Below are 125247 nucleotides of genomic sequence, written 5' to 3'. Positions count from 1 at the left end.
AATTGCTCTCACTCTGAAATAAAGTTTGTTGTGCAAACAAAACCGATTGTTAGAGACTCGATGGCAAGGCCATGATAGCTCAGTGGATAATACCTCCGTTGAGGTGAAGGAATCAGGAGTCCAGAAGTGGGTTCGAATCCTTCCGTGGGCTGATGTTTTTGCACCCATAAAGAAAAATTATCTAGGCGAAAGTTTGTGCACACATTCGGTAATGAAACAAAAATTGGCCATGGCTCAAAGTTTTGAGTTTTACCCCTTTAGTCCGAGTGAGGAAAAATAAATTAATAACTAAGGGTACGTAGGTTTAGTGCTCGATTTCATGACGCTCCGATTAACAGTGGCGGAAGGATATGCTCAAAAGGAGTGACCGCCATATTGGCCGACAGGGCGTTTAGATGAAAACCAAAAAATGAGAAATTTAGCCGACATTTAGCGTAACTTTCCGAGCAGTCCCCACAGTTTTCATCAACTAGCGTAACAGAAGTCTATCCGTGGTTGCACTCCTACGTGGTTGCTAGGGGGTGTGGCCACGGAGAGGCCGAGTGGATTGCCAGCCGACCGCGCACCAAAGAAAAGATAGTGGTCAGCAGAACTACTGATTTATAGACCAACAATGAGTTTTTTTTTACTAATGATTAAAATGTTGGCTAAATTTTTCATCTTTTCCTTGTCGGCTGAACGCCCTGTCGACTAGTTTTCCTAGTATCCTCAAAAGGTTCTTTTTTGTCTCTATTTTATGCATAGAAAGATATAATTAATTTTCCTCAAACGAAGTTAGTACCAATTTTATTACTCCTGTGGTCTTTTAATAGGATTTTTGGCTGGACCAATTTTTGTCTGACCCTCTTAACTTCTCATCCTCAAAAATAGGAAATGGGATAAATAGGTAGTGTTCGGAGAGTATTAACAGGCTAAGCAGCTCTCTTATAGCTTTTCTAGTCTCTAAGTATGCGATTCACCGAAACTGTTTTGAGTAGAGAACTTCATGTTGTGAAGGGTGGTTCTTAATCTTATTTGGGTTTTGTCCTTCTAGTTCAGTCCTCTGGGATCTACATCCCCCATCGTTTGAGCCCCCTACCTCAATCTTAATATTTCTAAGCCCCTGCTGGCTACTCAACTGCTCGCCGGTTGTTGGAGAGAACTTCACCCAAACTTAGTTGGTTACGTACATTTTTTTATTAGCCGCACAGCGATAACTTAGGCTATTATTGGCCTTCTCTTGGTTTTTTTCGTCGTCGGGATTTTTGTTACGACCTTGTGACGTCACAACCACTTCAAATCTGCTTTTTGTTCATTCGTTCATGCAATGTCATTTGAAGTGCGTCCGTGACGTCATTTTTCGCTCTTAGTGGAGCAATTTTTTTGTTCATTCGCGTGATTAAATTTTTGGTCACACTTGACTTACCTCAGTCTCAAAAATGACTTCCCCACTTTGAAATTGACTTTTTAATTGCTCTCAAACGAAGTTTGTAGCAATTATATTAGTCCTGTCGGTCTTTTTTTTATGCGATTTTTCGCTTGACCAATTTTTCGTCTGACGCTTTTGACTTTTCGTCCTCAAAAAAAGGGATAAACAGGTAGCGCCCAGCGGGCATTAAGTGCTCTTAGAGCCTTTTAGCTCTGTTTCAGCTCAAACAGTTTTCGAGTCTTATACTTATGGTGTGAACAGCGGTTCTTAGAGGTTGAAGACCCCCCCCCCACCCCCCCACTGCTGACCCCCCACTATTGCCCCCCCACCGCCCTGTTGCCCCCCCCACCCGACTGTCGCCACCCCCATCGGCACCGCCGTGCACCCTCCCCCCACCCGTGGCTAGCTACTGACGAACAACCGCTAGCTAAAAACGCTAATTTATACAAATTTTCACAATTTTTTTCAAGATTTTTGAAAATTTTTGTCAGTTTTTTAAGTTTTTCAGCCCTAGCAGCCCTAGGTGTCAAGGAATCCACTCTAGGTTTTGATAATAGGTCATTGAATAGTTTTTAGTGGTAATAGAATGGTTTCAACATTTCAACACTGCAAATTTTTTTGCATTTTTTTGATAAATTTTGCAAATTTTTTCAATGTTTTTGAAAGTTTTTGTCGTTTTTTAGGTTTATCCAGCCTCAAGAGTCAAGGAACTTCCTCGAGGGTTTAATAATAGGTTACTATGTAGTTTCTAGAAGTAATGGAATCATTTTCAAGATTTAAACATCACATTTGACAAAAATTGCTATATTTTTAAAATTTTGACATATATTTTCATTATTAATAGCCGCCCTCATCTTCTCAGCCGGCTAATATTGCGCTCGTTTTTTTTACTTCGTCAAACTTTTTTTCGCTTTACCATTTTGCCGCTTTTTCGACATTTTGCGTGAAATCTTTTTGACTTCTCTAGGCTAGTTTCTCTCTTCTCTCATTCTGCTAAAAGTGAATTTGAACATTAGTTGCTCAGCAAAGCAATTCAAAATGAACAGAGTCAGAATGAAAAATTGAAGTCAGAAATAGAAACGGGATAAACCCATAAAGCCCAATTTTAGATGCCCGCTATTTGAACGTCGTTCCTATAAGTCTTAGTTACCACCTCTACTGCTTATTGGTGCTGATAGTAGCCCCTGTAGCCTCTCTCTAAGAAACAGAAGTATGTTCAACTACGAAATGCCATCAAAATTTTTGTACAAAAATCTTTTTTTTTAAATTATTCTATTCGTTCAATCCCAATCATGCTTATTGGAATCAACGGCGGCTATTTTCCGGCAATCTGCCGGGTATGTTTCAAGATTTTTCAGCCTCAGGGTTCAGACAACCTCCTGAAGGGTTTGATAATACGTTGCTGCATAGTTTCTAGCGGTAATAGAATGTTTTTCAACATTTGAACATCACGATTTTTAGCAATTGTTGGATAAAACTTGATTTTTTTTCAAATTTTTCAAAATTTGTCTAAGTTCTTCCAGCCCCAAGAAACCTCGTATAGGCTTTGATAACAGGTTACTGAACAATTTTTATGGCGATAGAATAGTTTTGAACTTTTTAATATCACAAATTTTATCGCTTTTTTAATTAAACTTATGATTTTTTCAATTTTTTTTTTAAAATTTTGTCATTTTATTTGCAGTTTTGAGTCCTTTTTGAGTTTAACGATTAATACTGGCCAACGAAGCTTTTTAAGTCTTGCAGATGGGTTACTGGACAAAAATCCAGAGGCAAAAAATGTTCTTTGAACATTTTCGTCACTGCGAAATGTGGAAAGTTTTCTTCAGTTTTTCACTTTCAGTTTTTTATATGATTTAGTTACTAACAAGGCTAGAATCTCATGGAAAAAATTTCTAGCTCTCTAACTCTTTCTCTCTGTGTGTGTGTGTGTGTGTGTTGGTTGGTGTTTCTTTCCTTCTTTTTCTCGCTCACGTTTTACCTCGCACTCTCTCTCTCTCTCCTTAACTCTTTTGTTGACTTCAGCGGCTGTTATGTGGCGTGATAATATCGTATATTATCCTAGCCTCACGCCTCTTCAATCAAGCGAAAGCTAACCTTACTAAACAGTGGCCAGGTGCTGACAACCGCCCGCCGGTCGTTTGAGAGCAATTCGCCCGACGTTAGTCGGTTATGTTATTTACTTTAATTCAAAGAGATAAGGTCAAATAGGTGTGTGTCACTCTAAATGAAAGTTATTTGAGAGCAGCTAATAGAGGCAGCAAAAACTTATAAAGATTTTGAATCAAAATATAACGTATAAGCCTTCAATGAAAAGACGATTTTTTTGGTCTGTCTTTACTGTTTTGACTGCAGATCTACGAAGCTATTGCGGCTATTTTCTGGCAATCTGCCAGCTACGTTTTTTTTGTTCCTTATTATATGATATACACCTATCATTTATGGCCATCTTAGATGCCGCGGTATATTGTGTACCATTGTGAGATAGTAACACCTGACGTTCTTGACTTCAGTATCTACTGTTTAAAAATAAGAAATTTTTTAGCATTTACTTTTTGTGTGATATTTGTTGCTCAGTGCAATTAATAGCAGTTCTTATTGCGCTTCTAGTGCGGCCTAGTTTTTTATTTTATCGGTTTTGGTGGTTAACTTATATTAGTGACTTATTGAGTTAGATAATTGTTTTTGAAAGGCTCTGTTGAATTTTTGATTTTCGTTTTTTATGGTGTTTTTCGTCTTTTTTTAACCTTACGGGATTACAATAGATATTTGGTGATCCTTATTTGTATGCCATGCTGTTGGCAATGAGTTTGTTATGTAGTTTGGGTTTTTTCTTTCAGGCCACCAAATTTCAAAAAAGTTCTGATTTTCGCCAAATTAGTTTTTCACGTACACCATAAAGCAACCTTCCTGAAATAAAGCAACCTTCCACCATAAAGCAACCTTCCTCATTCTCAAAAATGACTTCCTCACTTTTAATTTGACTTTTATTTTTATTCAAAGAGATAAGGTCAAGTGATTGTGCGTCACTCTAAATGAGTTATTTGACGACAGCTAATAGAGGCAGAAATAACTTATACATATTTTTAATCAAATTATAACATCCCATCTTTTATTGAAAAGAGTAATTTTGGTCTGAAGTTTACTGTTTTTTTAGACTGCAGATCTACGAAGCTATTGCGGCTATTTTCTGGCAATCTGCCAGCTATGTTGTTATAATTTTTTGTTACCATCTCTAATGCTTATTGATATGAATAGTAGCTCTGTATCTTCTCTTAGGAAACAGGAGATTACACAATGAAATCAAAATAGTTTGCACTTTAATGTTTTTGTACAATTCTTTTTTTTCTGTTGCTTCAATCGCAATCGGTGTTATGAAAATCAATGTCGACTGTTTTCCTGCAGTATGTTTTCGACTTTGCTTCAGAACAAAGGCTTGGTTTTTGAAGCATTAAGTTGTTACCTACATCTGACAGTTAATTATTAAGTGACTGTTTCCTGCAAAGTTTTTTTTCATGATTAAGTTTAGTGCAGAGGCATTTTCTCATGAGCAACGCACTCGACTACTAAGAATTTTATTGAGCATGCTTGCTCAATCAGTACTATGATGGAAAAATGGTTAGCGCAGTACTGTGTTTTGAGGCCTTTATCGTTCAGAATATTTTGTGGTTTTTTGCTAACCAAGATTCGAAGACAAGGATTTAAATAGATAAGTGCCGCCATTACAGCCTTGTTCTTCTGCAGGTCTGATTTATCAAACTATTATTAAAATGTGAATATCAGTTGATGAATGCAGTTTCTTAACAAAGCTTCTTCCTTGTTCTGAATTTAGTTTGTTGTTTTTTTTGCTAACGCTTTCTATCAGAAAAAATGTATGCAATATCAAGATTTTGTCAAGAGCTGTCAAGAATTTTTTTGGTCTATCTTGATAAGATCTTATCAAGATTAACCATGAAATGTATTTCAAGATCTTGGCAAGATGTTTCAAGTTTCGCAAGAAGTGTCAAGATCATGCATGTCTTATCAGGGTGTATCAAGTTTCAGTTCACTGGGTACTCAGTCGGTCTTATTGCGTAAATTTCTTGAAATCTTAAAATGTATTTGCATTAAATAAATGCCTTTTAAGACGCTTCCGATACGTCTTGTGGCAGCAGCAATTATTTTAACTCATATACAGATCGGTGAAAGCTGAAACCGTTGTTCACATTATCTGTCAGAAGTGTCAATATTTCGCCTTAGCCCTGGGAGTCGGTTGTGCATTCGTCCCTGCATTTCAGTTGAGTAATGTTTGCAACCAAAGTAGCTCGCGGTATCTTTTCAACTGTTGCAAGATGTTCTGGATCTCAAATCACTTCTGCACCATTAGTTGTTTGTTCTACTCAATCTAGAACTAAATGTACACTCCCCGACCTGCCATACGATTACAATGCCTTGGAACCCTACATTAGTGCTGACATCATGCAATTGCATCATAGCAAGCATCATCAGACATACGTGAACAACTACAATCTTGCAGAAGAACAGTTGGCTGAAGCAGTGGAAAAGGGAGAAACGAGTAAAATTATTAGGTAGTTTTAAGATTAGAAATAAATTAATTAATAATTAAATCGTTTCGCTTTAAATTAAACATTGTTTTATATATACCAAATTTTAACAAAATTACAAGAAACTAAAAGCACAGAACACTGTTGAATACACATGCGATCCATTTTCAAGTGTCTTAGTAATTGTTGTAAGAATTGAGAAAGGTAAGTTTAAAGAAAGGTTGATACCAGGCATTAGCTTTGAATATGACGCGCATTAATTTTAGTTTGTGCACACATTCGGTAATGAAACAAAAATTGGCCATGGCTCAAAGTTTTGAGTTTTACCCCTTTAGTCCGAGTGAGGAAAAATAAATTAATAACTAAGGGTACGTAGGTTTAGTGCTCGATTTCATGACGCTCCGATTAACAGTGGCGGAAGGATATGCTCAAAAGGAGTGACCGCCATATTGGCCGACAGGGCGTTTAGATGAAAACCAAAAAATGAGAAATTTAGCCGACATTTAGCGTAACTTTCCGAGCAGTCCCCACAGTTTTCATCAACTAGCGTAACAGAAGTCTATCCGTGGTTGCACTCCTACGTGGTTGCTAGGGGGTGTGGCCACGGAGAGGCCGAGTGGATTGCCAGCCGACCGCGCACCAAAGAAAAGATAGTGGTCAGCAGAACTACTGATTTATAGACCAATGAGTTTTTTTTACTAATGATTAAAATGTTGGCTAAATTTTTCATCTTTTCCTTGTCGGCTGAACGCCCTGTCGACTAGTTTTCCTAGTATCCTCAAAAAGGTTCTTTTTTGTTTCTATTTTATGCATAGAAAGATATAATTAATTTTCCTCAAACGAAGTTAGTACCAATTTTATTACTCCTGTGGTCTTTTAATAGGATTTTTGGCTGGACCAATTTTTGTCTGACCCTTTTAAGTTCTCATCCTCAAAAATAGGAAATGGGATAAATAGGTAGTGTTCGGAGAGTGTTAACAGGCGAAGCAGCTCTCTTATAGCTTTTCTAGTCTCTAAGTATGCGATTCACCGAAACTGTTTTGAGTAGAGAACTTCATGTTGTGAAGGGTGGTTCTTAATCTTATTTGGGTTTTGTCCTTCTAGTTCAGTCCTCTGGGATCTACATCCCCCATCGTTTGAGCCCCCTACCTCAATCTTAATATTTCTAAGCCCCTGCTGGCTACTCAACTGCTCGCCGGTTGTTGGAGAGAACTTCACCCAAACTTAGTTGGTTACGTACATTTTTTTATTAGCCGCACAGCGATAACTTAGGCTATTATTGGCCTTCTCTTGGTTTTTTTCGTCGTTGCGATTTTTGTTACGACCATGTGGCATCACAACCACTTCAAATCTGCTTGTTGTTCATTGGTTCATGCAATTTCAACTGAAGTGCGTGCGTGACGTCATTTTTCGCTCTTAGTGGAGCGAGTTTTTTGTTCATTCGAGTGATTAAGTTTTTGGTCACACTTGACTTACCTCACTCTCAAAAATGACTTCTTCACTCTAAAATTGACTTTTTTGAATTGAATTCAAAGAGATAAGGTCAAGTGAGTGTATGTCACTCTAAGTGAAGGTTATTTAAGAGCAGCTATAAATTATACAGATTCGTTATCAAAATATAATTTTTCACCATTTAATGAAAAATTTATTTTTGTCTCTTACTATCTTTTTGAGATTGAAGATCTACGAAGCTATTGCGGCTATTTTCTGGCAATCTGCCAGCTATGTTATTGTCTTTGTCTTTTTGGAGTTTTTGAGGTTTTTGTTTGAAATTTTTGAGAGTACACCGTGTCTTAACTTCCCAATCCCACTACCGTGTCTCACCTTTTTAATTCTATGCACACATGTCTTTCTTGGCATCTATTTTGGCAGTGTGTTCCTTCACTGCTGGCTTTGTTTCTGTTTTTTTTTAAATATTTTTTTCGTGTTTTAACGCTCAATTGTTACCCTTATTATATTACCGTCAACAATTAGACGTTTTTTTTCAAAATATGGAGGATATTATTTCCAAAAAGCCCTTTGAGGAATTTTATCATTTTTTAAAATTTTGTCAAAGTTTTTTAATGTTTTAATTTGAATGATTCTGTGAAAAAAAACCTTATCAAATGATGTGATAAATAATTTTACACGTTATTGCTCCAACAAGGTGAAAAATTGGGCATTGAATTGTCGCCTTTTTTGTATGTAAACCTTGTTCAGGCTACTTGTTGATTACTTCAATTTCCAATTAATAAAAAGTCTGCTAATTTATTTTTCTCCCATCACCGTTAAAATAGAATACAAAAACATCCAAATGATTTGAATCAACAACACTTCATTTTCTATTGCTCTGTGAGCTCACTGTACGTCAGTGCGTTCAATTTAGTTTGTTTATTTTTTCTTACTGAGATCGGCTTAAAGAGAAAACAATGACTATTATGCCTATACTTACAACTGATGACATCCGAAGCTCCTTAAGTTTGTTGTTCCTTATTTGTTCAAGTTCTTGAGCATTGACTGTTATAGATGAACTAAAACACATTATTTTGAACAGGTTTTTAGCCAGATGCTCCCTTAAACAAAAGTAAGAGTTAGTTGGAGGGAGGAAATTATCCAATGTGTCAGAAAATATGAAATTCTTTTAATTTTTCGTGAGCATTTTATCTTCTGTTCCACAAGAAATTAGTTGTTACATTTTAGCTTGTTTCATTACTAATCTACTTTAAAATAATTTTTAGTGATTAATCGTGACTTTTGTCTGACCTAAATTGCACTTATTACGTAATTAAGTATGTGGCTAAAACAAAAAAAATCTTAAACAATCAATTACAGGGGCTTGATAGCCGAGTGCTGTTAATGCTTTTGTCTAGAGTACTACGGAGGTCGATGGTTCGAACCCCTCATTAGGCGGAATTTTTTACCCATGAAAATTATCTAGTCAGCAGCTTCTTCTGAATTAGATTGCGCCGCCTGTCGTCCGAGAGGAATTCGTCCGCTGTTAGTCGGTTGATGTTTATCTTCGAATTTTTCCGGAGCCGAGTTTTTTTTTCTGCAAAACAATATGAGCTTTTTTTGCATGGTTATTGAATGCAAACCGAAGTATTTAGGATAGATTTGGGGAGGTAGGGCTAATTTTCCGTGTTTTTTCTGATTTTTCTCTTCATCATAGCCTTCTTATAATGAAGCTCATAACAGCCGATATAATCAAATTGATCCTAATCCTCAAAGTTATTGAGTCCTCAATTTTTCTTTACCGTATTCTTTTTTTAATTATATCAATTCGAGTCTATAGTTCCGATATGATGTTTTTACTCATTTTATGCTTTCCGAACGCATCGTATATTATATTAGAGTGTTGAAAAACCCCAGTATACTGAAAGAGCCATGAGGGCTGAACTTATTATTTCTAAAACTTCGCCTGCATATTATCTTTTTAGAATTTTTTTCTCGAATGAATTGTTGTTTCGATATCAACCATATGGAGAAGAAGTGGCTTAAATTCATTCGTGGATTGATTGAATTTTGCTCTATTGATCCGACAGATCTTTATAGGAATAGTGAGAAGTTTCTTCTGGAAACTTCAAAGGTTTGTGGCGCGGAGACATCTTGTGAACAAACGTTACCGAGGCTCCTTGTTGCAAATATATTATTGGATAATTTTATGCATTGTTTTCTCGTACTCTATTGGATACAAAAATCACGTACCTGTGTGCATTAAATGATTTAATCACATCTATCCCAATTTGAAGCTAAGCACAATGTTTCAGTTTGCAAGGCAGTTTGAAGTTTAATGGAGGAGGCCATTTGAACCATTCCATCTTCTGGCAGAATTTATCTCCAAATGGGGGAGGTGAACCATCTGGAACCCTAGCTGACATGATCAAATCTCAGTTTGGATCTTTCGACGTCTTTACTAAAGAATTCGCAACGAAAACTGTTGCCATTCAGGTATCGTCAGTATAACGTAATTCTTCATTTTTCCCAGTTGCAAGCAACCTGAATTTGATTTAAAGATAGGGAGCTAACACTTAAATTGTTTCATAACATCTCAAATTTATTTTAAATTATGCGGGCCTTTCCTAGAAGTTCCCTTTGGACCGTTATCTACGGCATATATCAAATTATTGGGGCGATATTTGTAAGTCAAATCAGTTTTTCCTCAAAAAAGTCATCAAGAATAATGAGGTAAGGTGAAGTGCTTTTGATAGGGTTCTGGCTGGGGTTGGCTCGGATTCAACAAAGATAAGAATCGACTGGAAATTGCTACCTGTGCTAATCAAGACCCCCTTTTGGCTACCACTGGACTTCACCCACTGCTTGGAATTGATGTTTGGGAACATGCTTATTATTTGCAGTACAAGAATGTGAGACCTGACTATGTGAATGCTCTTTTTAATATTGTCAATTGGAAGGACGCTGAAGGCCGATTAGCTGAAGCGATGAAGTAATTGATTTACTTTCTTAGAATGTTGTATGATTGATTGATAGATTATTAAAAACAAACTTTGATCATAAGTTTTTGTGAAAATAATGTTTGTAGGCCGGACTAGTTCTATGATAGGCTTATATTGGAAGCTGGTGATAAGTTACGTAAAATCGTATTTTGTTTTCCTACGATGATGTTTGTCAATAGCCGCCATCAGCCTCTCAGCGGCTATTTTTTATGCGCTCTCTTTTTTAACAATTCAAAGAATTTGAATTGTATTGGGGGCTGTCTATTTTTAAAGATCTGTTCCCACATTTTCATGATTTTTGAACTCAAATTGGAGTAGTCAATTTGGTGTCGCCGAAACAGGAAATGGAGCAAAAAAGCGAGTGATTTCGCGGCGTAAAACTGTTTCTCTTTAATTTTAAAGTAGAGTGACAAATGGTGTTTGAACAAAAATTCGCTTTTTCGCTAGTGGGTTTTTTCGTTCACATGAGGCATTTTCACTTTGATTTTTACTGTGTTTTCAATTTTTTGGATCATATTTTTTCTTAATGGTTTTCCCAATGCGTTCACAGTTCATTCTAGGCCTAGTTTTTTTATTTGAACCAAATTACCCTTTCTCGATAGTGGTTTTTTTCACATGCGGCATTTATGACATTGATTTTCAGTTTTTTTTTAATTTTTTGATGTTTTTTTGGAAATGGTTTTGCCAATCCACTCATAGTCCGTTCTTGGTCTAGTTTTTGTTTAGTCAATCAAAATTCTTTGAATTGTACGTCAGGACTTGTCATGTTGACATTTTTCGTTTTTACAATAGTCGCGATTTTCCCGTTTGACTCAATGTATTTACTCAATGTTTCAACTGAATGGATTTTAAGTACTTTCACGCATTCAATTAGGAAATGTGGTAAATACTGTCAAACTCAAAAGATCACAATCAAACGAGACGGGATAAACCGATAAAGCCCGGTCATAAGTCACTGAGAATTAGATTACCAAAGTTCATTAGAGTGTTTGCTAGCTGACATTGGGGATAAGCTTATTAGTTTTCAGTTCAAAGCTCAATTAAGTTTAGTTTCAAAATCCAACAAACTGCGCGCCAAATTAGAACAGTTTTTGACACTGAAAAAAAAACACAAAATTCGGTCAATTTATCTCTTCTTTTTTTTTCTGTTTCAATTCCGATTTGCAGCAAGCGCGTCAACGGCGGCTATTTTCTGGAAATCTTTCGGATATGTTTTAACTCCTATAATGGCCGTCACATCCAAAAACTTACAAAAGTTAGAACTAACTCCGGCAGTACTCGATTTGGATCTATTGTGCCCTCTCCCCTTGGCTTAGTGCACATAAAACTTTTGCTAATCAACAATAGTCGCTGAAAGTTTTGTTAGACTTTTGGTTTGACGCGTTTAAATTTAATGTTTTGGCCATTACAGAGCGCGATGTTATGAAAGAGGTTTAGAAAGTTTTAGAAGCATAATATGGCTGAAAAAGATGTCTTAGTTAGATTTTAACTGATAATCTGCCTAAACCAAGAATGGATGAGATCCGATGAGAAAAATCGATGAGAGATAACCACCCGCCAAGCCTACCCTCATCCCCATAGCTTGATCTCGGCCCCTTCAACACTTGACCCCACCCGGCTATACTCGCCGCACTCTTCCCCTTATGTTAGCATCCTTATGCCCCACCTAGCTACTACCGAAGCCAACCGCTTGTTGGTTGTCTGAGAGCTCGATGTTAATCACTCGTTCTGGTTTTTGGTTTTCTCCTTAGCCGCGCGCGAAGACAACAATCAGGCAAAAGTAGTCGTACTGCCCCCCCCCCCCCCCCCGTAACACAGACTGGAACGTACAGCTTTTTGTACCCACAGGACTCCTGAACTGACAAAAAAAACCATTTAATCTATATTTCTAGCCTTACCTAAAACAAAACGTTGCTTCTGGAAAAGAAGATTGTAATCAAACGAAAATGAAGTTTTGTCGAAAAAATGAGTAAATGGAAAAGACAACTCTGTTGTGATTTCCGTGTCACCAAGGCATTTTCGAGAGACTAATCAATCAAAAATTTTTCCCCAGAAAATAACAGCTCAGAAAGTTCACAAAAAAGTTACGATTGCAGTTTTTTAACCGTTAAGGAAAAATGGTTGGTTTCTTTATTTTTCCTCTTCCGTTGTTTTGTACGAAAACGAAAACCTTTGTATTTTTATGACCCCGATGATAATTCGATTCCCTCAAAAGTTAGCGTTAATCTGCTTTTTATTATTAAAGTTATGACATCAGTTTTGCTGGATCATTAAAAGAGTTGTAATGCTCGAATATGTGCCACAATTCATTAAGATTACATTTTGTTCCTGTAATTGATGATCTAGTAAGCGACTTCTGCAGTTTTTTACTTTTTTGTCTTAGCAGTGATCTTTTGGGGTTATAATAGTCATCCAGTTTGACAACAGTATTAGCTATCAAATATTAATTTTGTCAAATCAGCGAAAATTTTTATTACTCCGAAAGAAGAGATAATTTTGAACAAAAAACCACTTTATCCTTATCTTTTATAGTACAGACATCTTGAAAAAAACTGTACAAATTGGTGGGCACGTGGTTGTTACATTTTAGGAACTGAAAACACGTAAAGCCTTGATTTATTTATTTTTGAAATTGTGTTTCAGTTCATCTTACTTTTTTGAGTCTGAGGTCAGTGTGGTTCACAGTTTTTTAATAGCATTTCACGGCAAGAGAGTAATGTCATACCTAAATACCCAAAATATTAGTTTATTGAAGCAGAGATATGCTGCCTTCAAAGAATTAATCCATATTGTATTATTTAAAATTTGGTATTTTGTTAAAAGAGGACACACGTCTACACACAAAACAGGGTTCATAATTGTGAGATCAAATTTTTTTTTTCAATTTTACCCTGCAAAGCGAACACTGAAACCACAAACATGAAATGAACTCTTATGACATTTATCAGGTAGAAAAACAATTTATCAAGTAAAAACGTATGTTTAGCGAAAAATTGAGATCCAAAAATCAACATCTATCCCGCTTTTGATGCATCTCAAACTGTAATGCGAGGAGTAAGTATCTGTACCATAAACCTTAAAAAAGAGACATTCTCAAGGTTTGTCATACCTCGTTCTCGTTTGAATTTCAACGAGACCTCTCAGTATTGATTTTTAGAGGCAATATAATGTACAAAAATGGGCAGAACACTGTGTCCAGCTAAGAGAAGCCACTAGCTGTAAACTGAAGTGTTTGATATTTTCCACTACTGAAGTTAATGAGATCTTTCGGAAATTTTTTTACGAAATTAAAGATTTTCAAAGTAATCAGTGCCATAATATTTAAGCCGAAAACAATAATTAGGTTTTTTTAAAGCTCGTTGAAACTTCAATGAAACCTTTCACTGTTTGGAGGAAAAAACAGAACAACATAAAAACAAAAATGGACACTTTTCACAAAATTTTGATGAAAACGTTTAGTTTCAAACTCAACAAGGCCATGAGTCGCCTGATGACCAGTTCACGAAACCTCGCCATCAAATCAATTGCGTGGAAATGAGTATATTTTACCAGAATGTCACTAGAAGAGAAGCCAAACAGAAATCAAAAAATAAAAACAAAAAAGATGGAAATCTACATCTGGAAAATCTAGATGTAAATCTACTTCTGTTTTTCTAAAAGGAACACGATGAGATAAAAAAGTATAGCCTAATTACAGCTTAAGGGTTACTAAAACGCAAAAATGTTGGAAATGGGGACTTAGTGGTGCAAAAATTCACAAACGATTTTTTGAAAAATTGCCCAAAAATGTGAACAAAATTAGTGTGAAAAGTGGTTGTTTACAAAATTTTTAAACCTCGATAAGTCCTCGAAAAAATTTTTAGAAAAAGTCGTTTAAGTTCACACTCTACGCTTGACGGGTTTTTAGTGGTACTCCTCACAACTCTCTACAATAAATATATCGATCGGTCAAAATTGACTGAACAAAAAACCCAGTTAAGCATATAGTTTCTCCCCCACAAGTGGGTTTGGAGCAAAAACGATTAACAATAACTATTGAACTATAAAAAATACAGGAAGGCAAAAGTAGGTTTAATTTTGGTGCATGCTCAATAATTAATATGGCTTTTAAAGGCTTAATTGTAAGGATTCAGATTTTATTTGAGTAGCAGTTCATTTACGGTGAGCTTTCTGAAATAAAAGTTGTTTGCTGAGTACCGAACAAATGAATGATAGTATCTCAAGCACGTCTGGTGTTTAGTTTTTCAGGGGGGAAACATAATATATTTTCAGAGTTGTTTTGTGTGACAATGATGGGCCTATTCAACATGGCCACTAAGGCTATGGCTGTGACTCTCTGTACCTTTGACAGAATTGCGCGCGCTGTCTTATTCAATTGTTCGTTTTTCTTTCAGATAGCTGTCCTTGAAGTGGCTAATTTCACTCAGCCACGCCAAAAGAAATTGACTCTAAGTGAGATTACGGATCCTAAGAACAGCTCTTAGTAAAACTGTTTACTCGAGACTTATTTATGCTATAATTAACAGTCAAAGATTGAAAGTGGTTCATACTAATCACTAGCATCTAATGCAACAATAGAGACTCGTTTCCGCCAAAAAGTTTTTGCAGAAGTTGTCAAATACAATAATGAAGCTACGCGACTGCGTTGCTGGATTTTGATTGGTTCATCTAGTGTCACCAATCATGGATGGGGATCACAACAACAGTGAGAAGATAGTGACTGATTTTGTGCTGAAGGAGGGCGAGTATTCGCTCACAGGTGGCAGATTAGATCTAAGGGTCAGTTGCATTCTTCGAAGTCATTTCAAATTTAAAGTATTAAACTGCAGTTGAATTCCGCAATTTTTAGTTCATTTAATGTATAGCTGAGTTATTAAATTAGAAATTACAGTACAGAACTACTCTCAACTTATAAATCGTTAAACGCACCCCTTGTTAGCTGTGATGTTCTAATACTGATAATTTAAAGCTGATAATTGCTTAAAACGATGTATAATAGGCAGGTTTTGTTTAGGTCAGATCGCCTTCGGGCCAATACGGTCAGGGCCATGCAATCAACGCACCTCACCAGGTAAGAAGCTAGCTTACTTCCGCATCTATGGCCAGGGTGACCTCTCGCTTCCCACAATTGTTCTATTAAAAGAATATTTTTAAACTTGCTTTTACTCTATGGATGATGAAACTTCTGATCAGTGTAGAAAAAAAATTATCTCTGCAGTAAAGTTTGTTATTCACACGACAATGATTGATGGTCGATCCTCTGCCTCTGTGAAGATGTGTGAGGATGAGCTCTTACTTAAACATAGCTTCAGGTTGACTGTAGCCTGACCAATCTTGGCCGCAATGATGGTACCATGTGAAAGTTTCAGACGCAAAAAAAGTGGTCCTAGTAACCAAACAATTTGCGAACATGAATGAGAACTGTCTGAAATATGGGGAATAAAAAGAAAAGGAACAGCTGAGAACAAGCCGCTATGGGCTAATGCTGTTCCGCTGCGATTACGCAGAAACTACAAGTATAAGAATTATATTTTGGTAGTTTTTCTTAATATTACAGTTATTTAGACTCATGCAGGCGGAGGATACGGGGCAGGAGGTCCCAACATGTCAATGCCAGTGAATAGTGCAAATGCAAATGGTGCTTTGGAGTCACTCAAATTCTGCTCCCAGAGTTACTACCTCGATGGAGAATTATGTGAGATGCTGGGAATAAATTATGGTAATTTAAATCGAATTTTCATGGTCAGAGTTTTTTAGGCGCAGCATTGTCTTTAAAGCTTCTAATCTTGTTTCAGACTGCATGTTCTCTCGGTCTTTGAATTTGAATCAATTTTAAGCCAAAAATTTTTTAATGATTATCAGGAGAACTTCATTAACAGATCAACAAAAACAGCAACGACTTAAATGAGCAGGTGTATAGATCGGGCAATTATCCGAGTGACATAAAGAGAAGACTGTATTTTGGAGAGCCTTTAAGCGAGTTGTTTCGGAAGAGAGGACATGTCCGAGAGAGATAAATAAATCGATGAAGTTCATAAATTTTGGACTTGCGTTAAAGTACTTTTCTGAATTTTAGAACAACAGATTTTTTTAATGTCCAATGTTGATCCAATGTCAGCGATTCACCAGTCGTTCTATTGCGGTTCTTTGGTTTGCTATTTTTTAATTATTGGTAATTAATAGCCGCCGTCAGCATCTCTACGGCTATTATTTAGACCTACAATGCAAAAGATTTTAAAAAAATTACGCTCTCCTTTTTTACAATGAAAAAAATTTGAATTTTATTGGGGTGCTGTCTTTTTTACGACTCGAAGAGGAGTATTGGAGAAGTCCTTTTTAAATAAATTTTATTGGATTGAATTTTGAAGTAGGAAATGAAACGCGTGAGAAAGTTTGTTGTAATTTGGTCGCTGAACAAAACTGAAGAGTCGATCGAAAGGCGTGGTTTTTATTCATGCCACAGAGGGAGAGAACAATTGAGGCGTGGAAAAAATTTCTCTATGCGGTCTAAATTTTTTCACGAGACTTTGTATAAAAGCAGTTTTCTTTTCAATTTTTGATCATGATTTGATTGATATCCTATTAATTTTAGGCGTGTTTTAATAGTGTTTTGATGGTTGAGGGGAAATGATAGTGTTATTGAGGTTCTTTAATCTGTTTTGCTGATTTTTGAATTTTATCGATTTTTCGCTTTGTTTTTAATGCGCTAAGTGGGATTTGAATAGACGCGTATTACCTCAGGCGTTTTTGGGAACTGAGTAATTACAGGTTTGTTGATTTTAAATGTTTCTTTGAGAAAAATGGCAATTAATCTAGAAATTTTAAGTTTTTTCTAATCCTAAACAATTTTATTAGCATGATATGAGTTGCCTATTGTTTTGCGGGCATTTCAATACTCTATTTGCTCCAATGCACTTTTTTGCCTCTGATTTTGTGCTTTTCGCTATTGTTTCCCGTTGAATCTTTTATTCAGAATTATCCTAGAGGTGTTTTTGGTAAGCACTGAAGGTAGATGATAGGATACTCTTCAATGAAATAACTTTTACAAATTCCTAATTTTTAATTTTTCGTTCTTCGCTTTTTTTTGTATTAATCTGCAAGGTGTTGGGTGGTTGATTGGTTGACCAGACGCTGTAATATATTTTTTTAAATAATGATTGCGAAGTAGCGTATTTGCATTTTCCGCAAAATTTGGCTGAAATTATGGAATTTTGCTGCGGAGAATCTTTTTTTATTTTTTCTTTTCCCGGTCTTACTATTTCTCCATATAAAATAATTTTGTTGATTTTTCTGTCCATTTTTAGTCGTCTAATGAATGAAAACGAAACGTGCCGCGTGGTATTTTTGCCAATAATTGTTTGGGAGTCTCAACTTTTTGTATCAGATGCTTTATCAGCTTTTCTGTTCAGATACTTTTTCACTGTTCATTTTCATGTTTTTGTTTCAGAGTTATTAGTGTTATTAAGTAGGATGTTCATTATGTCAGTTGGGGGTGCCCCATTGTCTCCTTCGAGTCGTTTGAGGAATTCTTGCGGCGGTTGCTGAAAAATCTGTCCATTTTTATGATTTTTGAAGTCGAACTGAATTGATGATTTTGGTCCAGCCGAAACAGGAAGTGGAGCGAAAAATTGAGTAATTTTAGAGTAGAGAGAAAACGGTGTTTGAAAAAAATTTAATATTTTGCTTGTGATTTTTAGTTCTCTTGTGGCAATTTGACTTTGATTTGTGTTGTTTTCTCTATTTTTTCACCGGATATGTTCTAATTGGTTTTCCGAATCCATTTGTAGTCCATTTTGAATCAAGCGATTTTGTTTGGCCAATGAGAATTAAGTGAAGAGTAACATTGAGCGGTGGTTTTTTCAAACTACATTTAAAATGGAGTGAGTCAGAAATTTGTGTTTGAACAAATTTTTGGTTTTCGAGAGGGTCCTTTTTTAACATGCGTGAATTTGACTTGTTTTCAGTGTTTCTTTTTTTAGTGCTTTCAGCATGATACATATGTGTTCTAATTTGCAATTTTCTTAAATACATCAAGGGGCAGCTCTTTGACACTTTTTTTATGACTTTGACACTTTTTGTCATAAAATATTATTGAATGTTTGATTTTGCCCACTTTTTAAAATTATTTCTTTTGTCTTATCACTTAGTATCTTCAATGACAGTTCTGATTGGTTAATAATGAAGCGCCGACGATCCTAATTAAATGTTCGAGTTGATAGATTAATAGTTTTCATGAATTTGACGCTATTTTTTCTCAAAAAATTATTGGAGTTATTGTTGTTCTTGTAGTTTTTGTTATCTTATGGTTTTTTCCTTACGTACAGGCCTCATTGGTTGCTAATCGGGGCTAGTTTAGTCGTTTTAATTGTTTCTCTTCAAATCTGATGCTTTCTGTGACCTTGACACTAATGATTTTTAAGAAATATAGATTTTTTTGAGTGTTTTTGTTCTCAACTTTGTTATCTTTTATCTTAGTCCTATTTTTGACATGTTTAATCGGTTTCTAGGAATCTTTATTTATGCAAATAATCATTTCAGTTCGTAGGTTTTGCTTTCTTTGACTTATACGCTGTCCATTTTAATCACTATAGTGATTTTTTTCAGTTTTGCAATTATTTATTGTACTTACTGATTTTTTATCACTCAAACTCTTTAATGACAGGTTTCATTGATTGCTTTTGTGCAGTAAAGGAAGATAATTAGTGGCATTTAGTTGATAGAAGTCGTTTTCGGACTTTGACCTTGTTTTTTTTTTGAAAAAAAAATTTTTAGTCGTGCTTGTTTCTGTTGTTCTTGTGATCTAATTGCTTAATCTCAATGTAGTCAAAACTAATTGTTCTCGCTCACATATTTTCATGAATTTTGAAGGCAATTTTCAGGGGAAATTGGATTGGTCACGCCGAATCAGGTAGTGGCGCAAAAAAGCGAGTGGTTTTGCGACGTGATTTTTTATTCAAATTTTAAGTAGATTGAGAAAACGGAGTAGAACAAAAACTCGCTTTTGTTTAGGCACTGAAAATATTTTTTACATCAGTCACGATTTTCTCGTTTGACTTACCTCACTTGCTGTTTCATCTAAATGGATTTTAAATTCTTTCACTCATTGAATTACCTAATGCAGTGAATACTGTCGAAAGAGCAAAATCAAAAGAAACGGGATAAACATGCAAAGCCCGGTCATTAAATCATAGTGCATTAGGTTATCAAATTTCATTAGAGCCATTGCTAGCTGGAATTACCATCATCTTTAATAGCGTTCGGTAATTATTAGTTTCAGTATTTATAAGATTCCATTCTTCGGACAAATGGTGTTCTTTTGTTTGCATAAATGGCGGTATCAACCTTGTCTGAATATTTCATCGACTTCGGTCTCTTGATCCACTCTTCAATATTGGCAACTTTTAGCCTCTTTAAGTCGTTTTTGAGTGTTCTTAGCCAGTCTTTGGTGTATGTCTTTCGGCTCTTACAAGTCGAAAGTAGCTCAGGGACTTTTAGATTATTGAGGCTCACCCAAAGATTGGCTCTTCTGACCGCCAACTCGGTCTCTATGTCCTTCAGAGGGACAGCTTCGCTCAACTCCTTTACTGGCATCACACGTTTGTCATTTATCTTCATGACCGTTCTTCGTGCTTTATTTAGCACGGCACTCATTTTCTCTATCAGTTTTTCTCGTGATGCTGGTTTCAAGGCCGTATAACAGAATTGGCTTTACAAAGATTTTTATTAGTCGACACTTTTTCAATCTGAGTGAAAGACCACAGATAGTAGAGTGTTCTATGAAAAATTGTAGTCGCATGTTTGCAACTACAAAGGAAATGAACTGGCATGTGAGAACCGATCATGATGTAACAACAATGGAGTCGGAATTAGACCCAGAAATGATCGTAATACCAACAACAACACTGCTTTGCTGCCCCTTGAGTGGCTGTAATAAGTCATACAAGACAGTAGGCTGGTGGAAAGCTCACATGAGAAATGCACACCCGCAATGCGTGGTAGTGGAAAGTGATATGAAAGTAGCAAGTACTCAAGAATCAGCCGCACAAGCAAGCTCAGATATAACTGTGGACAATAGCAGTCAAGTGTTTCAATGCCCGAAATGTGCTCAACAGTATAATGTCAAGAAGAGCCTGGTGAATCATTGTTACGAGAAACATGGCTGGTCCTACAGTAAAGGCAGAGAGGTCGGAAGGAGAGGGACTAGAGGCTCTCAACACGAAGACTCTCCTCTACCTAGAGATCCGGATAATCCGGGGGCCCCGTCTCACGGGAGTCAAAGGATCTGATCTGATCAGTCTCCTGTTGCAAACCCTCAAAGGTCTGATGACTACACACCGTCGGTCGGGTAGCCTTTCGCTGCCTACCAATGGGAGGGGCCACCACATAAATGGCAAGCAAGGTTTCTGTTAACCTCCAGGCTAGTTGTTTTTCTCAGGAAGAGCTAGTTTTTTAAAAACTAAATTCAATATGTTCTTTGTGACTTTTGCAGTTGAAGTTTTATCTATTTGTTAGTTTGGTCCTTGAGGTCCAAATTTTTTCAGAGACCATCTTCTTGATTTGTCAGCTTTCTAGGTAGAATGTATTTATTTTAGTACCTTGCGGCCACGATAATCTACAACTGAAATGTTTGTAATTTTGAATTCGTCTGTTTTCTGTGTTTGACGTCTAATGATCAACAAGTTTGCTTTAGCAGCAGTTTTGTCAAGTTTCTGCTTTCATTGAAAAAAAGTTGGAGTTGACGATTTGGAGTCAAACCATGTTCTTTTGACCCTTTTTTGATTTTGTCCTTGCAATCATTTTGCTTTGAGTAAACCAAGGAAGTTTTGTTTATTCTTGAAGTTGGTGTCTTTTTGCTACATTTTCAAATGAGTGGTTGATCGAAAGCTGAATTGAATGAATTATTATAACAGTTAAACATTATTCGATAAGTAGTTAAAGGTTAATAGCATAAGATGCGACTAATAAATTTTTGCCCATGAAGCTGTATTTTTCGCCTTCAGGTATGGCGACCTATTGGTATGCGTATCGGGGCGCAAATAGATGTGTGGAGTTGGATCTGCACAAGATGGACAGACGATTCTACAGAGGAGCTCCCCCTACTTCTCACGATCTGTGTGACGTATACCAGGTGGACAGTCACTCTACTGGATCCGAAGTTTATCACCTCAATTTAGTGAGTGCTTGCCACATTTGTTTGTATTATGAAACGGAGTACTGGGTTCAGGGAAGCTTTTCACATAAGTTGATATTAGACTACTGGAATTAGACTACTAGACTACGAGGCCGAAGACTGATGAAACCAGTGATAACTAGTGCTAAAATTGTAGTCGCATAAACTTAAATTACAGATGTACGTGACAAAAAAGCCCAAATACTTGACTCTCCAATGAGTCAACTGTGAATAACTCATTCAATAAAGGCGCGAACAGGTAATTTAACAAACATATAAGTCATTGGCATCTGTAAATTAAGTAACGCTAAAAGAAAAAACGAATAAACAAAAATGGGTTTTCGGATGTTCTATCCTTATAATAGCATTTGATAAGCGTTGGTTTCATGCCACAAATTTTTTATATTCTAAACTTGAGCATTTATTTGTATACAGTTTTTCTGCGTACTCTCCTTTCATGTCAAATTGAGTAATGCAGTTGAGTCTACATATACGTATATAATATACGATGTACTTCAATGCAAATAGTGTGTTCAATCGTATACAAGGAGGAGGATTGCGCATTTGAGCTTTCGCTCAGCTAGCTCCGACCTTCCTCCACATAAGAGAAAGGGTAACTAGAGGTTTGACATCACTTTCCGCTACATTCGATCAATCAAAAACGAAAAAATCTTTGTTTTTCCAAAACCTACCAAGTTTTGATTAAAAAGAAAAAGATGAGGGCAAAACTAAGGTTTTTTTTTGAAAATCAGTGTTCTCAAAACCATTATACTCATTAACGCTTTGGAATTGTTAAGCAATTAAGACTGCCTATATCGGTATAGAAATTATATCACGTTTTAAATGATAGCACGAATTGACAAAATTAACTAACAGCAGAAACTACGGCAAAACAATCAATATTTAATCAAATCAGTACAAGGAAAGCATCATGCTATTATTAAAATGCATAATAATACCCTGAAATGGAGTAATAGTAAGGATGGTATGAAATCCAGGGAAAGTTTAAAAATTGACTTCAGATTATGAGAGATCATTGAATTCAGTATTCGTTCGGAACCCTTAAAATTCAAAACGAACATTTGTAAGCGCATTCTGTCATATGGTTAGATCGATAATGACTCGTATAAAAACAGCAAATTTGGGCGAATTTCTGAAAGTCCAAAAAAGTTTTATGTGCTCTCGAACTCAAGCAGTGGTTGCTCAGTCGTAGTTTCAAGCAATTGTTTAGGATTGTTTTATTAGAAAACACCTCATTGTTTCTGAGCAGCATCATTTGAAAAATTAACATAAGAGCAATAGGTGCGGCGAAAATAAACAATTAGGTCATTTTATCAAAAAAGTATTATAGTTATCAAATCTCTTACGTGTCTACCTGCTCACTCCAAACTGAGAGAAATTAAATTTTTGTATGGTTAAATGATGTAACGTCCTAAAGTACGTTTTATATAGTAATCGATATATCTTTTCCCCAATTTTACTGTTCGCCTTATTTAGTGCTATACTTGCTATAATCTCAAGGCCATATTAAGACTTCATTTTTGCCTTATTAAGATGAGAAAATTTATATTTATTTTATTAACATCCTGTAAACTTTCTCAAGTATATTTGTCTTAAAAACCATTTAACTATCTTTTGTTATTTGATTTACCCATAATAGAGGAATTTGTGACAATGCTAGCCTGTATTTATATTTACAATGTAAACTTTACTATGTTCATCTTATTTGCCCGGCACGTGACAGCACGCGCCAGAAGTTCTATTTATCTTGATTTAATCTTGATGTATTTGTGTAAGTGATTACTCAAATGTAAATACGGCCCTCAGGTCTTAAAAAGTAATAATCTAAGCAACACAACCAAGATTGTCAAGTTCAAAATCAGTAGACAAGTAATTCAGTCTTAGATTGGAATCTCTTTCTCTAGTGACAAAACTTATAGCTGTCGGCCCTGCTCCGAAGCAATATTGAAACTGCTCAGGCCCTGAACAATTAATCATGCGAAAAGAATAATTTAAGTAATAAAAGCCATGCTACTAAGTAGTTAATTAAATTAGCGGGAAACATTACTTCAACAAATTTAACACAATAATATAGCCGGACTAAGGTATATTACATGGTGACAGGAGTGTAGACAGCTTTTCCAATTAGTTCCTTCAAAAAACAAAAATCGTTTACCTTTTAAATGTTTCTTTTTTCTAAATGTCATTGCTCTTCAAAACATTATTAACTTATTTGCACGATTCAGATGAAGTTAGACAACTGCACAAATTTGATTTAACACTCTTTTCCCACGGAAGCCCCAACATCGAAAATACCTCCGCAGAAACGTACTCTATCTTTCTTGAAGATAAATTATTCATTATTTTTATTGTTGGATTTACAGAAGACTATACAGACAGGCTCATTGCAATAGTATCATTTGACAATCAGTATGAATTCAAAGCAGTAATTAGGCACATAAAAAGGGATATGTATCTCGACTTAGAAAGCTTGAAATTCCAACTAATATTCGAAAGCGGAGATTCTAATTGAAATTAGCACTTTATAATTGTCCCATTATCGATGTCTTTCGACAAATTTTGTTTATATTTTACTGTAGCATTCTTTATCTTTTTCATCATTGCTTATTATCTGATCACAGCACTCTTCATTTACCTCTTCATGACAGACAGCGCTATTAGCTTTTTCCAATTATCAATTGTCAATGCAACAGAGATTGGAGTCTAAAAGAAGTTGACGCCCAAAGACGGTGACATCACACTGAGATACATACACACAGAATGAGAGAGTGAAACCCCCTATTGGTAACAAAACCGAGTCAATTTGGAAACTGTGAGTTAGAACATATAAATTTTGGAGCTAAATTAAAATGCCCTCCCACGATTTATACATTACCCAAATACTCCCTGTTGTTAATAACTGCCGCTATTCAAATCATTTTTGGAATATGTAGACTGTAACTACATACAATTCATTAGCCCCCAAACTAACAACCTTATTATCTCAACAGTTATTAGTGCCTTTGTATCTGACAAAACAAAACAAATTGTGCTTTTAACTCAAAATCCTATTGACAAACGCGCCCTATTAATATTTATCCCCAAGACTTTGCGACGAAAAGCACGTGAATTCTTTAAAGTTAGACATCTCATGACCCATGGCTATGACATCGATTTAGATGATTTTGAATCTCCCCTCATCATAATTTCTGAATAATCACATTCCCAGCTCATCCAGATCATCACCTTTTCATTCAGTGCAGTTTTAAAATTATAAGAAACTGAGATGGCCGCAAATGCCCAAATAACAGTGGAGCCCTATAGCGGAGCCGAAAACTAAAGTTTCCGCCAATTTGAGCACCTTTCCGAGGTTTTATTGGTGTCGCAGCAATTCCTGCTAACCAACAATCAAATTTTCTGCAACTCCACCTCCGATATTTTCAAGCGTTACGATATTTTCAAACGTTGCCCGAAGCAACCAGAAATGATCTTGAATTAAGCCTCACAGCACTCAGGGACAACTTCGCGCATCAAGATCTTCAAGAAGTACTTAAAGTTCTTAAATTAGAACAGCTGCGATTTGACCCAAAAACAGACGGCTCCGAAAATTTTCTAGTGAACTTAAACAAAGGCTCAGCGTGCCTACCCAACGCCAAATCTACCAGCAGTGGCAGCGTTAGCGCTTCCAGGAGATGGAGGAGCAGGGGATAGAGCAGAGCACGCACGCTTTGATGGAGAAACAGCCGCACGAGATGCTAGATTGCAAGCAGCGGAGGACAACAAGAACGAACAAGTTAAGCGAATCTTCATTAAAGCTATGCCGGGATGGCTGCGATCAAAATTGATGGAACAACCACCAGCCACGCTTGTTACCGATCTCTGCACCACTGCTCGACAACAGATGACAATTAGAGACATGTGCAGAAAAGATGACTATCCTGAAGATGGGTTTAATGAAATCAATAATGCCGTGTCCGAAAACTTGATAAATGCGCTCTCTAAACTGAACCAGACGCAAGATTCACTAGACAAAAGGCTTCAAACGATTGACGACCGCATCACGGCGGCACAGATAGAATCAACAACACAAAGAGATGTAACCCACTCTCCCCAGCAACCATTTAATAGGCAGGGGCAATTCTCCGCGGCGCCCTACACGACCAGAAATAACTATGCAAGTCAAAATAACTGTACAAGTCCAATGTATCAAAACTCTTACAGAGGAAATAATTTTAGAGGTCGAAATTTCTTTAATAGAAATCCTAGATCCCGATACCCAAACACTAACGCTCAAGTGTTTTAACCTCGAAATTTCACAGCCCAGTCACAATTCCGCATGCCCACCAGCCCATATATGCCTGTGACTAGATCCAGTGGTACCTTCTGTTATACATGTGGTTATCCAAATCACCGATCAAGTCAGTGTTCTCAGAGAGATAGAACTAATAATAGAGGGACCTCATTCCCATTTAATTGCCAATCAAAAAACTAATAAAGCCACCCTTAACGCACAAAAGTCGCAAACAGTTCACGAAATCTATAGAGCAGTCTAGCAAACTATTTAATCTTTACAATAGAAATTCAAATATGAGATCATCCCTTCTCCCCTATGTCAAAATTAAATTTAATAACGGAATAAGCCGTCGAGCACTAATTGACACCGGCGCTTGTGCAAACGTCATAAGCAACAGTTTACTTCAAGAAATAACTGACACTGACAAGAACGCAGTCAAATTGAAGCAACCCGATTGTACTTTATTCAAAATGGCTGGAGGACAACTAGTCAGAATTGAGAAACAGGCCGAAAGAGAGAGTTTGTTGAAGACTCGCTCACAGAGAGTTTGTTGAAGACTTCCTCGTCCTTTCCTCAACAAACTCGGTCATCCTTGGTAACCCCTTCTTTGTCAAGCATGATATTTCAATTAGTCCAAAACAAGCCCTTATACAATTCCCCGATCTGACCGTTCAAATTAATGAAATCAAGCCTGTAAACGAAAAACGACGAGCAGTAAGACATAAGAAGATTCCCATTTACACAAACAAGAAGCACACAATACAGCCCAACGAGCAAATCTTCCTAGAATGCTATCTATCAGACAAAACCGATCAGTTTGAGAACAAAAGTGGAGTAATCACTCCTAATGAAATTCTTGAAAAGAAACAGAGATTGCTCTAACTTCTTCGCTAAGTACTGTAGGAAAGAATAATACATTGTACGTCTCTGCCATAAACATAACTGAGCACCCTATCACAATCAATAGCCGAACCGAGGTAGGCAGATTCTCAATTCTTTCAACCGAGCAAGCCGACCAATTGATACAAATTGACCCACAACTGATAACGTTAGCAAAATCAAGAAACAAAGATTATTTTGCGGAATTGAACCAGCTCATTCAAGATTTTACCCAACACAAACCAGGCCAAACTAGGAGACCTCAACCGGAATATAGTAAACTATGGTTTCCGACACCAGAAACTTGCGAGGACCCAAGTAATTTGCCGTTGTTACAACAAGAAATTTACGACCAAATATTAAATTTCCAAAAATTGGAGCAGTTTGATCCACGAAGTAATGAAGAAGACCGTAAATTCCTTATCAGCAAATTCAACTGGGAAAATTCGCCACTAAACGAAAAGCAAATAGAAGAATGCGAGCATTTATTAATTGAATATTGTGACATTTTCGCCAAACACCGATTTGACGTTGGATACAATACGGAACTGAAAATAAAGCTAACTCCAGAGCATGACTTACCCGTATATGTACAAGGACCTCCAACTCCAATACATCTACGAGACGAACTGCACATTGAATTAGCATTAATGCACTACTATGGACTTATAACAGCTTTGTCACAGTCTAAATACAGTAGTCCTTTATTTGCTCATAGAAAAGAGTCAGGCAAACTGCGAATTTTAATTGATCTGAGAAGAGTCAACCACCTACTTAAAAATAACTACCACAGCACAAACTTCCCAATCTCAAACATGGCCGATGCAACCAGTCATTTCGCAGGAAAAACATTGTTCACAAAACTTGACTGCTCGCAAGCTTACCATTGCGTACAGATGGCGGACGATACCTCAGTACAACTCTTAGCTTTCAATTTCTCATCAAGAACTTACGCGTACAAATGTCTAGCTCAAGGACTTAGCAAATCAGTCACTGGTTTTAGCTCATTCATTCGCCATTATCTAGACCCTTGTTTAGCAGCCGGTATATGCACACAATTCATGGACGATATTGGGAGTGCAGTAACAGAATTTAGTCAGCTACTTCCTAGTCTAAGGAAAATTTTCGAATGCATCCGAAGATCTGGACTGAAATTGTCACCAGAAAAATGCGAAATAGCCTCACAGTCAATCAAATTTCTGGGCAGTACAATTACAAATGAGGGAATATCCCCACAAGCAGAGAAAATCAAAAAGTTTTAAATGAAGATTACGATGCCAAGAACAACTAAACAGGTCAAAAGACTAATTGGCTTCGCCCAGTTCTTCAGAAATTTCATCCCAAATTTAGGCGAGAAGCTTATACCGTTTTATCAGTTGTTACGTAAAGGAACCAATTTTGAAGCGAAAGAAACACATTACAATGCATTAGAAACTGTGAAAAAGGATTTACTTGAAGCAACAGAGATGACGCTCAGATTGCCTAAACCTGGCCTACAATATGTCCTCCTCTGTGACGCAAGCTACTACGGAGCCGGATCTGTGCTTATGGTTGAAGACTACGTGACAGGAAAACAGTCAAAGGAAAAAAAGTCTATGCTCCCGTATCTTTTGGATCACAACTCTTCACAACAGCACAGCTGAAGTTCTCGACTTATTACAAAGAAATCTTAGCACTTTACTTTGCATTAGACCAGTTTTCCCACTATATCTGGGCATCCAGCCATCCAGTACTTGTACTCACGGATAATCGAAGTTTAACGCATTTCTTTCAGTCAAAAACCATTCCTCCATCACTATGGAACTTTCTGGACCGAGTTCTTTCGTTTAATATAGTTATTGCCCATATTCCTGGCAAAGCTAACTATGCAGCAGATTTTCTCTCACGCGTACAGACGGATAAAGGAGCCAGCTTGTCCCTTAAACTAACAGACAAAGTACCAGTCCGTGAAATATATGTTGAATCTGAAGCGAAATCACCTGATGTTTCCATTTCGAATATCGACCAACTGAACACTGTCCCTGAATCAGAGATAGAAGAAGTTACCATCGTCTCACAACTACAGGAACTCGGACTTTACGACGCGTATATTGAACGAAAACGAGAGAATGGAGATGAAAATCTAAATAGTCTCTTTAAGTTGAAGCGTGCGGAAGTTAATGCAATACAATATGCGAACCAAGCTGATCTTTTGAACGATTTGTCGGATAGAGAAGAAATATTAGATTTGGCAAGTGAGCAGACAAAAGACGAGGAGATCATGCAGGCAATTGAGTGGAAACGCAACGACTTAAGCAGCAACTTGAAAAATGCATCCCGACGATTGAAGAAATATGTGAAACAGTTGGACCGTTTGGAAATTGAAAACAATACATTATACAGACAATTCTTTGATGACACAGGCAAAATAATTTTTAAGCAGTACTGCCTACCAAAGCATCTCTGGAAAGAAGTAATCTATAGACTACACAACTCACCAACAGGAGGACATTTGGGAATACTTCGCACAATTCAAGAATTCCGAAAACGATTTTACTATCCTGGTTTTACAGAACATTTCATCGATTTCATTAAAAACTGCATAACATGCCTACAGCTCAAGCAAACAACGAACAAGCAACTGCAACCACCATTACAGCCTGTATCTTCACTACAGTCATTTCCCGGAGAAATGATGCAAATCGACTTAGTTGAACAAAAAGGCCCAATTTACAAATTTGTTCTTAGTGGAATTGACGTGTTTACAAAGTACTTGTTTGCAGTACCACTGACAAATGGTAGTGCCGACACAGTTGCCAGAGAGCTTGTGAAGATTTTCTTCCAGCATAGCTACTTACCTAGTACTTTACTGAGTGATTTAGGAACAAATTTCACCTCAAAGCTAATGGCTGAATTAACGAAGTTACTCGAAGTTAAACTCAAACATGCTACGATGAAACACCCACAGACAATTGGAGTAGTGGAACGCTCACACGCAGCACTTAAACGGATCCTAAAACTCAACTCCAATGAACAGTGGAATGATTGGCACAGTACCGCTTGCAACCTTTATACACAATACATCGTATCATTCTTCAATTAATTGTTGTCCGACAACTCTATTTCATGGACGTGAACCTGTTAAACCCCTTGATCTCCGTTTTTCCACACAAGCAATGCAAGCAGTTGAAGTCAATTCAGATTACGTTTCGCAGCTACAAGACGCAATGCTTAAAAATTTGGCGAAAATAAACAAAGACTTTTAGATTCTTACCAGCGATACAGAAGTTATTACGATCAAAAAGCTGAAGCACAGCCACTCAAATTGCACTCACATGTTTTACACTCATGTTTACTACTAAACCCTCGTTTAACAAGGCAAAACGATTTTACCCAGAAAGCAGTACAAACATGGCTACCACTCTATAGAGTCGAAAAATTCTTAACAAATTCAAATTATATTATTAGAAAAACAGGAACAAATTACACTCAATGTGTTCATCGGATCAGACTAAGACCTATCAAACTGACAGAGCCACCAGAAGACATACAGGAAATTGATCCTGCAAAGTTTGAAGCGGATCCTTCCAGAAGAACAACTCGAAATGAGCCAGAATTATTTGACGAGTATATCCCAAATTTATTAGAAGAGGAGCAAAGTACCGCAATTTCAAAGACTGCAACAGTTCAACCTTCACAAATACGCCTTGGCGTAACTGTTCCTCCAAATGGAGCCCCTGCAACGCCATTGGCAGCACCAGTACCTCCGATAGTGCCGGTAATACCGCCAATACCCGTAATACCACCAGCGGAAATTAGAACACCTTCACCAATGAATTCGCCAAGAAATTCGCAAGAAAATTCACCCCGAGCCAGCCTTTCAGATAGCCCCGAGATTATTGCAACTCCGGAAGAATTTCAGTACCCTGAAAGACTCCCTGCAGCCGCTGAGAGCGAAATAATTAGAGAAAACGACGAAGAAGATACAGAACAACAACCGGGACCAAGCACTCGAAGCAATCAAAACAGAGTCAACTTTGCAAAAATGAGAGGAGTCAGAAAATTTGAATCTTGGGAACCAGTAGCACGCTACGGTTCACGTTCACAAACGCCACAACTGCCCGAATCTCCCACACAGCCACCTATCTTAACAAAAGAACAAAAACACCAACTAATTGCAGAATCATCGCGCAGATCAAGAAGGGACCAAATTCCAACTAGAGAAACGAAACTAGACCAAGTCCGATCTAGCATTGAGAGATATCAAAGAGGTTCAACAGCCGATAACATAAGGGTAACCCGAAGCCAGTCAAAGAGCAAACAAACTACTTCAAACATAAATGTAATTGAAATCGGAAAAACAAGAGCCAATTTTTTCTATCATAGAGGTGATATTCTCAACTCCAGACGCTCTTTTGCACGTTGCATATCAAGCAATATGAAGATGAGTAAAGGCCTCGCCTGGCAAATTGTCAATTACTACACCGAAATGCTGCAAAGTCAAGAATTTGCGCAAAGACCACCAGGTTCCGTTATCTCATTTTATGACACAAATTTAAATTGATATATCTTCAACCTGGTCACGAAAGAGAACTACTATGATAAACCTACTTATTACAACCTCTCAGTTGCTCTTCACACACTACGATTTGTTATATTAAAGCACAACATACGTTCAATAAATTTACCAAAATTCGGATGTGGTCTCGATCAACTTTCAGAAAGTGTTTTACGACAGATTATTGAAGTATTTTCGGATGTCCCAGTAAAAATTCACCTATACAACTATAACACGGCCACTAACTGATAATGTGCAGTTGCCAGTTAACCATTTGACGCGCATTATCATGCCTTAAAGCGCCTAAAAACAGCGCCAAAAGTTCGAAAATAACAGAAAAATGTGGAACGTGCAACTGGTTTATCTGCAATGTCCCTAGCAAAAATCAACTTTAGATGACACAAAGTACATCCATCGCCTCTACATATGTTGCCAATGACGCTGAAGAACCGAAAATGAGGCTAGTTTATGTAATATTGGAGAAAAATGAACTTCTTTCAAGAAAATGACCCAAAATTGATACCACACAGGTTACCCTCCAAAAATGACTAAGTTAGAGCACCAAAAAAGGCCTTCAGACGCCCGGAAACATTTTTCTGGACCCCCAGGGATACAAACCAGGGTCCAGGTGCCCCAGGAACGAGTCTGAGGCCATTTGGCTAAGAGTACTGGAGACCTGAATTCGAGGAAATCCGACCCCTGAAAAACGGCTCAAAAATCAACAAAAACACTCATAGTTCAACGAAAAAAGTATTTTGACAGAAACTAACTATACCACCATTGTGATTGGCTTCCGTACTAATGAATCAGACCAAAAAACGACGTGATTGAAGAGTTTTTCATAATTTTATACCGTCTGAATAGCCAAAAATTCAATCCGTCAAAAGTTCGCCAAAACTTTAAAACCGCCCCCCAACAGAATGAGACTGAAATGGAACGAACAGATAGTACCAATCGAGAGTACTTGAACCTAGAAAACGATTGGCTGGAGTAGAAATTGAAATTTTGTCTTTTATTCGAAGTTCTGACCATTAAATTGCAGGTGTCCGAAAAACAGTGTAAAATATAGCCAATTTTTATTTAGTTCTTTCTGAGTGAAAGAGAGTAAATACAGCCTATAATTATTACACAACAACAAGCGTGCATATAATTGGAACAGATTCATGCAAACAAAGCAACGTCTATTAGCTTGCGGGTTATCTAAATGCTCACTTTACATGACGCAAAAAAAGAATGACTTATAGCAATTTCGAAAAGAAAAGACATTCACTCACTTAATAAGTACTGTAACTGTCAATGCAGCAGCTTCTCATCTAACTGCTCCAAAACATCAGCAGGCCATTCTCGTTTCTCAGCAGCCGTCAGATCTGTGTATCGCAAAACTATCTTCTTTTCTTGGGAACTCTTTGGCGCGAAATTGTACGCCTTTGCCTTCTTCTGCTTAATATCAGCCAAACTCGATTTTAAATCATACCCACTTCGAATTAAGATCTTTACATGGGTCGTCACATTGCTCTCTACAATGGCACTTGGGGGGTTCTCACCATCTTTCACACTTTTAGCGACACTTCTTCGATAATCGGCGATCTTTAATAAACGTAATAACTCAAGTTGAGAACGAATACTCATTTCCTGCGCTATGAGTCCCTTACGAACATTCAAACAAAAATCGTTAATAACTCGCCTGCCTCTTATTGACGATGGGTCTTTCTTTGCAATGGCCTCATAACCAGTAACTAAGGCCCATACACGTTTCCCCCGGCTAAAAGTTGGCTCAGTTATGACCGCATGTACAGCAAAGCTCGGCTGAATTATAAGATCTAAGGGCTCGGCAACGTGATAAAACAGATGATTTTCAAGTGATGCCTTGCTTGCAACTCTTCGATCGGCATCCTTCGTTAAAAAATCAAATAATAGATCAAATGTGGATAAATCAAATAGGGCTTCTCCGGAATCAGAATTTGATGCTATCAACCACAATTTTGATCGGGATATCACTTTTGCAACAGACTCTCCACCCCCCATTCGATATGTCCAACAGTGCATCACGCCCCCACGGCAGCGATACTGGCAGCACTCATAATGTTCAACGCTGGGTGATCCACAAAATTAACTTTTTCTCGAGGTAATTCAAAGGAAATTGTATTTGAGTCACCGTATCCATGGTCCTGTCCATTATTTTCAGCACCAATAACTCCTCCTTCATTTCTAACAAAATCCTTGACGTCAACCAGACCGCCGTTCCATTTGTCCATTAAATCTTGATTCCATGAATATATGTGTTCAGCAGCCGGCCCTCTCAAATAAAACGGTTCAGTTGGAAAACTATCACCCTCATTAATTTCCCACTTCTCTTGATGCTGTAACTTTCGGAAACCAAATCTCTCAAATTTCGCTTCTCTGGCCAATTTCAATAACCAGGAGCATTTGTCATTAAAGTTAGTCATTTTCAACTGGAATGAAACAACTCTTGTTAATTCATGCAAATGTTAATAGCAAAACAAAGCGGTTAAAATATTAACAAGCCGTTCAACTGCACAAGCGATTGAAATGAACAAGTCGCGTAACATGTTTATACCGCACAGCTCTGAGACAACACATGCAATTAACGTTTAATTGCAGCACTTACTATAACACATGCTTAAATGACCAAAATGCACAACAACAACACCAACATGCACAAAACTACATTTATGACAAAAGGTAAAGCCGCACTAGTTCATAATATCATTTCCAGTCTAATGAGACATCTACGCTGAATCTGTTTTCTTGATCGTGTGTAACTTTGTAAACTCACGGCTGACCTTGACTCTAACAAATTGTCTCAACTGGTACACTCTAAACTGTTATGCACAATAATAAAAATTGCGAAAAGGATTTCTCCAATTCAATGCAATACCTTCAACAACTTGAAAAAACTAAGCTTGCAAGCCACAACTGCAATAATGCTGAGGTAAATTGACAGGACAGTCAGAATCATATAAAACAGCCTGATATCACTATCAGATTGTCCTCCGCCACTCCCCCCCTCAACTTGCTGCTGACATTGTGGAATCACTGTCTTCACCCACACTCCAAACTTCGGGAAAAATTTGCCATTTGGGCAGCAAGACAGAATGGAATTTAACACAGTAATGTTAAAACACATGGTCAAAATCTAGAAAACTTGAAAACACTTAGCCCTACTTGCTTCGCATTATTAGCCGCAAGTGGCGCAACCTCGACCCGTGTTGCTGGGAAATGGTGCCGTAAGAACCTAATTATTTGCCCCCCTGGCTCAGGTTGAGCGCTGCTTCGACCCGTGCAGCTGGGAGAAACTATGTTTATTTACAAATCAAACATCAGCATCACCATAATTGGAAATCTGTATATAAAATGCTAGAACAATTATTTACCATAAAATGAACATCAACCCAGTATGGTAATGTTAACAATTGAGACAAATATTAGTAGAACAACACAGCGGGTCTCTATTGAACATCACTTGGTTCGAATTTCGACTTACAGTACACTTTATTTTTCTCACGATGAAAACACTAAATTGTTCATTTCTTTCTCTTTTCTTCTTAGTTTCTGAAATTATTAATACAGAGACCCCAACTAAATATGAAGCGCTAACTAAAGGAATTCTTTTTCACAAAGAATCAAAGATTCTACTCGCAGAGAAGTTCGTTAACGTTGAATTCCTAGTTCCTTTCCCGCAATACGATTTTGTTATGAAACAACAAATCGAAGATATGCTCGAAAAACTAGCAACTATGTGGACACAACCGTCGATTGTGTATCCAGTTAACTTTTCAGAACCATTTAACTCATCTAATAAACCTTTCAACTTTGATTGGATGCTCTCAAAAATCACAAATGAGACAAAATCAGCAGAAAACGAAGTGAAACATATGCGCAACGTTACCGCGGAATTTTTAAGCCCTGAAGAAAACGGTCAAAGAAGCAGACAAAAACGTGCAGCACCAGTAGCAGCAGCCGCCGCAGTTGCTGAAATAGCACTCTTTGGATCCCTCGGAGTCTCAATGGCAAGTTCAGAAGGATGCGGAATAACCAGATTGTTCGGAAAATGCCAAAATTACGGACGCAAAAATGCAGAAAACATTGCACGACTTAACGATTACGCATCAGTTCTTACTGATTATGTACTCGAAGTTGAGTCAGCGAGCAACGAAAAATTCTTTCTTATCTCTAATGAAATTGCTAAAGTTTCGAAAATCCACCAGGAAATGCAAGATAATCAAAATAAAAATTGGAAAGTAGTACAAGATCAATTCAACATCTTCGAGAAAAATTTCCATTTATTACGAGATTGTACACAAATGCTCTTCTCAAATCAGCAATTAAATTTCAACTTCGATGCTGTAGCTTCACTGTTATCAATCTTATACGCCGACATCAAAAGCTATCGTTCAGCTTTATATGCCTATAGTATAAACTTGCTAAACTCCATACCCATTCTGTTAGATAAACGTTTACCAATGTCTTTAGTTCCCCGCGAATCATTATTAGCTGTCTTAGATTCAGTTCATGATAGCCAGAAACATTCAACAGATCGTTTGTCACTGGCAATACCCATGAAGGATCTCATGTCATATTATGATGCCAAACTTGTTTACGAAATTGCCACCGTTGAACAAGGATTACTTTTGACTCTAGCAATTCCTCCAGCATCCCGTCAAACTTCATTTCACGTCTACAGTGCACACGTCATCCCAATGCCCCAACAGGATCCTAAAGAAGCCCTTCAATGGATCATCGAAGGTCCACACTTGGCGATTTCGCAGGATTCCATGGAGACGACTACATTAACCCAACAACAGCTCGATAACTGTCTAGGATCCTCAACTTATCGTATATGCCACGAAACTATGGAGACCCATCTAGCACAATCGTCTTGCTTAGCAACACTCTATTTTCACGCGACAGTTGTTGCACTTTCTGTATGCCAAACAGAAAAAGTAATGCTCCCAACGCCTGAAACCGCCAGAAGTCTCGGTTACGGGATTTGGCTAATCATGAGCGCAAAACCATTTACGTGGAGAGAATACAATTTGAACGATGCCTCATTGCCAACTAGTGAAGAGAAGGAGGGATGTCAACTCTGCATAATAACTCTCCAATGCGGAATCCAATTGATCAGCAAACACATCAAAATCCGACCGGACCTCTCGAGTTGCCAAACAATTCCAGCAACTCGAATCGATGTTAAACTTGCTGACTCTCTTCAACACCTCATTTCATCGTTACCGGAAATTGAGAAACTCCCTTACTTTACGTCGAAAACAGATGCTAACATTGAATTGTTTCAACAATTGAGAGTAGAAATGATCAGCACAACTGACTCTCTTAAACAAGCCGATTTAGACAAAATAGCAGCCCCTTTGGTCCACAAAATGCAACTCCTGAAGCCGTCCCTGGTCGAAAAGTTAGAATCTTATAATCCAATAAAGCTTTCCCTTACTCTGACTATTACAGTCTTCATTGGAAATCTTCTCCTTCACATTCTAGTAATGTATCTGTATCATAAGATCAAATTTTTCCAACGAATAACCCCCAATTTTATGAAATTCTCCGATGGAAAAATCCCTCTTAAACCAGTAGTTTCGGTTGCAAACAGTGAGTTGACAAAGATACAGTCCCTTGACCATAAAATGAAAAATTTGATGACTATTGTTGGAGAAACAAACATAGATAACAATATAGATGCACGTCTACTGAAAATCGAGGAAGAAATTCAATACCTTGACAATGAAATATGCGTTCTTAAAACAATGACCGATCACAAAGTTGATATCTCTGCAACTACACAAAAGCCCAATTTGCCGATTAGACGATCAAAATCGACAATTTCTATGCGCTCTAATCGACTGAATCCCGAATTTCTTCAACAACTTAATAACGACTGTATGGAAACTGACGAAAACGCGACAGAAACTTAAGGGTGGCTCCTTATTAACATTTTATCTGTGTATTCTATCAAAAAAAATTATATCTAAATTTTTCATTAAACGTGGGTAGTGTAACGTCCTAAAGTACGTTTTATATAGTAATCGATATATCTTTTCCCCAATTTTACTGATCGCCTTATTTAGTGCTATACTTGCTATAATCTCAAGGCCATATATAGACTTCATTTTTCTGCCTTATTAAGATGAGAAAATGTATATTTATTTCATTAACATCCTGTAAACTTTCTCAAGTATATTTGTCTTAAAAACCATTTAACTATCTTTTGTTATTTGATTTACCCATAATAGAGGAATGTGTGACAATGCTAGCCTGTATTTATATTTACAATGTAAACTTTACTATGTTCATCTTATTTGCCCGGCACGTGCCAGCACGCGCCAGAAGTTCTATTTATCTTGATTTAATCTTGATGTATTTGTGTAAGTGATTACTCAAATGTAAATACGGCCCTCAGGTCTTAAAAAGTAATAATCTAAGCAACACAACCAAGATTGTCAAGTTGAAAATCAGTAGACAAGTAATTCAGTCTTAGATTGGAAGCTCTTTCTCTAGTGACAAAACTTATAGCTGTCGGCCCTGCTCCGAAGCAAGATTGAAACTGCTCAGGCCCTGAACAATTAATCATGCGAAAAGAATAATTTAAGTAATAAAAGCCATGCTACTGAGTAGTTAATTAAATTAGCGGGAAACATTACTTCAACAAATTTAACACAATAATATAGCCGGACTAAGGTATATTACAAATGACCTTTTCTGCCTTTTATTTAAACTTATCGATTAAAAAGCAGGAAGGATTCAGGGCAAATTCAAATTGCAGAGAAAGTTTTTCTCTTGAAATACTATTGAGATTTCTGCTTTTTCAGAAGTGTTTTTTGTTTTTAAGTATTTTGACAATTTACAGGTAATTGATTGTTATAGGTTGGGTTCACACAGGGTCAAGCGCAGCTGACAGACTACAGAGGAGGGCAGAATAATGGCAAGTTGTTCAATGAGGAGAAAGCATATGAACAGTCCAAAGTTACCTGTATCAAGTGGCTCCCCAATTCGGGTAAATACTCCCTTCAGTTTGTGACGTTTGTGACGTAAAATATGAACGCTCTGTTAAATGGAGGATTGAACATGTATGAATCAAGGTTTTCCCGTGAAGAATAAAATGTCAAAGAGCAGCATCACCTGCAAAAGTACCATTATGTGATTTATTGGTGCGCTCGCTATTGCCTTCTTGTGAGAATCATTTTAAAAATATGTGTCGTTTGGTTGGCTTGCATCAGGGAAGAATTAGTTGATTTTTTTTGTTCTTTTGATGATGATGTACGTTTTTGACCATTTTTATGCACTAGTGAAATTCTAAATGGTAAAATTATAAAGCATGTCTAGATCGCATTGGTATTAATTCTTCTTTCACTGTGAATTGTCGGTAACCAGACAATATTTCAATATTTTAGTTTTCCTTCTTGTTGAAAGGGAAAATTTGTTTCAGAGTCGGAGTTTGTAGTGGGACATTTAAGTGGTGCCATCTACCATTATTCTGCGACGGAGCCCAACCACCAAGGCGTGCCTGTGTTTGTACCCATTGCACAGAAAGATACGTACGTCGTCTATCAATCTAGAGCAGCTCAGAGCACAAAAGCCAGTTCTAACAGGTAAGGAAGTGCACAGTATATTATTCTTATTTTGTCAAATGTGAAGATTAGGTTGTTAGATCTGAAAAATTGCTCTCAAACGATGTTTCTAGCACTTTAAGAGGTGCTGGTCTTTTTAATGTATTTTTTGTACTATCGGTTTTTCGTCTGATCATCAAATTCTGTGGTGGTTAAGCCCGATTGTAGTAGTTGACGTGTAATTCCTCTAAGATTCTAGAGCTAATTTTCTATTAGTATCTAAGTAACTGATTCGCCAAAACATAAAAATTCATTTGGCAGTATTTGTTAGTTACAATGTAACATGTTACAATACTAGTTAAAATAAATCCAATTTCAATGGCGTCTTTTTTGTTCCGAAAGGGAAGAACTTTTGCATTGTCCAAAAGCAATTTGAAGGATCAACTTTAATCTTCTTTAGCAAAATTTGTATGTAAGCGAACACTGAATTTGATTTATTATTTACTAGATGTGAGCCATATGCATTGGCATTTAGATCGGGATAAATTGATGTTCAACGAGAATTACCGAACTCAAAAACGCTAAAGTGCTGAAACAAAGACTAGACAGGAAAAAAAATTACTCGAAACAATTATTTCTCTATTGAATTTAAGTAAGAGTTCCTTTCATATGAAAATCTTTCCTGAAACTTCCCCAGGCGTGAATTCGATATAATTTTGCTAAGTGTTTGTGCCTTTTTGTTTTATTTCTCAAAAAGAAACCGCTTTTTGGGTTAAATTGATTTTGTAAATTGGGAATGTAGAACATGAATCAGTTTATGCTCTTAAGCGAAGTCTACCTTAGCAAAACATTGGAAGAATTTCAATAAAAGAATTTCAGTTAAAGAAGCCAACGATTTGCAAAATCAATCTTCATGTGAAAAAATTCCCAATGAAACATGCAAACAAGTAACAGGCTTAGAAGGGTTTTGATAGCTTGCTGCGGATACACAGGACAAAAACACTTTCCAATTCTTTTCCAACCGCTTATTAGTTAACGCCGCCAGCCTCTCAGCGACTATTATTTAGGCGCTCTTCTTTTTTTAATTCGCTTTACCTATTGATCACGTTTTTCATTTTACATAAGTCAAGGTTTTCACGTGTTTCAAGGTTGTCAGTGTTTCAACTGAATGGATTTTAATTTTTTTCACGCATTGAATTACGCAATGTAGTGAATTCGGTGAAAGTCATAAGAGCAAAATCAAAAGATCGAAAGAAACAAGATAAACATATGAAACCCGCTCATTAAGGCATAGTGCATTAGGTTATCAAAGATCATTAAAGCGATTGCTAGCTGGCTTCACTATCATGCTTAATAGCGTTTATTTTAAAAGCTGAATTAAGAGTAATTTTAGAATCTAACCAAATTTGCAGAATTTGCACAACAAGTAAAAATTAATTTGATGCTTAAAAAATCCTGTCATTTTCTATCTCTTGTTTTTTATTTTTCTGTTGCAATCTCAATGTGCGTCAAGCGGGTCAACGGCGGTTGTTTTCCGGCAAATACAAATATCACAATTATGCTTTACTCAAATCTTTTTTCTATTGTTAAAACTCTAAGTTGATATCTCTGCAACTACACAAAAGCCCAATTTGCCGATTAGACGATCAAAATCGACAATTTCTATGCGCTCTAATCGACTGAATCCCGAATTTCTTCAACAACTTAATAACGACTGTATGGAAACTGACGAAAACGCAACAGAAACTTAAGGGTGGCTCTTTATTAACATTTTATCTGTGTATTCTATCAAAAAAAAATTTATTTCTAAATTTTTCATTAAACGTGGGTAGTGTAACGTCCTAAAGTACGTTTTATATAGTAATCGATATATCTTTTCCCCAATTTTACTGATCGCCTTATTTAGTGCTATACTTGCTATAATCTCAAGGCCATATATAGACTTCTTTTTTCTGCCTTATTAAGATGAGAAAATGTATATTTATTTTATTAACATCCTGTAAACTTTCTCAAGTATATTTGTCTTAAAAACCATTTAACTATCTTTTGTTATTTGATTTACCCATAATAGAGGAATTTGTGACAATGCTAGCCTGTATTTATATTTACAATGTAAACTTTACTATGTTCATCTTATTTGCCCGGCACGTGCCAGCACGCGCCAGAAGTTCTATTTATCTTGATTTAATCTTGATGTATTTGTGTAAGTGATTACTCAAATGTAAATACGGCCCTCAGGTCTTAAAAAGTAATAATCTAAGCAACACAACCAAGATTGTCAAGTTGAAAATCAGTAGACAAGTAATTCAGTCTTAGATTGGAATCTCTTTCTCTAGTGACAAAACTTATAGCTGTCGTCCCTGCTCCGAAGCAATATTGAAACTGCTCAGGCCCTGAACAATTAATCATGCGAAAAGAATAATTTAAGTAATAAAAGCCATGCTACTAAGTAGTTAATTAAATTAGCGGGAAACATTACTTCAACAAATTTAACACAATAATATAGCCGGACTAAGGTATATTACAAATGACATTTTCTGCCTTTTATTTAAACTTATCGATTAAAAAGCAGGAAGGATTCAGGGCAAATTCAAATTGCAGAGAAAGTTTTTCTCTTGAAATACTATTGAGATTTCTGCTTTTTCAGAAGTGTTTTTTGTTTTTAAGTATTTTGACAATTTACAGGTAATTGATTGTTATAGGTTGGGTTCACACAGGGTCAAGCGCAGCTGACAGACTACAGAGGAGGGCAGAATAATGGCAAGTTGTTCAATGAGGAGAAAGCATATGAACAGTCCAAAGTTACCTGTATCAAGTGGCTCCCCAATTCGGGTAAATACTCCCTTCAGTTTGTGACGTTTGTGACGTAAAATATGAACGCTCTGTTAAATGGAGGATTGAACATGTATGAATCAAGGTTTTCCCGTGAAGAATAAAATGTCAAAGAGCAGCATCACCTGCAAAAGTACCATTATGTGATTTATTGGTGCGCTCGCTATTGCCTTCTTGTGAGAATCATTTTAAAAATATGTGTCGTTTGGTTGGCTTGCATCAGGGAAGAATTAGTTGATTTTTTTTTGTTCTTTTGATGATGATGTACGTTTTTGACCATTTTTATGCACTAGTGAAATTCTAAATGGTAAAATTATAAAGCATGTCTAGATCGCATTGGTATTAATTCTTCTTTCACTGTGAATTGTCGGTAACCAGACAATATTTCAATATTTTAGTTTTCCTACTTGTTGAAAGGGAAAATTTGTTTCAGAGTCGGCGTTTTAAGTGGGACATTTAAGTGGTGCCGTCTACCATTATTCTGCGACGGAGCCCAACCACCAAGGCGTGCCTGTGTTTGCACCCATTGCACAGAAAGATACGTACGTCGTCTATCAATCTAGAGCAGCTCAGAGCACAAAAGCCAGTTCTAACAGGTAAGGAAGTGCACAGTATATTATTCTTATTTTGTCAAATGTGAAGATTAGGTTGTTAGATCTGAAAAATTGCTCTCAAACGATGTTTCTAGCACTTTAAGAGGTGCTGGTCTTTTTAATGTATTTTTTGTACTATCGGTTTTTCGTCTGATCATCAAATTCTGTGGTGGTTAAGCCCGATTGTGGTAGTTGACGTGTAATTCCTCTAAGATTCTAGAGCTAATTTTCTATTAGTATCTAAGTAACTGATTCGCCAAAACATAAAAATTCATTTGGCAGTATTTGTTAGTTACAATGTAACATGTTACAATACTAGTTAAAATAAATCCAATTTCAATGGCGTCTTTTTTGTTCCGAAAGGGAAGAACTTTTGCATTGTCCAAAAGCAATTCGAAGGATCAACTTTAATCTTCTTTAGCAAAATTTGTATGTAAGCGAACACTGAATTTGATTTATTATTTACTAGATGTGAGCCATATGCATTGGCATTTAGATCGGGATAAATTGATGTTCAACGAGAATTACCGAACTCAAAAACGCTAAAGTGCTGAAACAAAGACTAGACAGGAAAAAAAATTACTCGAAACAATTATTTCTCTATTGAATTTAAGTAAGAGTTCCTTTCATATGAAAATCTTTCCTGAAACTTCCCCAGGCGTGAATTCGATATAATTTTGCTAAGTGTTTGTGCCTTTTTGTTTTATTTCTCAAAAAGAAACCGCTTTTTGGGTTAAATTGATTTTCTAAATTGGGAATGTAGAACATGAATCAGTTTATGCTCTTAAGCGAAGTCTACCTTAGCAAAACATTGGAAGAATTTCAATAAAAGAATTTCAGTTAAAGAAGCCAACGATTTGCAAAATCAATCTTCATGTGAAAAAATTCCCAATGAAACATGCAAACAAGTAACAGGCTTAGAAGGGTTTTGATAGCTTGCTGCGGATACACAGGACAAAAACACTTTCCAATTCTTTTCCAACCGCTTATTAGTTACCGCCGCCAGCCTCTCAGCGACTATTATTTAGGCGCTCTTCTTTTTTTAATTCGCTTTATCTATTGATCACGTTTTTCATTTTACATAAGTCAAGGTTTTCACGTGTTTCAAGGTTGTCAGTGTTTCCACTGAATGGATTTTAATTTTTTTCACGCATTGAATTACGCAATGTAGTGAATTCGGTGAAAGTCATAAGAGCAAAATCAAAAGATCGAAAGAAACAAGATAAACATATAAAACCCGCTCATTAAGGCATAGTGCATTAGGTTATCAAAGATCATTAAAGCGATTGCTAGCTGGCTTCACTATCATGCTTAATAGCGTTTATTTTAAAAGTTGAATTAAGAGTAATTTTAGAATCTAACCAAATTTGCAGAATTTGCACAACAAGTAAAAATTAATTTGATGCTTAAAAAAATCCTGTCATTTTCTCTCTCTTATTTTTTATTTTTCTGTTGCAATCTCAATGTGCGTCAAGCGGGTCAACGGCGGTTGTTTTCCGGCAAATACAAATATCACAATTATGTTTTACTCAAATCTTTTTTCTAATGTTAAAACTCTAATCAACTGAATATTTGAGGTTTTAGTTTCGTTGTTTGTTTTAAGTTCGTCCAAAAACTGACAGAATTTTTTCAGAGCAATAATTTTGAGCTGCCTTTTTGTTAAATCTTAAACTATTCACTTTCGTATAAAATGTCCACTATATCAAGTTGCTCTTCAATTGATGCCACTTTAAGAGCAATTTAAAAATACTGAAAATCGTTTTAAGGTGAAGTTCATAAAGAAGGTTTGGTCTCTCTCTCCTATTTCATTGATTTCACTGTCCCAAAAAGGTTTGCGTAGATTTTTTTCTTAGTTAAATAGAAGCCATGTCCAACTAGTGGACTTGAACTTGAGGTCTGATGTAAACTCATGTAGAAAGTGGTCAAAAACAAGTTTCTATATAAAACCAAAAGTTTCTGCTCTTATATAAGAAAACAGTTGTTTTCTATAATGTGAAAACATGCTGATGAGTCTCGTGCTGTTTCCATTGACTGACTCTAGATCCTAACTTGAGAGCTTAATTGTAACTCAATTTATCAGCACAAACTGAAGTTGAATAAAAAAGGAATACTATTTTTTAATTGCCTTTTTCTCAATAAACTGATGTTGTCTTAAGTATGCGATATTGCCCCAGATCTATAGAATTTGTTCGAACTTCATATCTAAATGAAATTTTCCCATCAGACTTTCTCAGCTTTTCATTCTGGAAAAGTTAGATCTGTTTGACTGATTCCAATTGATATGTACGAATGTTCGTGTGCAATTCATGTCAATTAGCGGCTTAATATTTGGGAGTCAAAAACTTTTGATTTCTTCAGTTATTTCGAAACTGAGAAAATCCAAAAGATTTTGAAACCTCCGATATTTTTCTTCTTTTTCTCGTTCTGAATGATTAGCCTCTATTGTTTAGTATATCACGAGTTTTTGGTTTACATTTTTCTGTCCTTTTGAGGTCTTCTCTATACAACATTTTGTTAAGTTTTCGGTTCATTAATTACCCAGCTTGTATGCTCCAAAAGAATAACTAAATTTTCCAGTTTTCCACTAGATTTTCCAGTTTGCCTTCAAATTTTCAAACTGTGCTCCTTTGTCAGCTTGGAATAGAAATCGTAGTTTCAAAATAAAATTCAAAAATAGCTCTACGTTGCATAAACAAGTAGTGAAAACTTGACAGAAAAAAAGCTGATTAATATTGATCTATATTTAGCCAGAACCAGGCTGCAACTGCTACCCAAAATACAACATCGACTCCTAAAAACCCTCTTCACAAGTGGCTGGTCGGTCACGGATCTGTGAATGAGCTGCAATTTGCTCCACACTCTGTTAACAGACTCAACAACAGTGCCGCGACTTTGTGTAAGATAAGATTGTTCAGAGTGGGTTGCATAGACATGTGCTAAATTGTAATATTTAAGAAATCTGGAGGTAGATTTCGAAGACCTTAGAAACAAGATACTAAACCCTCGTAATTTTCGAGTAACAAAATATTTTACGATATGTATTACGAGTTTCATTGTGACTTTTTTTCTGTCAAGATTTTGACCTCATCTGTTTCTTGGATGCAAGTGGTATCATATTTATTACGTGTGTACAGAAAGTTTGTGTTCATCATCATATCGGAAGCATTCTTTCACGTTCTTTGTTTTAGTATTGGCAATTGCGACTGGTGATGGTTTCGTGCGCATCTTCGACTTCCACCAGCGGGAGTTAATGGGAAAAGTGAAGTCGTACTTTGGGGCTATTCTATGTCTGGCCTGGAGTGGAGACGGAATGCTCCTTGCTGCAGGAGGGGAGGATGATCTGATCCACATCTACTCTATGCCTGAAAACAGGGTCATACTCAGATGTCAGGGGCATAGGTGAGTATTTCATCTGGCTTCATCGCATCTCTTCAAAAATTTAACTTTTTTAATCTTTATGATGTCTTCATACATCTTATTCACAATTTCTTCCTCTTGAGAAAATTTGATAAACATCTAGAAACTAATATTGATGCAAAATTACTAGGTGCTTTACTGTTAAATGTACCATTTGCATCAATCGCTTCTAATTGATTAAAAAGACAAGTGAATAAAAGAAACTCCAATTGAGTGAGTTCATTAGTTAGTCACACTTTGTTTTTAAGTATGACCGAATGATCATCGTTAGAATGTGTCATTTAGATCATGGATATCAGGTTTGGCTTTCGATAACCATTTTGTCCAATCACGAGCACACGAGTCGATGCTACTGTCAAGGACTCTTTCACAGTCTCACCCTAGTAGAAACAGCCGACTGAGGTTTGTACTTTTAAAAGTCGTTCAGTTCACTACTTGACTATTAATAGATGCCGATTTATTTCTGTAAAAGAAATTTTGTAGCATTATTTGTATTATTTGTCCTGTCGGTCTTTTTTACGCAATTTTTACCGATATTTTTTTCTGACCGAAGAATTTTTGTTGCTTGCTGTGTTCTTTTTTTTTGAAACATGTAAATTACTCACACTATAACCCTAAGGTTAGATATCTACATGCTCTAAAATGTTAATCAGCATTGTTATTAATATAATAATCTTCAAATTGTGGCTGTTCGTTTTCATAGGTAAAAATAGGATTTGAAGGCTCCTATTTGTCTATTAACGGGTACTTTCTTGTGTTGATCGAGCAAAAACTCGGTTAAAACATTAGACTTACTTCTTTGTGCAGAGACTTACTAGTTTCTATGAGCCCGATCATCGAAACTGCTGAGGAGCCATAATTTCTTGGCGTGAAGGTCAATTGGTAAAATTGTGGACACCCGCCCTACTCCACCCCATTCCCGATTTTTTCATTAAAGTTGCTGATCTGGTGTGAGTTTATGTTATGAAGGGTAATATGGAGCCCCACTCGCCACCTCAGCTAAGCTACCAACTACGCAAGCCAAACCTCGGTACTCGTTTGAGATCAGTTCGTCCGACGTTTGCCACCTATGTTTTTATTGCGCTGGGAGATTATATACAGTTAGCAGTCTGCAAACCAAAGTTTTGATTAAAAACGAGTTTTGTTGAACCCGGGACATGTACCAGTAGTAACAGTTATTTGCAAATTGCCAGATTATTGAAAATTTACATCTACGAAGTTAAATATGATAGCAATGAATTTTGCTCATGATTTAATATTGGGTATTTTTAATAGTTGAAATCTCTTCACCATCTGACATCTCATTGTTCAGGAATTTTGTACATATTCAACGGAGTTGTATAATTGGCCTAATCGTTGACCTGTTTCAGGAGCTACAGATTGGGATCAGTGTCCCACGATACGCACTTTTGTCTATGGGATATTGACGAGAGTGTTCTAGTAGCCACTCGAAAATCCAGGAACCGATCTACTGGGACATCTGGTATGTTGGTACACTAATCATGCATTTTTTTCCTTTATCGGGAGATTTCTCACTGTTTTATCCGGCGTTTCGATTTTTGCTGTTGTTTCGCACGATTTATTTGAGTAACGTGTGTTGTATGCTTAGCAACGATATGGATACCTTAATAAAAAATGCTAGACTAATTTTAGGTAGAACATCTCTACTTTTTCGAAAAATAAAAATTGAACTGCCGTTATAAAATTGCCGTTTAAAAATATGAATGAAAGAATGATTATTGCTCTGTTCTTGAAATTGAATTGCCAATAGTTCTTTTTTGATACTTTAGTGTCGAGATACAGCGAGAATGTTTCTCCGAGAACGAGTGAGTCACAGCACAGTAAAGGATCGGCAGTATCATCTCTATCATCGGGTACTCACTCGCAGCACTCGGACGCAACTCTCTCTTCAGCTACCGGTTAATTTTAATTTTACCGAAATGGTTTACCCACCCCCATTTCACTTGACCCCCCCCCCCACTTCACTCCTACCTCACACGCCTCACCCCCCTCATTGCACCCGTTACAGCGAACGCTCGACCCCCACCCCGCCGCTCTTTAACCCCCATGCTCGCACCATAAGCTAGCCTCCCTGAACAGCAGTTGCTACTGACGAACCCAACTTATCACCAGTCGTCTGAGAGTAATTCGCCCAACATTAGTCGCTTATCTCATGATTTTTTCATAGCTGTCATCATCTAGCCAAACCGCTATAATCGAGGCGTTCTCTTGGATTTTTTAATTCGTCTTACTTTTCCTCAATATTCGAAGAGTTTTAGTAATCTTCTGTTATTGTAATCGGTAAAAAGTAATTGAAACAGATTGATAGTTTTGCCCGACGGTAGCGTATGTGACAAATATTGTGTGATCAATGATCGACGAGAAGTTTCAAAGGTTCTTCTCTGAAGAACTTTTCTGAAAAAAGAACATTTTATTGGTATTTTGATTAATTTTTCAGGTTTCCTCGGTGCACTGTGTATGTACCATTTGTGTGCGCTTGAACTAAATTCGAAACAATTATTGTGAACGCATGTGTCTAAGCCAAGTTTCCGCTTTACCGTTATGTTCTGTAACATTCCGTCAATTTCACTTCTCGAATGACTTTCCAGCTACAGCCCACTGTAAATTAATTTACCCCGACTGTCGTTCGGGGGTATGTTGTCCGACGTTGGTGGGCTTATGTTTTTCATCGGTTGATCGTCGTTTTTTTTAGCAAAATCCATTTGTCCTGTAATTGGAAATTTGCCAATAATAATTTTGGAGTCAAAGCTTTCGAAAAATTATCCAATTTTTGGTCGGAAATGTTATCAAATTTGGCTTCTCATGTTGTTTTTCCTCTGTTGTTTAAAAATAATTAGTATTATCAATTTCATTTTGAGTTTTGTTTTTTTTAAAATGAGTTGTAAGTTTTCTCTTGCCTAAGTGTTTATGTACTCAGAGTTGGTTCCGGAGACTTCTGGCTATGTTTTTTTATACAATTACTCGTACTGCCGACTGTTCGTCCGACTGTTTTTGGTTCCGAGCATTTGAATTTTCGTTCGAACTTCAGCTCACTCACGCCCTCAATCCCCGGCGCCGCCCATCTCAATGAAGAGCTGGACTCCTTTAGCTGGAGCTAGCTTCTGAAAAAGCCAACCGCACGTCAGTCATTCGAATGAAGTTCACCCGACAAGTAGTATGTTTCTCGTTTGACGCAAATCAGTTTTTACGGTTGATTCACTGGTTCACAATTGTGAATTCAGTCAACAATTTTATGCCATCTATTGAATTATGCCATTGTCAAAATTTCAAATTCTAAGAAACGGCACTGTGTATAATTATTGAGCCTCTTAACCTCAATTTTCGCAGCTGAGTTCTGTGTAATCTCAATACAAATACAACAAATTCACTCTTTTTGACACTTTGAAAAGAGTTGTCAATTTGTTTTTGTATTCCGAATGGATTTCAAGGACGTCAACTGCAGCTCTTTTCCTGTAATTTATCGCTTTTGTCTAATTTTCAAAACTATCTTTGGGCTTGTTTTGTTTGTATAAGGGAGTATTTGGAGTTTGCAAGTTTTTAAAGGCTCAGATAATAAAATAGGTCCCAGGATTCCACGGTGTCCCTGACGCATGTCACCGATCATTTAAGCTCTTGACATCCTTTTGAGCAGTTTTTAGAGGGTTTTCTTTGAAGAACTTTTCAATAAACCAACACTTGAAAGGATTTTTCTTTTGAAAGGATTCTATTTTTTTTCATTTCTTCCTCATTAATTGGTTCTCGTGATATGTACCATGAGGCGCTCCGTTTTTGTTTGCGCTCGAGCTCAGTTTGACGCAATTATGAACACGTGTGTCTTTCTTAAGCAAAGTTTCCATTGACGGTTTTGTTCTGGAACTTTTTGTTGTTTGCATTTTTCAAATGACTTTTTCAAGCCTGACTCTTTCTTGACTTGTCGAGCAACCCAATTTGCTCTCCTCTAGAGTTTAAGTCTCTTGCTAAACTGAAGTGATTGTAAGACTCACAAGGCTTTGATAACTGTGGTTAATGCTGCAGTCTATTACGCCTGAGGTTTGTGGTTCGAACCTCCAAATTGGTTGCATTTTTTGCGACTTTAAAAGATTATGTTGGCTTAACCTTAATTTTAGACGCTGAATTCTGTGTAATCTAAATAAAAGTACACAAATTCAAATCGGAACTATTTTTGACACTTTGAAAAGAATTGCCATTTTGTAGCTTTTATTTTTCTCCCCTTCCGATAATTTTCAAGGGAGTCAACTGTGGCTCTTTTCCAGCAGTTTGCTGCTTTTGTCTAGTTTTCGAATCTATCTTCGACGTTTTAATGTTTACATAAGGGAGTCTTTGAAAAATTATAAGGCTTAGAGATAATAAAATAGATCCAATGATTCCAGGGTATCTCGGACGCATTTCAACAATCAGTTCAAATCTTGGAATCTTTTTGAGCAATATTTTTTGTTTTCAGTCTCACATTTGATTTTTGGTGTACTGGCAGAGGGCCAGTATTGATGTACTGAGTTTTCTTTACAGACGTAATTTTTTAGGAGCTAATGGTTTTTATACGTAATAAATGAAAATATAAGTAACAGAATCAAAGTTCGCTACTCAATACAATATTTTTAATAACCGCGCAGCGATATCGGCTATTATTGGGTACATCGTGGTTTTTTTAGATTAGTCGTCTCCATCTATGATTCTTACGACCTGACTTCTTGGAATTGACTTTTTCAATGACTTCAGTGACTTCTACCGCTTTGCAGTTAAAATTTGTGTGCGTGACGTCATTTCTGCTTTTATGTCAACTGCGTGACTTACCTCACTCAAAAAATGACTTCTGAACTCACTTATGGCACTTCAAGTTGATGAGCATTTACTAGTTAAAGATCAATAGTGTGCATCAAAGTAGTGCCAAACTTATATGCCCTAATTCTTGAGTATCAGAGTCTTGAGTTTTTGATTTTGATTATTATTTTTGAAAAAGCTTCATTAGGGTTTTTTTCCTTTTAGACCGTATATGTCATAATTGTCAGTCCGAATCTAACCCAAAAAGTCTAGTGGTCTATTAAAGGACTGGGGGTCTATCTATTTATCTTATTTCTTTGGTGGTTTCAATTCATGGAAGGCCATAAGCGTCTATCGCGGCAATTTTCCGGCAATCTGCCGGCTATGTTTACAATTTGGGAGAAAAGAGAAATATCGGTGGACGCAGTTGACTCAAATTTTGTGTTGATTTGCTGCTTTTGCTTGATAAAAGTGTAAATTGTTCAAAAAAGTGGCAGAAGAGATTTCATAACTTAGATGTGTTTTGTATTAACGTAAGGCCGGAAGATGTAGATCATACATACATGAACCCGCCTGATCGTTTGGCTGTCTGAAGTGTTTGATTTTTCGTTCCATGAACTCACGGTAAAGTGCGATTGCATTCAGTCATGTTGCAGTTTTCTAGAGATTTCTCAATCTCTATACGGCTACTGGAACTGCTGTCAGTGGGTCTAGGCAGGCGCAACTACATTAAAGTGTCATCACTCCACAAAATGGATTTGAGCCATCAGCTATTCTTGCAAGCGTAGTGTGCGAGCATTGACACCACCTACTCTTAGGCTCTCGAACTTGGGAATCTCTAACTTATTTTTGTCAAACAATGGAAAGCTTATCTTAGAAAAATTACTTAAGATTGTTCTCTTTCAACCTTCTAAGAAATGCTAAGGGCGTAAAATCCTGATGGAAAGAGCAAATTTGGTAGTTTTGATTCTATCGCCGCTTGTTTATTTCCTGTCCCGCCTTCATGTGCCCGAACCCTCTTACTTATCCATTGCGTCTAGCTTCCTAAGATGAAGTTAGCTACCAGGAAAGCCAGCCCAATGCCAGTCGCTTGAGAGCAATTTGTCCGATGTTAGTGGTTTGTGCGTCTGCATGTGTGTGTGAGTGAGAATCAACAAAATTCTAAAAGTAACCCTTTAACCAAACTAAAGCAACAACTAAATTTCAAGCAGGGCATCGAATTCCAGAAAAAGCCTTTTATTTTGATACATGACGTCAGTGGCTTGGCAGTCATCTGTATAATCTAGAAATTCATCAATGTATATATAAAACCTAATATTAATCATCACTGATGAATATCAATTTTATAGGGACTGGCTCCAATGCGACATCAGTTCCAGGACCCCCTAACTTGTCTAGATCTAACAGTTTGCCTGGATCTAAAGTGAACACCGTTCAGATTGACACTACTAACTCTAACAACAAAACATCGCCCTCCAAAACCGTGAAAACTGCGAATAATGCAGGTACCCTTTTGAATGTATTTGAGTGCTTTCCTTTTATTATATATATTATTTAACTGTTTTAGCATATATTATTTAACTGGTTTAACCGCTAACTTTAACCCAATGATTTCTTTTTAATAGCCGCCCTCATCTTCTCAGCCGGCTATTATAGCTCTCCTATTTTTTTTTACAATTCAAAGAATTTGAATTGTATTGGGGCGCTGTCTTTTTTTTTTTTTTTTTTTAAGATCTGTTCACACATTTTCTTGATTTTTGAAGTCAAATTGGAGTGGTGATTTTGGTCACGCCGAAACAGGAAATGGAGCGAAAAAGCGAGTGGTTTTGCGGCGTGAATTTTTTTCGCTCTAATTTTAAAGTAGAGTGAGAAAACGGTGTTTGAACAAAAATTTGGTTTATCGGTAGTGGTTTTTTGTTCACATGCGGCAATTTCACTCTGATTTTTACAGTTTTTTCGATTTTTTGGATCGGATTTTTTTCTAAATAGTTTTCCCAATCCATTCATAGTCCGTTCTAGGTCTATTTTTCTGTTTAGTCAATGAAAATTCTTTGAATTGTACGTCAGGACTTGTCCTGCTATGTTTTTTTACTTCGTCGAATAAAAAAATGTTTCGCTTTACCTCATTTTGCCGCCTTTTCAACATTTTGCGTGATATCTTTTTGACTTCTCTAGGCTAGTTTCTCTCTTCTCTCATTCTGCTAAAAGTGATTTTGAACATCAGTTGCTCAGCAAAGCAATTCAAAATGAACAGAGTCAGTATAAAAAATTGAAGTCAGAAGTAGAAACGGGATAAACCCATAAAGCCCAATTTTAGATGCCCGCTATTTGATCGTCGTTCCTATAAGTATTAGTTACCTCTCTCTAATGCTTATTGGTATTGATAGTAGCCCCTGTAGCTTCTCTCTAAGAAACAGAAGTATGTTCAACTACAAAATGACATCAAAATAAATCGGACTTAAAAAATGTTTTTGTACAAAAATCTTTTTTTTCAATATCTTCTATTTTTTCAATCCAAATCATGCTTATTGGAATCAACGGCGGCTATTTTCCGGCAATCTGCCGGGTATGTTTGATTATTTTTCATTGTTTGAGAACTCTGCACTAAAAATGATCGGCTCTTCGAAACAGAGCCAACATACCTCATTAACGCACTTAAACGTAAAAGTAGTTCTACAGTGTTTTTTTGCTATCTAAGGGTTGGGGGCAGGGAAATGTCCCCCCCCCCTGGAGTACAAGAAAAATTGAAATGAGATCCCAACGGATCATGTTATCAAGTGACCAACAATTGCATAGATGCAATTAGATAACTATCAATCTGGGTTTCAGATAATACTTCTTTGCAAACGCAGACATCGCAGCAATCAAGTCTTTCTACAGTGTCCTCTAACTCCTCATCTGGTCACAAAAAGGAGAAGACAGGACTGTCCATGTTCAAATCGCACTCCTCAAGTTCAAACACAACCAGCAATGGTGGAGGAGGATCTACGTTAGAGTTTTACCTACTTTAAGCTAAAATTCAACTTTGTGTTCAACTAGAACTTAACAATGAGGAAATTTGTATTGAAGAAAATTATGACCATTTAGATCGTAGGCTGAAGAATTTTGCTATTTCTTCAAAAACACTATGTAGGATTGCTTATCTTTCGGATGCTCCTTGGTGGTGAACTACTGCTCAACTATCAAAGCTTTGCTACATGTTCTAGAGTTCAGTTTTGTGACATTATGAAGAAATGTATGTATCTGTGCTCTATGACGTATAAGCAACCCTTATTGACAGAAGCAACCCTTACTTTTACTCTTTTATCGCAAAGATGAGGTGTTAAAGAAGTGAACTCGAAGGCAAGTGGAACAAGACGTAATGTTCTGAATTTGGACTTGAATCTCAAAATTCATTGCACCGTCCTACAATCAAAATAAAACGGCGAAAAAGTCAAAAGAAAAACACTCAAGAAGACAGCGAAATCGTTGTTCATAACATTCAAGATTCAAAAATCCAGAAAACTTATGAATAAAACTGTATTGAGCTCTCGAGACCAAAATGCGCCTTAAGGTTAACTTAGAAATCAAACCCATTTCAACTCACGAAAGGGCTAATTCCAGTAAACCAATCCAAAATCCAAAAAGACAAATTGGAAAACATACCAAAATTGGATTAGTGAACATCTACACTGATTACAGGAAAGTCCGCTAAAATATCCAAAACAACATAACTTAACTGGAAAAATAAGGCGATTTTGCTAATGAAAAGTATTATTGTACCCGAACAAGAAACTGCAATATCAACTGCTGATAGGTTTAAATATCACTGCAGCTCTGATGGAAAATTACCTGAGGGATTATATAGCTCTGTTTCAGCTCTGAAGTGGATTTTACTATATATAAGGGCCGGACTTGATTAGTTAGCCCTACTTACCGGTGATTTCCGTAGGAAAATATCTTTCAAACAAATGCGAGTAACAGGATCGATACAAAAAAATTATGGATTTTCCACAAATAAAAAAATTTACGTGCTTCCTCTTTCTTGCTCCTTTGGTAGCAGTGCTGCAATTTTTTTCTGGTATTTTTTTACTGCGGAAGCTTTGTTCTTATCCTCAATCAAATTGGGTCATCGTACACGGAATGGCACAATTTCTACCAGCAGTAAAGTTATTGAGTTTTTAATAGCCGCCCTCATCTTCTCAGCCGGCTATTATAGCGCTCATATTTTTTTTTACAATTCAAAGAATTTGAATTGTATTGGGGCGCTGTCTTTTTTTAAGATCTGTTCACACATTTTCTTGATTTTTGAAGTCAAATTGGAGTAATGATTTTGGTCACACCGAAACAGGAAATGGAGTGACCAAGGGTGTGGTTTTGTGGCGTGAAATTTTTTCGTTCTTATTTTAAAGTAGTGAGAATTCGGTGTTTGAACAAAAGTCGCTTTCTCGCTAGTGGATTTTTTTTGTTCACATGCGGCATTTTCACTTTGATGTTTACTGTTTTTTTCAATTTCTTGGATCATATTTTTTTCTTAATGGTTTTTCGCAATGCGTTCACAGTTCATTCTAGGCCTAGTTTTTTTTGTTTGAACCAAATTACCCTTTCTCGATAGTGGTTTTTTGTTCTTATCCAGCATTTTGACATTGATTTTCAGTTTTTTTTGTTTTTTTTTTTGGAAATGGTTTTTGCCAATCCACTCATAGTCCGTTCTGGGTCTATTTTTTGTTTAGTCAATGAAAATTCTTTGAATTGTACGTCAGGACTTGTCCTGCTATGTTTTCACTTCGTCGAACAAAAAAAATGTTTTGCTTTACCTCATTTTGCCGCTTTTTCAACATTTTGCGTGAAATCTTTTTGACTTCTCTCATTCTGCTAAAATTGATTTCGAACATCAGTTGCTCCGCAAAGCAATTCAAAATGAACAGAGTCAGTATAAAATATTGAAGTCAGAAATAGAAACGGGATAAACCCTTAAAGCCTATTTTTAGATGCCCGCTATTTGAACGTCGTTCCTATAAGTCTTAGTTACGATCTCTAATGCTTTTTGTTATTGATAGTAGGTAGCCCCTTTAGCCTCTATCTAAGAATCAAAAGTATGTTCAACTCTGAAATGCCATCTAAATATCGGACTGAAAAAATGTTTTTGTACAAAATTTTTTTTCAATCTCTTCTATTCGTTCAATCCCAATCATGCTTGTTGCAGTCATCGGTTTTTTTTCCGGCAATCTGCCGGGTATGTTTTGTATCGTGTTTTTCTGAGAAAAACACAATCGTTTTATATCGTGGTTTTTTTGTTTTTCTGGTACCGGCTGGTTTTGATGCAACTCAAGAGTTTTACCTGTGGTTTCTGCGAGGCCACAAGTTTTCAAGGAGCAGCCAAAATCCTACGCGTCTGCAGTTGAACATACATTAAAAGACAACTTCAGCTGCGCTGTTTTCAGAAATTGCCCAAGAACTGACAGCAACAGAATCGAAAAAGTATGGGGTTACTATAAATGGAACAAAGCCTTCTGAGGTGAGTACCAATGCGGCTCAGCTATCGGCCAGAGCATTGAACGTTCCTGTGAATCCGAATAAGGTTCTTACCAAACAAATTGATTCTGGGAAAACTGGGATATCAGTTCCTTCTGTCTAAATTCAATGAAGTAATTAAGAAAAAAGAATTTCGAAAATCTGGAAAATTCTGCAATGCTCTAAAATTTGAAAACGTTTACATCGTTTCAGTTTAACTTCTTCTGACGAAGGCAACAAAATTAATTACGTGCCCAAATACGCGAACCGGGGCCTGTTTTCATGGTTAAACGCGGAGAAGAGATTACCCGACTATCGATACCAACCTTGGGTTTTGTTAATGTTCTAATTATGCTGTCTTTTGAAAAACGTTTATCGTTTTCTAACTATCTTCTGCCCAGCAAATGTCCTTTTTGCTTCTCTCAAGGAAACAAGGCTCAACGAATCAATTCTATGTACCTCATTTTTTATGGAGCGTCGTATATTGTTATTGCTCGACCAGATCAAATTGCTGGGCAGCATGGCAGGCTACTAATTGCCTTAGAAGACGAATTTGTTCGCTTCCGTTAGTGTACTATATCAGTCAAAATCATCTTACTGCTGCGTTCTTTTTTAAAACAGGATAGAAAAATAAGACAATCTGAGAATGCTCTCACACAAATATTTTTCATAAAAGTTGGCATATATTGAATCAAATTTACGAAAACAGACCTTTCTGTATTTCATGGCTCCCCGCTTTGCTTTGTGATTTCGAAGTATTCAAGCCAACTTTTCCTTTTTCTGTTTTCCTTTTTCTCGTCCGAACAATCAACGCCCTGACTTCAAATATCTTTTTGGCCCAGATTACAGAACTCCTCTTTCCCTTCCTCTGTTCGTCTGTCCATTCGATCAGTAGAGTTCTCATTAGGTTCTACCTCATCTGTTTCACTTTCTTGTACAGAAGTGTTAATAATATGCAACGGTTGTGACGTAATTTCCTTGTAGGTGACACCATATCGTTTCATTAAGGCAACGGCCTCGGAGTATTTTTTTTGAAGAAAGTTTCGGATTTTGTGCTTCAATAATTAATAAACTGAGCATTTTTTTGGAGCTCGCGTACTGATACCCAATTCCACATTTAAACTTTGAACGATCTATTAGTACAACTGCGAGGCACTGCCAACATTGAATGTGATCACAAGTCCCGTTAAAGAAACTCTCCCCACTCCAGACTCCGCATTTCATACCAGCAATTAAATCATGTAAATGTCGGAATTTTCAATTTTTGTCTTCCGGTCTCAATTGTTGTTGCTCGTTTTTCATAATATTCTAAAAGTATAAGTTGGATACAAACAAAAGTTGGCATAATGCCACCAAATCAGGTTCCAAGCCGAAAAAAAATTAACAGAAATTTAATCCCCCAGCTCACTGCTGATATAACGTGTAGCGCCTGGAAGCCAAGGTTGAGCATCGAGTGCTCTAATAATTGTATTGTTGGACTTAAATTCAATGCGCAACGGCAGAAAACAGTTCTTCTCTGTTTCTGCCCCCGCCTTTATAGTCAGTCTATTTGAATACCCCAGAAATTGAATTTGGCTACTTATTAATAGCCGCACAGCGATAACTGGGGCTATTATTGGCCTTCTCTTGGTTTTTTACAATTCAAAGAATTTGTTACAATTCAAAGAATTTGAATTGTATTGGGGCGCTGTCTTTTTTTTAAGATCTGTTCACACATTTTCATGATTTTTGAAGTCAAATTGGAGTAGTGATTTTGGTCACGCCGAAACAGGAAATGGAGCGAAAAAGCGAGTGCTTTTGCGGCGTGAATTTTTTTCGCTCTAATTCTAAAGTAGAGTGAGAAAACGGTGTTTGAACAAAAATTCGGTTTCTCGGTAGTGATTTTTTTGTTCACATGTGGCAATTTCACTCTGATTTTTACTGGTTTTTTTTTCGATATTTTGGATCGGCTTTTTTCTAAATGGTTTTCCCCATCCATTCACAGCTCATTCTAGGCCTAATTTTTTTGTTTGAATTAAATTTTAATTTCTCGCTGGTGGTTTTTTGTTCACATGCGGCATTTTGACATTGATTTTCTGTTTTTTAATTGGTTTTTTTATCTGATTTTTTTTGAATGGTTTTCTCAGTTCACTCATAGTCCATTCTAAGTCTAGTGTTTCTGTTTAGTCAACGAAAATTCTTTGAATTGTACGTCAGGACTTGTCCTGCTATGTTTTTTTATTTCGTCGTCATGATTTTTGTTGCGACCATATGACGTCACAGCCGCTTTTTGTTCATTCGTTCATGTAATTTCAACTGAATTGCATGTGTGACGTCATTTTTCGCTCTTAGTGGAGCGATTTTTTTGTTCATGCGCGTGATTAAATTTTTGGTCACACTTGACTTACCTCACTCTCAAAAATGACTTCCTCACTTTGAAATTGACTTTTATTTACTTTAATAGATAAAGAGATAAGGTCAAATGGGTGCGTGCCACTCTAAATGAAGGTTATTTGAGATCAGCTAATAGAGGCAGCAATATTTTATACAGATTTTTAATCAAAATATAACTATCAGCCTTCAATGAAAATACGAATTTGGTCTGTCTTTTTTTACTGTCTTTTTAGACTGCCGATCTACGAATCTATTGCGGCTATTTTCTGGCAATCTACCAGCTATGTTCGATACTTTTCTTGATAACAGTGATATGTCGGCATCAGATGTAAATTAAAGAGGTTTTGCAACTTGAAAAAGTTTACGGTGAAATTGAAAGTTTGATGAAACTATTCTTGGACAAGATAAATATCGAATTGATAAATAACAGCATTTTTCTTAAATTTTCGTAATTTCGAAACTTCGCTGTATACTATTTTGTAAAAGCAGTTTGTGTTTAATTGTATATGTGAGTTATGAGATGCAAACAACATGCAATAAGAAAAAAATCTCAATTAAAAGAAAGCCCCTCCATTATAAGGGTAGTCGGTCAGCGCGGGGGCGGCAAGTCAGCTTCCATTTTTAGATTTATAAATTCTGACAGTAGTCAAAACAAGGAGGCTCGTTAATGTGCGTCCGCACATGATGTTCCGACCCGCGCTCACTACATTTTTGACTTAACTGTCTTTTACATTTTTGCAAAGAGATAATCAAAAATAGATATTTGAGTTTAAAAAAATCGTTACACAACCAAATTAATAGTTGCATTAAATAATATCGTGCCTCATTACTACGATATCTGCCATTAAAGAGACTACGAAAACAAACAACAACAAAAACTAGCAAAAACAAAATTTTCATGGTAAAAACTCAATATCTTAAGTTAAAAGCGCCTAGTGACAACGTCAAATTACAATCGGATAAAACTTTAACTTACACAATTTTACTTTTTTCTGACTATACAGCAGATGGAAATTTTCATTAATGAGACTTGGTAACAAGTAGACAAAAAGAAAAATAGAGAGGCGAAAATTAAAAATCAGTCATTATTTTTGAAACTAAATATTTTCTAAAGTCTTAATAAATCATTGGCTTTTAACAAAATAATTCTTGATAATTTCACTAAAAATTCATCATGAAAACAATATGACTTGTCTTTGGTTAGACTGATTCATAGGTACAGACTAAAGATGCAGAAATTCTCAAAAAAAATACAAACAGTTTGCGAAAACACAAATTAAGGAAGCCATTAAAATCATTGGCTATTATCTGAATATTGTATTTTTTTCAATTTCTATATATACTAATTCAGCTAAAATCTTACTGAATTAACAAATAAGTTCAATTGGGCAACATTTGAAAATCAATGGAATCTGTTATTACGCGTTTGTGCTAAAGAAGAGAGAGAAAAAAAACAAAAACACATCACTCACATAACTTTGTATGAAAACGCAAATTGTCCAACAAACACAACATCAGTTACGTCGTAGTATCAAAAAACATTTTATTTTTTAAAACACATGGAATTGTATGGGACATCTCAGTGACGAGAATAAGTTACAAATTGACGAAAAGAACGACCAAAAAATTGAAAAATTTGAAATATCCTTAATATTAAATGTATAATATCATAAAATTTCACTATAATATTCAGAGTATTCACAATAATATGACTGCTTCGCGTAAAATCATTCATTCAATCTTCAATTACAAGCTTAGGGGAGTGATCACCATTTTACGGCTACCTAATGATTGAAAATACAATCAAAAACATCAATATCAAAAAAAAATTAAGTTAGAAAAGTATTCAAAGCCATTGAAAACTGAACCTTTCTATAAAAACTTTTGTGCTTTCAAATGTTTTTCAACAGAAATGGGATTCTTTTTTTCATAATTTGACTCCAATAAATCCACTAACATGAACAATTACATTGAAACCACAAAACTTTGAGAAAACCCGTAGTATCAACACCATTAATTTCAATAGCTTTCAACGGAAGCTAATAGATACGCTAAGTTACGCCCTGATAAGACAACAAGGATGTTTGTCATACGTAGAGTATCAATAAAACATTACATTAAGTCATTTACTATAAAAATAACAACAAATACAGCCAAAATCCAAAATTAGGTAGAAAAGTGCGAGAAATTGCCGGAGCTATTTAAACCAAAAGTTTTTCTCTGAAAGCTTTATGTAGGATCCATTGAACGTCATCTATTAACCTACGCAACTATCAATATTTGGGTAATGCGATAAGATTCCAAAAGGAACCAGAATTACGGGAAAAAATCCAAAAAATTTCCAAAAAATTATGAAAATTCATGCATCGAAGTCATAACACCAATAGTTAAAGATTAAACCGCTCACTAGATTAATTTTGGTTGACGTAGACAGGGTCCGGTCAGTTCTTAGAGGTCCGGTCATTGAAGGGATCCGGTCATTACTTAGACTGACTTAGAGTTCACGAAAATAAGTTCAAGATTGGTCAATTTTCAAAAAAAAATTTCGAAAAAACTATATTTTTACCAATATAGTCTTAACATCCATTAAATTCAATAGTTTTCAACGGAAATCGATATACATGCTCGATTGCAGCATATGCTTTGATTGGAGGACAAGGATGTTTGTCATATAGGTAATCAATGAGACATCACAGCAAGCCCCATGACTATGGAAACAACAAGTTCAGGCAAAAACCAAAATTTCAGTAAAGTGCAAGATAGTGTTGTAGCCATTTAAACCTTTGTCTTTCCTCTGAAGTTTTTATCCATGGTTCACTGCAAGCCTTCTTAAAGCCAATAGGTAATGTGAACAGATTTCAAGAGTAACCAATGATAAGAAAATATCCATTTTTTTTTTAATTTTTGAAATCTTGTGGCATTGAAATCGTAACAGATAGATAGATAAAACCGCTAACGAGATTAGTTTTGATTGCCGTAGAATGGAAGATTTTCATGTCATTGCCGAGGCTGATGTGCAATTCACGAAAATAAATTTTTGACCGTTTAATGATAAATTTTTTTTTTGAAAAATCTTTTTTAAAGTCTTAACAACCATTAGCTCTCCACTGAACGCTCTAGATAGGTTCACCTAATGCTCAACACAAAACCTATTGCACTTTTAGTCAACGAGACCATGCCAAAGAACTCCAAAAATTCAGTCAAACGTCAAAAAGAAAATCAAAATTACATTTTAAATTACGAAAACTCAAGAGTCGAAGCCAAAAAAAAAACACGAGCGATTCCTTTAAAACGATTTTTTTGTTCATTGGCCTTCATTTTACTGTGAATCAGGTTTCTCATTAGCGGAACCTAGATATGAAAAGTGACTAGTCTCTAGGTGACCCTAGAAAAATATGAAAAGTTTTCTGAAAAAGCTCTCAAATAGAATCGCAATTTTTTTTTGATAGTCAACTTCCCTATGACACCAGAAATAGTCTTTTTATCACCTTTTGACTATTAGGAACTCAAAATTGTATCATTTTGTGGCGTGAAGTGTAATTTTGAATTAGTATTTTATTAAAAAAGACCTTAATTTGAAGAAAAATTACACTAAAAGTGAACAAAATCATACCAAATATCCAGTTTTCAAACAAAATATCAATCCTCGATAACTCCTCGAAAAAGACGAAATTAAAAAATATGTTTTTTAGTTTAGAATTCCACCAAGGACAAGATTTTTAATGAAACCACTCACATTTCTCTACGATGAATATATCGATCGGCCAAAATTGTCTGAACAAAAAAACTCCCTTTGAGTATATAGTTCCTCCCCCACAAGTGGGGTCGGAACAAAAAAAAATGAAGATTCAAAAGGGAGAAGGAAAGCATTAAACTAACTTCTAGAGCCTTTCGGTTTGCTGAACTCTTAAGATGCGACAAAACTGTTTTAGAGATAAGTTCATGGTGTGACGAGCAGTTCTTTAAGTTTGACCCCCACCGAGCCCCCTTACTCTCCCCAATCTTCACCTCCTGCACTTCGTTCCACCCGTAACCCAGAGTGCGCGATACCATCGTGTAATTCTTTCAACTGCAGCTGCTGACATAGTCTAACGCAAGTTTGAGGGCAATTTGCTCGATCTTAGTGGGTTTTTTCCTGCTTGTTTTTAACAGAGCCGGACAAGATCTTGTCATTGCTTTGAACTATCGTCCAGTTTCTTTAACACCGGAACTTCTCACCTGTTTTGAATCTCTTATGAAAAAACAAAGTGAATAAAATGTAACCAAAAAATCAGACACCGCACGAATATCAAAAAATTACAGAAAATTTATACAAACTGTATCAGTCATGATATTTTGATTCCAAACTCCTCTCTCCTTTGATTTTCTGATTCAGCACAGAATTTAGTTAAAAAAAATTGATCAGAAAACAGTAACTGGTTGACGAAGTCAACCACTTGCTGTTATTTTTTTTGCGGCGAAATATCAATAGATGGATCCAAGTATATAATGTCAATTATAGCTGGTCTTACATTTTTAAGGAATTGCTTCCATTATATCATTCATTTCCCAATTAGCCCTAGTTGGTGTCTCTTTTTGCTGTGCTGTATGTGTTCTGTATATGTTCAAATTAGTTGCTTGGTTGGTCTTCGACCCTGTAAATGGCTATCCCATGTAATCCTTAGTTGTTTGCAGGAAATCAAACAGCAAGATGTTGCACCATATCAATAGGCAGAAGGTGAAAGTAGAAGAGGAGGCTATCAATGTGTTTGGCACTCCCGTATGTCCTCGCAATGGAACCATAGTCACCATTGAACCAACTGTCTACGCTAAGGCATCCTACGAGAGACTGACAGCTATTGCTTTTATGTGAGTTACCATCATTGAGTTCTGATAACAAAAATATTGCTATTGGGGTTGATTGAGCGTTTGCATAGAGAATGTTTTAACCATTCTTGTGGCAAGAAAATTAGAGTTAATTTTTTTCAAGGTATCAAATTTTAGTGCATACGTTTGAAAAATCTTCAACAAAACGAGCAACGAGATAGTGTGGCCCTGTTTTATGTAAGGATTGAGAATTTTACTTATTCTAGGGCAAACTGCTTTGTCGTGGGAGGCAAGGAGGGTTTCGTGTTGGTATACTCTAGGCCCAATACCATTCACAGTCCTCTCGGATCCCCAAGACATTCAGAATCAGGTAAAAAAAAATAAAGAATCCCTATACCTATTATGCGCTGAAAATTGAATTTGAAGCCTTGGTCTGAAGTAAAAAGATTGAAAGAATCCAATTGAAGAATGGAAGAATTTTAAACTAGGTTTCTATTTATGAATCGCGAAATTATTCACGGCAGTGATTATCATTGCCTCGAATTAACATTGGCTGCATCACCGTTCAAGAAATTAGCATTTTAAACCGAGGTCTGCGAGGTGGCACTTGAAAATGTTAGAGATGCTCTGCAAAGAACTTTATTTGAAATATTACTTAGTTATTTATTAAACTCATGGTTATTGCTGATAGCTAAATCAGTTTATGGAATCGCTCACTCGAGAAACGATTCAGATCATTGAGACTTCATCATAGCAGCATGATTTGAGTGCTTGTGATAGGTGGTCATTCTTCCACATATGCTAATGCTCAGTACTCAAGTTCTTGCACTTCGTTGAGACAATAATTTTTTATTAAATTTTATTACATTTTATTACATTTCGGTTATTACCCGATTTTTATTACCCAGTATATACAAGTTTCTTCAATTCGGTTTTATTAAGACATGAATTGACGACGCATTGAAGAGACAGGTTCGTTAATGAGTGCCTCTACTTTCCAGGTGACTATCTCTCTTCTGTACCTGAATCTTCATCCCACTACCAGCTATCCCTCCCACCCACGCAACACCAGTCCACTAAACATCACAGCACCCGGACATACCAACAACACCACCACCAACAGACACACCATCAGAGTCATCACCACTATCAGTCTCAGCATCACCAATCGCAGTCTTCTGCTCACCATTATACCAGTGGGGGTGGCGGCAGTGCTAAGTACCAGCAACAAATGAGTTGTCCCACACCCAGAGGCCACTTGGGGTCGTCTGGTGATGTACACCCCACGGGTTAGTTTGACTCCTGTCTTCAGTGGCAACATTGAAGTTGAAGTTATTGTGCATGTACTTTTAGCTGGTTATGATAACTGATCCCCGTGCGACACATGAACCGTTTTTTTATAGCTGCAAAGCTGTAAGCTGAGCGGAGCTATATTGCGGTGCTCCTGGTTTTTTTTACGACTCGAAGAGATGAGTATTGGTTTTCTTAAGCTTTTTTTTTTACCGGAAGTACTATTCGTTCAGACGCGGTTTTGACCTAAAAGCGAAAGTGAGTAAAATTTCCGTGTGAACTAAATTTTTCTGAGCGAGAGAAGTTTTTTATCATGCGCTGCGTTTAGTGAATGACTTTTTGACTTTCAGAAGTAGTTTTTTACTAAATGGCAAATTTAGATAACCGTTTTTAGCCGTTTTTTCGTCTAAGTGGCTAATTGTTTTGCTTGTAATTTGCTTTTTTGTAGAGATAATTTTTTTCGATGCTATATTGAAATGTCAACCTCGGAAATTGATACCCAAGTGTTTCGCAGAGCCTGAACCCTTGCGTTTCAAATTCAAAATTGGCACATTTTTTATTTTTGTAAGTTAATTTTTGGCTTTTTTCTATTAATTTCTTCATTTTTTGGATCTTTTAATCGTCTTTTTGTCAAAACTCAGTTATTATGGCAACTTACTTTTGATAATTCATATGCTCAACGCCTCTTTCTACCTCGTTGTAATTTTGTTTTATAAAATGGTACATATGCTAATCCGATTTTGGTAGTTTTTTTTAACGATTTGTCAGTTTTTTGTCTGTATTTTGGTTTTAATTACTAGAAGTAGTCTTTTTGTGCAACATGAGGGACTTTAATTTCGTTTCAATAAAGATTCAATCAGTTTTTGGCGTTAAGTTTCTGAAAAACCGTTAAAATTTTTTCATAAATGCCGTCTTAGAAGTTTTTCTTGATTTTTTTTTAATTTGATTTTTAACTTTCAAAAATCAAGAATGTCTTTCTTTGTTACGGTGTTCCTTACATCGTGCCCATATTCTTCACATTCTAGTTAGGATCATTCTAGCTTTTTCCTGGTACCTACATTTATTTTCGTTATATTGATTTTTTTCAGTTGTTATAATTGAATGATTTCAATTTTTTGTCATTTCTTTGGTTTGCAATTGATTTCATTCAAAATAAGGCAGTACTGAGAGTTTGCTAGCCTGCTTTTTTCCAATTTTTCCACTTATTACTTTTAACTGCAAATTTCTTCCGGCCTGGGTATCAATTTAATCAATTTTTTGCCTTTGAATATTCTTCTGCTGCGTATGTCTTTTCTATGGTCAATTTATATTATGAATTAGTGTGAAATCATGATGTCTAGTATATGTACAAAAAGGAAGAAGTATGTGTTGTTTTTGTCTTAATTGCAGTGATTAGAAGTGTAATTATAGTGGTTTTCTGATTCTTAAATTTGAGCATTCTTTCTGAAAAGATTATTATCTGCCGTTTGCTTTCGAGATTAGAATCATGAATTATTTGAGGGCAATTGATGGCCCTGTCAGTTTTTTCAGCCTATCAGTATTTTGACAATCTTAATTTTTTCAGATTTTTAACGTTAGCAAACCTTTTCAATAATATAAAATTTTGCTGCATTTTGTTTCTCTTGGTGACAGTGGTTTAAGTTTCACCAATTGTTAGATCAGACCTGGGGAGATAATGAGTTAATGGTTTAATACAACAGGAAATGACTTCCGCTGAAATTACGGCTTTGTAAGAAGTTTTGACGCTTCGAGTCGCTTACGGAATTCGTTCTATGTTTTTTGGTTCGTCGTCTGACGCTCTTTTTTCGTTTTACATTTGTTCACACAGCAAAGCTGAAAAAGTCTGCTGAAAATTTTCTGAATGACTTCTTCCTCTCACTAACGGCATTTACGCGCGTGACGTCTTTTCTCACTCGCTTTAGCGAAAGTTGTTAGGTTATTTGCGTGATTAGATTTTGATCATACATGACTTACCTCACTCAATGAAATGACTTTTGCACTTTAAAACTTAAGTTTTATTTGAATTTGTTTAAGGTCAAAGGAACTTATATGTGCAGTAAAGTTCCCTAATGAGAGGCTTCTGTGGAATGAATTTTAACAAGCTTTCTTAATTTATCGCTGAATGTTTTTTAGCCTAGTTTTTTGAGCGGCGTCGATTTTTTTTTCAATTTGGATCTGTATCTGTTTCTATCTCTTTTATATGGCACGCAGGTCTATTCTTTCGCAGCTATTCCGGCATTCTGCCGGCTATGTTTAATTTATCGCTGAATGTTTTTACCTAGTTTTTCGAGCGGCTTCAATTTTTTTTTCAATTTAGATCTGTATTTGTTTCTATCTCTTATATGGCACGCAGGTCATTTCTTTCGCCGCTATTCCGGCAATCTGCCGGCTATGTTTAATTTATCGCTGAATGTTTTTACCTAGTTTTTCGAGCGGCTTCAATTTTTTTTTCAATTTAGATCTGTATCTGTTTCTATCTCTTATATGGCACGCAGGTCATTTCTTTCGCCGCTATTCCGGCAATCTGCCGGCTATGTTTTCAAGTTTCATTGATAATGGACTCTGTAGCCTTCTAAGAGGTGAAACTAGTAAGTACAATTCATTATACTACACTAAGTGTAATTACAACGGTGAGATAATTACTGTTCTAGATAAAGTCGTTTATAGTTAGGTGGAGTTTATCTGACTCATTTTGCAATTTTTCCATCACTTGGCGTCAAAACAGTATCTCTGCAACGCATGTCTTATTATCATTGGTATACACTCATAGGTCACATCTCTAAGCTGCAAATTGTTTATATAGCGGTCGTATCGATTAAAGTCAACAGATGTTTGTAAGACTTCAATAGTTGATAGGACAATAGTGGAATATGCGTTTCCGAGAATCGAAAAATGCGATGTTACCTTTTGAGGTAGTTTTTTTCCTCCGCAAAAGAGATATAAAAATGTCATGTCAAAGCGATAATTGTTAATAAACATGCTCCGGCTTATAAACTACTTGATTTAATGTGTATTTACATCTACCTTCAGTAATTAATTTTTGTATTCTGTTTAGAATCCGTATTGAATGTTCCCAGAAACTTTTCATGTTCTCTCTCCTTTAGTTCAATGCCTTTAATTATATTCAATATTTTTTATAGCTGCGAAGCTGTAAGCTGAGCGGAGCTATATTGCTGTGCTCTTGGTTTATTTACAATTCAAAGAATTTGAATTTTATTGGGGCGCTGTCTTTTTTTTTAAGATCTGTTCGCACATTTTCATGATTTTTGAAGTCAAATTGGAGTAGTGATTTTGGTCACGCCGAAACAGGAAGTGGAGCGAAAAGCGAGTGGTTTTGCGGCGTGAAATTTTTTCGCTCTAAATTTAAAGTAGAATGAGAAAACGGTGTTTGAACAAAAATGCGCTTTCTCGCTAGTGAGGTTTTGTTCACATGCGGCAAATTCACTTTGGTTTTTATTGTTTTTATAGCTGCGAAGCTGTAAGCTGAGCGGAGCTATATTGCTGTGCTCTTGGTTTTTTTTTACAATTCAAAGAATTTGAATTGTATTGGGGCGCTGTCTTTTTTTTAAGATCTGTTCGCACATTTTCATGATTTTTGAAGTCAAATTGGAGTAGTGATTTTGGTCACGCCGAAACAGGAACTGAAGCGAAAAAGCGAGTGGTTTTGCTGCGTGAATTTTTTTCGCTCTGAATTTAAAGTAGAGTGAGAAAACGGTGTTTGAACAAAAATTCGCTTTCTCGCTAGTGGCTTTTTGTTCACATGCGGCAATTTCGCTTTGATTTTTTCTCTTTTTTCGATTTTCTGGATCGGATTTTTTTCTAAATGGTTTTCGCAACCCATTCATAGTCCTTTCTAGGTCTATTTTTCTGTTTAGTCAATGAAAATTCTTTGAATTGTACGTCAGGACTCGTCCTGCTATGTTTTTTTGTTCGTCGTCTGACGCTCTTTTTTCGTTTTACATTTGTTCACACAGCAGAGCTGAAAAAGTCAAATTTTCTGAATTACTTCTTCCTCTCACTAATTGCACTTGCGCGCGTGACGTCATTTCTCAGTCGATTTAGCGAAAGTTTTTAGGTTATTTGCGTGATTAGATTTTGATCATACGTGACTTACCTCACTCAATAAAATGACTTTTGCACTTTAAAACTTAGGTTTAATTTGAATTTGTTTAAGGTCAAAGGAACTCATATGTGCAATAAAGGTCCCTAATAAGAGGCCTCTGTGGAATGAATTTTAACACGCTTTATTGATAACTGCAAATTTCTTCCGGCCTGGGTATCAATTTAATCAATTTTTTGCGTTTGAATATTCTTCTGCTGCGTATGTCTTTTCTATGGTCAATTTATATTATGAATTAGTGTGAAATCATGATGTCTAGTATATGTACAAAAAGGAAAAAGTATGTGTTGTTTTTGTCTTAATTGTAGTGATTAGAATTGTAATTATAGTGGTTTTCTGATTCTTAAATTTGAGCATTCTTTCTGAAAAGATTATTATCTGCCGTTTGCTTTCGAGATTAGAATCATGAATTATTTGAGGGCAATTGATGGGCCTGTCAGTTTTTTCAGCCTATCAGTATTTTGACAATTTTAATTTTTTCAGATTTTTAACGTTAGCAAACCTTTTCAATAATATAAAATTTTGCTGCATTTTGTTTCTCTTGGTGACAGTGGTTCAAGTTTCACCAATTGTTAGATCAGACCTGGGGAGATAATGAGTTAATGGTTTAATACAACAGGAAATGACTTCTGCTGAAATTACGGCTTTGTTTGAAGTTTTGACGCTTCGAGTCGCTTACGGAATTCTTTCTATGTTTTTTGTTTCGTCGTCTGACGATCTTTTTTCGTTTTACATTTGTTCACACAGCAAAGCTGAAAAAGTCTGCTGAAAATTTTCTGAATGACTTCTTCCTGTCACTAACGGCATTTGCGCGCGTGACGTCATTTCTCACTCGCTTTAGCGAAAGTTATTAGGTTATTTGCGTGATTAGATTTTGATCATACATGACTTACCTCACTCAATGAAATGACTTTGCACTTTGAAACTTAAGTTTTATTTGAATTTGTTTAAGGTCAAAGGAACTTATATGTGCAGTAAAGGTCCCTAATGAGAGGCTTCTGTGGAATGAATTTTAACAAGCTTTTTTAATTTATCGCTGAATGTTTTTTAGCCTAGTTTTTTGAGCGGCGTCGATTTTTTTTTCAATTTGGATCTGTATCTGTTTATCTCTATTATATGGCACGCAGGTCTATTCTTTCGCAGCTATTCCGGCATTCTGCCGGCTATGTTTAATTTATCGCTGAATGTTTTTACCTAGTTTTTTGAGCGGCTTCAATTTTTTCAATTTAGATCGGTTTCTGTTTCTATCTCTATTATATGGCACGCAGGTCATTTATTTCGCCGCTATTCCGGCAATCTGCCGGCTATGTTTTCAAGTTTCATTGATTATGGACTCTGTAGCCTTCTAAGAGGTGAAACTAGTAAGTACAATTCATTATACTGCACTTAGTGTAATTACGGCGATGAGATAATTACTGTTCTAGATAAAGTCGTTTATAGTCTGGTGGAGTTTATCTGACTCATTTTGCAATTTTTCCGTCACTTGGCGTCAAAACAGTATCTCTGCAACGCATGTCTTATTATCATTGGTATACACTCATAGGTGACATCTCTAAGCTACAAATTGTTTATATAGCGGTCGTATCGATTAAAGTCAACAGATGTTTGTAAGACTTCAATAGTTGATAGGACAATAGTGGAATATGCGTTTCCGAGAATCGAAAAATGCGATGTTACCTTTTGAGGTAGTTTTTTTCCTCCTAGGATGATAATGCAAAATGCTCTGTTTTAGGAGCTCCTATTGGAAATGTGAGAATTCCATCCAGTTCCAGTGGCCACCAACTATCAGCCATTGGAGCCCAAACTGCCAAACTCCAAGGAAGAGGCGAATAAGGACGGGATTGAGGAATTAAGAATAAAGGAGATGTAATGAATCGATTGGTTTTCAGCTGTTTGTAATGATATCATGGTGCTGATTGTCAAAAGAGATATAAAAATGACATGTCAAAGCGATAATTGTTAATAAACATGCTCCGGCTTATAAACTACTTGATTTAATGTGTATTTATATCTACCTTCAGTAATTAATTTGTGTATTCTGTTTAGAATCCGTAGTGAATGTTCCCAGAAACTTTTTTTCTTGTTCTCTCTCCTTTAGTTCAATGCCTTTAATTATATTCAATATTTTTTATATCTGCAAAGCTGTAAGCTGAGCGGAGCTATATTGCTGTGCTCTTGGTTTTTTTACAATTCAAATTTGAATTGTATTGGGGCGCTGTCTTTTTTTTAAGATCTGTTCGCACATTTTCATGATTTTTGAAGTCAAATTGGAGTAGTGATTTTGGTCACGCCGAAACAGGAAGTGGAGCGAAAAGCGAGTGGTTTTGTGGCGTGAATTTTTTTCGCTCTAAATTTAAAGTAGAATGAGAAAACGGGTGTTTGAACAAAAATGCGCTTTCTCGCTAGTGAGGTTTTGTTCACATGCGGCAATTTCACTTTGGTTTTTATTGTTTTTATGGCTGCAAATCTGTAAGCTGAGCGGAGCTATATTGCTGTGCTCTTGGTTTTTTTTACAATTCAAAGAATTTAATTGTATTGGGGCGCTGTTTTTTTTTCAAGATCTGTTCGCACATTTTCATGATTTTGAAGTCAAATTTGAGTAGTGATTTTGGTCACGCCGAAACAGGAACTGGAGCAAAAAAGCGAGTGGTTTTGCGGCGTGAAATTTTTTCGCTCTGAATTTAAAGTAGAGTGAGAAAATGGCGTTTGAACAAAAATTCGCTTTCTCGCTAGTGGCTTTTTGTTCACATGCGGCATTTTCGCTTAGATTTTTTCTGTTTTTTCGATTTTTGGATAGGAGTTTTTTTAAATGGTTTTTGCAAGCCATTCATAGTCCTTTCTAGGTCTAGTTTTCTGTTTAGTCAATGAAAATTCTTTGAACTGTACGTCAGGACTTGTCCTGCTATGTTTTTTTTCGTCGTCTGACGCTTTTTTCGTTTTACATTTGTTCACACAGCAGAGCTGAAAAAGTCAAATTTTCTGAATGACTTCTTCCTCTCACTAACGGCACTTGCGCGCGTGTCGTCATTTCTCGCTCGCTTTAGAGAAAGTTTTTAGGTTATTTGCGTGATTAGATTTTGATCATACGTGACTTACCTCACTCAATAAAATGACTTTTGCACTTAGGTTTAATTTGAATTTGTTTAAGGTCAAAGGAACTCATATGTGCAATAAAGGTCCCTAATAAGAGGCCTCTGTGGATTGAATTTTAACACGCTTTATTGATTTATCGCTGAATGTTTTTAAGCCTAGTTTTTTGAGCGGCGTCGATTTTTTTTCAATTTAGATCTTTATCTGTTTCTATCTCTATTATATGGCATGCAGGTCTATTCTTTCGCAGCTATTCCGGCAATCTGCCGGCTATGTTTTGCAGTTTTTTGGATCGGATTTTTTTCTATGTGGTTTTCCCAATCAATTCATAGTTCATTCTAAGCCTAGTTTTTTGTTAGAATTAAATTTACATTTCTCGCTAGTGGTTTATTGTTCTCGCTAGCGGCATTTTGACATTGATTTTCTGTTTTTTTTGGTTTTTTAGAAATGGTTTTCCCAATTCAATCATAGTCCGCTCTTGGTCTAGTTATTTGTTTAGTCAATGAAAATTCTTTGAATTGTACTTCAGGACTTGTCCTGTTATTTTTTTTGGTTTCGTCGTCTGACGTTCTTTTTCGTTTTACGTTTGTTCACACTGCTAAGCTGAAAAAGTCTAATTTTCTGAATGATTTCTTCCTCTCACTAACGGCATTTGCGCGCTTGACGTCACTTCTCTCTCTCTCTCTCTCTCTAGCAAAGTTTTTAAGATCATTTGCGTGATTAGATTTTGATCATACGTGACTTACCTCACTCAATAAAATGACTTCTGCACTTTAAAACTCAAGTTTAATTGGAATTTGTTAAAGGAATTCATATGTGCAGTAAAGGTCCCTAATAAGGGGCTTCTGTGGAATGAATTTTAACAAGCTTACGTAATTTATCGCTGAATGTTTTTTACCTAGCTTTTTGAGCGGTGTCGATTTTTTAAAAAACTTTGATCTGTATCTGTTTCTATCTCTATTATACGGCACGCAGGTCTATTCTTTCGCAGCTACTCCGGCAATCTGCCGGCTATGTTTTACTTATGGACTGTATGTGTCAGAAAATTGACAGTCCGAAGCTAACCAAAAAAAAATCTAGTGGTCTAATAAAGGACTGGTGGTCGATCTGTCTATTTTGTTTCTTAAGTTGTTTCAATTCATGTGACGCCACAAGCGTCTATCGCGACTTTTTTCCGGCAATCTTCAGGCTATTTTAACAAATACTTCTTTCACATTTTCCTCAATTTGTCAAATGTTGTAATTAGTAGCCGCGAAGCGATAGTGAAGCTATTTTTGATAACTCTGTTGTTTGCGACCAGAAGATGATTTTGGTTGAGCTTCTGTTTTTGTGTGTCACCGAAAATAGATATATAAGCAAATGTTGCACGTGAAAAAATTGTTTTTCGGGTCAATCTACTGAACAAAAATTGAAAGAAGAAAGAGAATTAGCGTGGTTTTTGTTCCTGCATTAAGAGCATATGGGAGACAGATCGTTAAAAAATAGCGTCGGTATTTTCGATGCAGTTTTAATTGCTCTCGAAGTTTGTTTTTATGCAAATTTTTTGCTTTACCGATTTTTGACTTTTCGAGTGACTTTTACGCCCTTGACTTTCTGCATTTTGCGTGATCTAAACTCATCTCTCATTCGAAATTTCAAGCAGCTGAATTCGATTGGCGCCAATTTAATACTAAACGTCGAATGATAAGTGCTCCGAAACTGGTGCCAGTTCTTCACTTTAAATCAATAGTGGTATATTTTAACATCTAATGAGGTTATTTGAAGCCCCCTAGTGAATTGCTTTGTGGCAGTCGGTTTACACCCCCTCCCGCACTGACGCTCGCTGCAATTGATTAGAGCTCCCATTAGAGCAATTTTTCTGACGTTAGTGGGTTATGTTTTAGTTTTTAGCTTGACTTTTAACGGACTATACGGATCTGAGCAATTATGTTAACAATAAATGTTTGGGGTGTTTTCGACCATATCTGTTTTGATAAGCTATTTTTGTCTTTTCGCTTTTAGACACATTTTATTTTATCTGTCTACCGTTCCAGTTTCACTAGGGGACGGGATTGAGAAATTAAGAATAAAGGAGATGTAATGAATCGATTGGTTTTCCGCTGTTTGTAATGATATCATGGTGCTGATTGTCGAAAGAGATATAAAAATGACATGTCAAAGCGATAATTGTTAATAAACATGCTCCGGCTTATAAACTACTTGATTTAATGTGTATTTATATCTACCTTCAGTAATTGATTTGTGTATTCTGTTTAGAATCCGTATTGAATGTTTCGAGAAACTTTTTTTCTTGTTCTCTCTCCTTTAGTTCAATGCCTTTAATTATATTCAATATTTTTTACAGCTGCGAAGCTGTAAGCTGAGCGGAGCTATATTGCTGTGCTCTTGGTTTTGTTTTACAATTCAAAGAATTTGAATTGTATTGGGGCGCTGTCTTTTTTTTACGATCTGTTCACACATTTTCATGATTTTTGAAGTCAAATTGGAGTAGTGATTTTGGTCACGCCAAAAGAGGAACTGGAGCGAAAAAGCGAGTGGTTTTGCGGCGTGAAATTTTATCGTTCTAAATTTAAAGTAGAGTGAGAAAACGGTGTTTGAACAAAAATTCGCTTTCTCGCTAGTGGCTTTTTGTTCACATGCGGTAATTTCGCTTTGATTTTTTCTGTTTTTTCAATTTTTTGGATTGAATTTTTTTCTAAACGGTTTTCGCAACCCATTCATAGTCCTTTCTAGGTCTAGTTTTCTGTTTAGTCAATGAAAATTCTTCAATTGTACTTCAGGATTTGTCCTGCTATGTTTTTTTGTTTCGTCTTCTGACGTTCTTTTTCGTTTTACATTTGTTCACACTGCTAATCTGAAAATGTCAAATTTTCTGATTGACTTCTTCCTCTCACTAACGGCATTTGCGCGCTTGACGTCATTTCTCTCTCTCTCTCTCTCTAGCAAAGATTTTAAGAACATTTGCGTGATTAGATTTTGATCATACGTGACTTACATCACTCAATAAAATGACTTTTGCACTTTAAAACTCAAGTTTAGAGCGGTGTCGATTTTTTAAAAAAAATTGATCTGTATCTGTTTCTATTCCTATTATACGGCACGCAGGTCTATTCTTTCGCAGCTACTCCGGCAATCTGCCGGCTATGTTTTACTTATGGACTGTATGTGTCATAAAATTGACAGTCCGAATTAACCCAAAAAATCTATTGGTCTAATAAAGGACTGGTGGTCGATCTGTCTATTTTGTTTAAGTTGTTTCAATTCATGTGACGCAACAAGCGTCTATCGCGACTTTTTTCCGGCAATCTGCAGGCTATTTTTACAAATACTACTTTCACATTTTCCTCAATTTGTCGAATGTTGTAATTAGTAGCCGCGAAGCGATAGTGAAGCTATTTTTAATACCTATGTTGTTTGCGACCAGAAGATTATTTTGGTTAAGCTTCTGTTTTTGTGTGTCACCGAAAATAGATATATAAGCAAATGTTGCACGTGAAAAAATTGTTTTTCGGGTCAATCTACTGAACAAAAATTGAAAGAAGAATTAGCGTGGTTTTTTTTCTGTTTTTTCAATTTTTTGGATTGGATTTTTTTCTAAACGGTTTTCGCAACCCATTCATAGTCCTTTCTAGGTCTAGTTTTCTGTTTAGTCAATGAAAATTCTTCAATTGTACTTCAGGACTTGTCCTGCTATGTTTTTTTGTTTCGTCTTCTGACGTTCTTTTTCGTTTTACATTTGTTCACACTGCTAATCTGAAAATGTCAAATTTTCTGAATGACTTCTTCCTCTCAATTATTGTAAACGTGTTTTTTTTGTTTTCATGCAAATTTTTTGCTTTACCGATTTTTGACTTTTCGAGTGACTTTTACGCCCTTGACTTTCTGCATTTTGCGTGATCTAAACTCATCTCTCATTCGAAATTTCAAGCAGCTGAATTCGATTGGCGCCAATTTAATAATAAAGGTCGAATGATAAATGCTCCGAAACTGGTGCCAGTTCTTCACTTTAAATCAATAGTGGTATATTTTAACATCTAATGAGGTTATTTGAAGCCCCCTAGTGAATTGCTTAGTGGCAGTCGGTTTACACCCCCTCCCGCACTGACGCTCGCTGTAATTGATTAGAGCTCCCATTATAGCAATTTTTCCGACGTTAGTGGGTTATGTTTTAGTTTTTAGCTCGACTTTTAACGGACTATACGGATCTGAGCAATTATGTTAACAATAAATGTTTGGGGTGTTTTCGACCATATCTGTTTTGATAAGCTATTTTTGTCTTTTCGCCTTTAGACACATTTTATTTTATCTGTCAACCGTTCAAGTTTCACTAGGGGATGGGATTGAGAAATTAAGAATAAAGGAGATGTAATGAATCGATTGGTTTTCCGCTGTTTGTAATGATATCATGGTGCTGATTGTCGAAAGAGATATAAAAATGACATGTCAAAGCGATAATTGTTAATAAACATGCTCCGGCTTATAAACTACTTGATTCAATGTGTATTTATATCTACCTTCAGTAATTGATTTGTGTATTCTGTTTAGAATCCGTATTGAAAGTTTCCAGAAACCTTTTTTCTTGTTCTCTCCTTTAGTTCAATGCCTTTAATTATATTCAATATTATTTACAGCTGCGAAGCTGATAGCTGAGCGGAGCTATATTGCTGTGCTCTTGGTTTTTTTTACAATTCAAAGAATTTGAATTGTATTGGGGCGCTGTCTTTTTTTTAAGATCTGTTCACACATTTTCATGATTTTTGAAGTCAAATTAGAGTAGTGATTTTGGTCACGCCAAAAGAGGAACTGGAGCGAAAAAGCGAGTGGTTTTGCGGCGTGAAATTTTATCGTTCTAAATTTAAAGTAGAGTGAGAAAATGGTGTTTGAACAAAAATTCGCTTTCTCGCTAGTGGCTTTTTGTTCACATGCGGCAATTTCGCTTTGATTTTTTCTGTTTTTTCAATTTTTTGGATTGGATTTTTTCTAAACGGTTTTCGCAACCCATTCATAGTCCTTTCTAGGTCTAGTTTTCTGTTTAGTCAATGAAAATTCTTCAATTGTACTTCAGGACTTGTCCTGCTATGTTTTTTTGTTTCGTCTTCTGACGTTCTTTTTCGTTTTACATTTGTTCACACTGCTAATCTGAAAATGTCAAATTTTCTGAATGACTTCTTCCTCTCACTAACGGCATTTGCGCGCTTGACTTCGTTTCTCTCTCTCTCTCTCTAGCAAAGATTTTAAGAACATTTGCGTGATTAGATTTTGATCATACGTGACTTACCTCACTCAATAAAATGACTTTTGCACTTTAAAACTCAAGTTTAGAGCGGTGTCGATTTTAAAAAAAAAATGATCTGTATCTGTTTCTATCTCTATTATACGGCACGCAGGTCTATTCTTTCGCAGCTACTCCGGCAATCTGTTTGTTTCTTAAGTTGTTTCAATTCATGTGACGCCACAAGCGTCTATTGCGACTATTTTCCGGCAATCTGCAGGCTATTTTTACAAATACTTCTTTCACATTTTCCTCAATTTGTCGAATGTTGTAATTAGTAGCCGCGAAGCGATAGTGAAGCTATTTTTAATGTTTTACTTATGGACTGTATGTGTCATAAAATTGACAGCCTTACCCAAAAAATCTAGTGGTCTAATAAAGGACTGGTAGTCGATCTGTCTATTTTGTTTCTTAAGTTGTTTCAATTCCTGTGACGCCACAAGCGTCTATCGCGACTAGTTTCCGGCAATCTGCAGGCTATTTTTACAAATACTTCTTTCACATTTTCCTCAATTTGTCGAATGTTGTAATTAGTAGCCCCGAAGCGATAGTGAAGCTATTTTTAATACCTCTCAGTTGTTTGCGATTAGAAAATGATTTTCGTTGAGCTTCTGTTTTTGTGTGTCACCGAAAATAGATATATAAGCAAATAATGCACGTGAAAAAAATGTTTTTCGGGTCAATCTACTGAACAAAAATTGAAAGAAGAGAATTAGCGTGGTTTTTGTTCCTGCATTAAGAGCTCATGGGAGACAGATCGTAAAAAAAATAGGGTCGGTATTTTCGATGCAGTTTTAATTGCTCTCGAAGAGAAGCAATTTTTGTAAACGTGTTTTTTTTGTTTTTATGCAAAATTTTTGCTTTACCGATTTTTGACTTTTCGAGTGACTTTTACGCCCTTGACTTTCTGCATTTTGCGTGATCTAAACTCATCTCTCATTCGAAATTTCAAGCAGCTGAATTCAATTGTCGCCAATTTAATACTAAAGGTCGAATGATAAGTGCTCCGAAACTAGTGCCAGTTCTTCACTTTAAATCAATGGTGGTATATTTTAACATCTAATGAGGTTATTTGAAGCCCCCTAGTGAATTGCTTAGTGGCAGTCGGTTTACACCCCCTCCCGCACTGACGCTCGCTGCAATTGATTAGAGCTCCCATTAGAGCAATTTTTCCGATGTTAGTGGGTTATGTTTTAGTTTTTAGCTTGACTTTTAACGGACTATACGGATCTGAGCAATTATGTTAACAATAAATGTTTGGGGTGTTTTCGACCATATCTGTTTTGATAAGCTATTTTTGTCTTTTCGCCTTTAGACACATTTTATTTTATCTGTCTACCGTTCAAGTTTCACTAGGGGACGGGATTGAGAAATTAAGAATAAAGGAGATGTAATGAATCGATTGGTTTTCCGCTGTTTGTAATGATATCATGGTGCTGATTGTCGAAAGAGATATAAAAATGACATGTCAAAGCGATAATTGTTAATAAACATGATCCGGCTTATAAACTACTTGATTTAATGTGTATTTATATCTACCGTCAGTAATTGATTTGTGTATTCTGTTTAGAATCCGTATTGAATGTTTCCAGAAACTTTTTTTCTTGTTCTCTCTCCTTTAGTTCAATGCCTTTAATTATATTCAATATTTTTTACAGCTGTAAGATGAGCGGAGCTATATTGCTGTGCTCTTGGTTTTTTTACAATTCAAAGAATTTGAATTGTATTGGGGCGCTGTCTTTTTTTTTAAGATCTGTTCACACATTTTTTGAAGTCAAATTGGAGTAGTGATTTTGGTCACGCCAAAAGAGGAACTGGAGCGAAAAAGCGAGTGGTTTTGCGGCGTGAAATTTTATCGTTCTAAATTTAAAGTAGAGTGAGAAAACGGTGTTTGAACAAAAATTCGCTTTCTCGCTAGTGGCTTTTTGTTCACATGCGGCAATTTCGCTTTGATTTTTTCTGTTTTTTCAATTTTTTGGATTGGATTTTTTTCTAAACGGTTTTCGCAACCCATTCATAGTCCTTTCTAGGTCTAGTTTTCTGTTTAGTCAATGAAAATTCTTCAATTGTACTTCAGGACTTGTCCTGCTATGTTTTTTTGTTTCGTCTTCTGACGTTCTTTTTCGTTTTACATTTGTTCACACTGCTAATCTGAAAATGTCAAATTTTCTGAATGACTTCTTCCTCTCACTAACGGCATTTGCGCGCTTGACGTCATTTCTCTCTCTCTCTCTCTCTAGCAAAGATTTTAACATTTGCGTGACTAGATTTTGATCATACGTGACTTACCTCACTCAATAAAATGACTTTTGCACTTTAAAACTCAAGTTTAGAGCGGTGTCGATTTTTAAAAAAAAAATTGATCTGTATCTGTTTCTATCTCTATTATACGGCACGCAGGTCTATTCTTTCGCAGCTACTCCGGCAATCTGTTTGTTTCTTAAGTTGTTTCAATTCATATGACGCCACAAGCGTCTATTGCGACTATTTTCCGGCAATCTGTAGGCTATTTTTACAAATACTTCTTTCACATTTTCCTTAATTTGTCGAATGTTGTAATTAGTAGCCGCGAAGCGATAGTGAAGCTATTTTTAATGTTTTACTTATGGACTGTATGTGTCATAAAATTGACAGCCTTACCCAAAAAATCTGGTGGTCTAATAAAGGACTGGTAGTCAATCTGTCTATTTTGTTTCTTAAGTTGTTTCAATTCATGTGACGCCACAAGCGTCTATCGCGACTATTTTCCGGCAATCTGTAGGCTATTTTTACAAATACTTCTTTCACATTTTCCTCAATTTGTCGAATGTTGTAATTAGTAGCCGCGAAGCGATAGTGAAGCTATTTTTAATGTTTTACTTATGGACTGTATGTGTCATAAAATTGACAGCCTTACCCAAAAAATCTAGTGGTCTAATAAAGGACTGGTAGTCGATCTGTCTATTTTGTTTCTTAAGTTGTTTCAATTCATGTGACGCCACAAGCGTCTATCGCGACTAGTTTCCGGCAATCTGCAGGCTATTTTTACAAATACTTCTTTCAAATTTTCCTCAATTTGTTGAATGTTGTAATTAGTAGCCGCGAAGCGATAGTGAAGCTATTTTTAATACCTCTCAGTTGTTTGCGACTAGAAAATGATTTTCGTTGAGCTTCTGTTTTTGTGTGTCACCGAAAATAGATATATAAGCAAATAATGCACGTGAAAAAAATTGTTTTTCGGGTCAATCTACTGAACAAAAGTTGAAAGAAGAGAGAGAATTAGCGTGGTTTTTGTTCCTGCATTAAGAGCATATGGGAGACAGATCGTAAAAAAATAGCGTCGGTATTTTCGATGCAGTTTTAATTGCTCTCGAAGAGAAGCAATTATTGTAAACGTGTTTTTGTTTTTATGCAAATTTTTTGCTTTACCGAATTTTGACTTTTCGAGTGACTTTTACGCCCTTGACTTTCTGCATTTTGCGTGATCTAAACTCATCTCTCATTCGAAATTTCAAGCAGCTGAATTCGATTGGCGCCAATTTAATAATAAAGGTCGAATGATAAGTGCTCCGAAACTGGTGCCAGTTCTTCACTTTAAATCAATAGTGGTATATTTTAACATCTAATGAGGTTATTTGAAGCCCCCTAGTGAATTGCTTAGTGGCAGTCGGTTTACACCGCCTCCCGCACTGACGCTCGCTGTAATTGATTAGAGCTCCCATTATAGCAATTTTTCCGACGTTAGTGGGTTATGTTTTAGTTTTTAGCTTGACTTTTAACGAACTATACGGATCTGAGCAATTATGTTAATAATAAATGTTTGTGGTGTTTTCGACCATATCTGTTTTGATAAGCTATTTTTGTCTTTTCGCCTTTAGACACATTTTATTTTATCTGTCTACCGTTCAAGTTTCATTAGGGGATGGGATTGAGAAATTAAGAATAAAGGAGATGTAATGAATCGATTGGTTTTCCGCTGTTTGTAATGATATCATGGTGCTGATTGTCGAAAGAGATATAAAAATGACATGTCAAAGCGATAATTGTTAATAAACATGCTCCGGCTTATAAACTACTTGATTTAATGTGTATTTATATCTACCTTCAGTAATTGATTTGTGTATTCTGTTTAGAATCCGTATTGAATGTTTCCAGAAACTTTTTTTCTTGTTCTCTCCCCTTTAGTTCAATGCCTTTAATTATATTCAATATTTTTTACAGCTGCGAAGCTGTAAGCTGAGCGGAGCTATATTGCTGTGCTCTTGGTTTTGTTTTACAATTCAAAGAATTTGAATTGTATTGGGGCGCTGTCTTTTTTTTACGATCTGTTCACACATTTTCATGATTTTTGAAGTCAAATTGGAGTAGTGATTTTGGTCACGCCAAAAGAGGAACTGGAGCGAAAAAGCGAGTGGTTTTGCGGCGTGAAATTTTATCGTTCTAAATTCAAAGTAGAGTGAGAAAACGGTTTTTGAACAAAAATTCGCTTTCTCGCTAGTGGCTTTTTGTTCATATGCGGCAATTTCGCTTTGATTTTTTCTGTTTTTTCAATTTTTTGGATTGGATTTTTTTCTAAACGGTTTTCGCAACCCATTCATAGTCCTTTCTAGGTCTAGTTTTCTTTTTAGTCAATGAAAATTCTTCAATTGTACTTCAGGACTTGTCCTGCTATGTTTTTTTGTTTCGTCTTCTGACGTTCTTTTTCGTTTTACATTTGTTCACACTGCTAATCTGAAAATGTCAAATTTTCTGAATGACTTCTTCCTCTCAATTATTGTAAACGTGTTTTTTTTTGTTTTTATGCAAATTTTTTGCTTTACCGATTTTTGACTTTTCGAGTGACTTTTACGCCCTTGACTTTCTGCATTTTGCGTGATCTAAACTCATCTCTCATTCGAAATTTCAAGCAGCTGAATTCGATTGGCGCCAATTTAATAATAAAGGTCGAATGATAAGTGCTCCGAAACTGGTGCCAGTTCTTCACTTTAAATCAATAGTGGTATATTTTAACATCTAATGAGGTTATTTGAAGCCCCCTAGTGAATTGCTTAGTGGCAGTCGGTTTACACCCCCTCCCGCACTGACGCTCGCTGTAATTGATTAGAGCTCCCATTATAGCAATTTTTCCGACGTTAGTGGGTTATGTTTTAGTTTTTAGCTTGACTTTTAACGAACTATACGGATCTGAGCAATTATGTTAATAATAAATGTTTGTGGTGTTTTCGACCATATCTGTTTTGATAAGCTATTTTTGTCTTTTCGCCTTTAGACACATTTTATTTTATCTGTCTACCGTTCAAGTTTCATTAGGGGATGGGATTGAGAAATTAAGAATAAAGGAGATGTAATGAATCGATTGGTTTTCCGCTGTTTGTAATGATATCATGGTGCTGATTGTCGAAAGAGATATAAAAATGACATGTCAAAGAGATAATTGTTAATAAACATGCTCCGGCTTATAAACTACTTGATTTAATGTGTATTTATATCTACCTTCAGTAATTGATTTGTGTATTCTGTTTAGAATCCGTATTGAATGTTTCCAGAAACTTTTTTTCTTGTTCTCTCCCCTTTAGTTCAATGCCTTTAATTATATTCAATATTTTTTACAGCTGCGAAGCTGTAAGCTGAGCGGAGCTATATTGCTGTGCTCTTGGTTTTGTTTTACAATTCAAAGAATTTGAATTGTATTGGGGCGCTGTCTTTTTTTTACGATCTGTTCACACATTTTCATGATTTTTGAAGTCAAATTGGAGTAGTGATTTTGGTCACGCCAAAAGAGGAACTGGAGCGAAAAAGCGAGTGGTTTTGCGGCGTGAAATTTTATCGTTCTAAATTTAAAGTAGAGTGAGAAAACGGTTTTTGAACAAAAATTCGCTTTCTCGCTAGTGGCTTTTTGTTCATATGCGGCAATTTCGCTTTGATTTTTTCTGTTTTTTCAATTTTTTGGATTGGATTTTTTTCTAAACGGTTTTCGCAACCCATTCATAGTCCTTTCTAGGTCTAGTTTTCTTTTTAGTCAATGAAAATTCTTCAATTGTACTTCAGGACTTGTCCTGCTATGTTTTTTTGTTTCGTCTTCTGACGTTCTTTTTCGTTTTACATTTGTTCACACTGCTAATCTGAAAATGTCAAATTTTCTGAATGACTTCTTCCTCTCAATTATTGTAAACGTGTTTTTTTTGTTTTTATGCAAATTTTTTGCTTTACCGATTTTTGACTTTTCGAGTGACTTTTACGCCCTTGACTTTCTGCATTTTGCGTGATCTAAACTCATCTCTCATTCGAAATTTCAAGCAGCTGAATTCGATTGGCGCCAATTTAATAATAAAGGTCGAATGATAAGTGCTCCGAAACTGGTGCCAGTTCTTCACTTTAAATCAATAGTGGTATATTTTAACATCTAATGAGGTTATTTGAAGCCCCCTAGTGAATTGCTTAGTGGCAGTCGGTTTACACCCCCTCCCGCACTGACGCTCGCTGTAATTGATTAGAGCTCCCATTATAGCAATTTTTCCGACGTTAGTGGGTTATGTTTTAGTTTTTAGCTTGACTTTTAACGAACTATACGGATCTGAGCAATTATGTTAATAATAAATGTTTGTGGTGTTTTCGACCATATCTGTTTTGATAAGCTATTTTTGTCTTTTCGCCTTTAGACACATTTTATTTTATCTGTCTACCGTTCAAGTTTCATTAGGGGATGGGATTGAGAAATTAAGAATAAAGGAGATGTAATGAATCGATTGGTTTTCCGCTGTTTGTAATGATATCATGGTGCTGATTGTCGAAAGAGATATAAAAATGACATGTCAAAGCGATAATTGTTAATAAACATGCTCCGGCTTATAAACTACTTGATTTAATGTGTATTTATATCTACCTTCAGTAATTGATTTGTGTATTCTGTTTAGAATCCGTATTGAATGTTTCCAGAAACTTTTTTTCTTGTTCTCTCCCCTTTAGTTCAATGCCTTTAATTATATTCAATATTTTTTACAGCTGCGAAGCTGTAAGCTGAGCGGAGCTATATTGCTGTGCTCTTGGTTTTGTTTTACAATTCAAAGAATTTGAATTGTATTGGGGCGCTGTCTTTTTTTTACGATCTGTTCACACATTTTCATGATTTTTGAAGTCAAATTGGAGTAGTGATTTTGGTCACGCCAAAAGAGGAACTGGAGCGAAAAAGCGAGTGGTTTTGCGGCGTGAAATTTTATCGTTCTAAATTTAAAGTAGAGTGAGAAAACGGTTTTTGAACAAAAATTCGCTTTCTCGCTAGTGGCTTTTTGTTAATATGCGGCAATTTCGCTTTGATTTTTTCTGTTTTTTCAATTTTTTGGATTGGATTTTTTTCTAAACGGTTTTCGCAACCCATTCATAGTCCTTTCTAGGTCTAGTTTTCTTTTTAGTCAATGAAAATTCTTCAATTGTACTTCAGGACTTGTCCTGCTATGTTTTTTTGTTTCGTCTTCTGACGTTCTTTTTCGTTTTACATTTGTTCACACTGCTAATCTGAAAATGTCAAATTTTCTGAATGACTTCTTCCTCTCAATTATTGTAAACGTGTTTTTTTTGTTTTTATGCAAATTTTTTGCTTTACCGATTTTTGACTTTTCGAGTGACTTTTACGCCCTTGACTTTCTGCATTTTGCGTGATCTAAACTCATCTCTCATTCGAAATTTCAAGCAGCTGAATTCGATTGGCGCCAATTTAATAATAAAGGTCGAATGATAAGTGCTCCGAAACTGGTGCCAGTTCTTCACTTTAAATCAATAGTGGTATATTTTAACATCTAATGAGGTTATTTGAAACCCCCTAGTGAATTGCTTAGTGGCAGTCGGTTTACACCCCCTCCCGCACTGACGCTCGCTGTAATTGATTAGAGCTCCCATTATAGCAATTTTTCCGACGTTAGTGGGTTATGTTTTAGTTTTTAGCTTGACTTTTAACGGACTATACGGATCTGAGCAATTATGTTAACAATAAATGTTTGGGGTGTTTTCGACCATATCTGTTTTGATAAGCTATTTTTGTCTTTTCGCCTTTAGACACATTTTATTTTATCTGTCTACCGTTCAAGTTTCACTAGGGGATGGGATTGAGAAATTAAGAATAAAGGAGATGTAATGAATCGATTGGTTTTCCGCTGTTTGTAATGATATCATGGTGCTGATTGTCGAAAGAGATATAAAATTGACATGTCAAAGCGATAATTGTTAATAAACATGCTCCGGCTTATAAACTACTTGATTTAATGTGTATTTATATCTACCTTCAGTAATTGATTTGTGTATTCTGTTTAGAATCCTTATTGAATGTTTCCAGAAACTTTTTTTCTTGTTCTCTCTCCTTTAGTTCAATGCCTTTAATTATATTCAATATTTTTTACAGCTGCGAAGCTGTAAGCTGAGCGGAGCTATATTGCTGTGCTCTTGGTTTTGTTTTACAATTCAAAGAATTTGAATTGTATTGGGGCGCTGTGTTTTTTTTACGATCTGTTCACACATTTTCATGATTTTTGAAGTCAAATTGGAGTAGTGATTTTGGTCACGCCAAAAGAGGAACTGGAGCGAAAAAGCGAGTGGTTTTGCGGCGTGAAATTTTATCGTTCTAAATTTAAAGTACAGTGAGAAAACGGTGTTTGAACAAAAATTCGCTTTCTCGCTAGTGGCTTTTTGTTCATATGCGGCAATTTCGCTTTGATTTTTTCTGTTTTTTCAATTTTTTGGATTGGATTTTTTTCTAAACGGTTTTCGCAACCCATTCATAGTCCTTTCTAGGTCTAGTTTTCTGTTTAGTCAATGAAAATTCTTCAATTGTACTTCAGGACTTGTCCTGCTATGTTTTTTTGTTTCGTCTTCTGACGTTCTTTTTCGTTTTACATTTGTTCACACTGCTAATCTGAAAATGTCAAATTTTCTGAATGACTTCTTCCTCTCACTAACGGCATTTGCGCGCTTGACGTCATTTCTCTCTCTCTCTCTCTCTCTCTCTCTCTCTCTAGCAAAGATTTTATGAACATTTGCGTGAATAGATTTTGATCATACGTGACTTACCTCACTCAATAAAATGACTTTTGCACTTTAAAACTCAAGTTTTAGAGCGGTGTCAATTTTTTTTTAAAAAAATTGATCTGTATCTGTTTCTATCTCTATTATACGGCACGCAGGTCTATTCTTTCGCAGCTACTCCGGCAATCTGTTCGTTTCTTAAGTTGTTTCAATTCATGTGACGCCACAAGCGTCTATTGCGACTATTTTCCGGCAATCTGCAGGCTATTTTTACAAATACTTCTTTCACTTTGTCCTCAATTTGTCGAATGTTGTAATTAGTTGCCTCGAAGCGATAGTGAAGCTATTTTTAATGTTTTACTTATGGACTGTATGTGTCATAAAATTGACAGCCTTACCCAAAAAATCTAGTGGTCTAATAAAGGACTGGTAGTCGATCTGTCTATTTTGTTTCTTAAGTTGTTTCAATTCATGTGACGCCACAAGCGTCTATCGCGACTAGTTTCCGGCAATCTGCCGGCTATTTTTACAAATACTTCTTTCACATTTTCCTCCATTTGTCGAATGTTGTAATTAGTAGCCGCGAAGCGATAGTGAAGCTATTTTTAATACCTCTCAGTTGTTTGCGACTAGAAAATGATTTTCGTTGAGCTTCTGTTTTTGTGTGTCACCGAAAATAGATATATAAGCAAATAATGCACGTGAAAAAAATTGTTTTTCGGGTCAATCTACTGAACAAAAGTTGAAAGAAGAGAGAGAATTAGCGTGGTAAAAAAAATGCGTCGGTATTTTCGATGCAGTTTTAATTGTTCTGGATGAGAAGCAATTATTTTAAACGTGTTTTTTTTGTTTTTATGCAAAATTTTCGAGTGACTTTTACGCCCTTGACTTTCTGCATTTTGCGTGATCTAAACTCATCTCTCATTCGAAATTTCAAGCAGCTGAATTCGATTGGCGCCAATTTAATACTAAACGTCGAGTGATAAGTGCTCCGAAACTGGTGCCAGTTCTTCACTTTAAATCAATAGTGGTATATTTTAACATCTAATGAGGTTATTTGAAGCCCCCTAGTGAATTGCTTAGTGGCAGTCGGTCTACACCCCCTCCCGCACTGAAGCTCGCTTCAATTGATTAGAGCTCCCATTAGAGCAATTGTTCCGACGTTAGTGGGTTATGTTTTAGTTTCTAGCTTGACTTTTAACGGACTATACGGATCTGAGCAATTATGTTAACAATAAATGGTTGGGTTGTTTTTGACCATATCTGTTTTGATAAGCTATTTTTTGTCTTTTCGCCTTTAGACACATTTTATTTTATCTGTCTACTGTTCAAGGTTCACCTTGAAAAGTTTCCGCTCCTCATCTAAACACCCCCTGACTGCCACCTAATGTCCCCCCCCCCCCTCCCCCCATATCCCCTAACCCGAATCCCCTCCCCCCACAAACATACAAACCCCTAAATTAAAAATTATGTCTGCATTTTATAAAAACAATTTCTGGGGTTTTATTAGGCACTTTTAATAGCCGCTGTCAGCCTTTCAACGGATATTATTTAGGTGCTCTTTTTTTAAAATTCGCTTTACCTCTTAATCACATTTTCGTTTTTACATAAGTCACAATTTTCACACTTGACTTCTGGCTTGCCTCACTCACTGTTTCAACCGAATGTATTTTAAATTCTTTCACGCATTGAATTATGCAGTTTAGTAAATACGCTCAAATTCAAAAGAGCAAAATCAAAAGAAACGGGCTTAACCGGTTAAGCCCGGTTACTAAGTTGTAGTACATTAGGTTATCGAAGTTCAATAGAGCGCTTGCTAGCTGAGATTAATATTGAACTTAATAGCTTTCAATTTAGAAGCTGAATTATATTTAGTTTTAAAATCTATCTGAAATTGCTCACCGAATTAGAATAGAACACTATTTGATACTTTCGGTCAATTTCTATATTTTTTTCTTTTTCTATTTGAATCTCGATGTTTGAAAGTGCGTCAACGGCGGCTGTTTCTGACAATTCTGCCGGTTGTGTTTACTATTTTTTTAAACTATTGTTTATATTTGTACTATGTGATTTTTTACTATTTATTATGTTTCTGATTTAGGCAACGGTAGTTTATATCGCTCGGCTCTTCCAGTCGTTTGCGGTGTTTTTCAGGTTACATTTGAATTTGGCATTTTTAATTGCTCTCAAACGAAGTTGGAATTATTATAAACGTGTGTTTTTTTAATGCTTTGCCGTTTTTTTGCTTTTGTTCTGGATCGTTCTTTGATTGACTTTGATTTGAGTGACTTCGCGCATTTGTGTTCTTACTTTTCGAGTGGTCTAAGTTGCTCTGTTTCTAAAGGAAATTTGTTGCTAATATAAGAACGAGCGAGACCCAAAGATTCAAGAGTGCTGTAGCCTAGCGGATAAGATGTCCGGCTGCTATCCTGTAGCTCAGGGTTTTGAAGCTCTGTGGAGTCAGACGTTTCTTTTTTGCACAAACACAAGTAAAAAACATTTCCAAGCTACAACCCCTAATTCCCTATAGGGATGTCGTTCGTGAGCAATTAATGCAACGTTAGTCGGTTAATGTTGTTTTGTTGTTTAATGTCCGCATCGCGTGTGGCTCATTATTGGTACACTATAAATGTAAAGGTATTAATGGAACAGTTTTTCGAATATCAAATTTCAGACAATTTGTTAAACATTTACCAGATTCTTCTCTTCCTTTTGTTCTGTTTCTTTTCTTAATAGCCGCCCTCATCTTCTCAGCCGGCTATTATATTGCTCCTATTTTTTTACAATTCAAAGAATTTGAATTGTATTGGTGCGCTGTGTTTTTTTTAAGATGTGTTCACACATTTTTCAATGACTTTGATCTTTCAAAACGGGATAAACAGGTAAAGCCCAGCGGGCATTAAGTTTTATTAGAGGCCTAAAGTGGGCTTTAGTAGTCCTTCAAGTGCGCATAGTGGTGCAGCTGCTGGGATGGCCTTAATTTAAGGTTAAAAGGTCATTTTTAGGAGTTTTTCGGCTCAAATTGGTGCAATTTTTCATGTTTTTTGTGATTTTTTTGAGATTTTTTTTATTTGTCTTAGGTTGAAATTTTTTGAAGCTGATGAACGCCTTTTCCGAGACAAAATGCTTGTTATGACCATTTTATGAGCTATATGTTGTGGTACTACAAACACAAACACAAAATGATACTAATTTTTTCAATTTTTTTCAGTTTTTTGAAAATTTTTGACATTTTTGAATTTTTTAGCCCTAGTTGTCGCGAAACCTCTTCTAGATATTGATAAAGGGTTTTATGATAGATTACTGCACAGTTTGTAGTGGTAATGGAACGGTTTTCAACTTTCTGACATCATGAATTTTAGCATTTTTTTGTCAAAACTTGCAAATTTTTCGTGTTTTTTTGACATATTTAATGTCATCATTCAAGTTATTTGAGTACCAGGGGCAAGAAAACCTCATTTGGGGTTTGATAATAAGTACTGAAAATTTTTTGGTTGCCATGGAATAGGTTTCAACTTTTGAATATCACAAATTTTAGCAAGTTTTTTTGAACAAATTTGCATTTTTTTCAGTTTTTTGAAAATTATCATCATTTTTTCAGTTTTTCCATTTTCAGGGACCAGGCAATCTCCTTTGAGAGTTGTTAATAGAGCACTGCATAGTTTCCAGTAACAATGGAATGCTTTCCAATTTTTAATGTCTCGAAGTTTAGCATTTTTTGATAAGATCTGCAATTTTTTTTAATGTTTCCTAAAGTTTTTGTCAGTTTTTGATATTCGTCCATTCTCAATTGCAAGAAAACCTATTCCACGTTCTGATAAAAAGTTATTGCATGGTTTTTAGTTTCAATGAATTTGTTTTTCAACAATTTAACCTTTCGACTTTTGAGAAATTTTTTGATAGACTTTGCAATTTTTTTTTCAAGTTTTAAAACTTTTGTATTTTATTTATTTTTTCTTGCATCAGTAGCCAGGTAACCACATCCAGCTTTTGACAGTATGTTATTAAATAGTTGCTAGGGGGCAATTGAATGGCTTTCAACATTTTAACAGAACGAATTTCTATTTTTTGAAAATTGAAACTTTTTCTAAAAGTTATTACCTATCAATCTGAGCTAATGAGTTTTTTAAAGCTTGGAATTGGGTTACTGGATAGCCTCTGGAGACACAGAAATGAGTCTGAAGATATTTATATCAAAATTTTTAGCAACATTTCCGTATAATTTGCAATTGATTTCTTTTTCTTAAATTTTTTGGTCATTTTCGAGTTAATCGATCTTCAAGGGCCAATGAGTATTTTTCAGGTCTTGCAGATATAATACTGGACCGATTTCAGAAACAAAAATTGGTTTTGAACATAGTTTTTGTAAAAGGTGTTTTCAAAGGGAAAAAATGTTGCCTTAGGTTTAAAAGCTTCGAGAGTTTTAGCAATGAGTTTGTTTTTGTTTAGTTTCGATTCTTTTAGTTTCTCAATTCTTTGATGATTTTTGCGTTCTGGCTGGCATTGTTCAATTGATCTGCTGGTCAGGTAGAGTACGTCTGAGTTTTTCATTCAATTCTTTGAATTGTATTTCTTGCTATGTTTTTTACTTCGTCGAATAAAAAAATGTTTCGCTTTACCTCATTTTGCCGCTTTTTCAACATTTTGCGTGAAATCTTTTTGACTTCTCTAGGCTAGTTTCTCTCTTCTCCCATTCTGCTAAAAGTGATTTTGAACATCAGTTGCTCAGCAATGCAATTCAAAATGAACTGAGTCAGTATAAAAAATTGAAGTCGGAAGTAGAAACGGGATAAACCCATAAGGCCCAATTTTAGATGCCCGCTATTTGAACATCGTTCGTATAAGTCTTAGTTACCATCTCTAATGCTTATTGGTATTGATAGTAACCCTGTAGCCTCTCTCTAAAAACAGGAGTATGTTCAACTACGAAATGCCGTCAAAAAAAATCGGACTTAAAAAATGTTTTTGTACAAAAATCTTTTTTTCCATATCTTCTATCCGTCAATCCCAATCAATCCCAGTCAATCCCAATCCCAATCATGCCGGGTATGTTTTACTCATTTTTTTGTTATCTATTCTTAATTGTTTTTTATCTATTTTGATGGTAGTCAAATTTTCATAACCGCTGTTCCATAGCAAGTTGCGAATGACATTTGCAAGTTGCAATTTTTAGAGATCTTCTGAAGAAAAAGCATCAAATTTACTTCTTGCGTTAATGTAATTTCATGAAATTGAATAGTAAATGAGGTAAATATCTATATTTTCTTATTTAATTAAGATTTACCTCCAAGAGATTTAATTTATTCGAAGTGAAGATAAGGTCAACTGAGTGTATGTCACCCTAAATAAAGTTTATTTTGAGGAAACAATAGGTTATTAATTGCTCTCAAACGAAGTTTGTAGCGATTACATTAATCCCGTCGGTCTTTTTTATGCGATTTTTTTCGTCTGACTCATTTGACTTTTCGTCCTCAAAAAGGGATGAACAGATAGCGCCCAGCGGGCATTAAGTGCTCGCCGGTCTACAATCATGCAATTCACAGAAACTGTTTTGGAGGCTTTTACTTGTGAAGGGCGGTTCTTAGAGGTTGAAGAACCCCCTCCCCCCTCTGTTGCCCCCCTTACGCTGTCCCCCCCCCCATCATCATCCGGCGCACCCCCCCCCCCCCTTGGGTAGCTACTGACGAAACCAACCGGTCGTTTGAGAGCAATTCGCCCGACGTTAGTTTGTTCTTTTAATGTTCAATTCGTCGTCTCCTTCGATAATGCTGGCGACCATTTTTGACCAATGCTGACTTTTTTGTGAGGGACGTGAACTGCGTTGCGGTTGATTTTGTGTGCATGGCGTCATTTTACGTACTCACAAGCTTCTTAACCCACCCTGGTTGTTAGATTTTGAGTCTATTTGACTCACTCCCTCAATGATGACTTCTGCACTCCTTTAATGATGATGACTTCTGCGCTCATTTAATGATTATAATAGCCGCGCTCATTAATTGATTATAATAGCGGCGAAGCAAAAGCGAGGCTATCATTGATCTCATCGTCGTTCCCGTGGATTATTCTTGCAACCTTCTGACTTCTTTCAGTGACTTCTGCAGCTCAGCAATGAAATATTTGTGCGTGACGTCATTTCTCACTCTTTTGCGTCGTCTTTTAGGACAATTGTGCTTTTTTTGTTTCTTTAATAGCAATGATTGTGAAGGGGTGTATCGCGGCAGTTTTATTATTTTAAAATCATGTACGAACTGAAATACTCTGATTCCCCCTCCCTCAGTCAACCCCTCCGCACTCACCTCCACTCAACTTACCCACCCCTGTCCAACCTCCTCCACCTGGTTTCTTGTACCCCCTCGTCCAGCCTCCTTCCCCGCCCCCGGCTTGACCCTCCTGAGGCCAAAGCCAACTGCTCACCGAGCGTTGAGAGCAATTAGCCCGACGTTAGTTTGTTATGTTTAATAGCCGCCGTCAGGCTCTCAAACGGCTATTATTTAGGCGCTGTCTTTTTTTTAAGATCTGTTCACGCATTTTCATGATTTTTGAAGTCAAATTGGAGTAGGGATTTTGGTCACGCCGAAACAGGAAATGGAGCGAAAACGCGAGTGGTTTTGCGGCGTGATATTTTTTTGCTCTAATTTTAAAGCAGAGTGAGAAAACGGTGTGAATTTGTCAGTGGGTTTTTTGTTCATATGCGGCAATTTTATTTTCATTTTCTGTCTTTTTCAATTTTTTGGGATCTGATTTTTTTCTAAATGATTTTCACAATCCATTCATAGTTCATTCTACACCTAGTGTTTTGTTTGAACCCAATTTCTATCGGTAGTGGTTTTTTGTTAACATGCGGCATTTTGACATTAATTTTGTTTTTTTTTTATTTTTTCTATCTGATTTTCTAGAAATAGTTTTCCCAATTCATTGATAGTCCGTTATAGTCTAGTTTTTTGTATACTCAATGAAAATTTTCTGAATTGAACGTACCTCGGGACTTGTTCTGTTATGTCTTTTAATTCGTCGTCTCCATAGATGATTCTTGCGACCTGAGTTCTTGGAGTTGCTTTTTGAATTTCAGTGATTTCTACTGCTTTGCAGTTAAAATTGGTGTGCGTGGCGTCATTTGTTCTGCTTTTAGGTCAATTGCGTGACTTACCTCACTCAAACAAATGCTTCTGAACTCGCTTAATGAACTTTAAACTTTATGAACATTTTGACCTTAATTTTCTGTTTTTTTGTTATATAATGTTTTGAGAAATTGTTTTCCCAATTCACCCATAGTCTGTGCTAGGTCTAATTTTTTGTTTAGTCAATGAGAATTCTATGAATTGTACGTGAGGAGTTGTCGTGCTATGTTTCTTAATTCGCTTGGCCTCTTGATCACATTTTTCGTTTTACATAAGTCACGACTTTCACATTTGACTTCTGACTTACCTCACTCACTGTTTCAACTGAATGTCTTTTAAATCCATTCGCTCGATGAATTACACAAGATAGTGAATAAAGTCAAGGTCAAAAGAGCAAAATCAAAAGAGACGGGATAAACCGATACAGCCCGGTCATTAAGTCATTGAGAATTAGGTTGTCAAAGTTCATTAGAGTGTTTACTAGCTGAAATTGGTATTAAGCTCATTGGCTTTCAGTTTAGAAGCTGAATTAAGTATATTTTTTGAATCCTAGTGAAACTGCACGCCGCTTTAGAACACTGTTTGACACTGGAAAAAATAGAAAAAAAAATCGGTCAATTTATCTCCTTTTTTCTTTTTCTGTTTCAATCCCGATGTGCATCAAGCGCGTCGACGGCGGCTATTTTCCGGCAATCTGCCGGCTATGTTTTTAGTTTTGGACCCCAATAAAAGCAGCCTCCTCTTAGGCCTAGCGCCTTGCATTATCCAGCTCTAGTCTGGATGCTTATTACAGACAGATGAAATTGTTATGTTTGATAATTTCTGTCATTTCTGTTCGTTGTCAACGATAGCCGTTCATAATTTTGAAAAATAAAGCTGAGTCCAAAAAATTTGAAGCTGTGCTCGTCATGAAAGTCGCTATTACGATTGAATCCATGCCAGGAAACATCACTTGGACAGCTCTGTCGACCTATTTGGTTGTCTCTCCAATTAAATGTCAATAATTTATTAAGTCATAATCAAGGTGTTGAACCTTAGATATATATTTGAAAAAAATATTGTGAATAACTTTGCGTAGAAAAAAATTTGTTATAATTGTCGGATATTTTCAGACGAAGTATAATGCATGTTTGTCGTCAATCAGCAATATCGGCTATTACATTGGCCAATGCCCAGAAGGCAGGCAGACGAGCAGCCTCAGTGTTGGCCACAAGTAGCAATAACAGCGAGGAAAGTTCAAAGCACTTGAGGCGGTTGAGACAGAATCAGAGTTTGGTTAGAAGTATGTCAACAGCTGCCGAACAGAAACCACAGAAGGTGTGATTGTTAGCATTCTGTGTCGATCATTCAAATTATCCCTATTTGCCCAGCTGATCATAAATAAGAATGTTAATTTATAATTGTGCTTCCGTTGAGAAGCAATCAAAATTTTTGTTAATTTAGGGTTGTTTATGCGCGTGAGTGCCGATGTGAACGACAAGCTTTTGTAGGAAAAATGGCAAAATTGTCGGTAGTAATTATACCAAGTGAATCAGCTTCTTGCCTAAATTTTAATTTTGGCATGACAGGAATTTGGTTTCTCCTTATTAGGTCTCCGGGGCTCTACCTTGTTGAGCATCAGCCTGTAGTAGAGTCCCTTTTGGTGCTTCTTTTTTGCCTTTCATAGAACAATTTTGATGCATCAGATAAACTAAATTCAATTCAATTCAATTAAATGCTTCCTTTAAATTGTTTATGGATATGTGGATTTTGAAAAGTCTGATTCAAAGTCTTTTTGATGTTGATTGTCTTTTTGTTTCAGACCAGCTTCGGTTCCTTGCATGACGATGACAGAATATTCACTAATTTATACGGACGCCACGACTGGAGGCTCAAAGGAGCTCTTCAGAGGGTATGTGAAATTTTTAGTCTCACAGAGTAAGATTGGTCAGGAGTTTAGGGGACGTCGTTTTTACTAAACTGACAATTTCCGCTTTTAAGCTGCATGTTTTATTTCCTTTTCTCCTCGTGAATAAAATTGATTGCATCATAACACTTTATGAACAACCTAGTAATGTTTTTGCATTGATAACGCGTTCAATAGTCTAATAAGACGTGGAACTAGTCATAACCACTTTGAATTATGGGGTTTCTAAGAACAACTATTTTGCTTGGTCATAATCTACCGGAGAAAAAGGAAACCGTTCCCAAATTAGTATGAAATTAGCATTTTTATTCATGGAGGGTAATAGCTCTTGATAAAAATTTACTGCTCACCTTTTGTAACAAATAGGTCTTGACTGAGAACTATTTATACCAATCTAGATATAATATCTTGAAGGGACATTAGGAGCACCGAATTGGTCGACAGGGGGTTTAAAAGACAATAAAAAAGTTTAAGCTAACAATCCGACGGCACACCAATTGCAATAGCGAGACGAACTAATGATTCTTTGACCAGTCAGATTTGTCGGCTAAATTTTTCGTCTTGTTAATTGTCGACTAACCCCCAACACCCCCGTCGACCAATATGCATAACAAACTTGGAAGTACTATAGATCGGTTTGATCTGTAGTTTCTGCAGAAGAAAGTAACATCTGAAATGTCGCCTTAATTGTAGGGTGATTGGTACAAAACAAAAGAGATCATCTTGAAAGGCAAAGAGTGGATTTTGACTGAGATGAAGAAGAGTGGCTTGAGGGGAAGAGGAGGGGCTGGATTCCCTACTGGACTCAAATGGAGCTTCATGAACAAACCAGATGACGGAAGGTATGTTTTAATGTCATTTCTTGGCACCCTCATTTGGTGCCAAGTGTTTGACCTCAAAATAGCAAATGCCATAAAAAATATATGGAATATTTTGACACCTCGTTAGAGATCTTTTAGATCGGTAGAGATGTTAGAGATCTATTGAAAGTTTTGACTTGTTTGGGTATACTAACTGATATCCTCCTGATAATTTTTGTGGGTTTTATGGCTGCGAAGCTGTAAGCTGAGCGTAGCTATGTTGCGGTGTTTCTGTCCTTTTACAATTCAAAGACTTTGAATTGTATTGGTGCGCTGTGTTTTTACTACTCTAAGAGGAAAATTCGTGGAGCGTCTTTTTATCGATAATTTTTTGGAATGTATTTAAAACAGGATTTAGAAGTCAATGAAGCGCGTAAAAGTAAGTTTTTAGGTCAAACGGCTGAAGGAATTGAAGCAAAATATTTTGATCATGTGCAGCTATTTCGAAGTCAATTTTTAGTTCTTGAATCAGTTCTTCGGCTGAGTTGGGTTTTCTAAACCATATTAACAAGCAACTGTACTTCTGGGAGCCGTTTTGTTTTCAAATGTAAGCTTGAGCTATTTTGCTATTTTTGTGATTTCGCCGCCGTTGCAGACGTCTGTAGTGGTTTTTGCATTATTAATAGCCGCACGGCGATAGCTGGAGCTATTATTGGCCTTCTCTAGGTTTTTTTTACAATTCAAAGAATTTGAATTGTATTGGGGCGCTGACTTTTTTTCTTTTTAAGATCTTGTCACACATTTTCATGATTTTTGAAGTCGAATTGGAGTAGTGATTGTGGTCACGCCGAAACAGCAAATGGAGCGAAAGAGCGAGTGGTTTTGCGGCGTGAATTTTTTTCGCTCTATTTTTAAAGTAGAGTGAGAAAACGGCGTTTGAACAAAAATTCGCTTTCTCGCTAGTGGTTTTTTGTTCACATGCGGCAATTTCACTTTAATTTTTACTGTTTTTTTTCGATTTTTTGGATTGTATTTTCTTCTAAATGGTTTTCTTAATCCATTCATAGTTCATTCTAAGCCTAGTTTTTTTGTTTAAACCAAATTTCCTTTTCTCGCTAGTGGTTTTTTTGTACCCATGCGGCATTTTGACATTGATTTTTTGTTTTTTTTTTATTTTTTGATCTGATTTGTTTAAAAATTGTTTTCCCAATTCACTCATAGTCCGTTCTAGGTCTAGTTTTTTTGTTTAGCCAATGAAAATTATTTGAATTGTCGTCAGGACTTGTCCCGCTATGTTTTCGTATTTCGTTGTCAAGATTTTTGTTACAACCATATGACGTCACAGCCACTTCAAATCTGCTTTTTGTTCATTAGTTCATGTAATTTCAACTGAATTGCGTGCGTGACGTCATTTTTCACTCTTATCGGAGCGAGTTTTTTGTTCATTCGCGTGATCAAGTTTTTGGTCACACGTGACTTACCTCACTCTCAAAAATGACTTCCTCACTTTGAAATTGACTTTTCTTTACTTTAATTCAAAGAGATAAGGTCCAGTGAATGTGTGTCACTCTGCTTGAAGATTATTTGAGGCAGCAAAAATTTATACAGATTTTGAATCAAAATATAACATATCAGCCTTCAAGGAAAAGACGATCTATCTTTTTTAATGTTTTTTAGACTGCAGATCTACAAGCTATTGCGGCTATTTTCTGGCAATATGTAAGCTATTTTTATTCATGTTTGTATTATCTTGGGTAATGTTTTTGGATGAAATAAATTTTTATGTTGGTCTTCATGGCCATTTGATTTCGTTAATGTCTATTATTATCAATATCAAGTTTGTTTCTGACGAAAAAGTTTGGCTTTGAGGAGTCTTTTTGTGTTGGAATGTTCCTTTAGTGTTGGTTGCAGAGTTATTGTTACTAAGTGAAAACAATTAAAGGTTTGATGAAACCTATTTCGTAAAAATAAATTAATCAATTCTGCATTTTTTGTGGTTTTACTTCTTGAAATGTTTCAAGTTTTTTCCAGTGCGTTTGGGTGTCGTGTGGATCCTCGATGAATAAGAAGAGATTGTTTTCAGGATGTTTAGAGAGTAGTCATTTAGACTTTGCCTTTTTAGCGAGGTTTTTGAACGGTTTTAACAAATTTGACACAACTTTTGAAAAGTTTAACGGATTTTTCGATTTTTCCTATTTCGTCCTTTATTGTTCTATGCCTCATTATGGCCTCATTATGGACAGCTATAGGTGACTCCTCTATGAGCCACCATATGACCAAGTTAACGGTTTGTACTAATATCTAACGGTTTTCACGCCTTTGACACGACTTGCGTTGAAAACTTTTTTTTGCGCTTCTTTCATTGTCTAGTTCTGTCACTTCGTCTCATTAATGATAGATGTCACTGGCCAATTTCTTAGGCATTTTTACATTAATTTACTTTGCGCAGATTTGGCACGACCTGTTTTTAAAAGTTTTTTGATTTTTGAGATTTTGAAAATTCTGGTAGTTGTTAATAGCCGCTGCCGTCAGCCTCTCAACGGCTATTATTTAGGCGCTCTCCTTTTTTTGAATTTAGGCGCTTTCCTTTTAACTTTTGTTCACGTTTTTCGTTTTACATAAGTCAAGGTTTTCACGTTTGACTTTTGACTTACTTTATTCAGTGTTTCAACTGAATGGATTTTAATTTTTTTCACCCATTGAATTACGCAATGTGAATTCGTTCAAAGTCCAAAGAGCAAAATCAAGCAAAATCAAGAGATCTTAAGAAACAAGATCACCATATAAAACCCTGTCATTAAGGCATAGTGCCTTAGGTTATCAAAGTTCATTAAAGCGATTGCTAGCTGGCTTTACCATTATGCTTAGTAGCGTTTAGTTTAAAGGCTGAATTATGTGTAATTTTAGAATCTAACCGAATATGCAGAATTTGCACTCCAAATAAAAAATAATTTGATGCTTAAAAATATTCTGTCATTTTCTATCTCTTATTTTTTCTTTTTCTGTTGCAATCCCAATGTGTGTCAAACGGGTCCACGGTGGCTGTTTTTCGGCAAATACAAATATCACATTTATGCTTTACTCAAATCTTTTTCCTTATGTTAAAACTCTAATCAACTGAATATTTAAGGTTTTAGTTTCGTTGTTTGTTTTAAGTTCGTCCAAAAACTGACAGAATTTTTTCAGAGCAATAATTTTGAGCTGATTCTTTGTTAAACCTTAAACTATTTCACTTTTGTATAAAATGTCCACTATATCAAGTTGCTCTTCAATTGATGCCACTTTAAGAGCATAATTTTTAATGTCAACTTGAAAATACTGAAAATCGTTTTAAGATAAAGTTGAGAAAGAAGGTTTGGTCTCTCTCGCATTTCATTTATTTCATTGTCCCAAAAGATAGTGAATACCGTCAAGGTCTAAAGAGCAAAATCAAAAGAGACGGGATAAACCGATGACGCCCGGTCATTAAGTCATAATTCACAAGGTTATCAATGTTCATTAGAGTGTTTGCTAGCTGACATTGGTATTAAGCTTATTAGCTTTCAGTTTAGAAGCTGAATTAAGTATTGTTTTAGAATATAACTGAAACTGCACACCAAATTATAACCCTTTTTGACACAAAAATTACAAAAAAAATTGCCTATTCTTTTTTCTGTTTCTGGATCTTTCCCGATGTGCATCGAGCACATCAGCGTTTGTTTTTCTCCGGCAATCTGCCTGCTATTTTTTTTATTTGTTCTGTCTCTTTATCTCACAAATGACTTGTCTTTAGATTCTGCATTAAGTCATTTGCATCTGTTTATATGTTTTATTCGTAGCTGACCATTTTAACGAATTCAACACAACTTGATTTTATAAAATTGTGATTTTTTGGTTTTTGCCCGTTTATCGAAATTTTGTTGTCACATAGTCATTAATGATTACCTCACTCAATAAAATGACTTTTGCACTTTAAAACTTAAGGGACCTACTATGCCTAAGTAGGTCTCATTTGCTCTCTACATAGGCATACTTGTTCCATATGAAGTTTTCAGTGTATCGCTTATAATTTAACTGGATTTGACATTTGTTTTCTAGTTATTGAACTCATGATTTTTAGCTGCATTTTTCGTTACTTTTGTTGCGTGGTCCCGAATTTTAATTTTTTGTTTTAATCTAAGTTGATATATGCCTTCTATCTATAGATAGGGAGCAATAAGTTAAAGATATTAGCTTTTCTCTGTATGTTTCAATCGCTTTGATGCCTCTTATTTTCATTGGAATTGTGAAAAGGAGATTATGCCAATAATCTCCTTATGCCAATGATGTCCTACTTCGCCTTTCAGTGGTTTTATATACAATTAGACTTTGTTTTCTAAACTTACACCGTGTAAAGGTCTGTTGACGTTGTTGGAATTGTTATTAGCATAACATGATAGCCGTTTTTTCTAAATGTGAAATGGATTAAAAATGTTTTTCAAAATTTTGCAGTGTTCTGTTTGCTTTCGTGAACGTCTTTCTTTATGACTTATTCAGAGGCCGCTCTTTTAATAAAATGTTTTCTTCTGTTTGTTCATCTCTTCGATTTGTAGTCCAGGACTGGTCCTGCCTTTTTGTTTCGTTGTCTGACGCTCTTTTTTCGTATTACTTTTGTTCACACAGCAAAGATGAAAGTCAAATTTTGTGAATGACTTCTACCTTTCTTTAACGGCATTTGCGAGCGTGACGTCATTTCTCACTCTCTCTCGTAGAAAGTTTTTAGGTCATTCGCGTGGTTAGGTTTTGATCTTATGTGGCTCACCTCGGTCGATAAAATGACTTTTGCACTTTAAAACTTTATTTTGAATAGTTTTTGAAAAGTTTGAATAGATTATTTTGAATTAGTTTAAGGTCAAAGGAACTTATTTGTACTTAGAACTCGAATAAAAAGGAGTAAACTTCTACTTGCCTTGTTAATTTATTGCTGATTGGTTTCAACATAATTTTTTGAGCGGCGTCGATAACTTTTTCAAATTATATCTGTGTCTCTTTCCATCTGTATTATACGGCTCTGATGTCTGCTTTGCGTGTAATCCGGTAATCTGACGGCTATGTTTCTTAGTCATCTATGACTGACACGTGTATTTGAATTCAGTTAACGTAGTAGCCTAATTAATCTTCTTTGTGTTAATTTTGAGTTTTTATTATTAGTCGGATCTATTCTGTTTCGCCCCCCAGTATTTTTTATGCCCCGGATGTCCAAATTATGTGTTGGTACATAGCTCGTTACTATGCAAAACATACTACGTGGACTGGGAGTGTAAAACATATATGTGCACTAGGATGGGGGGAGGTGGGCGAAACAGACGAGATCCTGTTAGTCAGTCAGGCTGTCCTCGTCTTGTTTGTTACACTTCTTATTGACCCAGAGATGTAAATCGTATTCCGATTGATCCCTACCCTGGAGTTTTTTGTTATTTTGGCTTAGAACACATTTTTAGGCCTAAATACCTTGTTGTGAATGCTGACGAAGGTGAGCCAGGTACTTGCAAAGACAGAGAGATCATGAGACATGATCCTCACAAGCTGGTCGAGGGATGTCTGGTTGCAGGAGTGTCAATGGGAGCCAGAGCAGCCTACATCTACATCAGAGGAGAGTTCTACGCTGAAGGAACCAACATGAACCTCGCAATTCAAGAGGTAGTTTCTGGAACTTGTACTACCCGTACTCATATTATCGATTTTCGCCCATCTGGTTTAATTATTTTCTATAAATTTGACGGCCTACAAAATCTTTATGAAGTATCAATGGAGCAGTGTAAGTATGTCTTTTCATCTTCACGAAATTTAATTATGTCACTTAGAATTTAGATAGAATGACGCTGAGTCCAAATCACGAGCAATTCATTAATGTGACTCGTGCGAGTTCCAGAGAAAGACTATCGGTGTAACTTTTCGCCTAGCCGTTTGACGTCTGTTTTAATTTATCAAGAGGTTTTCAGTGATCACTGAAACTAATGGAATTGGTGAAATTGTAAATAGTAAGAAGGAATCAACTGTATTAGTTAACGTAGGTTTAGTTTTTAGGCCTACAAAGCGGGTCTGATTGGGAAGAACGCGTGTGGATCAGGCTATGACTTCGACATCTTCATGCACAGGGGTGCAGGTATTAAAAAAACGTCACTTCATCAAGTGTTCGATCTTTTGCATAGAGGAAGTTCCTTTTCTCTATCTATGTGGAAGTTTCATTTTTGCGTTTTTCATGCTCATTTTACTATTTTTCAAAAACTGTAAGGTATCAAATTGCCCAGAAATGATTAATTTTGCATCCGGAATGTCTTTTCACAGTAAAATTGTGCTTTCAATTTGAATTTTTCAATTTGAAAATTGTGCTTTCAAATTGAATTTTGGACCCTTTCTTAATCCTGTTTTAATTTAAAAGTAAGATTTTTGATGCAGGTGCATACATATGTGGTGAGGAGACAGCGTTGATTGAGTCCTTGGAGGGGAAGCAGGGCAAACCCAGACTCAAACCTCCGTTCCCAGCTGACATTGGACTGTTCGGGTGTCCGACGACAGTGGCCAATGTGGAAACAGTCGCCGTCGCACCAGTAAGTACTATAGTCTATTGAAGTGATTTAGATGCAAGAAAGCTTTTAGATTAGTTTGTACAATTCTTGCGTAGGAATTCTGATCGATTTGAGTGCCCTTGTGAGCCGCGGGTGACTATCTAATGAACTGCAGAACATGTGAATCTAGTGGTACTCAGCATCAATTTTTTCTTATCATTAATGCAGATTTTACTCAATATAAAAATTCAGTTCCGACATTTTAACAATCGGTCCGCCTTGATTTAATCAGCAATGAAGTCATTGCAAATAGCTCATCATCGAACATCATTCGAACCTTGGGATTAATTTTAATGTTTCTAGGCAATTTGTCGACGTGGTGGCGACTGGTTTGCCGGATTTGGGAGACCCCGAAACTCAGGAACCAAACTGTTCTGCATCTCTGGTCATGTGAATGCCCCTGTCACAGTGGAAGAGGAGATGTCCATTCCTTTGAAGGAGTTGATAGAGAAACATGCAGGCGGTGTGACGGGTGGATGGGACAATCTACAGGCTATCATTCCAGGAGGATCTTCGGTTCCGCTGCTTCCCAAGAGGTATAAAATGCTCCATAGTGAAGTTCTTTTTTGCGGTCAGAGTATGCTAGACCAGCTATTTGTATAAAATTTGCATATAGCTATACAGATTTTCATAGGTTCGCTTTTGACGAAAATTTTTTTAATAGCTGGTATTGTTTTGTCTGTGTGGATGTGATTTGAGTCATGCTGGATTAGTAAGGGTAGTGGAAACTGAGTAGTTTTAACGCGTATAAACTTTTTCAAAACTGCTTTCAAAGTGGAGTGATAACTTGTTGTTCGAACAACTTTTTGAGAATTTTTTTCCACGTGTTCTGGAGTTTTGATTTCTGTTTTCCTTGTTTTTGCTCTTGTTTTTTTGGGAATGCTATTAAAGGCGGTAAATATATTTTAGTTGTGCTTAGGTCCATCTTTTGAATCCCCAATGAGTGGCTAAAGGTTTTCTGGACTTCGGTTCTTCGTTTTCAAAAAAAAGAAGTGCAATTTTTTGCGCTTCGCCCGTGATTGTTGTTCTTCTCGTTGATTTAATTGCTGCGATAGCGAGCTACCATTACTATTGTCCTGCTCTTGGTTTTTGTTCTTTTGGTATCAAAGTTTTGGTCTGTTTTGCTGCAATCATACGACGTTAGGATTACTTCGAGTCCGCTTTTCGTTTATTCATCGCTTGGGTGATGTTATTTTTCACTCTTAGTGCAACGAGATTTTTTGTTGTTTTGTGTGATTAAGCTTTTGGTCACACGTGATTTACCTCACTCCCAAAATTACTTCCTTTACCTCCCAGAGATTTAGTTTATTCGAAGTGAAGGAGATAAGCTCAACTGAGTGTATGTCACCCTAATTAAAGTTTATTTTGGGGCAACAATAGGTTATTAATTGCTGTCAAAATAGATTAACAATGTCTTCCAGTTTTTGTTGGCGTAAAGAAAATTTTTACCGAGGAAAAATGCAAAAAAAAACAGATGAACGTAATTATTTTACTCAATGTCTTTTTAATTGCCCTTGAACCAAGTTAGTGGCTATTATATTAATCATGTGGTCTTTTTATGCAATCTTCGAAACCGGGATCAACCGGTAACGACTGGAAGGCATTAAGTTCTCTCAGAGCCTTACTTTTTTACTAGTCCTTTAGATTGAGATTAAACAAAACTGTTTTGAGGAGACAATTTGGTTTGAAATGCGGTTCTTGATCTTAAAAATTAATTTGACCCCATACTCACCGCCTTCTGTCAACACTAATCTGTCCACTCTCCTCGCCTGTGCTCATTCGCTCTACGTTAGTTGGTATTTCGGATTCTTAATCAAAATGTGACATCACTGCATCTAATTAAAAAAATCAATGGTCTTCTCTGAGATGGTTTTACTTTTTTCCCATTCTGCTCAAAGTACTTGTGAGCAACAGTTGGTAAAAAAAGCGAAAATCCACAGAGTCAATATCGATTAACAAAACCAAAATTAGAAATGGTTAAACTTATAAAACCCAATTTTTGATCTCGTTACTACCGTGGTTCTAGTTACCATCTCTAATGATTATTGATATTGTGGTATTGTTAATTTCCAAACCATGTTGCCTCTGTTTAAGAAACAAGACCATGCCACACTACAAAATTCATCAAATTAGTTTGCTCATCAATTTGGTTTTGTACGAAAATCCATTTTCGTTCGTTTCGTTTCTGTTTATTCAATCCCAATTGGAATTTTGGGAACAAATGTTGGCTAGTTGCTTGCAATCTGCCGTGTATGTTTTTGATGACTTGCTCTCGAATGAAAATTTTCTCCTGAAGGTTTTGACTTTTCGAGTGACTTTTACGCCCTTGACTTCATGCGTTTGCGTGATCTAAATTTCTACCTCATTCGCCTGTTCAAGCAGCTCAACTCAATGGGTGGCATTTTATGACTAAAAGTCAACTAACAAGTGCGCCAGAATTGCGTCATTTTTCTTTTTAAATCCTAATAATAGTATATTTTTTGCCTGTATTTCGTCTTTTGAAGCCAACTATTGCCCTTCTTAGTCTCATCAGGCTACCGCTCTCCCCAAAGCAGGCTGCAATCATCTAGAGTTCCACTGGTCTTTCGAGATCAATTTTTCCGACGGTTGTTGTTTTTATTTATTAATAGCCGCACAGCGATAGCTGAGGCTATTATTGGCCTTCTCTTGGTTTTTTTACAATTCAAAGAATTGAATTGTATTGGGGCGCTGTCTTTTTTTTTAAGATCTGTTTTTACGTTTTCATGATTTTTGAAGTCAAATTGGAGTAGTGATTTTGGTCACGCCGAAACGGGAAATGGAGCGAAAAAGCGAGTGGTTTTGCGGCGTGAATTTTTTTCGCTCTAATTTTAAAGTAGAGTGAGAAAACGGTGTTTGAACAAAAATTCGGTTTCTCGGTAGTGGTTTTTTGTTCACATGCGGCAATTTCACTCTGATTTTTACTGTTTTTTCGAGTTTTTGGATCGGATTTTTTTCTAAATGGTTTTCCCAATCCATTCACAGCTCATTATAGGCCTAGTTTTTTGTTTGAATTAAATTTTCATTGCTCGCTAGTGGTTTTTTTGTTCACATGCGGCGTTTTGACTTATATTTTCTGTTTTTTTTCTTATTTTTTTGATCTGATTTTGTTTAATTGGTTTTCTCAATTCACTCATAGTCCATTCTAGGTCTAGTTTTTCTGTTTAGTCAATGAAAATTCTTTGAATTGTACGTCAGGACTTGTCCTGCTATGTTTTTTTATTTCGTCGTCATGATTTTTGTTACGACCATATGACGTCACAGCCACTTTTTTTTTCATTCGTTCATGCAATTCAACTGAATTGCATGTGTGACGTCATTTTTCGCTCTTAGTGGAGCGAGTTTTTTTGTTCATGCGCGTGATTAAATTTTTGGTCACACTTGACTTACCTCACTCTCAAAAATGACTTCCTCAATTTGAAATTGACTTTTATTTACTTTAATTCAAAGAGATAAGGTCAAATGGGTGTGTGTCACTCTAAATGAAGGTTATTCGAGATCAGCTAATAGAGGCAGCAATAACTTATACAGATTTTTAATCAAAATATAACAGATCAGCCTTCAATTAAAAGACGAAATTTTTTGGTCTGTCTTTTTTACTGTTTTTTTTAGACTGCCGATCTACGAATCAATTGCGGCTATTTTCTGGCAATCTGCCAGCTATGTTTTTCTTAGATCTACAAAGCTATTTTGTGACAGTCGGTCAGCTTTTCTCTGTTAACCGCTGTAAGGACAGGATCAGGAGGGTTTCTAATGCGATACTATTGAGCCGTTTCAATGTTTGCAGATAATAGCTAAAACTTTTAATGCTTTTGATGCAGTGTTATTGCAAAACTTTAATGAATTTAATTATTTTCCCGATTTTTGTGGTCTTATCAATTATTCTCAGTCATAACGAGTTTCTTGTCTTACCAGGCAGTCTTTTTGTGCTCGCATCCAACGTAATCACTGATTATTGTTTTTCCGACTTTCTGACTGTTTTTAATAAAACAAACGACAGCTGTTTTATGTTAGTTGCCCTCAATTGTTCTTTCTTGTTTTCTTTCTCATCATTTACTTAAGATGTGGTTATTTTATTTCTTTCGCAGCTATTACTTTTTATGCTTTAAGGCCATTTGTTTCCAAACAGTTGCAGTATTTTTAAACTAAGATTTTAAGGCAGGACATGTGCTGCTGGATGTTTTCTTTTTTGTCGTGTTCCCTTTTTTGTTGCGACCATTTAATTACTCGTCAAGAAGTCAATATGGGTTTTTTTTCATGGCTATTTGTACCACTCTGCAACTGAATCTAAATGTAGAATGAAAACGGAGTTGGAGAAAGGTCACCCGGGCTTGATAATCATTAGGCTATATTACTTGAAAGACATCAGTTCTCGAAATGGGTGGTTTTGATAACTCTGTGGTCTCAGTGGTTTATTTCGTGGCTGTTGTCCGGCCACTTGCAACATAAAGTCTACTTTCCTGTACATTTAAAGCTGATGGTATTAAAGTTTTTAAACTCTTTTTTAAAGCTTATACCGACCTGATGAGAGAATTCGATATATGTATTCCATACGTTTTATATTAATAAATTGTTCCTAGAATCCAGAAATACCATTACAAAACAAAACTGACGCTCACAGGACGCTGTTGTTGAAGATTTAGGCAATTTTTCAAGATCTTAATCTCAGTATTTCAATATGCAGTCTTCAGTTGTTGCTGCTTTGTAATGACTGCGACCGAAATGTTATTTATTTAGTATCTGTGATGACGTCATGATGGACTTTGATGCACTTGTGGATGTGCAGAGTGGACTGGGAACAGCAGCCATAATTGTGATCAACAAACAGTATGACATTGTTCAGGCCATTGCCAGATTGATCACGTTCTACAAACACGAGAGCTGTGGACAGTGCACACCTTGCAGAGAAGGTACTGCAGTCGAAATGGACACATTTGGTTACATTATAATTTACCCGATGCCAAGATACTCAATGTGCGAAATTACCCTCTGCCATAATACCCAATTTGTTTCCTTAGATTGTATTGTCCAATAATCAGATTTGAACTTAGCAGTAGGTATTACAGGTTTTATCATACTTGGGCAGATAATTTGATATTTATTTGGGATATTTTTTGGATGAATTACTTTGTTTGAACAAAATCGGGGATCGAGTTGTATAAGATAACAAACTAAAATACTCAAAATATACTCATTATTCTACCCCATTGTTGAAACTACCAGAACGATTTTTTATGGTATGGTTTTATCGAATTGAGATAGAATCTATGGAAGTGTAACTAGCAAGTTTTAAATGTGAGACTAGTTCAATGGGCTTTGCGGCCAATGGTCTTGCCTCAGTGGCCCGTGGGACTTCATATGAAACCGTGTCATGTCCAGACTAAACAGTCGCAGACAAAATAGTCCTAATATCAAACTAGTCCCAGACAAAATAGCCCCAAAAATTTAAAGTGACTCAACACAATAATTAAAGAAAGTTCATCCCGCAATTAATCTAAACCAAAACAAACTATCAAAGAATTAAAAGTGGAAACAAAATTACATCTAATTCTGTTTCCACTTTTAATTCTTTGGTAGTTTGTTTTGTTTTAGATTAATTGCGGGATCAACTTTCATTAATTATTTTGTTGAGTCACTTTAAATTTTGGGGGCTATTTTAAGTTTTGCTTTAATTGGAAAGCTTATAAAAGAGTGCCTCACGATGTTTGGCGTCATATTTTTGACGCAAATTTTGAACGTGGAGTGCCCCAAAAGACATCAGTAGAGAAACATCAGCCAGTATTCCAGCATACAACTCAAACGATAGAACAGTTAACCGATTGCGGTATCAAAATCGTCCACAAAAGTGTAAGCCATTGTCACTGAAAGTTTTTGAGATTCCAGAGATCTTACAAATGGCACATAGTTGTGAGAAATTCAGGTATTTTGATTCAGGGTTTCAAGATGAGAAATGAATTATTGTTTTTGCGACATGCCAGCCATTGATTTGCTCGAAAAATCAGATGATTGGTTCTGCGATGGGATATTCTCAAGAGCTCCAAACGCCTCATCTGGTCTACACAATTCATGCTTCTGTTGGCTGCGGCAACTTGCGTCTTGTATATGCTTTTCTTCCTGATGAAAAAGAAGAGAGCTTTCGAAAACTACTTAGTTTGGTTCCGGAAACATCAGCAAAACAGATAACAATCGTTTCCGAACTTGCAGTTCAGAGGGCGTTCCTTAAGTGGAATGAACACATTCAAATTCAGTTTTGCTTTTTCCATCTTGGTCAAAACGTTGAACAACATGTGCAGTCATTCAGTGGGCTGCTCCTGGAGTTTTGTTAACATATCAGAATTATTCTTTGCCATGCTTTCTTGCCATTAAATGATGTCATTAGATGGCATTTGAAAAATTAGATGACATTTGACTGAGCCAATTTTAACTTAGAAGACAATTACCTCGATCGGTACAACTCCACTGGTTAGAGGCAAAAACTGCGATTTGCAATTGAACGTTGAAACTGCTACGGGCACATAAAGAAGACTAATCCAAGAACAAATAGCTGTCGAGGGCTAGATCTGTAATTTTGTAACTGGTTCATACAAAACCGACCTCCATAGCTACCAAAGCTGATTGAAACGTTGCATGTTTTACATTTTTAACCCCTTCAGTTCGTAAATCACTATGTAAAAATATGGCGCGTGCGCCTTAGAGCGCAAATAATATGCACCCACTCAGCTGGTGCACGAAAGGAAAAGATCGGAAAATTCAAGTATGAACAAAAAAACTCATGAAATAATGGTTCAGAAGATTAAGGCTGGACAGCAAGTAAAGATGCCAAATAAAGCGAATTACGCGAAAGTTCAAATTTACAAGAATGTGTACAAAATTACCACTATCACAATATGATTGATTTCTTGACAGTCTGCAGTTATAATATTAAACGTCAAGAAATGTTAATTTTTTTTAATGTCAAAATTGTGTCTTCCATTTTCTGTCAAGAATTTAACTTTAAAAATAACGCTGGAAGCTATCTGATTTTTCAAAATGTAGATCATAAACTAGCCTTTTCATTGTTTTTCTGCAAAAATATTTTTTGTCCATTAGGTATCAAACCAGTGACCTCCGAATTTGCATAAGGAGAACAGCAACTGCGCTGCATTAATTTTGGTTTTCCTACTTCAAATTGTTTTTCGCTTCTTCTAAAGAGCGCTCTGACTGGGACTGTTGTGTGTATTTTTTAATAGCCGCCCTCATCTTCTCAGCCGGCTATTATAGCGCTCCCATTACAATCCAAGAATTGGATTGTATTGGTGCACTGTCTTTTTTATTATTTTTGTAAGATGTTTTCACACCTGTTTTCATGACTGAGCTTTCAAAAAGGGGATAAACAGCTAAAGCTCAGCGGGCATCAAGTTTCTTTAGAGGCCCGCGTTTAGTAGTCCCTCAAGTACTCAGAGTGGTGAAGCTACTGGGAGGGCCGTAATTCAAGGTTAAAAGGTCATTTTTGGGAGTTTTTCGTCATTTTTTGGATGTTTTGTTGAGCAGACTGAAATTGAGGTTTAATAAAGCTGATAAAGGTCCTTTGTAAGACGATTGTTTTCAAATTTTTCGATTTTTTGTCATTCTCTGAGTTTAACTATCTTTTCTGGCCAACGAAATTTTTTTAATATAGAAGGTTTACACAACAGAACTGCAGAGTAAAAAAAAGTTTTGACGTTTTTTGTAGCCCTATTTTTGGAAATTTTCTTTAAATTTTCTCTTCTCAGTTTCTTGATGCATTTGTCATCTTTGTCCAGTTTATCTACTTTTAGTGGCAGCTTCATCTCTTTCAAGGTTTTCGCGTGAGTTAATGAGTATTTTGGAATGAGTTATATATGGCCTTCAAGGGTTTTAGCAATGATCGTTTTTTTGGTTAGTTTGTTTGATTCTTTTAGTTTTTGAGATTTTGTCTTGCTGGCTGGGATTGTTCAATTGATCTGTTGGTCAGGTTCATTAGGTCTGTCTTTCATTCAATTACTTGGATTGTTATTCAGGACTTGTCCTGCTATGTTTTTTTTTCGTCGAATAAAAAAATGTTTGGCTTTACCTCATTTTGCGTATATCTTTTTGACTTCTCTAGGCTAGTTTCTCTCTTCTCTCATTCTGCTAAAAGTGATTTTGAACATCAGTTGCTTAGCAAAGCAATTCAAAATGAACAGAGTCAGTATAAAAAAATGAAGTCAGAAGTAGAAACGGGATAAACCCATAAAGCCCAATTTTAGATGCCCGCTATTTGAGCGTCGTTCCTATAAGTCTTAGTTACCATCTCTAATGCTTATTGGTATTGATAGTAACCCCTATAGCTTCTCTCTAAGAAACAGAAGTACGTTATGTTCAACTACAAAATGCCATCAAAATAAATCGGACTTAAAAATTTTTTTGTACAAAAATCTTTTTTTTTCAATATCTTCTATTCTTTCAATCCCAATGATGCTTATTGGAATCAACGGCAGCTATTTTCCGGCAATCTGCCGGGTATGTTTTACTATTTTTTTGTGACTTTTGGTATGTTCACCTATGAAACTGTTATCACAAACAAACACGGGAATAATTTATCCACCTAATTGTTATAAAAACATGCTTGTAATGCTGAGTGCTAATTTCTAATCGAATATTGAACGAAGAGATCAAAAGGAATAAATTGGTACTGTTGCATTTTGTATATTGCCATGTAACCGTTGTGGGGTAGTAGAGGTGTCAGGACATTTTCAGTTTACCCAATGTCATACACAACCTGCCATTTAACCCAATGTCATTATACGCAATGCCAACTTTAATTTATGATATTGTTAAAATTACGTCTATTTAGCCATTCGTCTATTGTTTAAGTTATCAGAACGATTATTTAGCCGACTCTAAAATTAAATGGCTCGTGAGACTTGAGATGAAGCTGTCACAACCGAACATCGAATAATTGAACGAAAAAATCAAAGAGCATTGGGTAAATTGGCAGGTTGGGTGAAATGGCATTGGGTAAAAGGGAATTGAGTAAATTGCCAGGTAACCGGTAGTAACTGATAGGCGCGGTGGCTACTTGGAACGTTTGTACTAAGTTGTTGTTTTTCGACTTATTTCCCCGTAATATTTTGGCTACGAAACCTAAATTTTAATTTCAGCTTGGATGTGAGAACCATAGCCGCCTTTTCAGTTTTTCTGAGTTTTCCAGAATTCAGAACATTATTTGCTCAATGTTGCAATGAGAATTAATCTGAATTGAATGTTAAAGTGCTAGCTTATTCTGGAAACAACCTCATTTTTGTGTATCTTTTGGTTAGGAACAACTTGGCTGGATAAGACGATGGCGAGATTTACGAGTGGAAATGCAAAGCCACAGGAGATTGACATGTTGTGGGAACTGACGAAACAGATTGAGGGACACACCATATGTGCATTGGGAGATGCAGCTGCGTGGCCAGTACAGGTGAGATATTATTGACTTTACTTGTAACTGAATTGAAGGAGTTGAAAGAAGAAAATGGAATTGACTAGGGACCAGAGAGAATGGGCTTGCCTGATCCCGCCGCAAAACCCGTTTCTGGCAGTCTGTGTACAGTGTGTATGGATCCTGGGAGCGGTTGCCCGCTCGTAGTTCTGCCGCGTAGACGCCTCCATACTTGAGAACCTGTAATGAGAATCCATACTTGAGAATGTAATTGACTCCCACAAACTAACGTTGTGTAGCAATTTGAAACAGGTCATAAAGAAACTAGATGCAAAACACGCTGAAACTATCAAATTTGGAAGCCAGATATTGGGGTTAAAGGGTTTATGGTCTTGAGAGACATAAGAGTAGCTAATGATATCTGATTATCAGTCTAAATAAATAGATACACTGGCCTGATCAAAGTATCCTCCCCGCTGCATCGCCTCCCCTGCAGATCCCTCAGGCCGTAAGGTACCAGTTGCCCCCCTCCATCAATCTCCACGGGTGCCCCCCCCCCCCCTCCGCTGCACTCACCTCACGCTCCTTCCATTAAGCTAAAGTTAGCCTCACTAAACTGTAGCTAGCTACTGACGAAGCCAGCAGGTCGTTTGAGAGCAATTCGCCCGACGTTAGTTGGTTATGTTCAAACGGGGAAGACTAATCTAATGTGTGTTTTTGTTTATAATTCTCCGGATTTTTTAGGGTCTGATTCGACACTTCCGGCCTGAACTGGAGCGCAGAATGGCAGAGTTTGAATCCAATCAGAAACAAAAAGCAGTTGCCAATTGATGCCTCAAAAATGCACTAAAAGACGAGAGTGGATGAAAGAAGACTGCAATTTATTTGGTCGACGAAGATAGTTTTAAATGTGTATCTGATATGATTAGTTTTGGCTATGATCTTAAACTAAACCTAATTTAGATTTAGAAATGCGATAAAAGTTTCAGCCTTATTTTCGGTCTGTAGAAAGAAGCCAAGCCAAACTCAGGTATCAGTAACAATAGACCTCAGTTGCTGGATGGTGGAAAGTAATCAATCACCTGTCTATCGTTAGTTCTTGCGATACTTAAGCGCTATCGCCCTTCTGGTTTTTTCCACTCCAGAAGATATAGCACTATGTGGTTCTTTCATCAGTCAAACGTTTTTGATGAGGTTACGCAGGAAAAGTAATGAATAATGTTTTGGAACGTAGTTGACGTGTGAGAGTTGCTTGTTAAGACCTTTTTAAAAGATAAATTTTCAAAGGAAAAATAATCCTCAACGGTACCTTGCATTCAATTGTTTTTTAAGCGTTTAAAAAATTTCTTCAGCTTGAAATGTGTATTTTTGTATTTATTGAACGTGTATTTTTTGCCAACAGAGAATTATGATGCATCTATTTTTCAGAGCACTATTTCAAATAGAAGTAAACATTTATTTAGAAATAAACGATTACATGATAACATATATCAGTAATCAAATCTAATCGGCATATTTTCTCTCGAAGTGAGCGGTATAAAAAGAGGCCGTTCTCCAGAGTAATTTTTAGAGTATGATAAATTCTTTACGGTAAACTATAAACCTATTTACAGACGTCTACCCGTTGTTGATTAAATAACATACGGCTCTTTCGACACAGTTTGTCGTTTCGTGTCGACACTTTTGTCCCTGTTTAGGGCATTTCATTTCATCCATTTTCTTCCGAATGCAGTACAATAATGACGTAATAATATATTTGGAATTTGATATGACGACATAGTATCTAGTTATTATATGCACTGTTTACGGCGTGTTTAATGGTAAGTTATATTAAGAGCGTTTGCGTCGCGTTAAATACGATTATAATTCACCAAGTTATAGCTTCTTGATAAAACGTACTTTTGAGTTTAGAGCTATGTTATCGTTTCAGATCAGTTATAGAATGGTTTTCGTATAACGACAGCATTCTTATTTAATCGAAACGTGCTGTTTATTTTCGGCAGTCTTGCAGTTTTGTAAATAATTCATCAAATATTTAAGTGGTGGGTAAAGCAGTTAGTTATACTCCAACGTAACATGGTGAGAAAATGAGAAATCGTTACTGTGAGCCTTTTTATTACAATAAGCTTTTTAACTCAATATGCTGATTGACTTCCCACAAATGTCGAGTTGAGCTCAAATGTTACAAAAATTCTGCAAACGAGGGCTTCAAATAGTTGCCGGAAACCATTATTGAAATGGGTTCTGGGGCTAGCAAAGCACGTAAACAACAACAGCAACAACAATATCAGCACAGCCAATTAAGGTCAAACTTAGGTGCAACTAACACAATAACTGCCCAATCGCAACAAAGGTCTCAACTTAGGCGCGGTCAGGTTCCTAGTTCACAAGATACGCCCAATAGAAATCGCCGGAATTTGTCCAGAACATCGTCGAACAATCACAGCGCGGCTGAAACTGGCCAATCGGAGGGCAGTACAATTAATAACAGTACAGGAATGCCTTGCGCCTCTTGTTCCGCACAATTCACGCTTTTAAGCAAGAAGGTAAATTGTTTTCCTTGTCCTGACTATCTGCTCAATGATTGTCTTCCTGATCGGTCATTTTTTTGTTCGGTTTACTCAGATATTAATGTAATGACGTTGGTCAGACTGCAATTGCGGAGTATTTGTAAAGAGGGGATTTTGAGTTCTTGCGACTATATTGTCGCTTTAATTTGTCATTCTAGCAAATCTGACATTTACAAATGTACTTATGGGACCAAATTGTTGACTTTTCGAATGAAGTTTTGATTTAAGTATGAATGAAGTATTAATTTTTCTAAGATTGTAAAATATCCTTCTGGAAAAGTTGATCATTTAAACTAACTGCTTTCATAACTTATTTTCCCTTTTTAGCTTTTTTCATTTTTGGTAGTTGAATGGGATACACATTGTGTGTGAGTTTTAGGTGAAATGTGAGAAGTGTGACATGATGTTTTGTGAGTCGTGTGCTCTCCCAATTGAGTCTACTGGAAGTGCCCAGTCCTCATCAGCCCTCATGTGTCTCGCTTGCTTTGTCTTCAGGGGTCCTGTCCTTCTCAAGTTAGTAGTCAACACTTTTGAACTCTACATAGACTTGAATACCACACTCTAAAGAATTCTGAATTCTCCGTACTGGTAAATTTTTTATGAATTCCCCGTTCTAATAAATTTTACATTACATGAGTTCTTGGCTCTATTTAATTCCCTGGGCAAACCTTTTGTTTACCTGAAAAAAACTCAACTCAACTCCAAAGGAACAAACCTCTTGCCAAAAGACCAGAGTTTTGCCAGTGCACTGCTTCACCCGAGAGCCTCAAGTCACGATAATGCACCATCATTTCGAGCCAGCCTTGAAGTAACCCTCTGGTTACTGAATTTACCAGAATCTGAATTCATTCGCTCTGTTCAGTCAAATTGTTCTTACCTGAAAGTACTCGAGGTTACGAGAATCTTTATGGCTTCACTGGCTCAAGATTTACTTGAGTATTCCTGAGATATTATTGCCAATCATTTGAAGATTTTTATTTGTTTTCAGATGTTAAAAATGTATGCACATGTGATGACATAACATGTACTTTTTTGCAGAAGAGTGACCCGAACACTTTAAAGCGTTCCAACCATTGATCTCTAAACCGAAATATGCTGGTTCCTGTAACCTAAACATTCCAACCTTAGTGTTTAGTATTTGACTTGTATATATGGCATAGAGATTGAATTTATCTGTTGCTTCTAGGAGCCAATTGGTCAGACTTCGTGTGCGTGATCTCGTCCGCCAGTTGAGAGCAAAAGGCGTTGACAACACACGTGGATGTCTCACCAAGTCAGAACTAGTGAATCTTTTGGCTAATATTCCCTCAGTTACTCTGCTGATGGACGATGTCATGGAAGAGGAATCATTGCCAACATCGCCTTCAGCTACATCCACAACACACAATTCCACAAACAATCAGGTATCCTATGATAACTTTGCTGTAATTTTTGTTCAAAAGCAATTTTTTTTAGCTGTTGTTGCTTTTTTTGAGAAATTCGATTGTATATACGAATGCTGTTATGGTTAAGTTGCGTTGGAGGCGTTTCGTACGCTCTCTAGTTTTTTTTCCATCTGTCAACTATGCGTGTACTTAAACGTGAATTATGTCCTCGACTTGTCTCTTCGCTTTTTGTGGAACTTTCTCAAAGTCATCAGTATAATAGGTTTGATTTTGCTCATGCATATTTTTTATAGCAAAATTGAGCTAACTGAAACCGTTAGTTATGCTATTAAATATACTTAAGAGGTAAACGACGTGACCAGTTAAAAACGGCAGATGTCCGCCAAAGTCCCGCTGATTTTACTGGTGAAACACAGATATCTGCAGCACTGCAACAAGAAGAACTTAACTGAAGGCAATGAAAATGTGAATTTAAATTAGAAAGGAACAAACAAAAATTGCATATAAACAAAATGTATTTGAAGTTTAATCAGAACCGTTACAGAAAGGTCAAGAACAGTATTTACAAAAATGGTGGCAAAAATTATTTATCAGTACCAGTTAAGAAAAAGAACAAATTTAAAAAGGAGATGAGAGAAGGTTGGATACAGCAAAGGGTTTGCTACAAACCAGCAATCAACTTAAATGAGATAAAAATTATCAGAACGTAAAACATCTAAAAGAAAATTAAACAAAGGAGAATCAACTTAAAAGCCTCCCTTCCTCGGCAACAGCCCCCATGGAAGCCTCGACCGGCTGCGGTCGTCGGAGCGAGCGGGAACCGCTCAGGCAGAGTACGGAGCTCCGGAGTAGCGCAAAGCTGATTTTCGTTTGGATAAACGGGATGATGTCGTCGTTCCTCCTGTGCAAGAAAAAATCAACGGACTGAAAGTGCCCTTCTCAGCAGTTATAACTCGAGGCTCGTGTTTCAAGTTTTTGATATTTTCATGGTAGCTATACGCGTCTCCGATTTTTTTGGGCAGCTTTTCGGAAAGGGGTTGAAGATTTTTGAACTTAACTGAAACAATAAGAAATTAACCGAAACAATAGAACTTAACTGAAACAATAAACCATTCCAAAGTTTAGAACTTAACTGAAACAATAAACCATACCAAAGTTTAGAACTTAACTAGAACAATAAACCATACCAAAGAGAAATTTCGGATCTTTTCCGTTTGTGCCCCCCAGCTTAGTGGGCGCATATTATTTGCACCCCCCAGACGCACGTGCCATGTTTTGGCATAATGATTCAGTGTGTAATGGCACGTGCTCTGTAACTGGGGGAGCTCAACGTACTGGGGGGTGCACAAACGGAAAAGATCCGAAATTTGTGTTGTTTAAATGTTCAAATCTGATAAAAAAAGCTGATAACTATTGAGTTGTTGTATTTATTTTGATGTAGTGATTTTTCAGTCCTGTTCCAATGGAAGCACATCAAATGGTCCCAGTCCTTCGAATCGGTCAAACAGGGGGAGGTCACACAGCCCTGGACCGGATCCATACTCTGCAAGAGCCTCCTCACAACAACGGCAACCACAACATAATCAATCTAACGACACCTCAGTGCCTAATGTTAGAACCCCCCAACCCCCTGAACGCCGATTGAGTATTCAAACTCATCGTTAGAACGGCTCTGCTCTTTTTACTTGGCCGTTTATCGTTTTTCGAAGTTCTCAGCAAATCTAAGCTTATATCCATTTCTCTACTTAAAAGACTATCCAATGTTCAGAAAAATTCAATGGAGATTCAGTACTTTCAATTTTGTAAGGATATTGTTGAAGTGTTTTATTTACTGTTTGAGCTGATGTCAGTTGATAATGTTTGTATCAGGGTGCGTCAGATGAAGCAGAAACAGACGCATCACACAAGCCGAAGGAGCGAAAGCAGCTCAGCTCCATTGAAAACGAGGAAGACATTGACAAGTTGCCCGTGAGAGAGTTGAAAGAGATCCTGGTCAACAACTTTGTAGTCATCAGAGGGCTCTGCGAGAAAGAGGAGCTCGTTCAAAAAGCCAAAATGCTCTGGAGGCAAGAGATAGGTCAGTATTTTAATTATTTGCATTGGGGATAATTTTATTTTAAATCTATAATCAAAGTAACGAACATGAGCGGTCTTTTTTCATTTTTGCCGTCTCTATAACCCATGAGTTGCTTTAACATTTTTTTTGGATCACAAAGTATTCCAAGCTTTAGAACTCTGAACAGATGTTTGAGTTTTCGTTGTTATCAGCTGTATCTGTTTTGAAGCAGATCATTGTCTCTTGTAGCAGATATACAGACCTTCTTTTTTCTCATTTTCTGGTTGTTTTGTTAATAGCCGCCCTCTTCTCAGCAGGCTATTATTGCTCTCCTATCATTTTGTATTGTTTACTTAGTCGAATGAAAATTTGTTTCGTTTTTCCTCGGCCGGGTATGTTAATGTAGATTTTTAATGTAGTACCAACTTGGTTTATTTTTGATCCTGCGGCTATTTTTCATTTTTGGCGTGCAAATAATTTTTGTTCTGTCATTTGATCACTTTGCAAACGTCAATTAATTCCCTTTTAACCGCTTAGGAATTAATTGTGAACGTGACGTCATTTCATCAGGCCTCGGGGAGTTTTCTTTTCATTGATGTGATTTTTATAATGGAAACCTCAAAATGACTTCTTTGAACCACCTTTGGCTAACATTCAAAGACGGGATTCGAAGCGATAGCGAGGTAATATTATTTGCATAGTCTTTTTTTCTAGGCCGTCGTCTCCTTCTGTTTTTGTTTAGGTCATTTGATCACACGCCATGAAGTCAACAGCAATTAATCATCACTTTAACTTATCACATAGCAATTCTTCAGTAGCATTTTTGTCTTTGGTCTTTTGACTTGAGTCTCAACAGTTTATTTTCCGGCAATCCTATGTATTGTCCGGCAATCCTATGTTTCTCTATTGTTTTCGATTTTTTTTACTAGACCGCCGCTTTTGTTATCCCTTTTCGTGTTTATTTTCTCCATGAGGTTATTGATTTGAATCATCTGGTTTGCAGGCACGATAGTCTTAAATACCTTGCGTCGATTCTGATATTTATTGTTCTACCATATCTCTACGATCAAAGAGAAATAGATCGTTCGTGATAACTGCAGCCTATTGTTGTATTGCAGTGCTGCAGCCTATTAAATATACTTAAGAGGTAAACGACGTGACCAGTTAAAAACGGCAGATGTCCGCCAAAGTCCCGCTGATTTTACTGGTGAAACACAGATATCTGCAGCACTGCAACAAGAAGAACTTAACTGAAGGCAATGAAAATGTGAATTTAAATTAGAAAGGAACAAACAAAAATTGCATATAAACAAAATGTATTTGAAGTTTAATCAGAACCGTTACAGAAAGGTCAAGAACAGTATTTACAAAAATGGTGGCAAAAATTATTTATCAGTACCAGTTAAGAAAAAGAACAAATTTAAAAAGGAGATGAGAGAAGGTTGGATACAGCAAAGGGTTTGCTACAAACCAGCAATCAACTTAAATGAGATAAAAATTATCAGAACGTAAAACATCTAAAAGAAAATTAAACAAAGGAGAATCAACTTAAAAGCCTCCCTTCCTCGGCAACAGCCCCCATGGAAGCCTCGACCGGCTGCGGTCGTCGGAGCGAGCGGGAACCGCTCAGGCAGAGTACGGAGCTCCGGAGTAGCGCAAAGCTGATTTTCGTTTGGATAAACGGGATGATGTCGTCGTTCCTCCTGTGCAAGAAAAAATCAACGGACTGAAAGTGCCCTTCTCAGCAGTTATAACTCGAGGCTCGTGTTTCAAGTTTTTGATATTTTCATGGTAGCTATACGCGTCTCCGATTTTTTTGGGCAGCTTTTCGGAAAGGGGTTGAAGATTTTTGAACTTAACTGAAACAATAAGAAATTAACCGAAACAATAGAACTTAACTGAAACAATAAACCATTCCAAAGTTTAGAACTTAACTGAAACAATAAGAACTTAACTGAAACAATAGAACTTAACTGAAACAATAAACCATACCAAAGTTTAGAACTTAACTAGAACAATAAACCATACCAAAGAGAAATTTCGGATCTTTTCCGTTTGTGCCCCCCAGCTTAGTGGGCGCATATTATTTGCACCCCCCAGACGCACGTGCCATGTTTTGGCATAATGATTCAGTGTGTAATGGCACGTGCTCTGTAACTGGGGGAGCTCAACGTACTGGGGGGGGGGTGCACAAACGGAAAAGATCCGAAATTTGTGTTGTTTAAATGTTCAAATCTGATAAAAAAAGCTGATAACTATTGAGTTGTTGTATTTATTTTGATGTAGTGATTTTTCAGTCCTGTTCCAATGGAAGCACATCAAATGGTCCCAGTCCTTCGAATCGGTCAAACAGGGGGAGGTCACACAGCCCTGGACCGGATCCATACTCTGCAAGAGCCTCCTCACAACAACGGCAACCACAACATAATCAATCTAACGACACCTCAGTGCCTAATGTTAGAACCCCCCAACCCCCTGAACGCCGATTGAGTATTCAAACTCATCGTTAGAACGGCTCTGCTCTTTTTACTTGGCCGTTTATCGTTTTTCGAAGTTCTCAGCAAATCTAAGCTTATATCCATTTCTCTACTTAAAAGACTATCCAATGTTCAGAAAAATTCAATGGAGATTCAGTACTTTCAATTTTGTAAGGATATTGTTGAAGTGTTTTATTTACTGTTTGAGCTGATGTCAGTTGATAATGTTTGTATCAGGGTGCGTCAGATGAAGCAGAAACAGACGCATCACACAAGCCGAAGGAGCGAAAGCAGCTCAGCTCCATTGAAAACGAGGAAGACATTGACAAGTTGCCCGTGAGAGAGTTGAAAGAGATCCTGGTCAACAACTTTGTAGTCATCAGAGGGCTCTGCGAGAAAGAGGAGCTCGTTCAAAAAGCCAAAATGCTCTGGAGGCAAGAGATAGGTCAGTATTTTAATTATTTGCATTGGGGATAATTTTATTTTAAATCTATAATCAAAGTAACGAACATGAGCGGTCTTTTTTCATTTTTGCCGTCTCTATAACCCATGAGTTGCTTTAACATTTTTTTTGGATCACAAAGTATTCCAAGCTTTAGAACTCTGAACAGATGTTTGAGTTTTCGTTGTTATCAGCTGTATCTGTTTTGAAGCAGATCATTGTCTCTTGTAGCAGATATACAGACCTTCTTTTTTCTCATTTTCTGGTTGTTTTGTTAATAGCCGCCCTCTTCTCAGCAGGCTATTATTGCTCTCCTATCATTTTGTATTGTTTACTTAGTCGAATGAAAATTTGTTTCGTTTTTCCTCGGCCGGGTATGTTAATGTAGATTTTTAATGTAGTACCAACTTGGTTTATTTTTGATCCTGCGGCTATTTTTCATTTTTGGCGTGCAAATAATTTTTGTTCTGTCATTTGATCACTTTGCAAACGTCAATTAATTCCCTTTTAACCGCTTAGGAATTAATTGTGAGCGTGACGTCATTTCATCAGGCCTCGGGGAGTTTTCTTTTCATTGATGTGATTTTTATAATGGAAACCTCAAAATGACTTCTTTGAACCACCTTTGGCTAACATTCAAAGACGGGATTCGAAGCGATAGCGAGGTAATATTATTTGCATAGTATTTTTTTCTAGGCCGTCGTCTCCTTCTGTTTTTGTTTAGGTCATTTGATCACACGCCATGAAGTCAACAGCAATTAATCATCACTTTAACTTATCACATAGCAATTCTTCAATAGCATTTTTGTCTTTGGTCTTTTGACTTGAGTCTCAACAGTTTATTTTCCGGCAATCCTATGTATTGTCCGGCAATCCTATGTTTCTCTATTGTTTTCGATTTTTTTTTACTAGACCGCCGCTTTTGTTATCCCTTTTCGTGTTTATTTTCTCCATGAGGTTATTGATTTGAATCATCTGGTTTGCAGGCACGATAGTCTTAAATACCTTGCGTCGATTCTGATATTTATTGTTCTACCATATCTCTACGATCAAAGAGAAATAGATCGTTCGTGATAACTGCAGCCTATTGTTGTACTGCATTCTCAACTGGCTTTTTTTGCTCAGTCAATTTTGGTCGAGTTTTGTTCAGTCAGTTTGTTCACTGCGGATAGCTGTGGGCGGTGTCATTAGAAAACCAGTCCAGCGTAGAATATATAATTAAGATTTTTTTATAGCCGTGAAGCTATCGCTGAGGCTATTATTGGCCTTCTTTTGGTTTTTTTTTACAATTCAAAGAATTTGAATTGTATTGGGGCGCTGTCTTTTTTTAAAGTATGTTCACGATTTTTCGGCTTTTTCACGCCAGTGAGAAGTCAAATTAGAGTGGTGATTTCGGTCACACTGAAATTGGACTGTTCGGGTGTCTGACCACTGTGGCCAATGTGGAAACAGTCGCCGTTTCACCGGTAAATACTGTAGTCTATTGAGTAATTTAGATGCAAGAAATCTTTTAGATTAGTTTGTACATTTATTGCGTAAAAATTGTGATCGATTTGAGTGCAGATATTAATGGTCGTTAGCGTCAATTGTTTTCTGATTAATAGCCGCGAAGTGATAGCGGCTATTATTGGGGACATAGTGGTTTTTTTCAATGCAAAGAATTTGAATTGTTTGGATGTGCTGTCTTTTATTTTGTCCTGTTAAGGTCTGTTAACACTTTTTTCGGCTTTTTGGTCACTCTGAAATATTAAAGGGAGCGGAAAATCGAGTAGGTTTGAGGCGTGACTTTTTTCAAAATACCTTTAAAGTGAGTGAGAAATTGGTGTTTGAACAAATTGGCGGTTTTTGAAATGGATTTTTTTCAGGTGCGTCGAAAAATATTACAATTCTTTGAATTGTATTTCAGGGCTTGTCCTGCTATTTTTTTTTATTTCGTCGTCAAGATTTTTGTTTCGACCATTTGACGTCAATCATTTCAAACCTGCTTTGTGTTTCGTTCATGGAATTTCAAATGAATTGCGTGCATTTTTTCAAGTGTTCTAACTAACTCTTTCTCATTTGGTCAATTACATCAGAAATTTGTATGAGCGGGGTCGGAACATTGTGCAAACACACATTACCGCGCCTCCATGGGTATAAAAACGCATTAGCTTACATGCTTAATGTTTGAGGCCTCTCTTCAGCTAGTTCCTAGAACAGCTCTTATCTGGACCAAGTTAATGATTTTGAACTCTCAAAATAGAGTCTTATACTGACGGACATAACTTGCTATTTTTTGCGCCGCATTTTCCTTTTTCTTTTGCTTATGTTTACTTCTTGCCCTAATGGTATAGCTTATAAATCAATCAACCGACTATTTTTTGGGTTAAAATCCTTTTTTTGCCTTTTAAAAAATGAGTAATTTGCTTTGATAAAAATTGGCTATGCATATTGGCTCATTTTTTTAATAGCCGCACAGCGATAGCTGGGGCTATTATTGGCCTTCTCTTGGTTTTTTACAATTCAAAGAATTTGAATTGTATTGGGGCGCTGTCTTTTTTTTTAAGATCTGTTCACACATTTTCATGATTTTTGAAGTCAAATTGCAGTAGTGATTTTGGTCACGCCGAAACAGGAAATGGAGCGAAAAAGCGGGTGGTTTTGCGGCGTAAATTTTTTTCGCTCTAATTTTAAACTAGAGTGAGTAAATGGTGTTTGAACAAAAATTCGCTTTCTTGCTAGTGGTTTTTTGTTCACATGCGGCATTTTCCACTTCGAGGCCTAGTTTTTTGTTTGAATTAAATTTTCATTTCTCGCTAGTGGTTTTTTTGTTCACATGCGGCATTTTGACATTGATTTTTTGTTTTTTTTTTTAAATTTTTTGATCTGATTTTTTTTAAAATGGTTTTCTCAATTCACTCATAGTCCATTCTAGGTCTAGTTTTTCTGTTTAGTCAATGAAAATTCTTTGAATTGTACGTCAGGACTTGTCCTGATATGTTTTTTATTTCGTCGTCATGATTTTTGTTACGACCATATGACGTCACAGCCACTTTTTGTTCATTCGTTCATGCAATTTTAACTGAATTGCATGTGTGACGTCATTTTTCGCTCTTATTGGAGCGAGTTTTTTTGTTCATTCGCGTGATTAAATTTTTGGTCACACTTGACTTACCTCACTCTCAAAAATGACTTCCTCACTTTGAAATTGACTCTTATTTACTTTAATTCAAAGAGATAAGGTCAAATGGGTGTGTATCACTCTAAATGAAGGTTATTTGAGATCAGCTATTAGAGGCAGCAATAGCTTTACATAGATTTTAAATCAAAATATAACATATCAGCCTTCAATGAAAAGACGAATTTTTTTGGTCTGTCTTTTTTACTGTTTTTTTAGACTGCCGATCTACGAATCTATTGCGGCTATTTTCTGGCAATCTGACAGCTATGTTACATGTTGCTACCTTTTACTGATTATTTTCTCTTCCACTCATTTTTTCTTGTGATCAATTTGCGAGAAGTATTACTTTTGTTAGTTTGGCAAGTGTTGTTTTTAGCGCAAATTTCTGGACGTAAATTTCTTGACTTTTTTGTGTTCGAATGATGACTTATGTTAATGAACATTTAGAGAACGATTGATTTGCTTCTGATGTACAGCTTGAAGGTGGAAGTTTTACCTTGAGAAAGTTTTGACATTTACAGTGCTATTTGCTCGGTCTTCCGCCTTTCCTTTGTTGGCGTATCCCATACTGTAAGGCCCGTTTTTACTTTTTGGCACATTTTATTATACGTTTTGTGCAATTATACGTTTTGCAAAAAGTATTCACTTTATTTGGGCGCTCGTTCGTTATGTTTACTTCCCCTTTTCTTACAGGTGCAAAAAGAGAAGCCGCGGCCGCAAAAAGGAAGAATTCAAACAGCACTTTTGACTTTGCAGAAGAAGAGAATATTTGCAAAATATGCATGGATGCTCCTATCAATTGTGTATTGTTAGAGTGTGGTCATATGGTCGCATGCGTGTCATGTGGTAAAAAATTATCAGAATGTCCCGTTTGCAGACAATATGTAGTTAGAGCAGTACATACTTTTAAAACATAGCTAACCTTTATTTTAGTTTCTAACAGAATTATTTTCTGCAGCTGTTTCTTTCATGATATCTTCTTCACAAGGTTTTGTTCATATGGAAAAATAAGCATGCTACAAAATTTTCGCGCTGGAAAAGCATCGACAAAATGTCATTAAATGAATACTCAACATGTTTGCAGTTATATGTCCTAATGAGTTTTTGCTATTTTTGTCATATTCTTGAGATATAAAAACGCGGTAGTTTTTCAAACGTGAAGTTGCTTCTAGCGGTCTCAAGCAAAAGTTCCCATTTTCATTGGAAGTCGAAAGAAACAGTTGTTTGTGCTGAATATGAATTTTAAAGGCATGTTTATCAGTGCTTCATTTGTGCTATCAACGGTTATTCTAAATTTTGAAAATAAAAATGGCTGAGCTATATACTGATTTTTTTTTGAAGTCTCTCTCAAAATTGAAAAATATTATGTTTTGAACTTTAGTTATTGTGTTTGTATTAATTGCTCGCACATGAAGTCCAGCTGT

At 36.3% G+C, this 125247-nt stretch overlaps 4 protein-coding genes across 5 annotated transcripts; all 4 read left to right on the top strand.

Annotated features, from left to right (window-relative positions):
• Positions 1 to 5654: 5654 nt before the first annotated feature.
• LOC142351076 (superoxide dismutase [Mn], mitochondrial-like) lies at positions 5655 to 10446 on the top strand. The gene is made up of 3 exons (XM_075403162.1): positions 5655 to 5976; positions 9699 to 9879; positions 10140 to 10446. The coding sequence occupies exons 1-3, from the start codon at positions 5693 to 5695 to the stop codon at positions 10377 to 10379; spliced, it is 705 nt and encodes a 234-aa protein (XP_075259277.1). The 5' UTR covers positions 5655 to 5692; the 3' UTR covers positions 10380 to 10446.
• Positions 10447 to 14646: 4200 nt separating this feature from the next.
• Positions 14647 to 70586, top strand: LOC142351249 (WD repeat-containing protein 20-like). 2 transcript variants are annotated; one of them, XM_075403396.1, is made up of 17 exons: positions 14650 to 15164; positions 15400 to 15456; positions 15951 to 16104; positions 21386 to 21558; positions 38160 to 38289; positions 38722 to 38884; positions 45015 to 45163; positions 45456 to 45666; positions 45970 to 46086; positions 47055 to 47167; positions 47475 to 47603; positions 51813 to 51968; positions 53293 to 53452; positions 63004 to 63177; positions 63402 to 63505; positions 64137 to 64424; positions 70278 to 70586. In XM_075403396.1, the coding sequence occupies exons 1-17, from the start codon at positions 15069 to 15071 to the stop codon at positions 70376 to 70378; spliced, it is 2475 nt and encodes an 824-aa protein (XP_075259511.1). In that variant the 5' UTR covers positions 14650 to 15068; the 3' UTR covers positions 70379 to 70586. The 2 variants fall into 2 exon arrangements, with proteins under 2 accessions (XP_075259512.1, XP_075259511.1); XM_075403397.1 differs by lacking the exon at positions 51813 to 51968 and having other exon boundaries at positions 14647 to 15164.
• A 23546-nt stretch (positions 70587 to 94132) lies between these two features.
• Positions 94133 to 112715, top strand: LOC142351153 (NADH dehydrogenase [ubiquinone] flavoprotein 1, mitochondrial-like). Its single transcript, XM_075403270.1, has 10 exons — positions 94133 to 94333; positions 94818 to 94907; positions 95616 to 95764; positions 101182 to 101380; positions 101768 to 101846; positions 102140 to 102291; positions 102613 to 102845; positions 107065 to 107237; positions 111627 to 111772; positions 112478 to 112715. Exons 1-10 carry the CDS (start codon positions 94139 to 94141, stop codon positions 112562 to 112564), a joined length of 1503 nt encoding a protein of 500 aa, XP_075259385.1. The 5' UTR covers positions 94133 to 94138; the 3' UTR covers positions 112565 to 112715.
• An 846-nt stretch (positions 112716 to 113561) lies between these two features.
• On the top strand, positions 113562 to 124780 carry LOC142350671 (E3 ubiquitin-protein ligase rififylin-like). Its single transcript, XM_075402599.1, has 6 exons — positions 113562 to 114279; positions 114683 to 114816; positions 115490 to 115706; positions 117141 to 117299; positions 117558 to 117765; positions 124517 to 124780. Exons 1-6 carry the CDS (start codon positions 113971 to 113973, stop codon positions 124738 to 124740), a joined length of 1251 nt encoding a protein of 416 aa, XP_075258714.1. The 5' UTR covers positions 113562 to 113970; the 3' UTR covers positions 124741 to 124780.
• Positions 124781 to 125247: the final 467 nt, after the last annotated feature.

The sequence above is a fragment of the Convolutriloba macropyga genome, chromosome 12 (genome assembly GCF_964194025.1).
Source record: "Convolutriloba macropyga chromosome 12, txConMacr16.3, whole genome shotgun sequence".
Lineage (NCBI taxonomy): Eukaryota > Metazoa > Xenacoelomorpha > Acoela > Convolutidae > Convolutriloba > Convolutriloba macropyga.
The sequence above is the reverse complement of the archived record's forward strand: the minus strand, read 5'-3'. Positions and strand labels throughout refer to the sequence as shown.

Coding starts and splice junctions, on each gene's coding strand:
- LOC142350671 (XM_075402599.1), top strand. CDS start 113,971: ATGGGTTCTGGGGCTAGCAAAGCACGTAAACAACAACAGCAACAACAA. Junction 114,280..114,682: donor TCACGCTTTTAAGCAAGAAG/GTAAATTGTTTT, acceptor TGTGAGTTTTAG/GTGAAATGTGAGAAGTGTGA. Junction 115,707..117,140: donor ACAATTCCACAAACAATCAG/GTATCCTATGAT, acceptor GTGATTTTTCAG/TCCTGTTCCAATGGAAGCAC.
- LOC142351153 (XM_075403270.1), top strand. CDS start 94,139: ATGCATGTTTGTCGTCAATCAGCAATATCGGCTATTACATTGGCCAAT. Junction 102,292..102,612: donor AAACAGTCGCCGTCGCACCA/GTAAGTACTATA, acceptor TAATGTTTCTAG/GCAATTTGTCGACGTGGTGG. Junction 102,846..107,064: donor GTTCCGCTGCTTCCCAAGAG/GTATAAAATGCT, acceptor TTATTTATTTAG/TATCTGTGATGACGTCATGA.
- LOC142351076 (XM_075403162.1), top strand. CDS start 5,693: ATGTTTGCAACCAAAGTAGCTCGCGGTATCTTTTCAACTGTTGCAAGA. Junction 5,977..9,698: donor GAAACGAGTAAAATTATTAG/GTAGTTTTAAGA, acceptor ACAATGTTTCAG/TTTGCAAGGCAGTTTGAAGT. Junction 9,880..10,139: donor CGAAAACTGTTGCCATTCAG/GTATCGTCAGTA, acceptor TGCTTTTGATAG/GGTTCTGGCTGGGGTTGGCT.
- LOC142351249 (XM_075403396.1), top strand. CDS start 15,069: ATGGATGGGGATCACAACAACAGTGAGAAGATAGTGACTGATTTTGTG. Junction 63,178..63,401: donor CTGACAGCTATTGCTTTTAT/GTGAGTTACCAT, acceptor TACTTATTCTAG/GGCAAACTGCTTTGTCGTGG. Junction 64,425..70,277: donor TGGTGATGTACACCCCACGG/GTTAGTTTGACT, acceptor GCTCTGTTTTAG/GAGCTCCTATTGGAAATGTG.